This window comes from Oncorhynchus tshawytscha, linkage group LG03 (genome assembly GCF_018296145.1).
Source record: "Oncorhynchus tshawytscha isolate Ot180627B linkage group LG03, Otsh_v2.0, whole genome shotgun sequence".
In the NCBI taxonomy this organism is placed as follows: Eukaryota; Metazoa; Chordata; class Actinopteri; order Salmoniformes; family Salmonidae; genus Oncorhynchus; species Oncorhynchus tshawytscha.
The window spans coordinates 39,457,898-39,579,793 of NC_056431.1; the positions used below are offsets into that span (position 1 = coordinate 39,457,898).

The 121,896-nt window shown below is 42.3% G+C and overlaps 3 protein-coding genes, 1 long non-coding RNA gene and 1 pseudogene across 8 annotated transcripts; 2 read left to right on the top strand and 3 right to left on the bottom strand.

Moving 5' to 3' along the window:
- Positions 1-5,091: 5,091 nt before the first annotated feature.
- LOC112235218 lies at positions 5,092-48,820 on the bottom strand. Its single transcript, XR_002951016.2, has 3 exons — positions 48,129-48,820; positions 6,630-6,754; positions 5,092-6,404 (listed from the first exon to the last, which is right to left on the bottom strand). It is a non-coding gene; the product is annotated as an uncharacterized LOC112235218 (long non-coding RNA).
- LOC112235210 (integrin beta-2-like) lies at positions 46,389-69,776 on the top strand. The gene is made up of 16 exons (XM_042315510.1): positions 46,389-46,522; positions 51,803-51,851; positions 51,947-52,044; positions 53,096-53,300; positions 53,845-54,015; positions 54,259-54,500; positions 56,500-56,658; positions 56,882-56,977; positions 57,219-57,308; positions 57,563-57,697; positions 64,589-64,782; positions 65,119-65,351; positions 65,571-65,790; positions 66,109-66,320; positions 66,593-66,759; positions 68,636-69,776. The coding sequence occupies exons 2-16, from the start codon at positions 51,806-51,808 to the stop codon at positions 68,699-68,701; spliced, it is 2,334 nt and encodes a 777-aa protein (XP_042171444.1). The 5' UTR covers positions 46,389-46,522; positions 51,803-51,805; the 3' UTR covers positions 68,702-69,776.
- A 336-nt stretch (positions 69,777-70,112) lies between these two features.
- LOC112235225 (villin-1) lies at positions 70,113-97,865 on the top strand. Of its 5 annotated transcripts, none has more exons than XM_024403641.2 (20): positions 70,113-70,532; positions 79,775-79,883; positions 80,308-80,382; positions 80,500-80,696; positions 84,149-84,257; positions 86,320-86,430; positions 86,795-87,003; positions 87,308-87,386; positions 92,164-92,262; positions 92,623-92,776; positions 92,851-92,951; positions 93,061-93,198; positions 93,407-93,565; positions 93,778-93,957; positions 94,097-94,242; positions 94,436-94,580; positions 95,521-95,709; positions 95,917-95,985; positions 96,308-96,460; positions 96,599-97,865. In XM_024403641.2, exons 2-20 carry the CDS (start codon positions 79,803-79,805, stop codon positions 96,710-96,712), a joined length of 2,508 nt encoding a protein of 835 aa, XP_024259409.1. In that variant the 5' UTR covers positions 70,113-70,532; positions 79,775-79,802; the 3' UTR covers positions 96,713-97,865. The 5 variants fall into 5 exon arrangements, with proteins under 5 accessions (XP_024259409.1, XP_024259416.1, XP_024259425.1 ...); XM_024403648.2 differs by lacking the exon at positions 70,113-70,532 and adding an exon at positions 70,573-70,760; XM_024403657.2 differs by lacking the exon at positions 70,113-70,532 and adding an exon at positions 70,573-70,688.
- A 6,418-nt stretch (positions 97,866-104,283) lies between these two features.
- Positions 104,284-121,639, bottom strand: LOC112235263 (sterol 26-hydroxylase, mitochondrial-like). The gene is made up of 9 exons (XM_042315524.1): positions 121,317-121,639; positions 117,965-118,155; positions 117,008-117,207; positions 107,366-107,563; positions 106,544-106,707; positions 106,284-106,450; positions 105,921-106,002; positions 105,563-105,763; positions 104,284-104,811 (listed from the first exon to the last, which is right to left on the bottom strand). The coding sequence occupies exons 1-9, from the start codon at positions 121,557-121,559 to the stop codon at positions 104,680-104,682; spliced, it is 1,578 nt and encodes a 525-aa protein (XP_042171458.1). The 5' UTR covers positions 121,560-121,639; the 3' UTR covers positions 104,284-104,679.
- On the bottom strand, positions 107,571-109,596 carry LOC112235252 (annotated as a pseudogene).
- Positions 121,640-121,896: the final 257 nt, after the last annotated feature.

The following is a 121,896-nucleotide window of genomic DNA, read 5'->3' on the forward strand; positions in this document are numbered from 1 at the left end:
GCGAAGAAGTCGGTGGGGCGAGAGCCCGCCTCTACCCCCTCTGCCAGACCAACAACGCGAAGGTTATTACGTCTGGATCGGCCCTCCAGGTCCACCACTTTCACAGAAAGCCTCTGCACAGTATCCTGCAATGACGTGCATAGCTTCTCTAACTCGTCGATCCTACCAGCGTTGAATTCAGAAGCTTTCTCAAGGTCCACAATACTCTGGCCATGCGAAGCGACCGTTCGAATGATGCTCTCGATTTTGGTGTCCAGTTCAGCAATAGTGGCCTTAAGATCCTCAGCTATAGCAACACGTAGCTCCCCCAAATCCCGGGTAAGTTCTGTAAGTGTCACGTTGTTGCATGTGCTTCCCGCCATGTCTGTCTCGTTGTTTAGTGGGGAGTAGGCCTCCGCTGTGGATTTATTGTCCTTTGGTCGGCATTTTCATATAAAAAGTTACAATCTTGTATTAGAAAGAAAAAAAGTTACAATCTTGTATTGTTGTAAAAAGTGCCATAAAGTAGGTTAAATTAGATTATTTCACAAAAAAGTTGCAGGAGCCTCTCTCGCACAGCCGTTCACTCCAACATGCTAGCTCCGCCCCTCTCTCATCTTTTTAAGTGGGAGAACTTGCACAATTGGTGGCTGACTAAATACTTTTTTGCCCCACTGTATATTTGGCATTGAAGCTTGTCTGGAGGGTTGTTAACACAGTGTCCAAAGAAGGGCCAGAAGTATACAGCATCTTTTATATATTTTATTTTCCAACAACTCAACTTCAAAACACTCTCCTGCAACCCGTCTCACCAATTTAAAAATAAATATTATTTACCTCAAATCTGAAATCCGCTAGCCAGAAGCTAACCAGAAGCTAGCCAGAAGCTAACCAGAAGCTAGCCAGAAGCTAACCAGAAACGTTAGTATTCAGGTAACCACGGTTGATGGTCATCAGCTATCCTTTAGCTCGAAAAGCTATTGCCAGTTTTGTACAACGTGACTCAGACCAGAACATATCGGACCTATTTTTCTCTCCATATCATATATTTCAAGCGAAAGCTCTGGACATTTACACCTGGATCTCACAGCTAGCTAGCTGCTATCCATGTTACTATTGGCTTATGTCGATCCCGGAGCAAACATCAATTATTCCGGAGCTAGCCAGCTAAAGAGTTCCATCAGCCACTCCTGGGCTACAATAACCTATCCGGACCCATTTTACTGCCGATGCGGAGCCCCACCAGGCCTTCATGACTGGACTACCGACGTTATCTGCCCGAGGGAGTTATCCAACTGGCCCCTCCGTTGCGACGTTACCTGAACGCCCATCTGCAGCCCGCTAATCGTTAGCTGTCTTATCAGCTGCTATCTGAATAGGTCTATCGGACAATTTTTCTTGGGTCACTATATCTATATCTATTTTGCCAATTGGATCCCCTCTACCACACGGAACCCCACTAATCTACCAATGGAAACGCACGAGGTGGCTAATAACAGACATCCATCCTATGCTAGTTTGCTACTGATGGCCCGGCTAGCTGTCTGATTCGCCGTTATCCCAACCAATCTCACTACTAACTGGACCCTTATGATCACTCGACTAAGCATGCCTCTCCTTAATGTAAATATGCCTTGTCCATTGCTGTTCTGGTTAGTGTTTATTGGTTTATTTCAGTGTAGAGCCACTAGCGCTGCTCATTATACCTTATCCAAACTTTCAGTTCCATCACCCACACATGCGATGACATCACCTGGTTTCAATTATGTTTCTAGAGACAATATCTCTCTCATCATCACTCAATACCTAGGTTTACCTCCACTGTATTCACATCCTACCATAACTTTGTCTGTACATTATACCTTGAAGCTATTTTATCGCCCCCAGAAACCTCATTTTACTCTGTTCCGGACATTCTAGACGACCAATTCTCATAGCTTTTAGCCGTACCCTTATCCTACTCCTCCTCTGTTCCTCTGGTGATGTAGAGGTAAATCCAGGCCCTGCAGTGCCTAGCTCCACTCCTATTCCCCAGGCGCTCTCTTTTGATGACTTCTGTAATCGTAATAGCCTTGGTTTCATGCATGTTAACATTAGAAGCCTCCTCCCTAAGTTTGTTTTATTCACTGCTTTAGCCCTCTCTGCCAACCCGGATGTTCTAGCCGTGTCTGAATCCTGGCTTAAGAAGACCACCAAAAATTCTGAAGTCTTCATCCCTAACGACAACATTTTAAGACAAGATAGAACGGCCAAAGGGGGTGGTGTTGCAATCTACTGCAGAGATAGCCTGCAGAGTTCTGTCCCAGAGTTTTGTCTATACCCAAACAATTTGAACTTCTACTTTTAAAAATCCACCTCTCTAAAAACAAGTCTCTCACTGTTGGCGCCTGCTATAGACCACCCTCTGCCCCCAGCTGTGCTCTGGACACATATGTGAACTGATTGCCCCCCATCTATCTTCAGAGCTCATGCTGCTAGGCGACCTAAACTGGAACATGCTTATTAACACCCAAGCCATCCTACAATCTAAGCTTGATGCCCTCAATCTCACACAAAAAGCCGTAAACACGGGCACCCTCATAGATATCATCTTAACCAACTTGCCCTCTAAATACACCTCTGCTGTTTTCAAACAAGATCTCAGCGATCACTGCCTCATTGCCTGCATCCGTAATGGGTCAGCGGTCAAACGACCTCCACTCATCACTGTCAAACGCTCCCTGAAACACTTCAGCGAGCAGGCCTTTCTAATCGACCTGGCCGGGGTATCCTGGAAGGATATCGACCTCATCCCGTCGGTAGAGGATGCCTGTTTTTTTAAATGCCTTCCTCACCATCTTAAATAAGCATGCCCCATTCAATACATTTAGAACCAGGAACAGATATAGCCCTTGGTCCTCTCCAGACCTGACTGCCCTTAACCAACACAAAAGCATCCTATGGCGTTCTGCATTAGCATCGAACAGCCCCGTGAAATGCAACTTTTCAGGGAAGCTAGAAACCAATATACACAGGCAGTTAGAAAAGCCAAGGAGAAATTTGCTTCCTGCAACACTAACTCAAAAAGGTTCTGGGACATTTTAAAGTCCATGGAGAATAAGAACATCTTCTCCCAGCTGCCCACTGCACTGAGGATAGGAAACACTGTCACCACCAATAAATCCACTATAATTGAGAATTTCAATAAGCATTTTTCTTCATGCTTTCCACCTGGCTACCCCTACCCCGGTCAACAGCACGGCATCCCCCACAGCAACTCACCCAAGCCTTCCCATTTCTCCTTCTCCCAAATTCAGTCAGCTGATGTTCTGAAAGAGCTGCATAATCTGAACCCCTACAAATCAGCCGGGCTAGACAATCTGGACCCTTTCTTTCTAAAATTATCTGCCGAAATTCTTGCAACCCCTATTACTAGCCTGTTCAACCTCTCTTTTGTGTCGTCTGGGATTCCCAAAGATTAGAAACCAGCTGCGGTCATCCCCTTCTTCAAAGGGGGGGACACTCTTGACCCAAACTGCTACAGACATATATCTATCCTACCCTGCCTTTCTAAGGTCTTCGAAGGCCAAGTCAACAAACAGATTACCGACCATTTCGAATCGCACCATGCCTTCTCCGCTACGCAATCTGGTTTCAGAGCTGGTCATAGGTGCACCTCAGCCACACTCAAGGTCCTAAACGATATCTTAACCGCCATTGATAAGAAACAATACTGTGTAGCTGAATTCATTGATCTGGCCAAAGCTTTAGACTCTGTCAATCACCACATCCTCATCAGCAGCCTTGGTTTCTCAAATGATTGCCTCGCCTGGTTCACCAACTACTTCTCTGATAGAGTTCAGTGTGTCAAATCGGAGGGCCTGTTGTCTGGGCCGCTGGCAGTCTCTATGGGGGTGCCACAGGATTCAATTCTTGGTCCGACTCGCTTCTCTGTATACATCAATGATATCGCTCTTGCTGCTGGTGAATCTCTCATCCACCTCTACGCAGATGACACCATTCTGAATACTTCTGGCCCTTCTTTAGACACTGTGTTAACAACCCTCCAGACAAGCTTCAATGCCATACAACTCTCCTTCCGTGGCCTCCAAAGTAAAACTAAATGTATGCTCTTCAACCGATCGCTGCCTGCACCTAATCATTTCTTGTAAGGATTCTGCTGAACCGTGAAGACGGCGCTGCTTTGCCCCCCAAGTGCTCCTAGCAAGGTGATTGGAGACCTTTCATTTCCAAGTTTTGCTATTTAGCAAGTTAGCTGACTAGCTAACAATAGCCAGCTAGCTAGCTAGTGTTATGAGATGAGTGTGAATTTGTAATTCGTGTTGTTTAATGTTTCAGAGGCTCCTGAGAAAACCAGCAAACCAGGTTGGTGTCTTGTGATACAGTGTATGCAAAGAATCTAGCTAGCTAAAGCATTTAGTGCAAATTGAATGTACTATTGTGTTAGCTTGCCTTTCTTATATTTTCCATGCAATACAGATGAAGTAACATAGCTAGCTAACTATTTGTTTGCTTATTGTGTAGTGCAGGATAAAAATAACTGTATGCCTATGGATGTGTAGCTAGCTACAGTATGTAGCTGATCTGTGTATGGACTCTAAAACGTTTGGTATGAATATTAGTTCAGAACCTATCTATGAACCTCAGCTATCATAGTTGTTGTAATGACTTCAACTCTGAATGGCATTAATGAAGCATATGGATTGTGGATTGTGCCAAGAATGCAAGTCCTATATACTGTACATGTACTGTAGTTATTACCATGCATGAGATGCCCACATTGTAGCCTGTACATTGAATATTTTCACTGATCATGTACTCTTCCTTGGCAAATAAAGGTGTGGTTCAGGTATGAATCTCTGAGACATTCTTTGTCAGTCATATCCAATACCAGGTGTATCATACTCTATTCTTTGAATGATGCTGTCTCTGCATGTATGTATTACAATTATACACTTCAACAGTGTTTTTCCACTCCTGCTCCTGGGACATCAATGATTACACATTGTAACTATGCAATAGACTAGAAACAGGATTTATGTAAAGTCTGATTTGTAATTCATATATATAGAAATACACCTATGCATATCAAACTCCTTTCATCTCCATTAATCTGAGGACACAGGATAGGTGTAGTATTTTAATGACATACTTAATTTCAACCAGTGGAGAATGTGAAACACTTTATTGAAAGTTCATTGTCCAGGTGTTATAAAATCATTATACATGCATTATAAATATTATAATTGTAATGTCATATTACAAATACAAGTTCAATCTGTACTTCAATGCACATATGGCGTGCATTATAAAAAAAGAGGAAGAAAGAGGAGGTGGGGAGAGAGGTAAAACAGAGGAGCAGGAAAGAGCATATGATTAATGAATTACAGTGCTACCCTAATATTCTCTCAGTTCATCACAATTACACAGTGTCTCTTGCAGTAACTCCTAACCAGCCTTGGGCTCCCAGTCGGCCCGAAGGTTATCATAAGAGCGGGTGAGGTGGCGATGACGGGACTGGCTTCCTCTCTCACATCAAAACATACCTGCAGACGAGAGACAGATTGATAGAATTTTAAAAAAACAAAGCTTAAATCATGCTAACACGGTCAGTCATCATAATCATCAGGAGGTGAAATGCAAAACTGACCTTGGATCTTTAACTCTGGGACGACTACATCTCTATCTGTATTTCAATGTAAAGCAATGTAAAGCATCTCTGTAATAATACTTCCTGTATAAGTATAATATCCCTGATAACAAATCATGATAACATCGGATGGATAGATACATGTGCAGCATGTGACAATAGCAGGATCGTATCAAGGATAGTGTCACAAATGAATACATAAATACCACTTGAAGCTTGATGATGACTTGATCATTTGAATCAGCTGTGTAGTGCTAAGGCAAAAACAAAAATGTGCACCCCTTTGAGTCCCCAGGACCAGAACTGAGAACCGCTGCTCTTCATTGGGACCTCTTAATCTGCAGACAGGCTTTCACAGCTCTCCGTATCTGAGGACAGACAACCTCACAAGAAATAGACTACACAAAAGTACCTGTTCTGTCCATAATAGCCTACTCTCTCACTTTGACAGCTGGGCCTACTATCCTTTCACCCTCCTCCAAAAAATACAAATGTTTGCCATTATCATGAGTGGCACTGATGCGAAAACAACATCCTACATAGTGTGGGAGAACTGCACCTAAAAAGGCTGGAGACTCATAACTAATCGAAGAGCATGCATGTATATGTCCTGACCAAAAGATGAGGAGTCAGTGGTAGGGTTCACTTGACGTTGCAGCACAGCAAGAGTCTCAGTAGACAGGAGGCATGGGATGTCAGGAACAATGACCCCATTGTCAGTGTTTCCAGATTCCAGATTATCCTCCTGATAAAGCAGGTCCTCCACCTGCTGAATCTGGAATGCTCAAAAGAAACAAATCTGTATTGGTGACGATAAATGTGGAAGCAACAGGGGCTTGATAGTTCAGTGAAAATAGCTGAGTGTTTATGTGGTGTAAATCTGAAAATGAGCAGCGGACATCTTAAGGTTTTTTTAAATTAATGCATGTGAGACAGGTTCCATGTACAACAAGGCAGGCAGAGAGGAAAAGAGAAAAAGAACACAGAGCAGTAGAATTACCTCTGGTTATGGACACCATTGCCAGCAAGAAAGCTTCTATGGCCTGTTCCTCGGACAGTGAACATACATCTACATTTTTGACCCCCTTGATCAGCTCGCATCGACCCCCTTGATCAGCTCGCATTCTGAAAGTATAGGAAATAGCTTATTTTTTGTAGATATGAAAACAATAACTGAGATATGAACCTTCAATCTAAACCAGCAGATGCCATTTTCAGGATATGTCAGTACAGCACAGAAAGCTTAACACCAGACTGGTATTGTGGTTGTTCATTAGGTGATGGGAAATATGCAAAGATACCTGTACCATCTACACACTGCAGAGACTCCCTAACTCTTCGCCATTATACACGATTGCCCAATTGCTTGGAGCCTTCCTTTGATCATTCTAAAGCCCGGATGGGGCATCCTTGCCTTAATGGCCCTGACTTTCTGGTCTAACTCTTCATCTGACATAACAGAATATCATTCCCTGACAGACATATTGTGTTCTTTCATCCCTCTGAAAAAAAACTGACCGTTACAGTGTCATGAAATATGATTATATATCGACTATGAAACAAATAGGACATGGCCTGTTTATGAGTTGTCATGAAAGAAAGTTAGATGAATTCAACTGAAAATGGTGAGAACAGGCATTCGTAGCTAAATATAAAAGTTTTGCTCTCGACAAAAATACATCCATTTGTTGCAAGTTGGGGAGGGGGGCTAATAGCTGAACAATAGACAATTCAACCTCCAGTAAAGAATAGTCTAACGACCAAGGGGGAGTTAGAGCACTGACTATGCTTTTAGGTCCCAGTGCACTACTGTGTCTCTAACTGAAAATGAAAGGGCAATATAAACCAAATAATAAACTGATAATTGTGCACAATTTTAAATTAAACAAGCAGGGAGCAGGTTTCGAACCCTCAAACTTCTTGCCCAAAGTCCAGCATCGACTGTACATGTTATGGTGGCTGACAATTTATTAGCTACGCTGTCCTTACGAACCACATAGAATATCATTACAGCAGTATGTACCTGTATTTTAGCTATCTACGAAACGTTAGTAGTTATACATCAAACTTGACAGTATATTAACAAACTACCCAACGTTTATGGACTTGATTATTCCCATCATTCTTAGCTTAGCTAAATGGCATAGTCGTTGTGCGTTCTCAATGGACATTTGGGTGCTTTTGTAAATTAGCTCTGGCTATCTACTCCGATTTCAGAGCACTCTCATCTGACTGTACCAGAGTGCAGAAAAATGAATTGATGAGAGCTCAACACCCATTGAATATGGCCAGTGTCAGTAAACATCGGCAAAAAAGGGTAATGAAATTGTTTCCAGGAGCACAGTTAGTCACCAACGCTCTGGTTAACACAAACGGTTTAACTAGCTCTGCTAGGGCGAGTAAAATGGTCAGTGGTCTCATTTGTGTCTGGAAGTAGCTAGCAGGCTAGCCAATGTTAGCTTGGGTGCTTGACTGCCGTTGTAAGGCTAGAACGTTCAAATCAACCCTACTCCTTGGCCCGAACGTCCACTGTGAGCACCGAGGGCGTTTTTACCAAGAGGGTTTTTGTTTTTTTCATGGAATAGAAACATAATATTAAACAAATTAATTAAGCAAGTACCAGTCAAAAGTTTGGGCACATCGACTCATTACAGGATTTTTCTTAATTTGTACTATTTTCTACATTGTAGAATAATAGTGAAGACATCACAACTATGAAATAACACATATGGAATCAGTTAAGAACAAATTCTTATTTACAAGGACAGCGTACTCCTTCCTCTCCATTGGGGAATTGAACCCTGGTCTCCCATCCCCACGACACAGGGATTCTTTAGCTACATAGCACAGTACTGTACTGCTGACCGTCACGTTGTACAGTGCCATATTTTCCGTTCCGTCCTAACAGACTCCCAGAGGGTTTTTCATTTTTCATGGAATAGAAACACCATAATATTAATCTAATTAATTAAGCAAGTACAGTGCCTTGCAAAAGTATTCATCCCCCTTGGCGTTTTTCCTATTTTGTTGCATTACAACCTGTAATTTAAATCGATTTTTATTTGGATTTCATGCAATGCACATACTCAAAATAGTTCAAATTGGTGAAGCGAAAAAAATGACTTGTTTCAAAAATGCTATAAATTAAACACTGAAAAGTGGTGTGTGCATATGTATTCACCCCTTTGCTTTGAAGCCCCTAAATAAGATATGGTGCAACCAATTACCTACAGACGTCACATAATTAGTTAGAATGCACACAGATGGACTTTATTTAAGTGTCACCTAATCTCAGTATATATACACACCTGTTCTGAAAGGCCCCAGAGTCTGCAACACCACTAAGCAAGGGGTACCACCAAGCAAGCGGCACTATGAAGACCAAGGAGCTCTCCAAACAGGTCAGGGACAAAGTTGTGGAGAAGTACAGATCAGGGTTGGGTTATAAAAAAATATCAGAAAAATTGAACATCCCACTGAGCACCATTAAATCCATTATTAAAAAATGGAAAGAATATGGCACAACAAACCTGCCAAGAGAGGGCCGTCCACCAAAACTCACAGACCAGGCAAGGAGAGCATTAATCAGGGAGGCAACAAAGAGACCAAAAATAACCCTGAAGGAGCTGCAAGCTCCACAGCGGAGATTGGTGTATCTGTCTATAGGACCACTTCAAGCCGTACACTCCACAGAGCTGGGCTTTACGGAAGAGTGTCCAGAAAAAAATGCCATTGCTTAAAGAAGAAACAGATAAGCAAACCCATTTGGTGTTCGCCAAAAGGCATATGGGAGACTCCCCAAACATATGGAAGAAGATACACTGGTCAGATGAGACTAAAATGTAGTTTTTTGGCCATCAAAGAAAACGCTATGTCTGGCACAAACCCAACACCTCTCATCACCCCGAGAACCCTATCCCACCATCCCCCAGTGAAGCATGGTGGTGGCAGCATCATGCTGTGGGGATGTTTTTCATTGGCAGGGACTGGGAAACTGTTCAGAATTGAAGGAATGATGGGTGGTGCTAAATATAGGGAAATTCTTGAGGGAAACCTGTTTGTCTTTCAGAGATTTGAGACTGGGATGGATGTTTACCTTCCAGCAGGACAACGACCCTAAGCATACTGCTAAGGCAACACTTGAGTGGTTTAAGGGGAAACATTTAAATGTCTTGGAATGGCCTAGTCAAAGCCCAGACCTCAATCCAACTGAGAATCTGTGGTATGACTTAAAGATTGCTGTACACTAGCAGAACCCATCCAACTTGAAGGAGCTGGAGCAGTTGTGCCTTGAAGAATGGGCAAAAATCCCATTGGCTAGATGTGCCAAGATTATAGAGACATACCCCAAGAGACTTGCAGCTGTAATTGCTGCAAAACGTGGGGCGGTGAATAGTTATGCACGCTCAAGTTTTCTGTTCTTTTGTCTTATTTCTTGTTAGTTTCATTTAACTTGAACTGACTTTGTTTTTACATCGCGCTGGTCCCAAAAAAAACATAATACTTCCAGATCAACTGTAATATCAATACCATTGTAAAGCAAAATGTCTCCCCTTTCCAACAAAATCAATGATGAGACCTTCATGATGCCCATCTCTCCATGATTCAAGAGGGCAATGAGCTCTGTCGGGTCTTTTTAAAAATGGCTGGTGGGAAAGCGAAATCTATTGCGTGATAGTGAGAAGGAGAGATGTCGTGTGGGGAAACTGCCTTTTTCACTTGATCTGTCCGACTTGTCACCTTATCTCCTCTAAAATGTCAATAAAACACTATAAAGAGTTTATATAATGTGTCATTGCATTCCTATATGAAGGTTTGTGTCGAATTTGAAATGGGTTTTTAGGGCGGTGCTAAAGTGATCTTCAGAATTAAACAGAGGCTTTTGAGAGTCATGATAGCTTGCAGTGATGATGCAAAAAAATGACTAGGTATCCCCCCTTTACCCTGTCCCTGGCCCTTTCTTGTTTTGAGAGAAGAGCTACACCTGGTGGAGAGAAGCTGTAAGACAGAATTAGTTGCTTTATGGGTGCTGTACATTACACCATGACACGTCACGTCAGTTTTTTCAACTTTTCTCCAATACTAGAGAGCTATTATCATGTCAATCAACGCTTGAATAGAAACGTAGTTCACACCCCAGAATTTGATGTCAACACAGTCGCTGGAGTCCCATTCGTTTTCTTTGCAGCCTTGTTTGAATGTCACGGTTGCGCACATTTACACGAAATTGGGTTAGCGTACGTTATTGACATGCTGAATGCACCAGCTGTCTGTTTAAACTACAAGCACACAGCTCGGATACCCATGCATACCCCCATGCCACCAGAGGTGTCTTCACAATCCCCAAGTCCAGAACAGACTATGGGTAGCGTACAGTGCTACATAGAGCCACGGCTACATGGAATTCTATTCCACATCAGGTAACTGATGCAAGCAGTAGAATCAGATTTAAGAAACATATATTTTTTTTTAAATACACCTTATGGAACAGCAGGGACTGTGAAGAGACACACACAGGCACATACAAACGTGGATTTTGTATTGTAGATATGTGGTAGTAGAGTAGTCAGCAAAGATGATTGGAGATATGGACTATCCTACAAATATACAGACAATGTTCTGCCTGTCTAGTTCTTTCCAACCGCCTCGCTCTGATTGCTACACCCGCCCGCTTCTGTTGGGTTTTTAGCTTTAGTCTGACTTTAATTCGAGTTTGTCTACAAATGTGTATTTGATATGTTTGATTGACATCTCCAACACAACCTAAAATCTCAATTAAAGAACAGGACTCAATCAAATCAAACTTTATTTAAAGAGCATTTGATGTTAGATTTAGACCTATTCTTTAACTTGGATTTTTGGTTGAGATTGAGACGTGAATCCAACATATCAATTATTAATTTGAAATGAGTAACGCATCCATGGCCACACTGAAGTTAATGTAAGTATGCATTTCTTCATATGTAATCATATAAAGTGTGCATGTTCAAGATAGAATGCATAGATGGGTTGGCTGACAACTTCACGAAAATGATGTGTGCCCTTCCATGGAGCAGAAGTCAGATTGTTGTTGTGATTCTGGATGGGCAGATTGATAGCAAGAATGACAAGAAACTGCCATGTGTGGAATCGTAAGTGGCTTGTTTCAGCTTGTTTAATCTTGCTATTAATACCATGTCTTGTTTTGAGGTGTTGACTGATTTCATGTTAATGTTAATATTGCAAAATTCACTAGCTAGCTAACCAACAACTATAACGATTTATTTGAGACAACAAGTGGTCATTGTTCAAATGTATTTATGTTTTTAATAAATATTGGAGGCGAAATATAGCATACATGTCAACAATCTTAGCCAACCTCACCTGTTTTGCCCCACGGTTGCGCGTGCATAGTTTTTGTTGCTAAACAACCAACCCGTCTATAGGTCATCGCAAGTCTGTGGAGCTCTTCACAATTGCTGTAATAATCTGTGTAAAATCTCAAACAGCATTGATGTACATTTAATGTAATCTCAACTGCTATCCAGGTAATATGGTTCTTCTATTAGTTTAAGCACAGTGATTAACGCATTGCACAGTGATAAACGCAACATTAGAATGTTGTTGTGCTTTTAAATGGTTGAAAGCAAAATTAGTTGTCACCCAAATGCCTAAACCAAAAACATTGATTTTCCATTGCAATTTGGTTGTGCTTTTAGTGCCTTCAGAAAGTATTGACACCCCTTAACGTTTTCCACATTTTGTTGTGTTACAGCCTATATTAAATTGATTAAATGTAGATGTGTCACTGGCCTACACACACACACCACACACACACACACACACAATGTCAAAGTGAAATTATGTTTTTACAAATGTTTACAAATGAATTATAAATGAAAAGCTGACATCTCTTGAGTCAATATGTAATCAACCGCTTTGTTATGGCAAGCCTAAATAAGTTCAGGAGTAAAAATGTGCTTATCAAGTCTAGTTACAGTTTGGACTTGAATTGGCTTGAAAATCTATAGCAAGACTTGAAAATGTCTGTCTAGCAATGATCAAAAGCCAACTTGACAGAGCTAGAATAATTTTTTAAATAATTATAATAATGTGTAAATATTGTACAATCCAGGTATGCAAAGCTCTTCCCCAGTCCTCTTCTGGCTTTGCCGGGTGGAGATTATAAATGTACGAGGCCATTAAGGCCAGATTGTTCTTCAAGATGTTCAAATGTTTATAGATGACCAGCAGGATGTAACGGAGGACCAAAATGCAGCGTGGTTGGTGTTCAACATCGACGATAAACGAGAACACTACAAAATACAAAACAACAAAAGTGAAAACCGAAACAGTCCTATCTGGTGCAATGACACAAAGACAGAAGACAATCACCCACAAAATACCCAAAGAACATGGCTGCCTAAATGTGGTTCCCAATCAGAGACAACGACAGACAGCTGCCTCTAATTGAGAACCAATCTAGGCAACTGTAGACATACAAAACTACCTAGAAAGGACACAGCCCCATAAACATACAAAACCCCTAGACCAGACAAAACACATAAATCCCCCATGTCACACCCTGACCTAACCAAAATAATAAAGAAAACAAAGATAACTAAGGCCAGGGCGTGACACAGGGTCAAATAATAATCATTTATGTAAATTAGATATTTCAGTATTACATTTGTAATAAATGTGTAAACATTTCTAAAAACATGTGTTCACTGTGCGCATACAAGCCACTGATGCTCGACTTTGGAACATATACTTTTAAGTCGAATAAATAAATTTAATATATACCATCACAATAAATCCATTAAATAATTTTAGGCAGGTTTAAAGAAACGTTATGATATGAAGAAAATGTTTTTCAGAGTTGAGTTGGCCTAATGCATGCTGTCTAGCTATGCTCCATGCCATAGGCTGTAGGCTTGTTACTTTAGCAGACAAATCAAATGTTATTGGTCACATACACCTGTTTGGCAGATCATATTGCGGGTGTAGTGAAATGCTTGTGCTTCTAGTTCCGACAGGGCAGCAATATCTAACAAGTAATATCTAACAATTTCACAACATATATCCAATACACACAAATCTAAGTAAGGAATGGAATTAATATATAAATATGTGGACGGGCAATCTCAGAGCGGCATAGACTGATACAGTAGAATAGTATAGAACGAAGTATATACATATGAGGTGAGTAATGCAAGATATATAAACATTATTAGTGATAATATTAAACTGATTAGTGTTCCATTTAGTAAAGTGGCCAATGATTTCAAGTCTGTGTATATAGGCAGCAGCCTCTCTGTGCTAGTGATGGCTATAAGGTAGAAGCTGTTTTTCAGTCTCTCAGTCCCCGCTTTGATGCACCTGTACTGGCCTCGCCTTCTGGATGATAGTGGAGTGAACAGGCAGTGGCTCGGGTGGTTGTTATCCTTGATGATCTTTTTGGCCTTCCTGTGACATTGGGTGCTGTGGGTGTCCTGGAGGGCAGGTAGTTTGCCCACAGTGATGCATTGTGAAGACCGCACCATCCTCTGGAGAGCCCTGCAGTTGTGGTTGGTGCAGTTGCCATACCAGGCATTGACACAGCCCGACAGGATGCTCTCAATTGGGCATTTGAAAAAGTTTGTGAGGATTTTAGATGACAAGCCAAATTTCTTCAGCCTCCTGAGGTTGAAGAGGCGCTGTTGCGCGTTCTTCACCATACAGTCTGTGTGGGTGGACCATTTCAGTTTTTCAGTGATGTGTACGCCGAGGAACTTGAAGCTTTCCAGGCGTGCTTGTCCACGCAGTCATGGGTGAACAGGGAGTACTGGAGGGGGCTGAGAACGCACCCTTGTGGGGCCTCAGTTTTAAGGATCACCAAAGCGGAGGTGCTGTTTCATACCTTCACTGCCATGGGGCAGCCCGTCAGGAAGTCCATGACCCAATTGCACAGGGCAGTGTTCAGACCCAGGGCCTCGAGCTTAATTATAAGCTTGGAGGGTACTAGGGTGTTGAATGCTGAGCTATAGTCAATGAACAGCATTCTTACATAGGTATTCCTCTTGTCCAGATGGGATAGGGCAGTGTGCAGTGTCATGGCGATTGCATCGTCTGTGGACCTATTGGGGCGATAAGCAAATTGAAGTGGGTCTAGGGTGAGAGGTAAGGTGGCAGTGATATGATCCTTGACTAGTCTCTCAAGGCACTTCATGACAACAGAAGTGAGTGCTATGGGGCAATAGTCATTTAGTTCAGTTACCTTTGCATTCTTAGGTATTCCATGCGAGAAATTGACAAGAAACGTAAGATCTCCTACATGTTGTGTACTACTCCCTACTCCCACAGGAGTGACGGTTTCTGATAATGGGCCTCTATACAACTATGTAGATATTCCATTTAAAAAATCTGCCGTTTTCAGCTACAATAACAATTTACAATATTAACAATGTCTACACTGTATTTCTGAACAATTTGATGTTATTTAAATGGACAAAAAATATGATTTTCTTTAAGAAAATAAAAGGAAATTTTGAAGTGACCCCAAACTTCTGAACGGTAGTGTATGTAATAACGCATAACATTTTCTGGGCTAACGATATAAGAAATAATATATTAAAAAAACGAAATAATGCAATGTTTCCTAAGAACTAGAAGCGAGAAGGCCCTCTCAGTCGGTGTCATCTTGTTTATGCTTATCAGTCCCGTGACATTAAATTGATATTATTTTATAGTAAGAAGAATATAATTGGACTTAGCTGAATAAAATAGAAAGGATATTTTTCCCATTCCGGAGTGAGTGCGCATGTTAAGCGTAAAAGTTATCATTTTTTAACAGGTCCTATATTTTAGATTTAGAGTTATTTGGCAGGGTTAGTTGTGAATGATCCAAACCTTAGAGTGTTTTAGAAATCAAAACATATGGGCTGCGTGATGCAACTATAAGCTATTGATGATTTGAGAAGGTCACAAAAAAAGCTTGTGCTCTGTTCCTTGCCTCAGGCTGCGCTCATTGTTCTCTCATGAAGTGATCATATTTTCACTATTATCAATTTAATCTGGTCTTTACACTTTAAAAAATATAAATGCAACCATTACAGTTGCAGTTCATATCAGGAAATCAGTCAATTTAATTAAATTGGCCCTATTCTATGGATTTCACATAACTGGGAATACAGAAATGAATCTGTTGGTCACAGATACATGGGCGTGGGCAGAAAACCAGTCAAAAAAAACACTGTACGTTCCCTAGCAAGAAACCAAAAATTGTTGCTCAAACCGAAGGGGGAACTAACGATCACTAACAACCAAAACAAAACAGAAAGTTGACTAACAATAACAACTGGAACCTAAAAGACACCCACCATGAGCGGCCATTAAATTTGCCATAAAAGAGGCAAACAAAATGAAAACCCACACCAAACTTTAGACAGAAAGTAAACCAAAAGTTGGTGCAAAACAGGGGAAATCTGATTGAAGATTGTTTTGTATAGGGAGAGTCAACTAAAAGGTGTTAACCCTCCACATCTCTCAAGACAACTGAAGCACTGTGCCAGACACTTAAATATCACCTGGGCCAGTACAGGTGAAACACCTTCGACTAACGAGATAGACAAGCCAGCACAGGTGTAACCTTAATGTGGTGACACCAATCAGTGCGCCCCATTTGTTAACGTCCAACCTCAAAATATAAATCGGAAAAACCAAAGCCTGTAGCACAACCATTTGCCTGATGCAGTGCGACATCTCCTTTGCATAGAGTTGATCAGGCTGTTGATTGTGGCCTGTGGAATGTTGTCCCACTCCTCTTCAATGGCTGTGCGAAGTTGCTGGATATTGACGGGAACTGGAACACGCTTTCGTACACGTCGATCCATGCAGGCCATGGAAGAACTAGGACATTTTCAGCTTCCAGGAACTGTGTACAGATCCTTGCTACATGGGGCTGTGCATTATCTTGCTGAAACATGAGGTGATGGCGGCGGATGAATGGCACAACAATGGGCTTCACGAACTTGTCACGGTATCGCTATTCATTCAAATTTGCCATCAATGGGCCTCCAGAGTGGCGCAGTGGGCTAAGGCACTGCATCCCAGTGCTAGCTGTGCCACTAGAGATTCTGGGTCGAGTCCAGCTGCTGTCGCAGCCAGCCACGACCGGGAGACCCATGGGGCAGTGCACAATTGGCCCAGCGTCGTCCCGGTTAGTATAGGGTTTGGCTGGCAGGGATGTCCTTGTCCCATCTCGCACTAGCGACTCCTGTGGTGGGCCGGGCACATTGCACACGGTCGCTATGGGCACAGTGTTTCCTCCGACGCATTGGTGTGGCTGGCTTCCGGGTTAAGTGGGCATTGTGTCAAGAAGCAGTGTGGCTTGGTTGGGTTGTGTTTCGGAGGACACACAGCTCTCGAACCTTCGCCTCTCCTGAGTCCGTACAGGAGTTGCAGCAATGAGATAAGAATGTAACTACCAATTGAATACCATGAAATTTGGGAGAAAATGGGGTATACATTTTTTTTTAAATAATGGCCATCGATAAAATATTATTGTTTTTGTTGTCCATAGCTTATGCCTGCCCATACCATAACCCCACTGGGGCACTCTGTTCACAACATTGACATCAGCAAACCGCTTGCCCATATGACTGCATACACGCTGCCATCTGCCCGGTACAGTTGAAACTGGGATTCATCCGTGAAGAGCATTCTTCTCCAGCATGCCAGTGGTCATCAAAGGAGCATTTGCTCACTGAAGTCGGTTACCATGCCAAATTGCAGTCAGGTCAAGACCCTGGTGAGGATGAGGAGCACACCGATGAGCTTCCCTTAGAAGGTTTCTGACAGTTTGTGCAGAAAATCTTTGGTTGCGCAAACCAACAGTTTCATCAGCTGTCCGGGTGGCTGGTCTCAGACGATCCTGCAGGTGAAGAAGCTGAATGTGGAGTTGCTGTGCTGGCGTGGTTACACGTGGTCTGCAGTTTTGAGCCAAGTTGGACATACTGCCAAATTCTATAAAATGATGTTCGAGAGGGCTTATGGTAGAGAAATGAACATTCAATTCTCTGGCAACAGCTCTGGTGGACATTCCTGCAGTCAGCGTGCCAATTGCACGTTCCCTCAAAACCTGAGACATCTGTGGCATTGTGCTGCGTAACAAAACTGCTAATTTTAGAGTGGCCTTTTATTGTCCCCAGCACAAAGGTGTACCCGTGTAATGGTCATGCTGCTTAATCAGCTTCTTGATATACCACACCAGGTGGATGTCTTATTTTGGCAAAGGATAAATACCTACTAACAGGAATCTAAATCAAATGTGCACAAGATTTGAGAGAAAATATTTTTGTGCATATGGAACATTTCTTGGATAATTTACTTCAGTTCATGAAACATGAGACCAACACTTTACATGTTGCGTTTATATTTTTGTTCAGTATAATATTTAAAACTTGTTTCAATTTAGAATGGCCTATTATCAAATGGGCAGGAACAGGAGGAAAAAATATATCATTTGAATAGCAAATGGTTGCTGCCTTCCAGCTGGTTCATTTTTCCATAATGCAGGTTAAGCTACTCCGGTTATTTCACTCCATCCATAAATCACTATTTGAACATACCTGCATGACAGGTGATATTCCGCACAAACTCTGTATGCCATGGGCTCTCCAAACCTGCTCCTGCAGCTACCCAGCTTAATTTGGTTAACCAAGTGAAATCTGTTCCAGAACATCGATAGTAACAGGTTTTCACAACAAACATTTTATTAAACGGTTGACATGCTCGAGAAAGGAATAGAGAGAGGAGATGGAAACACACGGTGGTGAGATATTCTGTAGCTAAAAAGGTTCACGTGTCAGCCTATTAATTATGAGGATAAAAAGCTCTATTACTCGTCTATTCAAAATCAAATTCACTATAATTGTAGGTTTAACCACCCTGCACAATCAGCCAACAGCTTCTCCTTGGCCCATACATTCTCTCCCAGACTCATGGATAATTTGGAGCGTAGCATAAGGTAACCAGTCCATCCAGTATGCATAATATAGTCCACACTCAAAAGCGATTACTAGAATTTGTTTCATTATGGAGTATAGGCTAGACCAGAATGCCATGGGATGTTCACAGGAACAAGCACACCCAACTTCCCACCAGGAAGCCATGTTCACCCGTCTCCTCAGTGGTGTATCCTCCATTTGTCAGTGACCAGTATCGTCATCACTACCAATGTACAGCTTATTGTTTGATTATTTTCGATCCGTTGATTGGAACTTGGAGACGGGGTAAAACTGGATGCAGCAGAAATAATGTAATTAAAAGTTATGAAGACACCCTAAATCCCTGCTCTGTGACTACTGCAATAAGTGGTTTAAAAAGAGAGAAACACCCTTCTCTTTGAAGTGGAAAGTGAAAACTCACTTTGGCACCCGTCATGCCAAACAACCAGGTGGGCACTGCGCGGAGTGTGACTTGGTTCTGTAATTAAATTGATCTAATTAAAATCTCTGATAGGAGTTTCTCCTCAGCTGTAACAAGCACTCTGGGGACCTCCAACCAGAGACAAGGGGGTGAAAGTGAATGAAGCTGGGCACTGTTACGTCTTGTTTAGTCTCTCCCCATGCCAATTGGGCACCTGATGTTTATGATGCACGACAATGAGCGCCACACTCCATGGACTTCCAAAGCAAAGTGTTGTAGGTTCACGTCCCGAGCAGGCGTCAGCTGCCAGGCGCTCTCTTCATATCAAATGCAATTGCTAAAATAGGCTGAAGTCTCAAAAGCATAAATCATTTCAAATTCCATATATTAAGCAAAGCAGACGTCACCATTTTCCAGCTACCCCCCAGCTACCCCCTACTTTTTTCACCATTTTTACAGAGAGCCAAGAGCACACTCCAACATCCACACATTATTTACAAAATATGCATTTGTGTGTTGTGAGTCCTCCAGACCATAGGCAGTAGGGATAACCACATGTTATCTTGATAAATGCGTGAATTTCACAATTGTCTTGTCCTGCTAAGCATTCAAAATGTTACGAGTACATTGGGTTGTCAGGGAAAATGTATGGAGTAGAGGGAAGTAGAATTGAGTATGCCCTTTTACTGGCCATTGGAAGAGCATGGTCTCTCATTTTATGATGAGAGCCTTGTGGAGCGCCCTGACCTTAAAGATCTCATCCAGGCCTGTATGTTTGACTCCAAGTACATTGCTTGCTGTGGTGATAATCCTTCTCAATATATTTATTTGGCTGACAGTGGCATTGCCAAACAAACAAACATAAAAAAGTTTAAATACTCTCAATGAAAGATTTGTAAAACAAAGTCAGTAGTACAGTCAAAAAGTCCCCGCTTTTTGAGAAAGTACAGTCTCTGTTGACTCTTTGTAGATTTGGTCTGTACATTTACTCCACTGAAGCTTATTGTCCAAGAGGAAACACAGATATGTGTATTCCTCTACAATCTCTATGTTCTGACCTCTGATAGATGTTGCAGAGGTAGGTGTTGTACGCTTCCTGAAGTCTATGTACATCTCTTTGGTCTTGTTGGTATTGAGGACCAAGTGTGATTGGTCACACCACTCTGCAAAGTCATTTAGGACCGGGCCATGGAGTTCCTCATCATCATGCAACAGGCTGATCAAGGTGGTGTCATCAGCAAACTTAATGACACAGTAAGCAGTTACACAATGGTGCTACCCTACAGAGAGCTGTTGAGGCTACTGCAGACCTTCATTGCAAAATAGTGTGTTTTAATCAATTACTTGATGATATGTGATTATATTTAGTATAGTTCTATCTAAAAAGGATACATTTTTAAATGCTTCAAAATATATTTTTATGAAATTCACTGAGGATGGTCCTCCCCTTCCTCCTCTGAGGAGCCTCCACTATGTGAAACCACCCATAAGCTGTAACGTCCAGTGTGCAAAGCACAATATTTGGCTTCCCAACACAGCGTAAACTCTCCAAAGTAACGTTTGGCAAACATTAGCTAAACACGGAAAAACAAATCAGACGAGGTTGCGCTTATGGGGTGTTGGGACTAGAGACAAGTATAAATCTGAAGAAAGTGACACTAAAGAACGCCTTGTACCACGTCATGGATGGCTTTTCCAGACTGGGGATCTTTGAACATCCCAAGCAGGCAGTTAAACCCCTAGGGACCTTGTGAACATCTCCTACAAATAGAAAATCTTGGAGGATAGTGGAGGTTAATGGATTTGCAAGCAAGGTTCTCCCTAGATGTTCTCTATGCCACATTCCAAAATTGAGTAACCTAATTCCACATTGACCCCTAACCGTTATAACCCATAGGCAATTCAGGTAGATTTGGAATGATTGGATATGATAGCATTGGTAGTACAGTAGTTGGGGGGGGTAGATAACAGACATCAACACCTATCTGAGGGTCTGGCGCTTGTTGGCAAAGTGTTTTATGGCTTTCCCCAGGAGCACACTGCAAATGCAGGTTTGAACGTTCATCACTCATCAACAAGTTCTTGGCAAAGTCCTCACAGTTAATAAAAGGAGTGATTTAAGGAGTCAGGCAAACATGCTAGCCTGCCTTAACCTGAAGGGACATTTCCCCCAATACCACCAAGGGGACAATTTCTGCAAATGTGACCTGATTCAGGAAACTAGGCATATGTCACAAGACACGACTTTAACAGAAGAAGCATTTTGAACTTTTTTTTTCTTCAAAATGCATTTTTGGGCAGAAATGCATTTTTGGGCAGAAATGCCTTCTCGAATATGTGAACTTTCATGTGCCTTAATATTTTTTATTTTATATATATTTTTTATTTCACCTTCATTTACCTCTTCCAGCTACCCCCCTACTTTTTTCAATTTCCGCCTGAAGACATACCCAAATCTAACTGCCTGTAGCTCAGGCTCAGAACCAAGGATATGCATATTCTTGATTTCATTTGAAAGAAAACACTCTGAAGTTTGTGTAAATGTGAATTGAATGTAGGAGAATATAACACAATAGATCTGGTTTAGATAATACAATGACATTTTTTTTCATTTTTGTTGTTGTATCATCATCTTTAAAATGAACAAGACAAAACAAACATTCAGATAGGATGATGGGGACAATTTCAATGACAAACAGAAGAGGGCACCAGTACTTGTGCAAAGTTTCAGAATGATAACTTCCAAAATGAGTGTGCTACATGACATTTATCATGAAGTCACCCAGGTGTCCCACACAAGTAGCCCAAATGTACCCAAGTGGCCAAATTGGTGAAGTTATACATTTTGTATGGAATAACTAAATACAAAGTACCAAAATGGTATTCTAACACACCCCCACCCAAAAATAAAACATGGAGAAAAAACATGAAAACAAATAACACTTTCAGTATTTGGAGGACCCTCAGTCCTCTACACAATATTGTGCTGCTGATGCCAGGTGCCATAGCAGTCTCTTTCTGCTGTAAAGCAGAGGGTCACCAAGCATGTGGTGCAGGTGATGGGGGACTTCATTTTGCAAAGAACACAGCAACGCCTCCATGCTGTGCCCTTTTGGCTCTGAGGCACATCCATGCCTGCAGAAATACATTTGAGCAGATGAACACGACTTGTGGCAGGAGCTGGATGAACCAGCTTCAGTGAGGGATCGACACCTTGGCACTGGGGGCTCCCATTCGGAGTCAGTGTCACTGTGAAAGAAAATGTTCAGTTAGAATAGTTTCACATATGAGCCCTGTATCAACAGGTATAATAAACAGACATATATAGAGTACAGGGAACATAAGGTTGAATATATTATTATAGACCTGCTAGATCTACTGTCTCATTTATATTATGACAGACCAGCTAGATCTACTGTCTTTATTATATTACAACAGACCAGCTGTATCTACTGTCTCCATTTCCCTTTGGCCATTGTTGTGGGCCTGCCCTCCCCTCAACAGCCTCAAATAGGCTATTTCATTTCACAAATAATATTTTATATTATTAATTTCAATCAACGGCATTGGCATGAGAAAAACTTACCAGTCCAAAATGATGTCCTCTCCGTTCAAAAAAATATTCCTCCATTTGGGAATCGCTAAATGAATCGTCCTCCAACAATCTCTGTCTCATTTTCCAAATCAATTTCTTCTCAAATTGTGTGTACATCTGTATATCTAGACTTAGATTTAGCTTTCCCTGACTTAGTAGCCATAATGATCGATATATAAACAGCTGAAGATGCGCTTTACCAAAACAACGCTGTGCGTGACATGCGTTGCTCCTTCCGGTATGAAACTTCAATGGCGAATGACCCTCTTTACGCCGGAGTTGACTACATGGGTTGGTCTTCCAACACATAAACAATACATATTGCTGTTTACCTCAGCTCATTGGCTATCTACCCAGCTAGATTTCAAGACGATCAGTGGTCATTGGGTTAAAATACAGTCAATCAACGAAACAGCGGTCATATCATTGGTGCACAATGATGTCATTACTTGTTACTTGTGAACTTTCAGTCAATACGTCCCACGAAATGACCCATCAGGTTTGAGCTCTTGCTTCTGGACGGTGTCGAGGTCCTCATTGCTCGGGACCACCACTGGTACCATTGGCGTCCTGGGTCCCGACCACAACAAGGCCAAGGCTGTCCCCTCATGCCACTTCTTCAACAGGTTCACGTGGTAAATCTGTTGGGGTTTCCGTCTCCCCGGTTGCCGTACGCGGTAATTGCCAGGTCCCAACTTCTCGATCACCTCCTATGGCACATGCCATGTTGCCAGGAACTTACTTTCGGCCATGGGGATTAAGACCAACACCCTGTCTCCCACCTGGAATTCTCAGGGCTGGGCTCCCCGATTGTAGACCTGGGCTTGGGCACGTTGGGCCTTCTCCATATATTCCCTCACGACTGGCCATATAGCTGCCAACCGCTCCCTCATCGTCTCCACGTGCTCTACCACGCTGCGTAATGGGGTCGTTTGGGCTTCCCCCACCTCCTTGGCTAGGTCCAGTAGGGCGCATGGCCTCCTCCCATAGAGGAGTTCGAAAGGGGAAAACCCAGTAGAGGACTTCTCAGATTGAGAACATGGTGGGGTAGTAGCTGGTCCCAGTTCTTCACATCCTGCTTGATGACCTTCCGCAGCATTTGTTTGAGCATTTTAGATTCCCTTGGATACCGCCGCCCATGGGGGAATGGCCTCGGGATATCTGGTGGCATAATCTACTATCACCAGGATGTACCGGTGTCCTCATGCTATTTTTACCAGGGGTCCCACTATGTCCATGGCGATGCGTTCAAAGGGCACCCCGATGATTGGTAGGGGGACCAGTGGGTTTCGGAAGTGTGCTCGGGAAGTGAGTTGACACTCCGGGCAGCTGCGACAGTAGTCTTCCGGGTCTTCTCTATTCCCAGGTGCGCCCCCAACACGTGAATGTACCGTCAGGGAAGCAACAATACCTCTCGAAGTTCCCCTTTTTGGTGCGACACCTGATACAAGGGGGTATCGCCAGTCACTCACCCCTGGAAATAGCTGTCCATCCTCCACTTTCACTTGGGCTGCGGCGGATTTCAAGTTCGGATCCTCCCACTGGGCCGTCCCAAATTGTCCCCTCAGTTGGTTCCCAGCGAGTGTCCCAACTGGCCCCTCGAAATCGAGGAGGGGGAGGCTGGGCTCCTCCCCCAGTGGTTCCCTAGGGGGGGTCGGGTTCTGGCGCCACCTCCGACTCCGGACCCATAGATACAGGTTGGTTGGCCGGTTGCTTCCGGGCCACACAGGCGATGGGTCGTCCCCGCTCTCTTCTTCGGCTGGCATCTTTTTCTTCATCTCGTGCCCTCATAGGGCCGCGAACAGCAGACAATCCCATCCCACTAGGAAAGGAACATGAAACTCCGGTACTGCACCCACCATCATCTGGCAGCTCCCTTGTGGCGCCACGATGTTGGTCCATACGGTTGGATACCGCTTTGTGTCACCGTGAACACAGGAAATGGCCATCTCCCTACCCCGTTCGGTCTCCTGGTTCAGCAGGCTCGTGGTGACGAGCGTAACCATACATCCAGAGTCTAATAGTGCTTCCGTGTCGTGTCCGTCAACTTTCACCGGTACCATAGGTGCAGTTGATTCGGGGTGCGCCCAACAGGAGGTGACATAGTTCACGGCGTGATCCACCTCGCCTCCGGGGCTAGCTGATGGCATAGACTCCTCTCGAGCCTTGCTAATCCAGGCAATGTGCCCCCGGGCACCACACTCAAAACACCTCCTTTGGTTTCCATCTACCTGGGGTCGTCGGTAGCGGGTCGGCCCTACCCCAGCCGTCTCTCCATGGGTTTGCGGTCCTTTGGCCCTGTCGACTGTCGGTTCGGGGTACACAGTGGTGGGGCTGTCCTTCCGTCCCCTCGAACGGGTCGCAGACTCATCCCGACTCCCACTCAGCAGGGCCTGAGTGTTCTGATGTGTCTCCACTGCTTCCAGGAGGCCCTCCAAGGTCTGGGGCGCACATAGCCTCACATCCCTCTACATGTCGTTGGGTAGCACCCGTAAGAAGCGATCCAGGACCACTTTGTAGAGGATGGAGAGGGTGGATACATCGGTTAGGAGCCATATCCTGGTGACGAATCCTCGCTCATCTGGGCTCGGGGGATGCGTTGGGTACGAACCTCCAGTCGTGGAACAGTTGAGCCAGATGGGCCAGGCTGTACCCATAGCGGTTGAGTATCTCCCGTTTGAGTCCGTTGTAGTTAGCCGCCTGTTCATCGTTCAGGTCCCAATATGCCTTTTGGGCATTCCCAGAGAAGAACAGGGCCAGCAAACTTGCCCACTTCTGTCTTGTCTGTGCTGTGTAAACGTCAACCCTGATCTGACCACGTTATCAGATGTGCCCGTGTTCTCCACCACTTGGGGCAGACCAGGGGGTTTGGTCAAGACGTTTACACAGATCAGACAAAGACAGAGTAGGAATAGCTCGGTTTCAAGGGTGTTTATTTAAATAATAAATCAAAATGAAAATGATACGTCTCCCCCATGAGACCCTCTCCGGGATACTGTCTTCTGGGCTCCGGGTCTTGCTGTAACCTGTCGGACACAAAAACTGAACTCCCTCCTGTTACTGCAACCATCCCCAACTATACGGGAGTTCTTTCTTCCCCCACTCTTTCTGTGTGCTGCCCTTCTGGCAGCTTTATGGGACTTGCACAGCTGGTGAGCAATCAGCCCTTGATTACTCACCAACTCCCAATCAGCCCCAATTGGTCCTGGCCAGAGAGCCCGTCGAGACCTGGCACATCCAGCAGATGGAGCCATCGCCTCTTGATGTATACTCCGTCTGTCACCAGGCCTCGACGAGTCTCCCCCTGGTGTCTGACCTGCTGTACGCTACAATATATATGCACATATACAGTACCAGTCAAAAGTTGGGGCACACCAACTCATTCCAGGGTTTTTCTTTATTTGTATTATTTTCTACATTGCAGAATAATAGTGAAGACATCAAAAACAATTAAAAAACACATATGGAATCATGTAGTAACCAAAAAAAGTATTAAAGAAATAAAAATATATTTGAGATTTGTGATTCTTCAAAGTAGCCACCCTTTGCCTTGATGACAGCTTTGCACACTATTGGCATTCTCTCAATCAGCTTCATGAGTTAGTCACCTGGTATGCATTTCAATTAACAGGTGGCCTTGTTAAAAGTTCATTTGTGGATTTTCTTTCTTAATGCATTTCAGCCAATCAGTTGTGTTGTGACAAGATACAGCGCCTTGCAAAAGAATTCACCCCCTTGGCGTTTTTCCTATTTTGTTGCATTACAACCTGTAATTTAAATGGATTTTTATTTGGATTTCATGTAATGGACATACACAAAATAGTCCAAAGTAAAATGAAAAAAATTACTTGTTTCAAAAAATTCTAAAAAAAAAAAAATGGATGGTGGATGCATATGTATTCACCCCCTTTGCTATGAAGCCCCTATATAAGATCTGGTGCAACCAATTACCTTCAGACGTCACATAATTAGTTAGATTGCACACAGATGGACTTTATTTAGGTGTCACATGATCTGTCACATGATCTCAATATATATACACCTGTTCTGAAAGGCCCCAGAGTCTGAAACACCACTAAGCAAGGCACACCACCAAGCAAGCGGCATTATGATGACCAAGGAGCTCTCCAAACAGGTCAGAGACAAAGTTGTGGAGAAGTACAGATCAGGGTTGGGTTATAAAAACATATTTGAAACTTTGAACATCCCACGGAGCACCATTAAATCCATTATTAAAAAATTGAAAGAATATGGCACCGAAACAAACCTGCCAAGAGAGGGCCGCCCACCAAAACTCACGGAGAAGGCAAGGAGGGCAATAAATCAGAGCGGCAACAGAGACCAAATATAACTCTGAATGTGCTGCAAAACTCCACAGTTGAGATTGGAGTATCTGTCCATAGGACCACTTTAAGCCGAACACTCCACAGAGCTAGGATTTACGGAAGAGTATCCAGAAAAAAAATAAGCAAACACATTTGGTGTTAGCCAAAAGGCATGTGGGAGACTCCCCAAACATATGGAAGAAGGTACTCTGGTCAGATGAGACTAAAATGGAGCTATTTGGCCATCAAGGAAAACACTACGTCTGGCACAAACCCAACACCTCTCATCACCCCAAGAACACCATCCCCATAGTGAAGCATGGTGGGGGCAGCATCATGCAGTGGGGATGTTTGTCATTTACAGGGACTGAGAAACTGGTCAGAATTGAAGGAATTATGGATGGGGCTAAATACTGGGAAATCCTTGAGGGAAACCTGTTTCAGTCTTCCAGAGATTTGAGACTGGGACGGAGGTTCACCTTCCAGCAGGACAATGATCCTAAGCATACTGCTAAGGCAACACTTGAGTGGTTTAAGGGGAAACATTTAATATCTTGAAATGGCCTAGTCAAAGTCCAGACCTCAATTGAGAATCTGTGGTATGACTTAAAGATTGCTTTACAACAGCGGAACACATCCAACTTGAAAGAGCTGGAGCAGTTGTGCCATGAGGAATGGGCAAAAATACTGGTGGCTAGATGTGCCAATCTTATAGAAACATACCCAAAGAGACTTGCAAGCAGCAGTAATTTCTGCATAAGAAGACTCTACAAAGTATTGACATTGGGGGGTTGTACGCTCAAGTGTTCAATATTTTGCATCTTCAAAGTGATAGGCATGTTGTGTAAATCAAATGATACAAACCCCCCAAAAATCCAATTTAATTCCAGGTTTTAAGGCAACAAAATAGGGAAAATGCCAATTTTTGCAAGACACTATAGCGGTGGTATACAGAAGATAGCCCTATTTGGTAAAAGACAAAGTCCATATTATGACAAGAACAGCTCATATATGCAAAGAGAAATGACAGTCCATCATTACTTTAAGACATGAAGGTCAGTCAATAAGGAACATTTAGAAAACTTTGAAAGTTTCTTCAAGTGCAGTTGCAAAAACCATCAAGGGTTATGATGAAACTGGCTTTCATGAGGACAGCCACAGGAAAGGAAGACCTAGAGTTAACTCTGCTGCAGGGGATAAGTTCATTAGAGTTGCCAGATATTCTAGCACAAATAAATGCTTCACCGAGTTCAAGTAACAGACACATCTCAACATCAACTGTTCAGAGGAGACTGCGTGAATCAAGCCTTCATGGTCGAATTGCTGCAAAGAAACCACTACTAAGGACACCAATAACACGAAGAGAATTGCTTGGGCCAAGAAACACGAGAAATGGACATTAGGCTGGTGGAAATCTGTCCTTTGGTCTGATGAGTCCAAAATTGAGATTTTTGGTTCCAACCGCCGTGTCTGTGAGACGCAGAGTAAACGAAGGGATAATCTCTGCATGTGTGGTTCCCACCATGAAGCATGGAGGAGGAGGTGTGATAGGGTGGGGTTTCTTTGCTGGTAACACTGTCTGTGATTTATTTAGAATTCAAGGCACACTTAACCAGCATGGCTACCACAGTATTCTGCAGCGATACGCCATCCCATCTGGTTTGTGCTTAGTGGGACTATCATTTGTTTTTCAACAGGACAATGAACCAACACACCTCCAAGCTGTGTAAGGGCTATTTGACCAAGAGGAGAGTGATGGAGTGCTGCATCAGTTGACCTGGCCTCCATAATCACCCGACCTCAACAAAATTGAGATGGTTTGAGATAAGTTGGACCGAAGAGTGTGGGAACTCCTTCAAGACTATTGGAAAAGCATTCCTCATGAAGCTGGTTGAGAGAATGCCAAGAACGTGCAAAGCTGTCATCAAGGAAAAGAGTGGCTTCTTTGAAGAATCTAAAATATATTTAGATTTTTTTTATTTTTAAATGGGTCACTACATGATTCCATAGGTGTTATTTCATAGTTTTGATGTCTTAACTATTATTATACACTATAGAAAATAGTAAAAATAAATAATAACCCTTGAATGAGCGGGTTTGTCCAAACTTTTAACTGGTATTGTAGGTAGAGAACATTGAACAGAACAAGGCTATGTCAATAACTACATTTTAACAGAAATGCAAATACAACCGTATATAGCGCATTCGGAAAGTATTCAGACCCCTTGACTTTTTCCACATTTTGTTATGTTACAGCCTTATTCTAATATAGATTCAATTGTTTTTTTCCCCTCATCAATCATTCTACACACAATACCCCATGATCACAAATTTAAAACAGGTTTTTAGAAATTTTAGCTAATTTATTACATATGTTCAACTGAAATATTAAATTTACATAAGTATTCAGACTCTTTACTCAGTACTTTGTTGACGCATCTTTGGCAGCTATCACAGCCTCGATTCTTCTTCGGTATGATGCTACGAGATTGTTGCAACTGTATTTTTTGGAGTTTCATCCATTCTTCTCTGCAGATCCTCTCAAGCTCTGTCCGGTTGGATGGGAAGTGTCGCTTGCACAGCTATTTTCAGGTCTCTCGAGTGATGTTCGATCGGTTTCAGGTCTGGGCTCTGGCTGGGCCACTCGAGGACATTCAGAAACTTGTCCCAAAGCCACTCCTGCTCTGTCTTGGCTGTGTGCTTAGGGTCGTTGTACTGTTGGTATGTGAACCTTCGCCCATAAAGGATCTCTCTATACTTTGCTCTGTTCATCTTTCCCTTAATCCTGAATAGTCTCCCAGTCCCTGCCATTGAAAAACATCCATACAGCATGATGCTGCCACCACAATGCTTCACCGTAGGGATGGTGCCAGGTTTCCTCCAGACGTGACTCTTGGCATTCAGGCCAAAGAGTTCAATCTTGGTTTCATCAGACCAGAGCAGTCTCCAAGCAGGCTGTCATGTGCCTTTTACTGAAGAGTGGCTTCCACCTGGCTACTCTACCATAAAGGCCTGATTGGTAGAGTGCTACAGAGATGGTTGTCCATCTGAAAGGTTCTCCCATCTTCACAGAGGAACTCTGGAGCTCTGTCAGAGTGACCATCGGGTTCTTGGTCACCTCCCTGGCCAAGGCCGTTCTCCCCGGATTGTTCAGTTTGGCTGGGAAGCCAGCTCTGGTTCCAAACTTCTTCCGTTTAAGAGTGATGGAGGCCACTGTGTTCTACAGGACCTTGCAATGCGCAGAAATGTTTTGGTACCCTTCCCCAGATCTGTGCCTCGACAAAATCCTGTCTCAGAGGTCTACGGGCTATTCCTTGGACCTCATGGCTCGGTTTTTGCTCTGACATGCACTGCCAACTATGGGACCATTTATAAACAGGCATGTGCCTTTCCAAATCATGTCCAATCAATTGAATTTACCACAGGTGGACTCCAATCAAGTTGTAGAAACATCTGAAGGATGATCAATGGAAACAGGATGCACCTGAGCTCAATTTCGAGTTGTACAGCAAAGGGTCTGAATTCATATGTAAATAAGATATTTCCGTTCTGTTTTTTTTTCTTCTAAATTGGCAAAACAATTGGAAAAACCTGTTTTCGCTTTGTCATTATGGGGTAGTGTGTGTATTTTTTTGTATATACATTTTTGAATAGGGCTGTAAACCTTAAAGGCTGCTCAACAAGGAAGAAGCCACTGCTCCAAAACTGCCATAAAAAAGCCAGACTACGATTTGCAACTGCACGTGGGGACAAAGATCAAACTTTTTGGAGAAATGTCCTCTGATCTGATGAAACAAAAATAGAACTGTTTAGCCATAATGACCATTGTTATGTTTGGAGGAAAACGGGGGAGGCTTGCAAGCCAAAGAACACCATCCCAACCGTGAAGCACGGGGGAGGAAGCATCATGTTGTGGGGTGCTTTGCTGCAGGAGGGACTGGTGCACTTCACAAAATAGATGGCATCATGAGGAAAGAAAATTATGTGAATATATTGAAGCAACATCTCAAGACATAGGTCAGGAAGTTAAAGCTTGGTCGCAAATGGGTCTTCCAAATGGACAATGACCCCAAGCATACTTACAAAGTTGTGGCAAAATTGCTTAAGGACAACAAAGTCAAGGTATTGAAGTGGCCATCACAAAGCCCTGACCTCAATCGTATCGAAAATGTGTGGGCAGAACTGAAAAAGTGTGTGCAAGCAAGGAGGCCTACAAACCTGACTCAGTTACACCAGCTTTGTCAGGAAGAATTGGTCAAAATTCACCCAACTTATTGTGGGAAGCTTGTGAAAGGCTACCTGAAACGTTTGACCAAAGTTAAACAATTTAAAGGCAATGCTACCAAATACTAATTGAGTGTATGTAAACTTCTGACCCACTGGGAATGTGATGAAAGAAATAAAAGCTGAAATGAATCATTCTCTCCACTATTATTCTGACATTTCACATTCTTAAAATAAAGTGGTGATCCTAACTGACCTAAAGACAGGGAATTTTTACTGGGATTAAATGTCAGGAATTGTGAAAAACTGAGTTTAAATGTATTTGGCTAAGGTGTATGTAAACTTCCGACTTCAACTGGATGTAAGAATGCTGTTTATTGACTATAGCCCAGAATAAAACACCATAGTACCTTCCAAGCTCATCATTAATGTGTATGTAAACTTCCAACTTCAACTGTACGTCTAGGATACTTTTCTGTGAAAATGAAGTTATTGAAACTCCCTACCATATTTCTTTCCACTTCAGACATTGTTTCTTCAATGAAGTACAATATACCACAGTAGGCCTACTGGCCTTGTAGTCCGGAAAGAAAATTCTCTCAACTGTTTTCTCATTCATCTGGTGTGGACATTGCGCACGGGCTGTTTATTTTAATTTGTAAATATTGGCTTAACAAGAGATCAGCTGGCGATAAACTAGTGGCAAACCTTTGTTGCAATAGGCCCCTATGTTTATCTAGAAAGCTAGTATCCATGTGCTCTTTCAAAAATGTCACCTTGAATAATCAAAACTATTTGTACTGTTTGTCCATTTTAGAGCAGTTTCATAAACCAAAAACAACCTTGATTCTCTCCTTAACTTTTCTCTCAATCAGGTGTGGACGGTGCGTTCGCTGAAGTGAACAGCAATATTTACAGATTAAAAATAAACAGCTCGTGCGGAAAAGCATTCACACAATAGCGCCAGCAATATGCCGAAACCTTGGAGCACAAAGCCAATTTTCACCATGGCAACAGAATACTTTGTTGAAAAAAATGGTGGCAAAGTATGAGAATTATTGGCATGGTCTCTAAGTGAAATAAACTGCAGATCAAAGCGCTCTGTGCAGCACAGTCCATAATGGGATTATTGAGTTCAGTGTTTCAGTGTTATTGATTGGTTTGAAATGTAATAGAATTAAATCAATTGCACATCTGAAACAATAAAATGAGGAAGAGATACCTTTTTGCTCAGTAGCATTCTATATGATCTTTGGCAGGATTCTGATCTCAGATGTGAGGAGAGAGAGGTGAGCTGAGAGAGGAGGAGGAAAACACCCACGAGTACAAGAGCTCCAGGGCTACCTAAAACCCTGAGTTATTGAAATCAGCTGCAGTGGGGAGGAACTTGTGTGTGTGTGTGTGAGGTGGGGGAGGGGTGTGGCAAGTAGATAGGAAAGAGGGGGGCTTGTATATAGAATATCTGCCAGTGTGTGTGTGTGTGTGTGTTTACAAACCACCATGTGTGAGATAAGTGTGCTGCCGATGTACAGAGAGACCGTGGCTGTTGCTGCTATTTTTATCTGTCCTCATCACCACGGGGAACAGCCACGATCTGCAGCAGAGTGGGCCATGGAGTTGAGTGAAAGGGGGATAGGAGTCAGCCAGGACACACACACACTCAGAGGTCTATTATTCAAGTTTAAAGCTTTAGCTTTTCTCTGACCCAGTGCTGTAGTTGTGTTAGTTGCAGCAATGAAGGTCTTGCTGGTATACAATCTGTGCAAGTGCAAGTGAAAAGGGACTGAGATTTAGGTCCAATGCACTCACAGATACGCAAGCACACACACATAAATACATACACACACATGCCCAACAGTTTTGTAGTCCGCCGAACCATTGAGCCTGAACGAAATACAGCCAACAAACTCTCCCTCGTCTTCATTCTCCATCACTACCCCATTAAATAAATACCGTACCCTCTGCCTATTCTGAACCGTCCTTACTCCCATCCAGTCGTCCTCATCCCATCCTCATTCACTGACTTTGGGACCCTATACCTTTACGCATTGGCGATTTATATCATTCTGCTACTATAAATATCTCCATCATACGGTGCATGGCTGGCACCCCACATCTCCTCTACAGCATATGTCGTGGAGAATCGTTTCAGAATATAACACTTACAAGAACTTGTGAATTCAATATAGGCTTTTAATACAAACACATCAGAAGCCTAGATGGTCTGCGGAACACACACTTTTCCAGAGCACTGGCTCTGTATTTATACACACACAGCATATGAGTCCTTTCCTATATTTATGAAGTTACTCCCCTCAGGTCATCTGCCACCATTATCTTTCAGTTCAGGGTTCCTATTTGTTCATTGCCAATAACGCCTGTATCCGCTCTTGATTAGATTACAATGGTGGCAGGTCCCTTTCTTGTCCTAAGAATAATACACTGCTCAAAAAAATAAAGGGAACACTTAAACAACACAATGTAACTCCAAGTCAATCCCACTTCTGTGAAATCAAACTGTCCACTTAGGAAGCAACACTGATTGACAATACATTTCACATGTTGTTGTGCAAATGGAATAGACAACAGGTGGAAATTATAGGCAATTAGCAAGACACCCCCAATAAAGGAGTGGTTCTGCAGGTGGGGACCACAGACCACTTCTCAGTTCCTATGCTTCCTGGCTGATGTTTTGGTCACTTTTGAATGCTGGCGGTGCTTTCACTCTAGTGGTAGCATGAGACGGAGTCTACAACCCACACAAGTGGCTCAGGTAGTGCAGCTCATCCAGGATGGCACATCAATGCGAGCTGTGGCAAGAAGGTTTGCTGTGTCTGTCAGCGTAGTGTCCCGAGCATGGAGGCGCTACCAGGAGGCAGGCCAGTACATCAGGAGACGTGGAGGAGGCCGTAGGAGGGCAACAACCCAGCAGCAGGACCGCTACCTCCGCCTTTGTGCAAGGAGGAGCAGGAGGAGCACTGCCAGAGCCCTGCAAAATGACCTCCAGCAGGCCTCCAGCAGACTCCATGAGGGTCGTATGAGGGCCCGACGTCCACAGGTGGGGGTTGTGCTTACAGCCCAACACCGTGCAGGACGTTTGGCATTTGCCAGAGAACACCAAGATTGGCAAATTCGCCACTCGCTCCCCTGTGCTCTTCACAGATGAAAGCAGGTTCACACTGAGCACATGTGACAGACGTGACAGTCTGGAGACACCGTGGAGAACGTTCTACTGCCTGCAACATCCTCCAACATGACCGGTCAGTCATGGTGTGGGGTGGCATTTCTTTGGGGGGCCGCACAGCCCTGCATGTACTCGCCAGATGTAGCCTGACTGCCATTAGGTACCGAGATGAGATCCTCGGACCCCTTGTGAGACCATATGCTGGTGCGGTTGGCCCTGGGTTCCTCCTAATGCAAGACAATGCTAGACCTCATGTGGCAGGAGTGTGTCAGCAGTTCCTGCAAGAGGAAGGCATTGATGCTATGGACTGGCCCGCCCGTTCCCCAGACCTGAACCCAATTGAGCACATCTGGGACATCATGTCTCGCTCCATCCACCAACGCCACGTTGCACCACAGACTGTCCAGGAGTTGGCGGATGCTTTAGTCCAGGTCTGGGAGGAGATCCCTCAGGAGACCATCCGCCACCTCATCAGGAGCGTGCCCAGGCGTTGTAGGGAGGTCATACAGGCACATGGAGGCCACACACACTACTGCACACACACTACTGAGCCTCATTTTGACTTGTTTTAAGGACATTACATCAAAGTTGGATCAGCCTGTAGTGTGGTTTTCCACTTTAATTTTGAGTGTGACTGCAAATCCAGACCTCCATGGGTTGATCAATTTAATTTCCATTGATAATTTTTGTGTGATTTTGTTGTCAGCACATTCAACTAGGTAAAGAAAAAAGTATTTAATAAAAATATTTAATTCATTCAGATCTAGGATGTTATTTTAGTGTTCCCTTTATTTTTTGAGCAGTGTATATGTACTATGTCTATATTCCATCAGTTGGCTGACACCCTCCTTTATGTGTTCCTCTGACCTCGGTATGTACAGCTGTCCTATGCACTCATGGCCTTGCTTTGGTTTTCTGTCCTATACAATAAACAACGCATTTTACCCTAAACATTTATGCATTTTATGGCTTTGGCCATTACCAGGATGGCAAATGTACTCTAAGTGTGTCCCCTTCCTCTTGTGGTCTAATGTACACCTTTATTTGCTCAATAGTATTATGTTTGTCCCCATATGCTCCCACAAATAGAGCTGCAGTACATCGGGCTGGCAGTGCTGCACTGGTACACCATGGCAGAAACAGGACGAATTGCAAGCCAGTGTGTGTGCTCAATGCAGGGGGTTTCAGTGCCTCTAGAGCAGAGAGATGGAGTGAGAGTGAGAGAGAGAGAGAGAGAGCGAGAGAGGGGCAGCTATATTACTCCAAACAGCAGGAGAGTATGGAAAGGGAGAGCAGGGATTTTGAAAACAGAAATCTCTTTGTGATAGTATTTGTAGACACTTGGTTATCACTGTAATTCCCTTCAAAGTGAGTGAGTATTACCATTCAACCATCCTATCTAAACATGAAGTTAATCAAAAGCACACAGTGCAGCCACTCCATCTCTACCCCGAGACTCACAGCCAGAAGGGAAGACCCTGGGTGTGTGTGTGTCCCTCTCTTTGAGCCAGCGATATGTTTTCTTACCTGAGACATTTCACTCTCTAAGGTGTGCTCTGGATTGTTCCTTCATAACTTACACCCAAAGTAAACATAGTATCAGTAAACACAGTATCAGTATAAGTGACCAGACACATTGGTCCTTAACTCAGTCTGGTCCTTACCAAAGCCTGGTTCCTCTCTAGGTTTCTTCCTCGGTTTTGGCCTTTCTAGGGAGGTTTTCCTAGCCACCGTGCTTCTACACCTGCATTGCTTGCTGTTTGGGGTTTTAGGCTGGGTTTCTGTACAGCACTTTGAGATATCAGCTGATGTACGAAGGGCTATATTAATACATTTGATTTGATTTGATTTGATTTTGAGTCAACAGATGAACTCAGTCCACAAATGTCACCTCGTGGCAATTTTATGACTACAAAAGACATATTTTGACAAATGGAATGAAGAGCAGAGAACACATCAGTATTTGGATATATTTTACTATTTGCTGTGTTTTTGTAGCTGTGATGACCACCTTATTTTTTTGCTAGTTCTGCAACCTATTGGTGCTAGGACACGTCCGTACCACACAGAAAAACAATGCTCCCAATAGATGGGTTAGCAGAGATCACGAAAACAACGTGCATGCTTCAATGGAGCAGAAGTCAGCGTGTTGTTGTGATTCTGGATGGCCAGACTACTAGCAAGAATGACAAGAAACTGCCATGTGGGGATTTGTCAGTAGATAATTTCAGCTCATTTCATCTTGTTATTGATACCATTTCTTGTTTCGGGGTGTTTTGACTGATTTCATATCAATGCTTATATGACAACAATGTGCTAGCTAGCTAACCGACAACTGTAACATTGTATTTGAGAGACAAGTGCTCATTGTGCAAATGTATTTATGTTTTCAATAAACATTGTTAATGAAATATAGCTTACATTTTGTGAACAATCTAAACCAACCCCACTGTTTTGCCCCATAGTTGCACATGCCTCGGTTTAGTTGCTAAACTCTTAGAATTAGAGAGGTCATTCTACTCTGGTAGAAGATCTGTTATCACTTTTATACAATGGGTTACCAACATATTCAAATCATTATTGACATATTTTCATAAAAAAAGTAATTTTGATGAATTAATTCATACTATTTCAACCTTCCAAGAGATATAGTCCCGACACAACTCTAAGGCTGGATGTTCGTCTCGATTGCCAGAGACGCGACCCAGTCGTTAAGTCTTTTTGTTCTGTATCTATGGATGTGACCCAGTCGTTCGTTCTAAATGTTCCATTGCCATACTGGCTGGCAATGTTCTTACCCCTTGCTTGCTAGCTAGCCAACTCTGGCTAATTTACAGTCAAGTCAAACAGTGCAGCCAGAATAACAGCAAATTAGCTGCATTTGTGTTTGTTTAACCTGTTTTCTAGTTGCATTTATTTGGATACATCCATTTTGGGCTCCTGAGTGGCGCAGCGGTCAGTGCAAGAGGCGCCACTAGTGATGCACCGATATGACATTTTTGGCTGATACCGATATCCAATATTTTCCTTGCCAAAACAAACGATACCGATATTAAACATTTCTAGAATTATATTAAACATTTCTAACACAATAGATTTGAAGCGTGTTGCTCCAAGCCGCGCTCTGCGGTAATAACTATAAACAATAACTGATGGCCCACTATTGTGCCTAATCCTTATTGTGGCTAGCTTCACAACACATAACCGGGCCCGTTCGAGCCTCACTAGTAGATAAAGCAAGCTGGCTGCTTATAACCTTAGCTTTGGGCAACATGGTTAAGTAGCTGGCTAGCTATTTATTTTCATGAATTGAAGTTAAATTTCAATAAGCGAACAACAAGTGGCTACCTACCTAATACTTACTCACAAGGATTCCTTAATCATTGCTAAGAATAATGAGAATGACTACAGTTTCTACTGGTTATTGTTTTCAGGCTGGTTGTATTGGTGCTAGCTAGGTACCAAGCTAAAGCTAGCTACCCCAGAAGTTGTGGTCAAACAAATAATGCTTTATTACTTTATTAATAACTTTAAGGTGGAAAGACTGAAAACTAGTTGCATTTCATTTCATTTGACCTGTTTAAGTTTTGACATTTATTTGTATATATCCATAAAAATTATGCCAGTTGATTCATAATTTCAACTGGCTAAGAAAAGCTGTCTGCCTGTCTGCCTGTCTACAATATATTGCAGTTTTGAAACTGCAGTAAAAGTGCACTAACTGCAGTCGACTCGGGTATTTTGGACACTGCGCTCTAACACTAATCTGTTTTTACACTGCAAAAATACTGCGGTAAAAACAACTGTGTTATTTTGGATGCAGTATTTGCAGCATACTGCAGTTATACTGCAGTCTGACTGCAATATTTTGATGACTCATGATGACGACTGCTAGCTTGCTAGCTAAGATTTTGAAAGTATGTCAGTCCAATCAAAACTACTGTAGATATAACATGATTTGAGGTCATTTTATCTGCGACCAATGACAATGAGCCTTCTTGGATAGGCACTTCGAAAGTAACTCTATTTTTGAGCTCTACCCTTATATTTGGAGGTGACGTAGTGTCCCCATGAGTGACAGAACACTGAGCCAATCACAGCATAACTAACCCCTACGCTCTGTATTTTCCGCTGGCTGCCCCACCACCACAGAAAGCACTGAGCTTGGCTGAAATACCTGCATTATGGAACTGCTTAAATCAAGAAAGCAGACCATGTTTGTATGCAACTTTACTAACTTAATGACATATGTTTTTTAACATTGTTTTCAAACTGATATGTGACCCGTATTATTGCCAAAATAACAAGCAGAACAGGCATTTATTTATTTATTTTTAGCTAAAAATGTGAGGCTCAAAATAGGTGGGTCTTGAGTCAGTTCAGCTATCCTAAAACACAATATTCTATAACTGGCTAGTTTTGTCTCGTCTCCTCTCTTCTTATGTCCGCTTCTGGATCTTTCCAGGGGGGCAAGTCCTGGAACAACTAATTTCCCTATACTGTGGCGACCTGTCATTCAGGGCAGGTGGGGCAGAGCCCTTCCTGTTTTGAGCCCCACATTTTTAGCAATGTTTACTTGGCATTAATACATGTCACATATCAGTTTGCAAACAATGTAAAAAAAATATATTATATATCATTGAGTTAATAAAGCCACATACAAACATGGTCTCTTTTTTGTTTTCTTGAGTAAGGCAGCTCCAAAATGTAGGTGTTTCAGCCTTACTCAGTGCTTTCTGTAGTGGTGGGGCTAGCCAGCAGAAAATACGGAGCGTTGCGCCGTGATTGGCTCAGTGTTGTGGTTTGGAAGGAATCAGTGGCTAACTGCAAGCATTGCCAAGCAATCATTATCCTTCTATTCAGTGGAGTGGCTGTGTGGTCTTAAGTCTAAGATTAAGGTCTCTTTTCCTAGTTTAAAATTATAAGCATTCAACATTGGCCATGCCGTCAATTAAGCAGGATTTGAACCGCGCTCAGAACAACTGTTGACTCCAAACTGCAAAATCTGACTTTAGTGAGTTCAAGACAACTGGGAACTCGGGAAAAACTAGCTACTTACAGTGGGGCAAAAAAGTATTTAGTCAGCCACCAATTGTGCAAGTTCTCCCACTTAAAAATATGAGAGAGGCCTGTAATTGTCATCATAGGTACACATCAACTATGACAGACAAAATGAGAAAAAAGATCCAGAAAGTCACATTGTAGGATTTTTAATGAATTTATTTGAAAATTATGGTGGAAAATAAGTATTTGGTCACCTACAAACAAGCAAGCTTTCTGGCTCTCACAGACCTGTAACTTCCTCTTTAAGAGGCTCCTCTGTCCTCCACTCGTTACCTGTATTAATGGCACCTGTTTGAACTTGTTATCAGTATAAAAGACACCTGTCCACAACCTCAAACAGTATATGCCCCTTTATTTATCTTACGGTCCTGACTTGGTGTACAGGGAGAACACTGTAAGAACCGCACATGTTCTGAATTCTGTCGCTGTACATTTCAAAAGTGCTGAACAAATAGTTATATTGACTACGTCCATCTTAGCTCGCTCATTAATGTCTTAATCAAAATTACGAATTGCCTCTTATCTGTTTGTCGTCCCCTTATGCCATAGTTTGTACATCTCAATTGACAGTAGAAACCACATTTGTTTAAGCAAGTCAGCCATATCAGCTATATTTTTGTAAAAGGCAGTAAATGAGGCTGAATTAACTGTTTCACTGCCAGACAAGGCTCCGCTGATTGCCAGGTGTGGCAGTGGTAAGGTGTTTGGACTGCTGTCGGGACTCTGCTGTTGGGACAGTTTCTGTTCACCGTTTGTCACCTTTATTGTGCAATTAATGTATTGTTTAGTGTTGTGTTGTGTAGTGGCTTTGCTGTTATGCATCCCATATTATTTGTTTTTGCCCCACCAAGATGTACATGCTAAAATCGCCACTGCCCCTAAAGGTGTAGGCTACATGTGGACATTGTTCAAACATCCCCCATCTTGAGTAGGAATACATTATCAACAAACAATTTATGGGTGTGTTCGTGTTGCAAAGACAAAACATTTTCTGCTGAAAATATCATAGTGATGTGCTTATAAAGACAGTATTTCTACACTTAAACCTAGAAAATAAAAACAAGTTGTGTGTAGAGCACAACTTCGGCTGTCTTACTAAAACTCTGTGTGCAATGGACTCTGCAATAATACTGTTTAACATGCTTTTTGAATGACTACCTCATCTCTGTACACCACATATACAATTATATTTATACTTTATATTCTCAAGCCTGGTGGTGGCTGCATCATGTTATGGATGTGCTTGTCATCGGCAAGGGTTAGGGAGCAAAATCCTACAGGATAACCTGGTTCAGTCTCCCAACAGATATTGGGAGACCCTTCAGCAGGGCAATAACCTAATACACAAGCCCAAATGTACACTGGAGTTGCTTACCAAGACCACATTGAATGTTCCTGAGTGGCCTAGTTAAAGTTTTACTTAAATCGGCATGAAAATCTATGGCAAGACTTGAAAATGGCTGTCTAGCAATGATGAACAACCAGTGGTGTAAAGTACTTAATAAAACATACTTGAAAGTACTACTTAAGTCGTTTTTGGGGGGTATTTATACTTTATTATTTTTATTTTTGCCAACTTTCACTTTTAATTCACTACATTCCTAAAGAAAATAATGTACTTTTTACTCCATACATTTTCCCTGACACCCAAAAGTACTCGTTACATATGACAGGAAAATGGTCCAATTCACACTCTTATCTAGAGAACATCCCTGGTCATCCCTACTGCCTCTGATCTGGCAAACTCACTAAACACAAATGCTTAGTTTGTCATTTATGTTTGAGTGTTTGAGTGTGCCCCTGGCTATCCGTCAGAAAATTGTGCCGTCTGGTTTGCTTAATATAAGGAATTTGTTAAGGTTTATACTTTTACTTTTGATACTTTTACACTTTTACTCAAGTAGTATTTTACTGGGTGACTTTCACTTTTACTTGAGTCATTTTCTGTTAAGGTATCTTTACTTTTACTCAAGTATGACAGTTGAGTACTTTTTCCACCATTTGAACTGTCACGACTTCCGCCGAGGTCGGTCCCTCTCCTTGTTCGGGCGGCGTTCGGCTTTCGAAGTCTCCGGTCTTCTAGCCATTGCCGATCCACCTTTCATTTTCCATTTGTTTTGTCTTGTTTTCCCGCACACCTGGATTGTATATTCCCTCATTATTCGTCTTGCATATAACCCTCGGTTTCCGCCCCATGTCTGTGTGTGGGATTGTTATGTGTAAATGTATGTGTACTCCAGGATGGTTTGCAAAGGGTTATTGTAACCCGTGTGTGGTTAGTTTTCTGAGTGCCGTGTTTTGTTCGCCTCAATAAAGGGCTCCGTTTGCTATGCATTTCTGCTCTCCTGCACCTGACTTCCCTGCAGCCAGGAACGCACTCCTTTACAGAATTGCACACCCGAATTATGGAGTCAGCAGGAGCAGGTACCCCTGGTAGCGGAGTCGAGGAGCGCGTCCAGGAGCACGTGGCGATGCTTCACCATCTCGGCGCTGCAATGGAGCGAGCCGTCCAGATGATGGACCGCTGGGAGAGACAGGGAGTCCCTCCAGCGCCCCCACCAGCACAACAGGGGTCTCCACTACTCACCCCCTCCGCACCCGGTTCCAGTGGGATTCGTCTCGCACTTCCCAGGGAGTACGATGGGACGGCCGCACGCTGCCAGGGTTTCCTGCTGCAGCTGGATTTATACCTGGCGACCGTTCACCCGGCTCCCTCGGGCCGTGAGAGGGTGTCTGCCCTCGTCTCGTGCCTCTCGGGGAAATCTCTGGAGTGGGACAACTTCCGGGCCGTCTTCGACCACCCGCCCGAGGGTAAAGCGGCGGCTGAACGTCTCTTCTACCTGTGGCAGGGGACAAGGAGCGCCCAGGGGCTCGCGATGGACTTTCGGACCCTGGCTGCCGGCACAGGATGGAACAACAGGGCCCTGATCAACCACTATCGCTGCAGTTTGCGCAAGGACGTCCGTCGGGAGTTGGCCTGCAGGGACACCACCCTCACCCTTGACCAGTTGGTGGACCTGTCCATTTGGCTGGATAACCAGCTGGCTACCCGCGGACATGCAGATTGGGATCTGTCGGTTCCATCCCCCAGCACCACCGCTCCGATACCCATAGAGCTGGGACGTGCTGCGCTCAGGGAGACCAGAGTAGGTTCCTTCACGTGCTCTATCTGTGGCCGCAGAGGTCACACTGCCGGTCGGTGTCGGGTTGGTTCCTCTGGGGGTCGAGGCAGCAGGCAGGGCACTCTGGCGTCACCCCAGGTGAGCCGGCACCATTCTCACCCAGAGCTATCTGGGTGAGAATGGCAGACGCACTGTCCCGGATGTATGACACAGCGGAGCGGACCCCCACAGTGGATCACACCCCCATGTTCCCGGCCTCTTGCCTGACGGCATCGGTAGTGTGGGAGCTGGACGCGGACATCGAGTGGGCGTTACTTACAGAGCCCACTCCCCTCCAATGTCCAGCTGGCTGTCTGTACATTCCGTCTGCTGTCCGCGACCGTTTGATCTATTGGGCCCACACGTTTCCCTCCTCTGGTCATCCGGGCATCGGTCGAGAGTGCGCTGTTTTAATGGGAAGTACTGGTGGTCCACTTTGGCTAAGGACGTGAGGGTTTATGTTTCCTCCTTCTCGGCTCCTGCAAGGCCTCTAGGCACTTGCCCAGAGGGAACCCTTACCCGTTCCACAACGGCCGTGGTCGCACCTGTCAGTGGATTTCCTAACGGTTTTCCAAGTCCTGCCGTCTCCTCCTCCTGAGAGATGCTGGGTGCCGGTGGAGAACGTGTTAGACCCGTCGATGCTGCGGGAGTTCCACTATCTCCATCCGGATCGCCCTCCGGGTCTTCCCCGAGGCTGGTGTCGGCGCGCTGCTGGAGCTGCGCGTCAAGGGGGGGTACTGTCACGACTTCCGCTGAAGTCGGTCCCTCACCTTGTTTGGGCGGCATTCGGAGGTTGACGTCACCGGTCTTCTTGCCATCGTCGATCCACCTTTCATTTTCCATTTGTTTTGTATTTGTTTTCCACACACCTGGTTTCAATCCCCAATTACATGTTCATGTATTTAACCCTGTGTTTCCCTCATGTTTTTGTGCATGATTGTTTCTAAGTTCATTCGGTACGTTATGGCTGGTTGTTTTCACCCGAGCGTAATTGATTACCGTTTATTGTTGGTAAATTGTATGTTTGCCTTGTGCCTTTATTTTGAGTAAAGTATGTTGCTCACTCATTCTGCTCTCTTTCGCCTCACTTCATGCACCAGCTACACCCACCTTCTGACAAATATAGACATTTAAACAGTGACTCACAGCAACAGAGAGCCAGGGAGGCATCCCACTGGGGAAAAAATGGTTGAATCAACGTTGTTTCCACTTAATTTCAACCTAAAAATGTAATGTGATGACAATGAATCAATGTAGAATTGTCAAAAAGTCAACATGGGAATGTCTTGTTTTTATCACCTAACCTTTAACCTAAATCCAATGAGAGGGTTACATTTTTGTTTTATTTCACATTCAATTCACGTTAGTTGACAACTCAACCAAATGTCAATCAAAACTAGATGTTGAACTGATGTCTGTCCTCAGTTGGATGCAATTAAAGCAAGTCCCCTACAATTTTGAATTTGTTCTTTGTTGAGTTTATTCTCAAAGTTTAATTCCGACTTTATTCCCCAAATAGTAATAGAAATTGAGATTTTGAAGTACTATCCATGCAGAAGAAAAACAATACATCACATTTAAAAAAATATGTATATGCTTGTCCCTAAATACTCTTTCAGTAGAAATGTGTAGCCTACAGAAATATTGCACTTGATAAGAAATGACCATGTTTATTAGGACGAGTAAAATATTAATGGTTGCATCAATTGGAAACAAAAAATGGATCCTACACCATGATTTCTTCCACTCATAAAATGTGTATGGTATGGCTAATTGCCATGTTGATTTGCGTAGGAAATTAGGAAATTAAATACTTTATTTTAGTTGTACGGAATGATTGTCAAATATATAAATCACCCTTAGTCTGCTCAAGATGCAAGAATAAAATATAAAATGTTCCGACGATAATACCCACCAGAGGGTGAAATTGTCTTGAAAAATGTTGCAATCAAGTACTAAAAGATAACCCCTTAATCTGAGTTATGAGCAGTAAATCTGTGGTGAACAACAATTGCAATTAAGATCAGCTGTGCTGGTGATTTTAGAACATGGTTGAATGAGAAATCAGCTAGCAAAAGTCTAGTGGCCATTAGTGGTTGCAGTTGGCCCCTTGGAATTGCAACTGTCAAAATTGAAAATTATATATGAATTAGAATTGTGAATAGTCATCCTGAGGGATTGAATGTTTAGGTTTTAAAACGTTTGCCATACCGACTTTTCTGACACTCAAAATAGGTATTATATGTGTATTGTCTCTAAACTGTTTCATGGTCAACTTTTCCAAAAGATGGCGATATAGTATACTATCACCAGTGACATCTTGTTTTGTGACGTCTACATTTTTTACATCTACTCTCATGTGCAGGATACCGAACGGTATAAAATTGTGTATCAATAGCACTTTTTACTCAATATTTTTTCAGAGCCACAGTTCATTTTAAAGGGGCAATCTGGGACTGATACATTCATTTTGGACTTTTAATTAATGATATATAGCCATTGATTGTTTAAGAATGTAATTTACAAATGCATCATGAGCATAGTTCAACTGTCTTACTTCATCACAACCACAAAGATAGGCTTGTTTTTACTCCACTGTTTGTAAACCATCCAATTGTAAACAAAGACTGTATAACTTCAAAACATGGTTAAACTGTCATGTTGATCTCTTGGATGGTCAGTCCTTGCATCCATAGCTCTGTCTATGAATTTGAGAGTGGTTACGTTTATTGAGCCCCACCCCTCAGCTGTTCACCAAAATGTTGCCGGGTGTCTGCTTTGTTGTTGTTTGAATCCCAGAATGCCCCCTTTGAACTTACTTCTCATAATACTCTGGCGTATTGCAGTTTGAGAATATGTCTTTTCTAGGCCTCAACCTCCAGGTTATCTTATGATAATGGTAAATTAATCAATGAACTAAAACGAATGTATTTACAAACTAATGTCACAATAGTCAGTTCTACCCACAGCCTGACACGATAACATCCAAATAGCCTTGTTGCCACACTTTAACTTCTTCTTTCAGAATCATGTACTGTAGCATTTCAGTTTACATCCACTATGACTGTAATTTGTGGTTGTCTTACCTAGCTACCTTAAAATGAATACACTAACTGGACTTTGGATAAGAGAATCTGCTAAATGACAAAATGTGACAGAAGTTGTGTCATGTTCAGCTTCTCTTGTTTTGATGGAAAGTATCAGGAAATTTCACATATACAAAATTATGCTGAGACTCACTTAAAAATTTAAGCCAAACAAACCATTGATCGCAAAGTTAAACAAACCATACAACTCTATGCACAAGGACTACTAAACAAACATACCTTCCAGTTGTTCTATAGCTCACTCAAAGAGGAAGGTCATAAGGTCATAATTCTACATCCCTATTACACACATGCCTGAGATGGTTTATACCAAATATGATCTATTATTATGAATATTAGAAAATGGGTGGTTCGGGCCCTGAATGCTGATTGGCTGAAAGCCGTGGTATATCAGACCATACACCATGGGTATGGCAAAACATTTATTTTTACTGCACGGCTAAGGACTGTGTCATAGAACAGGCCATAGCAGTAGTATATTGGCCATATACCACACCCCCTCGGGCCTTTTTGCTTAATTATATTATACACTGTGTGTACAAAATATTTAGAACACCTTCCTAATTTTGAGTTGCAGTGGATTTAACAAGTGGCATCAGTAAGGGATTGTAGCTTTCACCTGGATTCACCTCGTCAGTCTATGGAAAGAGCAGGGGTTCTTTAATAGTGTTTTGTACATTTCCTCTTTGTTCATACTATTTCCCTCTGTAGCCTTCCTGTCATGTGGGTGGTTGTGTTTCACAAGCTAACTGACATTCACCTCAAGCAGTCAGTCAGCTGCATAGAGAACACACCCATGACAGTGAGTTGAGGATTACGTAGGAGCTGCAGCACCTTGACCTTTGTGAGTAGCATCCTTACTGCTGTATTTGAGATGTATGTTTGTTGATTCATGTAAGGTTACTGGACACAAGAACCTTTTTATTAAGCCTAATTAATAACTGATTACAAAATGTAACTAATGGGACATTCTACCTTTAGGAAAAGCATACAGATAATAGTTTTTAATGTGTTGATGTAGATTTGATCAAAGTAAAAAAGAACGTAATTTTGTGGCATATCAGATCAAAGATTTAGGTTCAGGATTTACGATTACCTGACTATAAGGATTTATATAAAATATATCAATCAAATGTATTTTTAAAGTCCTTTTGACCTCAGCAGATGTTACAAAGTGCTTTACAGAAACCCAGCCTAAAACCCCAAACAGCAAACAATGCAGATGTAGACACACGGTGGCTAGAAAAAAAACTCCCTAGAAAGACAGGAACCTACTATAGGAAGACATCTGGAGAGGAAGCAAGCTCTGTGGGGTGTAAAAGAGATAACCATCACACTTGAGCCATATGATTATTCTATATACTACAGCACACATTTGGTTCTTTCTATAAAATCTGCCAATTTTTTAAAATGTCATTACATTGAGATATAAGGGGGAATCATAGCTATATTCAATCAACTTCACGAGTTGATTATCATGGTTGGTGACGTGATGGATTTGTCCAAAATCGTGTGACATAAACATTACTTTTATGTCATCAAAAAGAGAGGAGGACCAAGGCACTCTTCATATAATTAATTAAAATGGCTTTATTTGTATGGCATGTTCAATGGAAACAAAATGTTAAAAGTCTGACGTGTTTCAGCGGCATGGCCTTTGTCAAAGAGCACCTTCTGTCTACCAAAGTCTACTATTGTGTACCTTAGCAGGGCTTCCTTTCCTTCCCTTTGTATTCCTTTTCTGTCCTTGCATTGTAAGTTGTCCTTATATCATATATTAACCATTAATCAGTTAAATTAGACATTGAACTTGAACCATGTAATAATCCTGGATCTAAGTGTTTTTGGTATAGCGATCTCAGAAATGCAGTGTAACTATGTAACATTTGGTGTCTTCTTATATTACAGGGTGAAACCCAGTTTTCAAAGTCACACTAATTCAAAATAATAAATGCAATTGCAAAATCAAATGCCTCTAAATGAAAGATACTTCAAACGTACATCCATACTGTCATTAACGTGGTTCTTCAATAATGATGCGTAACACGTATTGAATGCGCATTTGGTGTCTAGCTGATTTGTTACGCCTGGATATTTTCACATATCATCATCTAATATGAAGGAATTTCCCAAATGACAGTCAAGTGACAAACAGCTGTTGTTTTCATGTGTTTTTTATGCCTCTGATTGGACACTGAGTCAACTGTACGCAATTGTGTAGGATAAACTATTGTGCAACACCCAACGCGATTCCTATTAATTATTCTGGATATAATGACAACAAAATACATAGCCTAGAGGGCTAATTCACAATATGATCTGGTAATGAAATAACCATGAAATTATTTTTCCATGTTACACCTGCAATTTTTAACAATACAAGGGGCTTGAAGAAGCCTACTTTAACTTGAATTTGGAGCTCAGAAATGTAAGTACTGGAATAGGCCTACCTTGTAAACCAGACATTTCCTCAATTTGGTGCTTGAAAAGTTGTAGCCAATTTATTAGCTCCCGCTCCCTCATAATTAGCCAAGATTTCCTTTTTGATCCGTTTTTTGTGAGAGATGTGTCCACTTTCATTTGTTTCCCGTCACTTCAATTGAAGGGTGTCGTGCGGTTATTATGAGGACGACAACAGGTAATGCTGACTTCAACTTGGCTTTCCATACAAATCCTTCTATTAAGATGGGAACCTGGTTTATGGTCACTTTATCATTATAAAAACAGGTAATGATTTGAATTTTTTTTTTCGTTTCAAACCATTTTGAAATGTTTATGCCAATGTCACACTTTGGCCCATTATTTTTTTAGAAAGACCTATTTACAGCCAATGTTTAACTGTCATATGAGATCATTTCGTTGATTTATCAACACGTATACAAATAAAGATTTGCAAGAGGAACTAACGTTGTAACTCTAATGCCATGTTTGGAGGACAGAAAAAACTCCTAAGCAATGATAAAAAGACTCGATGAACTAGAAATAATGTAAAATATCATAAAATGACAGTAGCTATCCAATATTATCACAAACGAAAGCTCACAGCCTGTTTTATCCGGCTATTATTCGTTTCTCTATAGCCTAAAGTGGAGAATTTAATGTTTCTAATATTAATCCATTTAGTTGACACATATTTGTGGCGGATTGCTCACCACTTACTAGTGAGGCAAGAAAAGATCATGATTGCTCATGCCTTATAAGGAGATGAGTGAATTGCTTACGTACTGCTAGTTAACCATTTGAGAAGTGAGATATTTCACAAGAGTATGGGTCGTTCCAACTTAAAAAGCACCATCTCAGATTGTTCTAAAATCATGTCTGTAGTTAGTATATGATTAGCATTCCTGAAACATTATTTTGTTGAAATATAATTTGATCTCTGAGAAATTAAGCTAATTTAATAAGCAAATATAACCCAGAAGCCAAATGAGAAAATAAGCCAAATTAGCCATTTTCATTTATAGGATTCAGATAACATTCAATACATGTAGTACCCAACATCCAATTTGGATCTTCTTACATTTAAGTATAAGTAAAACAAAGCACCATTAAATACATTATTAAAAAGAGGGCCGCCGACCAAAACTCACAGACCAGGCAAGAAGGTCATTAATCAGAGAGGCAACAAAGAGAGCAAAGATAACCCTGAAGGAGCTGCAAAGCTTCACAGCGGAGATTGGAGTATCTGTCCACATGACCGCTTTAAGCCGTACACTCCACAGAGCTGGGCTTTACGAAAGAGTGGGCAGAAAAAAGCAGCCTGTTACAGCCTGAATTCAAAATGGATTAAATATATTTTTTCCCACCTAATAATACACAATACCTTATAATGACAAAGTGAAAACATGTTTCTAGAATTGTTTGCAAATGTATTGAAAATTGAATACAAAAATGCTAATTTACTTAAGTATTCACACCCCTGAGTCAATACTTTGTAGAAGCACCTTTGACAGTGAATACAGCTGGGAGTCTTTCTTGGTAAGTCTCTAAGAGCCTCCCATACCTGGATTTGTGCAACATTTGCTCATTATTCTTTTAAAAATTATTCAAGCTCTGTCAAATTGGTTGTTGACCATTGCTAGACAACCATTTCCAGGTCTTACTATAGATTTTCAAGTACATTTAAGCCAAAACTGTAACTCGGCTTTCAGGAAGATTCACTGCCTTCTTGGTAAACAACTCCAGTGTAGATGTGGCCTTGTACTTTAGGTTATTGTCCTTCTGAAATATGAATTCATCTCCCAGCATCTAGTGGAAAGCAGACTGAACCAGGTTTTCTCTAGGATTTTGCATGTGCTTAGCTCCATTCCATAATTTATTTTCCCTGAAATATTCCCCAGTCCTTAATGATTACACACATACCCATAACATGATGCAGCCACCACTATGCTTGAAAATATGGAGCGTGGTACTCAGTAATGTGTTTTTTTGGATTTGCCTCAAGCAACTTTTTGTTCCTGAATACAAAGTGTTAATTGCTCTGCCACATTTTTGGAAGTATTACTTTAGTGTCTTGTTGCATGTTTTTGAATATTTGTATTCTGTGCAGGCTTCCTTCTTTTCACTCTGTCAATTAGGTTAGTATTTTGGAGTAACTTCAATGTTGTTGAGCCATCCTCAGTTTTCTCCTATCACAGCCATTTAACTCTGTAACTGTTTTAATGTCGCCAATGGCCTCATGTTGAAATCCCTATGTGGTTTGCTTCCTCTCTGGCCACTGAGTTACGAAGGACACCTGCATATTTGTAGTGGCTAAGGGTGTTGATACACAATCCAAAGTGTAATTAATAACTTTACCATACTCAAACGGATATTCAATGTCTCTTTTTTTTTTACCCATTTACCAATAGTTGCCTTTCTTTGTGAGGCATTGGAAAACCTCCCTGGTCGTCGTGGTTGAATTTGTTTTTGAAATTCACTGTTCAACTGAGAGACCTTACATGTAATTGAATGTGTGGGTTACAGAGATGAGGTAGTTATTCTAAAATCACGTTAAACATTATTATTGCACACAGAGTGAGTCCAGAGTTGAATCCATTGTACATTCAGGCTGTAACAGCAGCTATGCTTTGGAACGATCATTTTATCTCCTTTAGCCTCTCCATTCATATTAGTGGATTTGTCTTCAGTATGTGTGGTTTTAGTTCATGGAGGTCCGTATGCAAACCCCTCTTTGTCTGTGTTGCCCACTCATTTCCATTATAGCAGCGCAATGTCCGAAAATGGAACTATAGATTCCTCTATGAGAAAAGATTAAGTGTCATGTAAGAAAAATTGATATTTAAAGTAATGAATTCAGAAAACACAGTGTAAAACCATGTATGGCCTGTTTACTTCAACGCTGTAATGGTGTGAAGCCGTGAGTCCACAAAAACAAGTAACTACGGCGATAGTAGCCTCCATTTCCACAAACAGAACGAGCACATAATCATTATGACCAGTGCTAATAAATACCAGAGCCATACATTTAGAGTTACTTAAGTCCAACTTTTAGAGTTTGAAGTATTATTTTAATTCTAGACACCCGTTTTTGTGCTAGCTCTAAAGAAATGAAAATATTAAGCATATTAACTTTGATATCCTGCGTGTGCTTTTCCCTGTGGATGTATTTTACATTTCCTCTTTTTGAAGTTTGCACAGCAAACATTTACTTGGAACAATTTATTATGATCTTGGCTGCAAGGAGTTTTGTTCTGAAGATACTGTATATTAACAACAAGCACTGTGGGTGTGAATGTTTGGGAAAGTTTCCAGGCCTGGCGATACTGTGGTAGCCATTGTTGACGTTCTCTTTTTTTTCTCAATTTCTTTAACTCTGAACTTCTAATGTATCCATCTCAGTTTTTATTTTGTTCAACTGCCCTTAAAAGTGAGAGGGTTGAACACATCCACCCAGATAGTTTTTGCTCAGACAGAGCGTTGTACAGTGGCCATATAATGTGCATCAAATTGTAGTGGTGTAAGAGCTCTTAAAGTGTATGTTCATCTGCAGCGCATGCATCTTTTACTGGTACTTGAATGGTAAAAGATATATATCGCTGGATATCTAAAAGGTGTGCCTGTAATAGTCTTCGACGTGGTCAAGGTCGATGGACTGACGGCTGTTCCCTCTTTCTGTCACCAGGGAATGTATAAGTGTGTGTCTCTCCTACTCCTGCTGATGGGCAGAGGAGGTAAGTTTTTACAGTCATCAAATCCCCTCTTGATATTGAAAAGTCTCACAATTACATAAAGAGAGTCATCCTGTGTTTGTGTGTGTTTACCCTAGTTCTCTCCCAGGAAGTTGAAGTATGTTCCAAAACGGTGATCAACTCCTGCAGCGACTGCATCAGATCAGGAGCGTACTGCACGTGGTGTAAACAACTGGTGAGGAGCACAAATATGTGTGATACTAGTGCTAAAACTAGAGAAGTAAATTAACGAGAGTCAGGTGTGGGCCCAAATGCTAACACCTTTGTGAGTTCACATGTATGTATAAAAGCTGTGTGGGTACACTAGGTGTCAGTGGTGGAGAAAGTACCCAATTGTCATACTTGAGTAAAAATAAAGATACATTACCTTAATAGAAAATGACTAAAGTAAAAGTCACCCAGTAAAATATTACTTGAGTAAAAGTCTTTTGGTATTTTGTTTAAAATATACTTAAGTATAAAAAGTGCATGTATTTGGTAAAATATACTTAAGTATCAAAAGTAAAAGTATAAATTATTTCAAATTCCTTATGTTAAGTATACCGGCACTCAGACATCATTTACAAATTTGTTTTTAGTGAGTCCGCCAGATAGGAGGCAGTAAGGGTGACTCGAGATGTTCTCTTGATAAGTGTGTGAATTGGACCATTTTCTTATCCTTCTAAGCATTTAAAATGGTATGAGTACTTTTGGGTGTCAGGGAAAATGTATGGAGTAAAAAGTTCAATATTTTCTTTAGGAATGTAGTGAATAAAAGCAAACGTTGTCAAAAATATGAATAGTAAAGTACAGAAGCCACCAAATAATGATACTTTAAAGTATTTTTACTTAATTACCTTACACCGCTGCTAGGTGCTAGCACTATGCATTTGGCTGTCTATGTAAAGCAGTGTATGCAAACAGAGCTGAGAATATGCATGAAGGTGTTAAGCCACAGTATGTGGGTTGATGTGCTAGCATACGCTTGTGAAGACCCCGTTTTATTTCCATAATTTGAATAATAGTCATTTTACATCTAAATGTGTAACTGTGCACAAGGGCAGTCAACTGTAACAACGTTTACAGAGAATGGGCAACTGAAGAAAAAGTATCATTTTGAGTTACAGGATAGTTTGTTGATAGCCTGATAGAGCGTCTACAGACGTGGTTGACATACCTAAGGGCCCTAACCATTCAAAATGAATCCAAACACACTTATTTTGAATCCATGTTTGTCCCATTCCCAGAACTTCACCAAGCCAGGTGAGCAAGAAGCAGCTCGCTGTGACACCCGGGCTCAGCTAGAAGAGAGGGGCTGCATGGGAAACGACATCATATCCCCCATGAATACCCTTACTGTGACTAAGAACACCGCCCTGTCCACCAATGCATTTGTCAAGGACGAACCCACCCAGCTGCGTCCTCAGGAGGTCAATCTGAAGCTCAGACCAGGTGGGTGTTCTCAAAATGGCCAAATTGGGTTTTTCTTCTTCTTCGTTTTTTTCTTCTTCTTCGGCCACTAACATTGCATTACCGCCCAAACTGGGTTCTAAGATGACTGCCATGTTTTGAAAATGGATAAAATCATGTAGTTGGATGAAGGACTAAAAGCCTGTTTTAGCATGGGCAGCGCCATTATAGACTTTCAGCATTTTGAAGGTGTCAACTGTGTGGGACTTCCTATGGGTTAAGGAAGGATCACAGAATTACATTCAGGTCACCACCAGGGATCTGCCAATTAATTAAATTCCTCAGCAATCATCCCATAACTGCATGTGGCAGTAAACAACCAACCTTGGCTTTATGCCCTCTGTCCAACTCTATGGTTGGAACATATTAAAAGTAGCCCTAAGTAATCAAACAGAATGAAATTATCTTAAAATAGCAAATAAATACCCTAAATTTCATCATATCACATTATCGTCATGTGCTTTTGACTTGATATATTTTTATGTGCTTGAGATTTCAGTTTTCACCTCGATTTTGCTTTGTTCAGGGCTGCCTCGGACGTTCAAGCTGGATTTTCGGAGAGTGGAGGGCTATCCTGTTGATCTCTACTACCTGATGGATCTCTCCTACTCCATGGAGGACGATCTGAGGAGCATCAAGACTCTGGGAAACGAGCTCTTTAAAGCTCTGCAAGGAATCACAAAACAAGGGCGAATAGGTGATATCATCAAATATCATTTGACTCTTCTATTTGCATTTGGTTTAGCATACCTTGGGGTGCCAGGTTGGTGGGATTTACCCTTTTGGGACGTGTCTATTAATTCCATTCCAACAGCCGAGCTAAAGTATTTCAAATGATTTCAAATAGTATTTAAACCAAGGTCTGTCTCAGCCTCAATTCCTCGTCTATCTATGAGTGTCCATGAATCGTATTTTTTATCACATTTATCTTTTGCTGCAGGCTTCGGCTCTTTCGTAGACAAGACTGTCCTGCCTTTCACTAACACCAACCCAGAGAAGCTGAAGAAGCCATGCGAAGAAAAGGAGCTGTTCTGTCAACCTGCCTTTGGCTACAGGCATGTTCTTAGCATGACAGAGAACAAAGCTGACTTTAATAGGGAGGTAGACAAGCAGCGCATCTCTGGGAACTTGGACTCCCCTGAAGGGACGCTGGACGCCATCATGCAGGCTGCAGTATGTGGGGTAAGAGTAGTCTAATCCCACAGGGCAAAATTGATTGAACCAACGTTCTATCAACATACTGATAGTGAACATCAATATAATGTTTGGTTAACCTATTGTCAAAGCAGCATTGTGTATCATAGATAAGTACAGTGGGGCAAAAAAGTATTTAGTCAGCCACCAATTGTGCAAGTTCTCCCACTTAAAAAGATGAGAGAGGCCTGTAATTTTCATCATATGTACACTTCAACTATGACAGACAAAATGAGAAAAAAATCCAGAAAATCACATTGTAGGATTTTTAATGAATTTATTTGCAAATTATGGTGGAAAATAAGTATTTGGTCAATAACAAAAGTTTATCTCAATACTCTGTTATATACCCTTTTTATACCCGTTGGCAATGACAGAGGTCAAACATTTTCTGTAAGTCTTCACAAGGTTTTCACACACTGTTGCTGGTATTTTGGCCCATTCCTCCATGCAGATCTCCTCTAGAGCAGTGATGTTTTGGGGCTGTTGCTGGGCAACACAGACTTTCAACTCCCTCCATAGATGTTCTATGGGGTTGAGATCTGGAGACTGGCTAGGCCACTCCAGGACCTTGAAATGCTTCTTACAAGGCCACTCCTTCGTTGCCCGGGCGGTGTGTTTGGGATCATTGTCATGCTGAAAAACCCAGCCACGTTTTATCTTCAATGCCCTTGCTGATGGAAGGAGGTTTTCACTCAAAATCTCACGATACATGGCCCCATTCATTCTTTCCTTTACACGGATCAGTCGTCCTGGTCCCTTTGCAGAAAAACAGCCCCAATGCATGATGTTTGCACCCACATGCTTCACAGTAGGTATGGTGTTCTTTGGATGTAACTCAGCATTCTTTGTCCTCCAAACACGACGAGTTGAGTTTTTACCAAAAAGTTATGTTTTGGTTTCATCTGACCATATGATATTCTCCCAATCTTCTTCTGGATCATCCAAATGCTCTCTAGCAAACTTCAGATGGGCCTGGACATGTACTGGCTTAAGCAAGGGGACACGTCTGGCACTGTAGGATTTGAGTCCCTGGCGGCGTAGTGTGTTACTGATGGTAGGCTTTGTTACTTTGGTCCCAGCTCTCTGCAGGTCATCCACTAGGTCCCCCCGTGTGGTTCTGTGATTTTTGCTCACCGTTCTTGTGATCATTTTGACCCCACGGGGTGAGATCTTGCGTGGAGCCCCAGATCGAGGGAGATTATCAGTGGTCTTGTGTGTCTTCCATTTCCTAATAATTGCTCCCACAGTTGATTTCTTCAAACCAAGCTGCTTACCTATTGCAGATTCAGTCTTCCCAGCCTGGTGCAAGTCTACCATTTTGTTCCTGGTGTCCTTTGACAGCTCTTTGTTCTTGGCCATAGTGGAGTTTGGAGTGTGACTGTTTGAGGTTGTGGACAGGTGTATTTTATACTGATAACAACTTCAAACAGGTGCTATTAATACAGGTAACGAGTGGAGGACAGAGGAGCCTCTCAAAGAAGAAGTTACAGGTCTGTGAGAGCCAGAAATCTTGCTTGTTTGTAGGTGACCAAATACTTATTTTCCACCATAATTTGCAAATAAATTCATTAAAAATCCTACAATGTGATTTTCTGGATTTCTTTTCTCATTTTGTCTGTCATAGTTGAAGTGTACCTATTATGAAAATTACAGGCCTCTCTCATATTTTTAAGTGGGAGAACTTGCACAATTGGTGGCTGACTAAATACTTTTTTGCCCCACTGTACATACTGTAGATAGATAGGTAGATGGGGAAGTAGTTCACTTCTGAAACACCCATCTCTTTTTTTGTCTTCAGACACAACACTCCCTCACATATGATAGGCTGAGTATAGCACTGCATGAGGCTTGCATGCGGGAACAGTAGATAAAGTGACTCACACTTCCTCTGTGAGTGTGACTCAAACAAACTCCAATGTGGGATGTAGACTTTTTCGCATCTTTTCCATCCATTTTACATGAAGCCTCCAATTGTTTTCCACAGGACAGGATTGGCTGGAGGAATAGCAGCACTCGGCTAATCGTCCTGACCACCGACGATGGCTTCCACATGGCAGGGGATGGCAAGCTGGCTGGCATACTGGAGCCCAACGACGAGAGATGTTACATGGACAAGCAGCTGTACACTAAGAGCAATGACATGGTATGTGATGGTGACATGGGACACATTCAGATCAATATGATTGGTCCTCACCAAGACTTTGATATACTGTACTGGATATGAAAAATACCATAAGAGAATATGAAAAATATGTAATGAATGCAACAGCATGACTGGACTGAACTAAAGCCTGTATATTTCAACCCTTTTGACCCTAAACAATTACATTCTTGAGGTTGTACAAGTTAAGTGTCTCTGTATGTAGGACTACCCATCTGTTGGTCAAGTGGCTTCACAGTTAGAGAAGAACAACATTCAGCCAATCTTTGCTGTGACAAAGAACATGGAGAATGTATACAGGGTAAGTGGACTCTCTTTATTTTCGATCATTCTTTCTTTTTTCTTCCTCAGTTTTTCTACTGTTATAAACGCCAACATATGTAATGCAGTAACTTATTAATACTGCCACATAATAATGAAGAGTATCCTAAATAACTCTCACAGTACACCTGACCCCCCTCCCCAACAAAAAATACTCTGTTGAGGGGAAATGTACTTGATTCGATTGTGATGTGTTGTTGTCTCACCTAACTATCTTCCAGGAACTCAGTAGAATGATCCCCAAGTCTGAGGTGGGAGTACTGTCAGAGGACTCCAAAAATGTTGTTGAATTGATCCAAGCTGCCTACAATGTAAGACATTTACAATATTTGTTTCATTCTTATTCAGATATTTACAATCTTTTCTTATTAATTTAACGAATCTCTTTTAAAAAAAGATGGTACTCCAATAATGATGTGTTTAATGTGTAGAACCTTGCTTGATTTTGATCATAAACCTCTAGTATCTCTAGGAATTATGTGTCAGTTTGGATTTGCTTGGGATGTTTTATTTCTGGTGATTTAGCATTGGTGTCAACTCTGAGACTGTTTTGTGTCTGACACAGAGGCTCTCCTCCAAAGTGACAGTGACTCATGATGCTCTCCCTGACAATGTGAGAGTCACTTACACTCCACTCTGTCCTGGAGGGGGACCCGCAGGGGACAAGGGGGTCTGTGATAACGTCATAGTAGGAGAATTGGTAAGAGCTCAGAAGTAAAAGACTATCACATACCAAATAATTATATGGTAACACTTGATAATAACTGAAGTATTAATCAACTATTGATAAAACAGTAATATGTATTTCATTTTTTTCTAAACACTTGTACATTTATAGTAATTATAAGCAATATAATTAATATGATGGCTAATTAGTGACATTTATTATAAAGTGTTATACTTTGGTATTTGGAATTTTATTAGGATCCCCATTAGCTGTTGCAAAAGCATCAGCTACTCTTCCTGGGGTCCACACAAACCATGAAACATGACATAATACAGAACATTAATAGACAAGAACAACTCAAGGACAGAACTACATTAAAACATTTTTTAAAGCATACGTAGCCTACATATCAATACACACACACAAACTATCTAGGTCAAATAGGGGAGAGGCGTTGTGCCGTGAGGTGTTGCATTATCTGTTTTTTGAAACCAGGTTTGCTGTTCATTTGAGCAATCTGAGGTGGACCGGAGTTCCATGCAATAATGGCTCTATATAACACTGTACGCTTTCTTGAATTTGTTCTGGATTTGGGGACTGTGAAAAGACCCTTGGTGGCATGTCTTGTGGAGTAAGTGTTTTTGTCAGAGCTGTGTGTAAGTTGACTATGCAACAAAAGATAGATTTTCAACATACTAATGTTTCTTATAAAAAGGAAGTGATGCAATCAGTCTCTCCTCAACTCATAGGGAAGAGAGACTGGTACAGTATGCATAGTAATTATATCAGCCCTATGATTACAATGAAAAGCAAGACGTGCCGCTCTGTTCTGGGCCAGCTGCAGCTTAACTACGTCTTTCCTTGCCGCACTCGACCACGCGACTGGATAATAATCAAGATAAGACAAAACTAGAGACTGCAGGACTTGCTTTTTGGAGTGTAGTGTAAAAAAAAGCAGAGCCTCTCTTAATTACTGACAGACCTCTCCAGATCTTTACAACCACTGAATCTTTATGTTTTGACCATGACAGATTACAATCTAAGGTAACACTAAGTAATTTAGTCTCCTCAACTTGTTCAACAGCCACCCCATTCATTACCAGTTTCAGGTGAGGTGTAGAACTTAGAGAATGATTTGTACTAAAAACAATGCTCTTCGTTTAAGAGATGTTCAGGACCAGTTTATTACTGGTGACTTCATTATCTGTGGTTGCTGATGCGTTTATGGTTGAATCCTCAGCATACATGGACACACATGCTTTGTTTAATGCACGTGGCAGTTCATTGGTAAACACATAAAAGAGTAGAGGGCTTAGAAAGCTGCCCTGTGGTACACCACACTTTACATGTTTGACATTAGAGAAGATTCCATTAAAGAAAACCCGTTGAGTTCTATTAGATACTGTAGATAGCTTTGAATCCACAATATGGCAGAGGTTAAAAAGCCATAACACATGAAGTACCAGTCAAAAGTTTAGACACAGCCACTCATTGAATGATTTGTCTTTATTTCTACTATTTTATACATTGTAGAATAATAATGAAGATATCACAACTATGAAATAACACATATGGAATCATGTAGTGACCAGAAAAGTGTTAAACAAACCAAATATATTTTAGATTTTCGATTCTTCAAAGTAGCTAACCTTTGTCTTGATTCAGCTTTACACACTCTTGGCATTCTCTTAACCAGCTTCACCTGGAATGCTTTTCCAACATTCTTGAAGGAGTTCCCACATATGCTGAGCATTTGTTGGCTGCTTTTCCTTCACTCTGCGGTGCGGTCCAACTCATCCCAAACCATCGCAATTGGGTTGACGTCGGATGATTGTGGAGGCCAGGTCATCTGATGCAGCACTCCATCACTCTCCTTCTTGGTCAAATAGCCCTTAAACAGCCTGGAAGTGTGTTGGATCCTTGTCGTGTTGAAAAACAAATTATATAGTAGTCCCACTCAGCGCAAACCAGATGGGATGGCGTATCGCTGCAGAATGCTGTGGTAGCCATGCTGGTTAAGTTTGTCTTGAATACTAAATAAATCACAGACAGTGTCACCCGTATAGCACCCCTACACCATCACACCTCCTCCTCAAATCAAATCAAATCAAATTTTATTTGTCACATACACATGGTTAGCAGATGTTAATGCGAGTGTAGCGAAATGCTTGTGCTTCTAGTTCCGACAATGCAGTAATAACGAACAAGTGATCTAACTAACAATTCCAAAAAAACTACTGTCTTATACACAGTGTAAGGGGATAAAGAATATGTACATAAGGATATATGAATGAGTGATGGTACAGAGCAGCATAGGCAAGATACAGTAGATGATATCGAGTACAGTATATACATATGAGATAAGTATGTAAACCAAGTGGCATAGTTAAAGTGGCTAGTGATACATGTATTACATAAGGATGCAGTCGATGATATAGAGTACAGTATCAACGTATGCATATGAGATGAACAATGTAGGGTAAGTAACATTATATAAGGTAGCATTGTTTAAAGTGGCTAGTGATATATTTACATCATTTCCCATCAATTCCCATGATTAAAGTGGCTGGAGTAGAGTCAGTGTCATTGACAGTGTGTTGGCAGTAGCCACTCAATGTTAGTGGTGGCTGTTTAACAGTCTGATGGCCTTGAGATAGAAGCTGTTTTTCAGTCTCTCGGTCCCAGCTTTGATGCACCTGTACTGACCTCGCCTTCCGGATGACAGCGGGGTGAACAGGCAGTGGCTCGGGTGGTTGATGTCCTTGATGATCTTTATGGCCTTCCTGTAGCATCGGGTGGTGTAGGTGTCCTGGAGGGCAGGTAGTTTGCCCCCGGTGATGCGTTGTGCAGACCTCACTACCCTCTGGAGAGCCTTACGGTTGAGGGCGGTGCAGTTGCCATACCAGGCGGTGATACAGCCCGCCAGGATGCTCTCGATTGTGCATCTGTAGAAGTTTGTGAGTGCTTTTGGTGACAAGCCGAATTTCTTCAGCCTCCTGAGGTTGAAGAGGCGCTGCTGCGCCTTCCTCACGATGCTGTCTGTGTGAGTGGACCAATTCAGTTTGTCTGTGATGTGTATGCCGAGGAACTTAACTTGCTACCCTCTCCACTACTGTTCCATCGATGTGGATGGGGGTGTTCCCTCTGCTGTTTCCTGAAGTCCACAATCATCTCCTTAGTTTTGTTGACGTTGAGTGTGAGGTTATTTTCCTGACACCACACTCCGAGGGCCCTCACCTCCTCCCTGTAGGCCGTCTCGTCGTTGTTGGTAATCAAGCCTACCACTGTTGTGTCGTCCGCAAACTTGATGATTGAGTTGGAGGCGTGCATGGCCACGCAGTCGTGGGTGAACAGGGAGTACAGGAGAGGGCTCAGAACGCACCCTTGTGGGGCCCCAGTGTTGAGGATCAGCGGGGAGGAGATGTTGTTGCCTACCCTCACCACCTGGGGGCGGCCCGTCAGGAAGTCCAGTACCCAGTTGCACAGGGCGGGGTCGAGACCCAGGGTCTCGAGCTTGATGACGAGCTTGGAGGGTACTATGGTGTTGAATGCCGAGCTGTAGTCGATGAACAGCATTCTCACATAGGTATTCCTCTTGTCCAGATGGGTTAGGGCAGTGTGCAGTGTGGTTGAGATTGCATCGTCTGTGGACCTATTTGGGCGGTAAGCAAATTGGAGTGGGTCAAGGGTGTCAGGTAGGGTGGAGGTGATATGGTCCTTGACTAGTCTCTCAAAGCACTTCATGATGACGGATGTGAGTGCTACGGGCGGTAGTCGTTTAGCTCAGTTACCTTAGCTTTCTTGGGAACAGGAACAATGGTGGCCCTCTTGAAGCATGTGGGAACAGCAGACTGGTATAGGGATTGATTGAATATGTCCGTAAACACACCGGCCAGCTGGTCTGCGCATGCTCTGAGGGCGCGGCTGGGGATGCCGTCTGGGCCTGCAGCCTTGCGAGGGTTAACACGTTTAAATGTCTTACTCACTTCGGCTGCAGTGAAGGAGAGACCGCATGTTTCTGTTGCAGGCCGTGTCAGTGGCACTGTATTGTCCTCAAAGCGGGCAAAAAGTTATTTAGTCTGCCTGGGAGCAAGACATCCTGGTCCGTGACTGGGCTGGGTTTCTTCCTGTAGTCCGTGATTGACTGTAGACCCTGCCACATGCCTCTTGTGTCTGAGCCGTTGAATTGAGATTCTACTTTGTCTCTGTACTGGCGCTTAGCTTGTTTGATAGCCTTGCGGAGGGAATAGCTGCACTGTTTGTATTCAGTCATGTTACCAGACACCTTGCCCTGATTAAAAGCAGTGGTTCGTGCCTTCAGTTTCACACGAATGCTGCCATCAATCCACGGTTTCTGGTTAGGGAATGTTTTAATCGTTGCTATGGGAACGACATCTTCAACGCACGTTCTAATGAACTCGCACACCGTATCAGCGTATTCCTCCATGCTTCATAGTGGGAACCACACATGCGGAGATCATGCGTTCACCTACGCTGTGTCTCAACAAGGAGGGCAGTTGGACCCACAAATCTCACATTTGGACTCATCAGAACAAAGGACAGATTTCCACGGGTCTAATGTCCACTGCTCGTTTTTCTTGGCCCAAGCAAGTCTCTTCTTATTATTGGTGTCAAATAGGGTGATATTCTGTATACCACAACTACCTTGTCACAACACAATTGTTTGGCTCAAAGGCATTAAGAAGGAAAGAAATTAACATTTAACAAGGCACACCTGTTATTTGAAATTCATTCCAGGTGAGTACCTCATGAAGCTGGTTGAGAGAATGCGAAGAGTGTGCAAAGCTGTCATCAAGGCCAAGGTTGGCTACTTTGAAGAATCTCATATATAAAATATATTTTGATTTATTTAACATTTTTGGTTACTACATGATTCGGTGTGTGTTATTTCATAGTTTTGATGCCTTCAATATTATTCTACAATGTAAAAAAAAAAGTCAAAATAAAGAAAAACCCTTGAATGAGTAGGTGTGTCCAAACTTTTGACTGGTACTGTATGTTTTTTCAACAACAATATTATCAAAGGCTGCACTGAAATCTAACAGTACAGCTCCCACAATCAAATCAAAATCAAATCAAATGTATTTATATAGCCCTTCGTACATCAGCTGATATCTCAAAGTGCTGTACAGAAACCCAGCCTAAAACCCCAAACAGCAAGCAATGCAGGTGTAGAAGCACGGTGGCTAGGAAAAACTCCCTAGAAAGGCCAAAACCTAGGAAGAAACCTAGAGGAACCAGGCTATGTGGGGTGGCCAGTCCTCTTCTGGCTGTGCCGGGTGGAGAATATAACAGAACATGGCCAAGATGTTCAAATGTTCATAAATGACCAGCATGGTCCAATAATAATAAGGCAGAACAGTTGAAACTGGAGCAGCAGCACGGCCAGGTGGACTGGGGACAGCAAGGAGTCATCATGTCAGGTAGTCCTGAGGCATGGTCCTAGGGCTCAGGTCCTCCGAGAGAGATAAAGAAAGAGAGAAAGAGAGAATTAGAGAGAGCACACTTAAATTCACACAGGACACCGAATAAGACAGGAGAAGTACTCCAGATATAACAAACTGACCCTAGCCCCCCAACACATAAACTACTGCAGCATAAATACTGGAGGCTGAGACAGGAGGGGTCAGAAGACACTGTGGCCCCATCTGAGGACACCCCTGGACAGGGCCAAACAGGAAGGATATAACCCCACCCACTTTGCCAAAGCACAGCCCCCACACCACTAGAGGGATATCTAATCTATCTTATTGTCAATTTCTTTCAACCAATCATCAGTCATTTGTGTCAGTGCAGTACATGTTGAATGCCCTTCACTATAAGCATGCTGAAAGTCTGTTGTTAATTTGTTTACAGAGAAATAGCATTGTATTTGGTCAAACACAATTCTTTCCAACAGTTTGCTCAGAGCTGGCGGCAAACTGATAGGTCTGCTGTTTCAACCAGTAAAGGCCGCTTTACGACTCTTGGGTAGCGAAATTACTTTGGCTTCCCTCCAGGCCTGAGGACAAAGACTTTCCTGTAGGCTCAGATGAATGATATGACAGATATGAGTGTCTATAGAGTCAGCTACCATCCTCCGTAGCTTTCCATCTAAGTTATCAATGCCAGGAGGTTTGTCATTGTTGATCGATAACAATCATTTTTCACCTCTCCCACACTAACTTTACAAAATTGAAACTTGCAATACTTTTGTTTCATAGTTGCGATTCTTTTCTTTCTTTTTATGCATGAATACAATGGCTCACTGTTCGTTGTTGGCATTTCCTGCCTAAGTTTGCAGAATTTGCTACATGTAATGAAGTAATCGTTAAAATAATTGGTGAGTAAGCCATCTGATTCGATGAAAGAATTTTTATTTGTTTTTCTGACCATAATTTAATTTAAAGTATTTCAAAGTTTTTTTCCATCATTCTTCATATCATTGATCTTGGCTTTATAATACAGTTTCTTCTTATTTTTGTTGAGTTTATTCACATATTCCTCAATTTGCAGTAAGTCAGCCAGTCAGATGTGCAGCCAGACTTATTAGCCACTCCTTTTGCCCCCATCTCTTTCAACCACACAGTTTTTCAATTCCTCATCAATCCATTGAGCCTTAACAGTTCCAACAGTCAGTTTCTTAACAGGTGCATGTTTATGAATAATTGGAAGAAGCAATTTCATAAATTCATCAATTGCAGTATCTGGATGCTACTTATTAATCACATCAGACCAACAAATATTTTTAACATCATCCACATAAGAGTCACAGCAAAGTCTTTTGTATGATCTTACACAATATTTATTTACACTCTTATACACTATTTTGGATCCATTTATTTAAATTATAATAAATAGCAAAAAACATTAGCCAAACACATACCACAAATGTACTAATTGCGTCTCCTGATTTCCTCTCAGGTGTCTTTCAACGTAACAGTGACGGCAGATGAATGTATAGACAGGGAGAGGTCTTTTCTGATTGGCCCATTGGGCATAAAAGACAAGCTGAAGGTGAGCTTGTCGACTCGCTGCGAGTGTGAATGTGATGACCCCAAGGAGGAGAATCACAAGGACTGCGACAGGAAGGGCAAAGTCAACTGTGGCATGTGCAGGTAAGGCGGGCATTGGCTGGGATATACAACAAATAGCATGTGCTTTTGTTTCCCCAATATATTCCAACTTATGTCGATATAGTCAATATTGAATCCAATATATGATGCATGATTTCCCCTTCATCCCCCTAGAAGTGCATTGAGTCACCTGAAAAACAAAGAAACTGAGAAACATGGATTGTTATGAACCATCTATTTCATTCTATTTTCTATACTGTATTTCTATTCTCTGTACTCAGGGGGAACAAAAAGACGCCACAATTTTGGGGGGTGGTAAAATGTAAAGTCTTCACAAGCAATCAGTACAGTAGGCTTTTTCCTCCCAACTCTGTGCAGTTGCAATGCCGGCTTCGTGGGTCAGAAGTGCGAGTGCGCCATCGGGGAGAAGGACGAGAGCTCTCTGAGGGCGGCATGCCGGAAGGACAACGGCACGGAGTGCGAAGGACGAGGGGACTGTGTGTGTGGGATTTGCCAGTGCTATGCCCAACAAGGCGGCAGCACCTACTACGGCACGCACTGCGAGTGTGAAAACGAGAGCTGCGAGAAGTTTCAGAACAAACTGTGTGGAGGTGCAGTCTGATAGAATATATGAAAATATCAATAAATTAAAAAAAATAGATTTTTACAGAAACATTGGAAATATAGATGGAAATATATATACAGTACATGTACTGTATAACAATAGAAAGAACACCTGCCATCTGTTAATGACAGTCTCATTATGACTGAGGGTACACACGTGAAGTATTAAAACAATTCTGACGTAAAATCACGTCTCTGTGTTGAAGGGAACGGGAAATGCCGTTGTAAAATTTGCGAATGCAACCCCGAGTACGAAGGCACCGCCTGCCAATGCAAGAAGTCGGATGAGCAGTGTCGCACACCAAGCGGGAGCGTGTGCAGCGGCAGGGGCACATGCCAGTGTAACCAGTGCAAGTGTATCGAGGGCTACCAGCGGCCCTACTGTCTGACCTGTCCCGCCTGCCAGACTCCCTGTATAACCAAGGGGTAAGACGGCCTGGGCCCACCTTTTTCACTCACTCAACCACTGTATTCACTGGCCCCTTTAGGTAATGTTGTTGGATCCATCGTGTACTTGTTAAATTGCATCCACAACCATAGGACCAACAAAGACGGTTACCATTGACCGTAAAGGATGACTGGTAGAATAGAATGTAGCACTTAAAAATATCATTTCTGCGTGTTGCCATCTTACTTAACGCGAGGGGTTTTGGAACCAAAGCATGTGTTGAAGTCCTTAAAGGGAGAAGACAAAATGTTGAGCAAGGAAGTTTTCCACTCTCTACCTCGTTCTTCTATTTTCAGGAAGTGCATCGAGTGTCTGGGTTTTCAGACAGGCCCGTTCAGCAAGAACTGCTCCCAGACCTGTAAGAGTATTAATGAATTTGAGATGGTGGAGACATTGCCACCTGGTAAGCCTTGTGACGTGAGGGATGTGGAGAACTGCCGGGTGTTCTTTATCATTAAACAGTTGGATGGAGAGGACAACTACTTCGCCCAGATACTAAAGACCCGAGGTAAGAGACGTATGTCTTGTGCAACTAAAAAGTATGCCCATGTTACCTTCATAGCCCACAGAAAACAGATAATGTTTGCTCGGGTTTTAATTGACTGACCACGTTGTTTGATGGGCATCAAGATAAAGCCTCCAAGTCACATTGAAAGCATCTGAATCACAGTGTCCGAGAGATGTTTGCTACCAAATGTTTTCACAGTAAACGTAACATGCTATAGCCTCCAGGACTGCCTAAAAATGTATGGTTGTTAATGTCTGTCATAATTGTTTTAGAATGTCCGGAGTTGCCAAACATCTACGCCATCATTGGAGGCTCCATTGCGGGCGTGGCCCTGATCGGCTTACTGATCCTGCTCATCATCAAAGCCATCCTCTACATGAGAGACGTGAAGGAGTTCCGCAGGTTTGAGAATGAGCAGAAGAAAGGAAAGTGGATGCCGGTGAGTGACATTTGCTACTTCATAGAAAATCATCACTTTGGCCCAGATTCATTACTCCCTTTTTATGTGCTTTTCTCTCTATGCGTATTCTGACAAAGAACTTAAGCATGAGAATAACATACTACTCACCCACTATTAGTTTGAAGTGGAGCTTGAATAAATGAATATGTGACCTTGAATTAGTTCCCTAATAATTCTACCACCTTTACGCGCGAGGAAACCATGAATACGATCTAGCGAACCTACCAGTTCCAAATGGAAAAAGCATTTACTTATTTTTTTTCTGATAGAAATAGCACCATTCTCCATGCACTGTAATCTACAACTTGGTAAGGTCTATTGATAAGAGCTATGTCAATTAGTAATCCATTTGGAGAAGGGGATTGTAAATACATAGCAATTTTTTTTAGATGATTTTTCCTTATGATCCCTGGACACTAATGGGAAACCAGCCATATGGAAGCAAACTGAAAATCATATGAACATGACATGTACTGCACAGTGAAATGGGATATACATAGCAGTGCCGATCAGAATTCTGATTGTGTACCCTTATAATATGTGTGCATGAAATTTGGAGACCTAAGCTAAGCTAAGCTTATGTCTCCAAAGCTAAGCTTATGTAGGGTCGAACCTGACGAATTGATGTATGCCAGTGTTTCCAAACTCGGTAGTGGGGACCCCAAAATGTGCAATGCCTGGTGATTACTTGATTATTTGAATCAGCTGTGTAGTGCTATGACAAAAAAACGAAATGTGCACCCTTATATGCCCAGGCCTTTCTCCATTTTATTTTACAATTTGTACCATGTTAAATATTAGCCACTATCGGTAGCCACTGTCAGTAATACCCACATACATTTAATTTTGCATCATTCCATTCCATTCCCTCTACCTTCCTTTCCCCTCTCATGTCCTTGTAAATTGTTCTTGAGGGTCGCTAGCATTAGTGGATCATTTTAGGCTAACGTTGTGTAATAATTTAGGACACGTAACCTATTTGAATTATTATGAAACTCAGTGAGAATTAGGGTAGATTTATAGGATTATTGTTCAACCCCTATTGTACTTTTTTCCCACATTCCAATATTTAATGGATTGAACTCGAATATGGTAACTTTCAGAAGAAATCAAACCACTGTATTTTCTGTACAGTATTTTGTGCATAAATGCTCCAAGTTTTTTTTAAGGATTCATACATACTTTTCTAACCCAAAAATATGCCTAAATAATCTACAATCAGTATTTTTTTAATCCACCAGTTGGTGCTGAAACGGAGACGAATATGCATAGATGGCTTTCTTTCATTGACCCTTATATTCTGAACCCGTTCTCGCAATATATTCTATTGAGCCTGTCGACAAAATTCTAATTAAAGGTGCATCATATTTAAAGGGATGGCTTAAGACAAAAGTACTGAAAACCCCATTGAATGAAAACTCCACGAGGAAATATGTTGGCCGCAAGCGGGATGGTTTCAGTGGTTGAATTAAATGTATTCAGAGTGCGCAAAGTAGCCACACCTGCTGAGCGCGTTACTCGACTAAATACGGTAAGTCTTAATACCAAATACTGAGAAGTGCTAGGAGGAAAGGCATACATTCTTAATTGGGATCGGGCCCTTTGAGAATAGATAGAGCTGCACAGCAGTGGTCTCCAGAACCCGAGGAGACTTGTTTATAAAGCGCTTTTGCAAGATTTGATCAGTAACTGTGCGTAAGTCGAAATCCATGCCAATGTTGTGATTTGCTATAAATGTATAGCTGACAAAGACAGCAGCTATTTAAAACAAGACACCGCATTTATCACTCCAGATATCTGAGTTCCATACATTACTGATTTTTCATCATACGTAATTTACTATCTTTCTCAATAGGGAGACAATCCACTATTCATGAACGCGACCACCACCGTGGCTAACCCTACCTTCACTGGAGAATAAGATCAACATCAGTCAGCCCAGACAATCAAGTTGGATTCAAATGCATGTACATTTATTGTTTCTGTTTTAATGTGCTTTTTTTCCCTCCACCATTTATAAGTTGGTTTACAAATAGTATTTTTTTAATGTGTTCCAAGACTGAATTCAAGAATGATCATGCACTGATTGGAAAAAAAAACTGCTGCAATGTTGCTACAGGGTCCTTCCACCTAAAAAAAGACCAAGTAAGAGGTTTTTGACACCCACGTCTCAGATTTTTCTGAAATGGTTTCTGTTAACGTTTGCATTCCTGCAAAATTATTTTGTTGGAACAATATTTGATCTCTGAGAAATTAAGCTAATTTATTGCACGAAAATTGGCCATTTTAATTTATAGGATTCATATAATATTCAACAAACATAGTACCTAACATCCGATTTGGACCAAACTTTTGATAACAATGGGTAAGACATGAGGAATCAAAAGATTCCCCCCGCCCCACACACACACACACACGCCAATCCCACCCCAACAAGGAGTATATAGTGTCAGTTCTCTATGTTCGACAAGTAGTATGGACATGTGGCTATTAATTTTGTTCCTTCATCCAATGTAATGTATTCTCAGTGAATTGAGTGATGTTTTTTCCCCCTGTTCAGAGGAATTAGTCATTGAAGTTGTTGGGTCCTACATCCTGACCACTAAATGGTGCTGTTCCTGCTATTTGGGGATCAATTATTAAAGATTTTCTTACCCTGTAAGCAGTTTACGGACCAGGTATGACAGCAACCCATTATTTGGTTTTGTTTACCTTGCCACTGTTTCAAATGCTAACTTTTTAGCATTTGTGTCACAAATCCAATGCAAGTTAATGGTACCTATATTAGGATAATTCACGCTTTATATCCAAATCATCCTAAAGTTTCAAATAATGTATTGTGTAACTCAATGATATTACTTACAGCAATTATTTTTGTAGCTTTTATTTACTTATCTACAATGTACCATGACTCTACATATCCTATGAGGAAATATTGTGTAAAGCAGCAAATGATCACTGATATTTTTCATTACAAATAAAACTCTCTCTCTTGATTTGATGGACTCCAGCTCATGATTCAGAGAAAGAGAATGTGATGCACTCTGCAGTCATCACAACGACAGAGCATCTACAAAGATCTACTATTGTGTACACTAGCAGCGCTTCCCTTCCTTTTCCCCCCTATATTTTAATAATATTCAAATTCATATTATCAACAAATCTACTATCTCATCTTCCTATTATGCAAAGCTTGATGTCAGGAAAATACCTGACTTTCAAATCTACACAAGACAGAAAGTTCTGCAACCTGCAGCTTCCCAAGCGCTCAAAATCCTGTGCAACCTTGCCTTACCAGCTGATCGGCCCATTGTGTTAGAGACGGGGAGGGGGGCTGGGTCTCCTATGCGTGATTGTTGAGGTTGGGTCTTATCCCCTCCTCTGAGGGCCTTCGACACTCCGTAGCACTTTCACAAAGGGAGAGCCATGGAGCTGAACTAACCATTCACCCAGAGCCACGGAAGGAGGGTGAGAGTCCGCCAGCCCAGCCCCAGGAGAGGAGCACCCAGTGGCAACCACTCAACAGGGGATACAGGCAGCTCCGAGGTGCTGGCTCTCTTTATCTCCTTCCAGGCACCACCACCACAGCACCAAGGGGTTGGTTAATGAGTTGGAGGAGGCAGAGGGAGTGGCTGTACACAAGGGGCTGAAGTTCACCGAGACACAAGCAGCAGGTGGAGGGAGAGATTGTGAGAGAGAGCCTGACGCACTGACGCTGTCAAGGAGACACACACACCCTCCACCTGACTGAGGTAGGTGAAGCAGTGTTTGACGGGTGAATGCTCCTTGTTTGTTTCCTTGTGTTTCCAGGGGGTTGTGGTGCACGGCGCTTGTGATGCACGACACTGGGAACAGGCTTTGATTTAGTGTGGATTGGACACCAATTCCGAAAGGGAGAAGGTTGTTTCGTGAGTAAACGAGACCTGGAGTCAAACCCTTAGGGCTGACTTTCCACCTAAGGGCTTCAGAGCTGTCAGCAGGTGTGAGCACGTGTTTGTGTGTAATGTGTTAGTGTGTCCGTTTGTATGGATGTTTAAGGTCATCTGTTTCTTTGAGCCTGCTTACATGTGTGCACTGTTCGTGTGCCCCTACTGGCATTGTTTGTATGTTGTGTCTCTGTACGCACCTACTGCGTGTGTGTGTGTCTGTCTATCTGATGTGTGTATGCATTCACAGGTCATTGCAAAGCTGAGGGGAAGTGCACCGTACGTATGGCGCTGCCTGCAATGTTTCTGTGTCTCTGTACGAAGCCTACTGTTTGTCGGTGTATGCATGTGTACGTGCATGTCTGTACATCACGTGTAGCCTGTGCCTCTGAGTGTTGGCAAGTCCGTAGATACCTTTTGGTAACCTGTCTTGCTCTGAATTTTCCCATGCCCGCCCCTCTTCTCTAATCAGCAGCGTTTCTGAGGGGCTCCTGTGTTGAGTTGTTGCATGACTTCAGGGGAACAAAAGTCCGGCCCATTAGTGGACCAAACAGCTCCCCACTGTAGCAGTGCACCTCCCACTTAGCGTTTGCCAAATTTTAATGGTCCATTTAACTTTGTGAAGTTCTTTGAAGATCCATTTGGCCCGGGGAAACGAAGGCAACCCGGTCCAAATGACAGAGTCAGACCATAGTGGTCTGATCTTTTGGACAGTGGTCAGACAGAGGCCAACGAAGGACAAGGAGGGAGAGAAGAGAGTGGTTGGCTGAGGGAAGGGGCCTCCATGATAACAAGAAGGCTTGAATAACAGCCTTCATTCAATATTTGGTTCAGCTGTAGTTCATACTGTACATCATGCTTAGCCTGTAAGTGGTTAGGGTTTGTAAATTGTTGTGGTGAGTGCATGTGTGTGTGCGTGTGTGTGTGAACATTTGCAGGTCATCATAAAGCTGAGGGGAACTACAAGGGTTAATCATTTGTGCATTTCAGACCAGATTTTGGATTGTGGTCAGGAAACCTGGAGGGTTGAGAAGAACTGCACATTTTAGAGCAGCCTTTTTATTGCCCCCAGCACAAGGTGCACCTGTGCACTGATCAAATCAAATGTATTTATAAAGCCCTTCTTACATCAGCTGATATCTCAAAGTGCTGTACAGAAACCCAGCCTAAAACCCCAAACAGCAAGCAATGCAGGTGTAGAAGCACGGAGAGAGAGAGAGAGAGAGAGAGAGAGAGAGAGAGAGAGAGAGAGAGAGAGAGAGAGAGAGAGAGAGAGAGAGAGAGAGAGAGAGAGAGAGAGAGAGAGAGAGAGAGAGAGAGAGAGAGAGAGAGAGAGAGAGAGAGAGAGAGAGAGAGAGAGAGAGAGCTAACAGGAATGTAAACACATTTGAGAAAAATAAGCTTTTTGTGCATGTGGAGCATTTCTGGGATATTATATTTCGGCTCATGAAACATGGGACCAACACTTTACATGTTGCATTTATATTTTTTGCTCAGTGTACATGCAGTTGTTGTCAGCAGCAGCCAACAGAGAGATCTTCGGGTAGTTCTGGGCTAATGCAAGACAGCAAAATCGTGTGTGTTAAAAGTCATGTCATGATTAACTAGGCTATTGAATCACTGATACTTATTTTACATAATGTATTAGAAATAATTTATACATACATCCTCTGAGTCAGCAACAGTCCTCTAATGGCTTCATTAAGTGTAGTCCCCTCAACTGTCTCCACACTGAAATAAATTAGCAATTAGCTAATTGCCAATGTCAGGCTGGGTCTGTAGTTCTATTTGGCATATCCCATTTTAAATAATTATGTTTATTTGAAAGAGTAGCGAATTAAAGTAGCCTAGATGTTTGGTTTATATAGCTAAATTAGCTAGCTAGCTTACAAATAGGCTCAAATTGTAATAACGTTTAACTTCGTCTAGCTAATAGTTTATTAGTTTGGCTTCATATATTTGAATTAAATAATCAACTTTGCTTACCTTAATACATTGAAAAATAATGTGTTTATTGGTGGACTACTTGGTTCAGCTGTAGTTCATACTGTACATCATGCTTAGCCTGTAAGTGGTTAGGGTTTGTAAATTGTTGTGGTGTGTGCGTGTGTGTGTGACGCACGCCACTGTCCTCTTGCATGTTCATGTTGGAATGGCAGTGGCTGGGGGGGGGTATTTCTGTCTTTAATAAAGCCCTTTTGTTGGGAAAAACTCATTCTGATTGGCTGGGCCTGGCTCCCAAGTGGGTGGCCCTATGCCCTCCCAGGCCCACACATGGCTGTGCCTATGATGTATGACAATACATTTATTTTTACTGTTCTAATAACATTAGTAACCCGTTTATAATAGCAATAAGGCACCTTGGGGGTTTGTGGTATATGGCCAATATACCATGGCTAAGGGCTGTATCCAGGCACTCTGCGTTGCGTTGTACGTAAGAACAGCCCTTAGCCATGGTATATTGACCATATACCACACCCCCCTGGGCCGTATTGATTAATTGTGCTTCCCTTTACTGACCAAACCCACAGACAGACCAATAATACACAGAAACAACCCATACTTATAACAAACTCAAAATCACCATGCTACTCCATTATTATTGAATGGGAATTTCACTGATACAACACGTTCAGTTTGAAACTAATTGATGACCAAAGCCAACTCAAACACAATACGGCTAGCTTTCATGGTATTCACGGGGAAATTGTGTTGTGTACATTCTAGGACTTTCTTCAAAAGAATTTAACACCATTGTTTGGGGAAAAAACAAACATGGAACACACAAGTCATTACTGTGCAATTAAGAATAATTTCCATAGAAATACCTGGTAATTTTCTATAGCCTAAAATAAAGTGTTCCTCTAAATGTATATTCAACAGCAAACAAACAAGAAGGGCAGGGAGGGGAGGGATGACCACAAGTAAATATGAGTCACTACTGATGAGGAGGACAAACACAATGAGACAGCTATGGACTAAACACTTGTTTCTAGGAACAAGGTCGCTCGGCACTAGATGAGAGAAGGCACACACACCTGTATGCATATCACATCTGCTTGCCATATATGGTCACTGAGGTAATGGACAATCAAGTGTGTGTGTGTGTGTGTGTGTGTGTGTGTGTGTGTGTGTGTGTGTGTGTGTGTGTGTGTGTGTGTGTGTGTGTGTGTGTGTGTGTGTGTGTGTGTGTGTGTGTGTGTCAGAGAGAGAGAGGGCAAAATGCAGGTGCTGTAAATGGGGTGGTAAGATCCTGCTAGATCCTGACATATCTCACCCTTTCCTCTCCACTCCTGGTTCCACCACATTAGGTGAGTCCTTTGTACAACGTACCAAGCTATTGGTCGGTTCCTGTTTGTTTCCGCGAAGATAAAAGAGGGTTTATGTTGAACAGGCTCTGTCTTGATGTAGACAATTAAGGTGAAATGTTGACTTGGTTACTGTGGAGCCTTGGAGAGGTAGGCTAAGGAAAGCTGACCTGCGTTAGATGCCGGTATCGGCTACAGTAGTGAAAGTGTCAACCTGCAAATGTTATATTGGTATTAGGATACACAGACATTTAAATGACCTAACACACTTCAGCTTGACGCATTGAAAAAGGATGGATCACTGTAGATTTTGGGCACCGATGGTGAAAGTCTTCATGCCGTGACATGGTTGCTGCTGTATTAGATACACATAGGCTACTTTTTTTAGCTTTTGTGATCCATTTCACAGCTAGCATTTGTGTGCAAATTTTCCTATGTATTTTTTACATGTTAGTAGATGGCATGAGAAGGGTGGAGAAAGCAACCTAATGAACCAAAACCAAGGACAACTAGGGCATGACCACAGGCACAGTCCCTTAGATATTAGGCAATGCTTGGGCTAAAAAAATAGGACGTATCGTGTCTACACACACAAACAATTTCCAGACCATTAAACTTGGAATTAGACTTGTGCAGCTTTCTAAAATGGGGACTTGACTGATCAACCAGGTGAAACAGTGTCTTAATGTTGTATGAGTTATTGTAGTTCACTGTAGTCCACATGTTGAGGGGATGTACACTACCGTTCAAAAGTTTGGGGTCATTTAGAAATGTCCTTGTTTTTGAAAGAAAAGCTTTTTTTTTGTCCATTAAAATAACATAAAATTGATCAGGAATACAGTGTAGACATTGTTAATGTTGTTGATCTTCAGTTTCTTGGCAATTTCTCGCATGGAAAGTCTTCATTTCTCAGAACAAGAATAGACTGACGAGTTTCAGAAGAAAGTTATTTGTTTCTGGCTATTTTGAGCCTGTAATCGAACCCATAAATGCTGATGCTCCAGATACTGAACTAGTCTAAAGAAGGCCAGTTTTATTGCTTCTTTAATCAGAACAACAGTTTTCAGCTGTGCTAACATAATTGCAAAAGGGTTTTCTAATGATCAATTAGCCTTTTAAAACTATAAACTTGGATTAGCTAACACAACGTGCCATTGGAACACAGGAGTGATGGTTGCTTATAATGGTCCTCTGTACGCCTATGTAGATATTCCATTAAAAATCACCTACAATAGACATTTACAACATTTGCAAGGTCTACACTATATTTCTGATGAATTTGATATTATTTTAATGGACAAAAAATGTACTTTTCTTTCAAAAACAAGGACATTTCTAAGTGACCCCAAGTATTTGAAAGGTAGTTATAGTTATAGTATGGGGAGGGATCTACAACACTACTACCCTACATCACCTTAGTATGAGGAAAGATGTCATTTGGCACTATGCCAGGCACTCACCCGATGGGGCCATATCAGTCAATATTATACCACAGGGTGCTGCCCTGCTTGGTCGACGTCAGGGGTTGGTAGTAACTGTAAAGCTATGGGACCTTGAGGTCACAGGCAGGATGATTATCACAGTGCAATAAAAGTTCACCGATCATGAACCATCTCCACCTTTGAACTGGGTTGAGGAAATCAGTGGGATTCATTTCATGGTTGGTTGGCCTGGGAACGGATGTGGGAGGAGGAGTGTCCTCTGTCAACCTGTCACTAAACCAACGTTAGTCCCCTCCTTCATCATACAGTATTATCCAATCAGGACACAGCGAATATAGGTGTGGTTGCAATGAGTCATTATTGTATTACTCTATCAACAGACCTCTGAATAGCAGTTAGAGGATAATTATTTTCCTCATAAAGTTATTGTTTTATGATAAGCATACACGCATCTATACTGTGGTTAGTTCATAAGTAGAAAGACAAATTATGAGTGCATTAGTCTCACTTATCCTCAATTGGAAATGCTAATAGACTAAATATAATAGTAATAATGTTTTTGAGGACGTAGATTAAGCAGTGGTATAAATGTAAACAGTAAACACATACATTACACACACTAGCATGGACCAACCATACACAAATGAGTTGCTGGAGGAGTAAATCATCAAGCTCTCAGAGTCTCACTGTAGAATCAGATGTCCAAACCCTTGTCTACAAGCTTCACATTTCGAAGGTTAGGTTTAGGCATTCATTCCGAAAGTTAAGGGTTAAGCTTTGGGATAGGGTTCAAACAAACCAAAAAAACGAGTGCCTAGCACTGGGATTGAACGAGTAACCCTCAGAGCTGGAGCTCGCAGTTTACGCCCACCTGCTATCCCGATCACAATGCCCTAGCAAAACCCAAGCCTACTTTATTGTAATGGCACTCACCGTTTCCCCCTAGTGGCGGATTTTAAAGTCATCTCCTGACGTTCCTGCTTACCCAACCGGAGGTCTAGTTTCGCAGTGGATGTGTGAATAGCCTATCATGGGTCTTTGTAATTATGAGCGTTATACCCATCAGTAAATGTACCAATGATGTAGGGTGGGGCATATGATTGATTGATTTACAAACACTCGGGCTACAAAGGACACAGTGTGATAGACATTTTAGGGCTCTATTCAATTTGCATCGGAGAAATGTGGCTTTCCTGCTTTAGTGGAGACTGCGTTCAAGGTAAACGCTGCTTATGTCGGCTCAATCGGAAATTACCTTTGGATTTCCAGTCGCAGAATCTGATTGAATAGAGCCCTCAGTCTGTTTCAGCAATGGCTGCTGTTTGGTTTAGCAGCCATATGGAGACAGCTGGGAAGTCTGCGGTTACAAGAAATGGGCAGAGAGCAAACACAGCACAATAACACGTCATGGTCCACTTCTCATAAACTGAACTATGCATCCTCTATGGTCTATCAGCAGCCAGCCTGCCTGCCAGCCACACATAGCATACTGTTCCAGCTGGCCCTCATACTCTTAATAGGAAGATGCTTTCAATGGGGACAATTTCTTGTTTTATTTGTAAAAAATGTAAAAATCACCTTTATTTAACCAGGTAGGCCAGTTGAGAACAAGTTCTCATTTACAACTGCGACCTGGCCAAGATAAAGCAAAGCAGTGCAACACAAACAACACAGAGTTACACATGGAATAAACAAAAGCACAGTTAATAACATAATAGAAAAGTCTGTATACAGTGTGTGTGAATGAAGAAAGATTAGGGAGGTAAGGCAATAAATAGGCCATTGTGGCAAAATAATTACAATTTAGCAATTAAACACTGGAGTGATAGATGTGCAGAAGATGAATGTGCAAGTAGAGATACTGGGGTGCAAGGGAGAAAGAAAAAAAACATTTGGGGATGAGGTAGTTGGGTGGCTATTTACAGATGGGCAGATGTACAGGTGCAATGATCTCTATGCTGCTCTGACAGCTGATGCTTAAAGTTAGTGAGGGAGATATGAGTCTCCAGCTTCAGTGATTTTTGAAATTCGTTCCAGTCATTGGCAGCAGAGAACTGGAAGGAAAGGCGGCCAAAATAAGTGTTGGCTTTGTGGGTGACTAGTGAACTATACCTGCTGGAGCGCGTGCTATGGGTGGGTGCTGCTATGGTGACCAGTGAGCTGAGATAAGGTGGGGCTTTACCTAGTAAAGACTTATAGATGACCTGGAGCCAGTGGGTTTGGCGATGAATATGACGCGAAGGCCAGCCAACGAAAGCATACAGGTCGCAGTGGTGGGTAGTATATGGGGCTTTGGTGACAAAACGGATGGCACTGTGATAGACTACCTCCAATTTGCTGAGTAGAGTGTTGGAGGCTATTTTGTAAATGACATTGCCGAAGTCAAGGATCGGTAGGATAATCAGTTTTACGAGGGTGTGTTTGGCAGCATGAGTGAAAGATGCTTGGTTGCGAAATAGGAAGCTGATTCTGGATTTTATTTTGGATTGGAGATGCTTAATGGGAGTCTGGAAGGAGAGTTTACAGTCTACCCAGACACCTAGGTATTTGTAGTTGTCCACATATTCTAAGTCAGAACCGGGCGGGCAGGTGCAGGCAGCAATCGGTTGAATAGCATGCATTTAGTTTTACTTGCATTTAAGAGCAGTTGGAGGCCACGGAAGGAGAGATGTATGGCATTGAAGCTCGTCTGGAGGTTTGTTAACACAGTGTCCAAAGAAGGGTGGGATAGTAGTCCTCTTATGTGGACGTTTTGTTCCTATATGTTGTTGGGGATTATATCTATCTGATATTCAACTCAAGGCTTTTCGCAGTGGACATTTAAATACAGATTAAACATAGGCTAGTCCGGGACAAAAATACATGCTCTGTGCCGAATTTCTATTGAAATATTTTATTTGTTCAGGACTAGGCTTAGCCTAATGTCTCGTGATCAGATTGTGTGCAGATGACAAAATTAGGCAAGAGTTTACTTCATGGTTAACAGAGATTCGGGTTTAGCCTAATCTGTGTCTGAGATACCGGTCCTAAAGGTTTAAAGCCTTCATAAGGTCATTGTTCTCCATCTCTCTCTTAGATTCATAGAGAAGAACTTGGCTATCATAAGAACTTGGCTTCGGCTCGCAGCAAAATGTACCAACTAAATGACAAAACATAATGTGTCAATCCCTTAATTTATGCTGTGCAATGGAATAGACTATTACATGAAATACACTTTAGATGCATTTTCAGTTTTGAGATTATAATGAGTCCAATAAGCCATGAGACCATAGCAGTATAAACATTATAGACACCGTTGTAAGGCGGCACCATGTGTTTTGGCACTCAGGAAATTGAAGACTGCTGTATGTGTTCAAGGATGTGGTAACATTTGGGTGGTACTGAGGCTTTCACTTCCTTCAATGTGGCCAACTGTTAACAATTCTCCTGCAATGGTTTCTTCAAAATAAGTGGTTCATTCGAGTAGGGTCCCACCCTGCTTTTGACAGTACAATGACCACATAGTGAGATACTCTTGAGCAGTATACTCCCATTACCATTCTGTGACCTGAGACAGAAAATGAAATAATCTACTGAGGTGACATCATTGACTCAGCAAATGAACAACTCAAAGATATGCGGGTCAACACCAGCACCAGCTGTCAGAGCAGCTCACAGATTACGGCACCTGTACATAGCCCATCTATAATTTAGCCCAAACAACTACCCCTTCCCCTACTGTAGTTATTTATTTATTTTTGCTCCTTTGCACCCCATTATTTCTATCTCTACTTTGCACATTCTTCCACTGCAAATCAACCATTCCAGTGTTTTACTTGCTATATTGTATTTACTTTGCCACCATGGCCTTTTTTTGCCTTTACCTCCCTTATCTCACCTCATTTGCTCACATTGTACATAGATTTATTTTTCTACTGTATTATTGACTGTATGTTTGTTTTATTCCATGTGTAACTCTGTGTTGTTGTATGTGTCGAACTGCCTTGCTTTATCTTGGCCAGGTCGCAATTGTAAATGATAACTTGTTCTCAACTTGCCTACCTGGTTAAATAAAGGTGAAATAAAAAATAAAAAAATTAAAACTCCTCCCCTTAGTAAGTCATACAAGGTAGCGGAGCCAGGTAACACTAAGAAACAGTAGAGTTGATAGAGTTTGTGTCTGTTTTGATGAGGTTTTCAGTATTCTAAGTTATCTGTGTCATGGTATGGAATAGTACTGAATGTGTATACAAAATAATTAATTCAGGTTAGCTAGTTCCATTAAGACATAGTGAACCCCGCAATGACTCACATACACCCCCCCACCCTTTCCTTCTAGGTATCTTTTCTAAGCTGAATCTGGCACCATGCCACAGATGCAGGTCAAAACCCAAGTTGCAAAAGTCCTCAATAAAGCCACACCAGGGCTGCAGATATGGAGGATAGAGGTGAGACACCAGAACATATATATTTTGTCATCACTACACACTTAGAAAAAAAAGGTGCTACTTAGAACCTAAAATAAATATTTGGCTGTCCCCATAAGAGAACCCTTTGAAGAACCCTTTTTTGGTTCAAGTATAACCCTTTTGGTTCCAGGAAGAACCCTTATGGGGTCCATGTGGAACCCTTTCCACAGAGGATTCTACATGGAACCCAAAAGGGTTATACCTGGAACCCAAAAGGGTTCTCCTATGGGGAGGGCCGAAGAACCATTTTGGAACCCTTTTTTTCTAAGAGTGTGTAAAGAACATGATAGCAGAACAAACGTCTAACATGTCAATGCCATTCCAAGTTAGGCTCTTAATCTAAACTTTTTCACACAAGGACATTAAATGCTATTGAACTTGTTCATATTTGCCTATTGGTCAGGACATGGAGATGGTGCCCTTCTCTTCTAAAGCATATGGACAATTCTATGAAGGTGACAGCTATGTCGTTCTATACGTAAGTAATCAATGTAACATTATGTTGGCGTATTCAAAACTACTCCTAAAAAGTGGCCTATACGGACAAAATACACAAAGTGACATCCCAGTAACATATTTCTGTCTGATCCCGTAGACCAATAAGATGCGTAGCTCGTTCACCTACGACCTCCACTATTGGCTGGGAAAGGCCACCTCCCATGACGAGCAGGGGGCGGCGGCCATCTACACCACTATGATGGACGAGCACCTGGGAGGCATGGCTGTGCAGCACCGTGAGGCACAGGGCTATGAGAGCGACACCTTTCGTGGATACTTCAAAAATGGCATCATGTGAGTGATGTACAACAAACTACACCTGTCTACTGTATGAATAATATGTCATGTCAAACTATTTATAGACAAACAACTTCAGTTCCTTCAACTCATTATTCACACATCATCAGAGTGCGACATATATTGAACACTGAACGAGAGACCTCGGTTTAATGTTTGTGTAAATTTGTGACAGTATTTCCTTGCAAAGTTTAATTTATATACTTTTTGATTTTGTGACCACTACCATCTGCCCTGGGATTGCCGAAGCTAGCTACGAGCCTAGCTGGGAGCCATCATTGTCAAACTAGCAGGGTTTTCCACAAACAGCTTGAACACAGTACACAACACAGTTAGCCCTTGTCCCACGGTTATTGTTGCTGTATTCTCTGCTGCTTTTCCCCTGCAACCTGACTTGGCTGGAACTACAATGTATTGCTACCAACATCAGCGATGCTGCAACCAACAGTATGTGCAAAGATACTGCTTTTGTCCTCACTGCTTTGAGCAAATCTTTAGGAGGACACATTTCAGATTTTTGGATTTATAACATAATCCAGTTAGAATCAGGAATTCCCCAGGGCAACTATCTAGGTCCCTTGCCTTTTTCAATCTTTACTTACGACATACGGCTTTGAGTAAAGCCAGTGTGGTTATGTAGGCAGATGACTCAACACTATACACGTCAGTTACTACAGCGACTGAAATGACTGCAACATTTAACAAAAGAGCTGCCGTTAGTTTTAGAATTGGTGGCAAGGAATAAGTTAGTCCTAAATATTTCAAAAACTAAAAGCATTGTATTTGGGACAAATCAGTCATTAAACCCTAAACCTCAACTAAATCTTGTAATGACTAATGTGGAAATTGAGCAAGTTGAGGTAACTAAACTGCTTGGAGTAACCCTGGATTGTAAAATGTCATGGTCAAACATGTTCATACAACAGTAGCTAAGATGGGTAGAAGTCTGTCCATAATAAAGCGCTACTCCCCATTCTAAACAACACTATCAACAGGGCAGGTCCTACAGGCCCTAGTTTGTTGCATCTGGACTACTGTTCAGTCGTGTAATCAGGGGCCACAAAGAGGGACTTAGGAACATTACAATTGGATCAGAACAGGGCAGCATGTCTGGCCCTGAAATGTACACGAAGAGCTAACATTAATAATATGCATGTCAATCTCTCATGGCTCAAAGTGGAGGAGAGATTGACTTCATCACTAGTGCGTAAGGAATGGTGCCGGAGGAGATGGCTGACGTTTTACGGGCTCCTAACCAATTGTGCTATTTTGTGTGGTTTTTTGTGTTGTTTGTAACTTATTTTGTACATAATGTTTCTGCCACCGTCTCTTATGACAAAAAATAACTTCTGGGTATCAGAACAGCGATTAAAAAATGATTTAACGAGTCGGACGCAAAGGATTTACTCCAGACCGGACCAGGCCCAAATCCCCTTCATTCTCATTAATATAAGATACCGATACGGGGGACCATCCGTCCTATTGGCCAACGTGCAATCATTGGAGAATAAACTGGATTAGCTCCGGTCAAGTCTATCCTACCAACAGGACATTAAAAACTGCAATATCTTACATAGATAATATACAATTGGCTGGTTTTTCTGTGCATCAGCAAGACAGAACAGCTGCCTCCGGTAATACAAGGGGTGGCAGTCTGTGTCTATTTGTCAATAACAGCTGGTGCGCGAAGGTTTTAAGGTTTTGCTTACCTGAGGTGGAGTATCTCATGATAAGCTGTAGACCACATTATTTACAAAGAGTGTTTTCATCTATATTTTTCGTAGCTGTCTATTTACCACCACAAACCGATGCTGGCACTAAGACCGCACTCATCAAGCTATATAAAGTCATGAGCAAACAAGAAAATGCTCCTCTAGAAGCAGTGCTCCTAGTTGTCGTGGACTTTAATGCAGGAAAACTATTTTCTACCAGCATGTTACATGTGCAACCAGGTGGGAAAAAACCTCTAGACCACCTTTACTCCACACACAGAGACGCTTACAAAGCTTTCTCTCGCCCTCCATTTGACAAATCTGACCATAATTCTATCCTCCTGATTCCTGCTTACAAGCAAAAACTAAAGCAGGAAGCACCAGTGACTCGCTCAATACGGAAGTGGTCAGCTGATGCAGATGCTAAGTTACAGGACTGTTTTTTGTTCTGGGATGGCATTGAGGAGTATACCACAGCAGTCACCAGCTTCATCATGAATTGCATTAATGACATTGTCCCCACAGTGACCGTACGTACACACCCCAACCAGAAGCCATAGATTACAGGTAACATCCACACTAACCTAAAGGGTAGAGCTGCCACTTTCAAGGAGCAGGACTCTAACCCGAACGCTTATAAGAAATCCCGCTATTCCCTCAGACGAATCATCAAAGAGGCAAATCATCAAGACTAACATTGAATCCCTACTACACCAGCTCCCACGCTCGCCGGGTATGTCAGTGCTTGCAAATGATTACAGACTACAAAAGGATGCCCAGCCGCAAGCTGCCTAATTGCACCTTCCTACCAGGCAAGCTAATGTAGGTATTACAGTCATAGACTGTTCTCTGTGCTGCCGCACGGAAAGAAGTGCTGGAGCGCCTTTGAAAGAGGGGTCTCAAATGAGCATAGGGGGTTTACAGGGTGTGTGTGTCTCAGTCACCAGATTGCAACCCAAGTGAACACTTATGGGAGATTTTGGAGCAGCACCTGAGACAACGTTTCTCGTGGCAGAATGGTGTCGCATCCCTCCAATAGACTTCCAGACACTTGTAGAATCTATGCCAAGGCGCATTGAAGCTGTTCTGGCCAAACACCCTATTAAGAAACTTCATGTTGGCATTCTTGGCAGTTCCTGTAGATTGTAGTGATATTATATAGCCACCTCCCTCTACAGTAAAGGCTGTTTCCTCTTGTAGTGTTTCTTTATCTAATCTTAAATTGCATCGCAACTGATGGTCAGAGGGGATGTTACTACAGCAGGCAGGATAAAAAAAGAAACACTGTGAGGATGTTAACACAACCATCACTTCTGCATTCAGGCTTCTGAAAAAAAGCATAATGGTCAGGCAGAAGAGTATGTAGGGTGGAGTGGAGTCAGAGTGGTACAGCGCAACATAAATAACTTCAGAACTAGAATGCAAGCTGACGTACCTAATATGTAATGGTATTCAGCAGGGTTCAATTTAAATTGAAGCCAGTCAATTCAGGAACTGAGTTGAATTTTAAATTTAAAAATAAATGTAATAAATAGTTTATCCATTCTATTGAGAAGTCATTGAAAATATATGCCTATTTTTCAATTATTTATTTCGAATTTCAGTTTACTTCCAGAATTTACTGACATCAATACAAATTGACCCCTATCCTGGTATTAATTCCACATAACGACAGCTTTCAAAACCATCATTGATGGCTGTCATCTGACAGCACTCCTTGTGCGTGTTTTTCCACAGCTACAAGAGTGGCGGCGTGGCGTCTGGGATGAAGCAGGTGGAGACCAACACCTACAACATCTGCCGCCTGCTCCATGTCAAGGGAAGGAAGCATGTGGTGGCTGGAGAGGTGAGAAAGCTCACAGATGTAGCCCCAACTCAAGCCAATATATCCCTAGTGGAATATATTACCTTCACACAGCCTCAACTCTGCCCTTGACTAATGTCTTCTTCATTTACTATATTGCCTTCTTCAATTCTACTGGACTAGAAACAGCTCTCCACACCTCACCTCAGAAGAGATGCAGAAACTCTTGGGTTCAAGTACATAAATGATTAGTCACATTTGCTGTGCCACTGACTGGCTCTGTGTAGCTCCTCTACAACTGGCATAATCACACTTAAAGACTGTCAAGAATTCACACTGATGTGTCTTTATGATCATCCCAAGGTAAATGTACTACTAATTGTGAAAGCTGAGTACAATGTCTTATAAGGAAAAATTGTTAACCCTTAGAGATCTCTAACCCTTAAAGAGAATGTTGGTCGACACATCAGTGCAATTTACCGTTAAAAACCTACCGTATCAATCGGGTGTGTCATACACCCATTATTTGAGAAGGGACACAAAGGACGGAGGGGGGGTAATTAATTTAGCATTTTTCAAACACATGAACACAGCCTTATTCTAAAATTGACCAAATATTTTTTTCTCTTCATCAATCTACACACAATACCCCATGGTGACAAAGCAAAAACTGAAATATAACATTTACACTCTGTACTTTGTTGAAGCACCTTTGGCAGCGATTACAGCCTCGGGTCTTCTTGGGTATGACGCTCCAAGCTTGGCACACCTGTATTCGGGGAGTTTCTCCCATTCTTCTCTGCAGATCCTCTCAAGCTCTGTCAGGTTGGATGGGGTGTGTCGATAGCACAGCTATTTTCAGGTCCCTTCAGAGATGTTCGATGGGGTTCAAGTCCAGGTTCTGGCTGGGCCACTCAAGAATATTCAGAGACTTGTCACGAAGCCACTCCTGCGTTATCCTGGTTGTGTGCTTAGGGTCGTTGTCCTGTTTGAAGAAGAATCTTCACCCCAGTCTGAGGTCCTGAGCTCTCTGGAGCAGGTTTTCATCAAGGATCTCTCTATACTTTGCTCCGTTCATCTTTCCCTCGATCCTGACTAGTCTCCCAGTCCCTGCCGCTAAAAACATCCCCACAGCATGATACTGCCACCACCATGCTTTACCGTTGGGATGGTGTTTTTCAGATTTGTATTTTCAATTTTGAAAAGAAAACTGTTTTTGCTTTGCCATTATGGGGTATTGTGTAGGGGGTCTGAATACTTTCTGAATGCACTGTATATATTTCCTTTCTTGATAACTTATCTTAGCTTACCTCTTTAACTGTTCTATTGTCATTCAATTGTCATGCACATTGATTGATTAAGAAGTGTTATGAGTTTACATTGGTATCATAATTGATAGTTATGAGGTTGGGAGATTGGGAACCTATTTAGCTGATTAGCTGAAACCAACTTCATAAAATTGCTAGGTGGCTAGTATTAATGAGAAACAACATTTAAATTTTACCTATTCATCAAGAAGGAATCAATAGGCTACATAAATTGAGAAAATTCATTTACAAGCATACCTCTTGTCAGCTAAAATCAAGTAAAACGCTATGTGTATGTCACCCTCTCTCTCCTCCTCCACTGACGATAAGGGCACTCACTAGTGACTAAAGTATCTAGTGACCTGACTAAGCATCTCTTTGCTCCGTGCACCTTGGAAGGAACCACTTACTAGGGAGAATAGGTGGGATACTCTTTGCCTGATCCAGTTACTGTGCCCCCTCTGCCAAATACCTCTGACCAATCATTTAGTAAATAATAATGATAAAGCATGGGCTTAGAAATTACGTTTAGTCATGAATTTAACATCTGAAAATGTAAAAACAGGACAAATATGAGTAGGCATGTGCCTCTGTACCCCCTACGTTACTTGATATAACCACGTCAGCATCGAGTAAAAGCCTCAATCTCCCTAGTAAGTGGTTCCTTCCTGTTGCTGTTTGTAATCATATTGTTAATAAAATTCAGGGAATGTTATAATGAAATTAATCTGTGAGTCCTTTCCATCCCCATCCATCACCTTTTCCATCACCATCCATCCATCCATCCTTGAGCACAGGTGGAGATGAGCTGGAGCAGCTTTAACAAGGGGGATGTGTTCCTGCTTGACCTGGGCAACCTCATCATCCAGTGGAACGGACCCAAGAGCAACCGTATGGAAAGACTCAAGGTAAGGAGACATTCTATACCAGTGAAAAAGTGGAGGGGTGGCACTTTTTGTTTAAAAAAAAACGTTGGTGCATAATGAATGTGTGATAGGTGAAATCATGGGTCAAACTACATTGCCTTCACACCTCCAGGCATATCAGATCAGTGATAACCACGAGGAAGAGAAGTGAGGAAGGGTGCATTTTTTAAGGATTCAAACAAGGCCCCTAAGCAGGAAGACCTCTGCCTATAAACCTAGCCCTTACAGCATGGAAAAGCATGAAATGAAGACTGGATTGTGGTTCCAATGGCTCAGTGGGGTAGAAAAATTGTGAATGTCGACCGTTCTGTAAGGTTGATGTTGTCGCGGATGTTGTTCTTTGCAGGGAATGACTCTAGCCAAGGACATCCGTGACAGGGAAAGAGGGGGACGGGCGCAGGTTAGCGTGGTGGAAGGTGATGACGAGAAGTCTTCCGAGGAGGCCATGAAGCTGATGAAGCAGCACCTGGGAGAGACGAGACGAGACATCAGGGACAGCATCGCGTCTGATGACGTGGTCGACCAGAAGCTGAGGTCCAGCGTCAAGCTCTTCCAGTGAGTGCTGACCACCTCAGGGATGTTTATAACCTCCTTAGGACCTGTCATAGACATTATAGCCCCTTTGTGACCGGTCATAGACATTATAAACTCTTATGACTGACATTTCATAGACATTATAACCTTGTATGACCTGTCATAGACATTATAACCTCGTATGACCTGTCATAGACATATACTGTAGCAGATGTGAACTAGCTAGTGAGAGTTAGCCATCATGCAGTATGTTACCCGGTTGGCATGCTTCTCATTATTATAGAATTATTGTGAAAAATAACAGAATTATGTTTGTTCTGTGCAGCATCTCAGATGCCCAGGGGAACCTTGTGGTGCAGGAGGTAGCAGTGAAGCCTCTGTCTCAGGACCTGTTGAATCACGAGGTCAGACTCCTTGTCAATCATGGAAAGGGGAGGGAGCATGTTAAAGGGGAAGGGTTTTGGTGGCACTTTAGTTTTCAGTGCTGAAATAACAGGGTAATGTCCGGAAAGTAATAGGAAACAACAGGGAAATAAGGCAGCAACGACCAGATACGAACTAATAACCCATTAATAGTTTGCTTGTAGCTGCTAAATACTTACAGTACCAGTCAAAAGTTTGGACACACCCACTCATTGAAGGGTTTTCTAATACTTTTACTATTTTCTACATTGTAGAATAATAGTGAAGACATCAAAACTATAAAATAACACATAATGAATCATGTGGTCACAAATCTTAAATATATTTTAGATTTTTCAAAGTACACACCCTTTGCCTTGATGTCAACTTTGCACACTCTTGGCATTCTTTCAACCAGCTTCATGAGGATTGCTTTTCCAACTCTCTTGAAGGAGTTCCTACATATGATGAGCACTTGTTGGCTGCTTTTCCTTCACTCTGCAGTCCAACTCATCCCAAATCATTTCAATTGGGTTGAGGTTGGGTGGTTGTGGAGGCCAGGTCATCTGATGCAGCGCTCCATCACTCTCCTTCTTGGGCAAATAGCCCTTACACAGCTTGGAGGTGTGTTGAATCATTGTCCTGTTGAAAAACAAATGATAGTGGGACTAAGCGCAAACCAGATGGGATTGCGTATCACTGCAGAATGCTGTGGTAGCCATGCTGGTTAACTGGGCCTTGAATTTTAGATAAATCATTGACAGCGTCACCAGTAAAACACCCCCACACCGCCTCCTCCATGCTTCATGGTGGGAACTACACATGCAGAGATCATCTGTTCACCTACTCTGCGTCTCACGGCAGCTCCTGTTTTCTTTGCGACCATTTAAAATTTTTTTTTTTTTTTAACCTTTAACTGGGCAAGTCAGTTAAGGACAGATTCTTGTGATTCAACATGGCGGTTGGAACCAAAAATCTCAAACTTGGACTCATCAGACCAAAGGACAGATTTCCACCGGTCTAACGTCCATTGCTCGTTTTTCTTGGTCCAAGCAAGTCTCTTCTTATTATTGGTGTCCTTGAGCAGTGGTTTCTTTGCAGCAATTCGACCATGAAGGCCTCATTCACGTCTCCTCTGAACAGTTGATGTTGAGAGGTGTGTGTTACTTGAACTCGGTGAAGCATTTATTTGGGCTGCAATCTTAGGTGCAGTTAACTCTAATGAACTTATCCTCTGGAGCAGAGGTAACTCTGGGTCTTCCTTTCCTGTGGCTGTCCTCATGAGAGCCAGTTTCATCATAGCGCTTGATGGTTTTTGCGGCTGCACTTGAAGAAACTTTCAAAGTTTTTGAAATGTTCCGAATTCACTGACTTCATGTCTTAAAGTAATGATGGACTGTTGTTTCTTGTGGCTTATTTGAGCTGTTCTTGCCATAATATGGACTTGGTATTTTACCAAATAGGGCTATCTTCTGTATACCACGTTCGTATCTGGTTGTTGCCGTCTTATTTCCCTGTTGTTTCCTGTTAAATTCCGGTCGTTACCCTGTTGTTTCCACAGCTACATACTAACTATTAACAGGTTATTACCACTTTCTTACCTGGTCATTGCCGGATTATTTCCCTATTGTTTCCTATTACTTTCCGGATATTACCCTGTTATTTCAGCACTTTTATCCACATTTTAAAGTATGTGGGCGTGTGCCATGAAATCATATTGACTGAGCTTAAGCATAATAAAATGATCAGGCTCATAAAATAATGAGAAAATGATAAGGATATCCTCTTAGCCGTGGTGTATTGGCCATATCACAAACCCCCGAGGTGCCTTATTGCTATTATAAACTTGTTATCAACGTAATTAGAGCAGTAAAAATACGTGTTTACCTATGGCACCTGTGTCAAACCTGTGGTCTGCGGTCTGATTTACAACGGCTGTCAGCCAATCAGCATTCAGGGCTTGAACCACCGAGTTTATAACAAACATTAGGAACACCTTCCTAATATTGAGTTGCACCCCCCGGGTTCCCCTGGTCAGTCTATGTAATGGAAAGAGAAGGTGTCCCTAATGTTTTTTTCACTCAGTGTACATCTCCTTCAATATTACTTTTGCAATACAGTAAATAGCCTATTAACTTGCCGACAGATGAACAAATTATATGTTGGAATCACGTCTCCAATTAAATAAAACATGTAAGTGAAAAAATAGTAGCTCAGATGAAACCATCAAAGCATTAGATACAGCTCCTTTAAATGTTGATATTTGGTTGTGTTGTCAACCAAACATAATTCATTATTACTTTTGTACATAATAAAGGAAATAGCTTAAAGTAACGCGGCAATCAGCGGTTGCTACATACATTTTTGGACTTATAAATTCATGATAAAGTTGAAGTCAGAAGTTTACATACACCTTAGCCATATACATTTAAACTCAGTTTTTCCTGACATTTAATCCTCGTAAAAATCCCCTGTCTTAGGTCAGTTAGGATCACCACTTTATTTTAAGACTGTGAAATGTCAGAATTATAGTAGAGAGAATGATTTACTTCAGCGTTTATTTCTTTCATCACATTCCCAGTGGGTCAGAATTTTACAAACACTCAATTAGTATTTGGTAGCATTGCCTTTAAATTGTTTCATTTGGGTCAAACGTTTTGGGTAGCCTTCGACAAGCTTCCCACAATAAGTTGGGTGAATTTTGGCCCATTCCTCCTGACAGAGCTGGTGTAACTGGGTCAGGTTTGTCGGCCTCCTTGCTCGCACACACTTTTTCAATTCTGCCCACCCGTTTTCTATAGGATTGAGGTCATGGCTTTGGGATGGCCACTCCAATACCTTGACTTTGTTGTCCTTCAGCCATTTTGCCACAACTTTGTAAGTATGGTTGGAGTATTGTCCATTTGGAAGACCCATTTGCGATTAAGCTTTAACTTCCTGATTGATGTCTGATGTCTTGAGATGTTGCTTCAATGTATCCACATAATTTTCTTTCCTCATTTCCTGCCTCACGATGCCATCTATTTTGTGAAGTGCAACAGTCCCTCCTGCAGCAAAGCACCCCCACAACATGATGCTGCCACCCCCGCGCTTCACAGTTGGGATGGTGTTCTTCTTGCAAGCCTCCCCCTTTTTCCTCCAAACATAACGATGGTCATTTTCCTCCAAACATAACGATGGCCAAACAGTTCTATTTTTGTTTCATCAGACCAGAGACCAAAAAGTACGATCTTTGTCCCCATGTGCAAACCGTAGTCTGGCTTTTTTATGGCAGTTTTGGAGCAGTGGCTCCTTTCTTGTTGTATGTCAATATAGGACTTGTTTCACGGTGGATATAGATACTTTTCCACCTGTTTCCTCCAGCATCTTCACAGGGTCCTTTGCTGTTGTTCTGGGATTGATGTGCACTTTTCGCACCAAAGTACGTTCATCTCCAGGAGACAGAACGCATCTCCTTCCTGAGCGGTATGACGGCTGCGTGGTCCCATGGTGTTTAAACTTGCGTACTATTGTTGAACGTGGTACCTTCAGGCGTTTGGAAATTGCTCCCAAGGATGAACCAGACTTGTGGAGGTCTACACTTTATTTCTGAGGTCTTGGCTGATTTCTTTAGATTTTCTCATGATGTCATGCAAAGAGGCACTGAGTTTGAAGGTAGGCCTTGAAATACATCCACAGGTACACCTCCAATTGACTCAAATTATGTCAATTAGCCTATCAGAAGCTTCGAAAGCCATGATGTCATTTTCTGGAATTTTCCAAGCTGTTTAAAGGCACAGTCAACTTAGTGTATGTAAACTTCTGACCCACTGGAATTGTGATACAGTTAATTATAAGTGAAATAATCTGTCTGTAAACAATTGTTTGAAAAATTACTTGTCATGCACAAAGTAGATGTCCTAACCGACTTGCCAGAACTATAGTTTGTTAACAAGACGTTTGTGGAGTTTTAATGACTCCAACCTAAGTGTATGTGAACTTCCACTTCAACTGTATTTACCCATTGATTCTTGAAGAATACAACTTTTAGCTTCAACTTTCAACTGTCGTACCCAATCAGAAACTCAAATATATATTTTGTTTTACTCCAATGTTTGTAAACAAAGTAAATGTAAACAAACACTGTACTGTATAGCCACAAAACATACGTAAAACTATCATTTTAGTATCCATAGCTCTGTCTATGAATTTGAGACTGGTTACATTTCTCCAGCCCCATCCCTCAGCTTTTTACCGAAACAGTGGCAAGGGCATGCAGTGAATGGAATGGTATCAAACAAGTGGAAACTAGGTGTTTGATGTGTTTGAGACCATTCCATTGATTCCGTTCCAGCCATTATTATGAGCCCCTCCTACCCATTTAAAATGCCACCAGCTACCACTGCTTTTAGTGTAATATTAAAATGCAATCCAGGTGGTTAGGTTGTGTTATTATATGAAGCACAGTGATAACACATTAAGTTGTTGTATAAATACAAATGATCTGACATTGTTTTCCAATTGGAATTTGGTTGTGCTTTTCGATGGTTGTCTTTTTGAGTGGGTGAATTTGACCAAAATGGCCACCTTGAAGTGTCGTAGTGTGCCCAGTGGGCTGAATCTGTTAGAATGGTTAGAGATATTCTGACAATGCCACACAAGAGTTGTGCAGCAATGAATAATGCAGTGCTGACACTCATTTAGACAAACAGTAAACCTCTTTAGTTGGCGGTAGAGGTATCAATAAATTCAATTCTATTAAGTGAAACATTATCTAATCTAAATGAACTAATTTCACAGGATTGCTATCTGTTGGATCAAGGTGGTATAAGGATCTTTATCTGGAAAGGAAAGAAGGCTTCCAAGACAGAACGGTCCAAGTCTTTGGATAAAGCAGAAGTGAGCTGCACCTCTTGACACATTTTAGTTTCACAATGCTTTTGATATCCCTTTGCTGTCCCCTGGATGCTTTTTAGTTGAATACAAGGGGGGGGGGTCCTAAAATATCACCTCCTCCCCCCCCTTTTTGTACAACCCAGATACCAGTTACTTCAACAAGTTAACCCTAAAAATCACCTGGATACCTGAAACACGTCTTCCAGTCCTGGATCACAGATACACACAATCACTTACCAATTCAACTCTCACTGACACCCATAACTCTTTACCAACATAATTTATGAATACTTTTAAAAAACGGAGGGGAGTGATATTTTAGGACCCCTCTGTATTCAACTAAAAAGCATCTTGTAATTCTAGGCATACAAGAAGGCGAAGGGCTACCCTATCTCCACCTACGTCGAGACGGTGAATGATGGTGCCGAGTCTGCCGTGTTCAAGCAGCTGTTCCAGAGGTGGAGCGTGAAGGGTCAGACTGTGGGGATGGGGACCACAAACAGTCCAGGCAAAATTGGTGAGCAAGTCACACAAAAAAACACTGATTGAGCCAAAATTGGTATCTCTAAATGTTTTTTCTTGACAATGCAGCCAAGGTTGAGCAGATCAAGTTTGATGCTACTTCCATGCATGCAAGGCCTGACGTGGCTGCCCAGCAGAAAATGGTTGATGACGGAACAGGTGAAGCAGAGGTTGGTAACAACCTGTAATAACTAGCTTTGACAAAATAATTATTCATAATCCTCCCCTTTAATCTGTATATCCAATGGAAATCAACACTTCCCATTTTCCTCCAATCAGGTGTGGAGGTTAGAGGACAGTGAACTGGTGCCTGTGGACAGGAAGTGGTTGGGCCACTTCTATGGAGGCGACTGCTATCTCATCCTCTACAAATATGAAGTCAGCAACAGGAGTCACTACATACTATACATATGGCAGGTCAGAACACCCTACTATCCAACATTCCCTCTTTGGCATTATAGGCATAGCTCTCTGTGATGCCTGGCAATCAAGCTTTGATAATACCAGAATTTTTTTATATGAGCAGAGCTTAATTCCATGACTTAGTCTCTGGCTTGCTTGCTTTCCATGCAACCTTATGCAGAAATGTACAGTAACTATGGTGTGTTTGATGTGTACAATGTAGGGTCGCCATGCAAGCACCGGTGAGCTGGCTGCCTCTGCTTTCCAAGCCGTGAACATCGACCAGCAGTACAACGGTGAGCCAGTTCAGGTCCGAGTGCCCATGGGGAAAGAACCACTCCACCTCATGGCCATATTCAAGGGCAAGATGGTGGTCTATGAGGTAGGCGCTTCATGGTATTCATGGTAAGGGATTTCAAATGTCATCTTACAAGAGGTGACTGAAATATGAGACCACATAGATCTTATTCAATTACGAGACAAATTCAAAAAGTCCAAATTATGTTCGACATCATCTGGTTCCATCTTGGTGATTGGAATCTCACCATGAATGTTATCCTAGCTCATCATCAAGATTGTAATCATGGTTTGCAGGAGGGGAGCTCCAGGGCCAAGTCTGCACATGTCCAGCCGGCGGTTCGTCTCTTCCACATCCACGGCACCAACGAGTTCAACACCCGCGCCATCGAAGTGCCAGCACGCTCCTCGTCCCTCAACTCCAACGACGTCTTTGTGCTCAGCACTGACACTTGCTGCTATCTGTGGTACGGAAAGGTAAGCACCATTTCAGAGAAATGCCATAAACGTATAATCCAGGTTTGACAGTGTAACAGTTCTCCAGTTAAGCACTGATGAGGAGAGTAACAAGGGCTGTACCTAGTTATGTGACAGGTATGACTCTTATCCCTTGCAGGGCTGTTGTGGTGATGAGCGAGAGATGGGCAAATCCCTGGCAGACATCATCTCCAGGAGGGAAAAACATGTAATCGCAGAGGGTCAGGAGACGGCTAACTTCTGGCTAAATCTGGGGGGCAAGACCCAGTATGCCAACAGCAAGAGGTACCACACTTCATCCCTTGGTTTTATAGTTCCCTAAGGGTCCTATTCGACTGAACTCAGTTAGTGGGTTGAAATGAAATGTATTCATAAACTCATTGTACTAGACAGCAAAACACTGTCTAGTACAATGTAACTGAAAAATGACATCCACGTCTGATGCCTTCTGCCTGGGTCATCTGTGGTCTCTACCAAGGCTTCAGGAAGAGCACAACAACATCACCCCACGTCTCTTCGAGTGCTCCAATCAGACAGGCCGCTTCCTGGCCATGGAGGTCACCAACTTTAACCAGGACGACCTGGACGAAGATGACATCATGCTCCTGGACATCTGGGATATGGTGAATACCTGTATTTTTAACCCTGGAATCCAAACGGATGTGCTGTGTTTCCCCGTTGTTTCAGTTTGGTCTTCAGGCAGGATACTACTGTACTGTCCTTTGGTCGTCTCTATCAATTAGTGCTGAGCGATTAGTGCTTTTTGGGGTTGGTTTGGTTTCAGTTAGATTATTAAGAAATAATCACAGTTTTCCATTTCGGTTTTCGATTATTTGAATGCTGTAACAAAGAACAGAACAATTAATAAAAGTTCAGTGATGCTAGTGACTGCTCATTACTGCTTATTCCCTTATTAACCATCATTTATTCACATTACTTCATAAAATATTTCAGTTGAAGTGTATATTACATATGTTTTATTTGAGGACTTTATTATTTCATTCCAAGTCATCATCTCGTCTCTATAGCACTGCTGCCTATGCTGTCTGACAAAATCACAATTTTGTACATCTTCAAAGAAAATAAGGCATACTTTTATGACTGCTGAATGCCAACTATAAATCACTTTGATAATGTATTTTCAGGTAGATGCCTCGCGAAGCAACAGCTGCTCTCTATATGCCCTCACGATTGCGCATTGTCCCTTCCGTATCAGGCTAAAAGAAACACAGACCAGAAAAGATTATGGTCATTGTAGTTAGTTATCACACTTTGTGTACTATACTAGGTAGATTATTGGACTGTCGGAAACTTCAACTCCCTACTACATCGTAGAGTTGAGGCTAGATCTGATTTATCTCTAGAAAAACTGTGCAATGTGCGCATTGAGCTCACAGAAAAAAAAAACGAACAAAATGGAATTCAAATAATTGAACCGCTGTCAGTCATTTAATTGTTTAAAAAATAAAAAAAGACATTTCAGTTAATCGCTCAGCACTACCATCAATCTACGATCTGGAAGTTTGGTTCTTTTAAAACACAGGAGGTCCTCTTCCTCCTCAGGTGTTCCTGTGGTTGGGCAAGGGAGCTAATCAAATAGAGAAGGAGAATGTGGTCCCCACGGCACATGAGTACCTGAGGACCCACCCAGGTGGTCGAAATGTGGACACCCCCATCGTGCTGGTCAAACAGGGATTTGAGCCTCCCACCTTCACAGGCTGGTTCCACGCCTGGGACCCACACATGTGGAGTGTATGTAGCATGCTTTGTAGTCAGGATAATTATGACATGATAATACATATTGTAAGAGGGTCAAATACGTATAACAAGCCTAACAATGCATTCTAACTGCATAATGATGCATTTCACAGCTTGGCTTCAGGTAGTGTCACCAAAATCTCTTCACTCAGGGCACGAAAGATTGAATTAAACAAGCTGCTTTGCTTTGTATATCTACAGGGAGGGAAATCCTACCAGGAGTTGAAGGCTGAGCTTGGGGACGCCAGCGACATCATCCAGATCACCGTGGTGAGTCTCTAATCTCTCTCAAGCCCAGTCACGTCACCTAATTTACGAAACAGTTCTCATGTAAACATTCTTTACGAATGCACAGTGCAACGTACAGTATGCAATCCAAAGGAAATGTACAGTATTTCCGTGTTCATGTTAATATGCATTAGAAAGAAATGTCCACCGATGAAGTTCCCAAAGGTCTAGCCACCATTTGACCAGGTGTTCTAACCTAGGCAAGTCAAATCCAAATAATGATTATATCGTCATAGAAACCACAGTCAGATATGATTTTCTGCTCTGGTTAAATAAATGGTCTGTTGTCTGTTTATGGCTACAGGACAGAAGCACATCCAACTCTACTCAAAATAACTCCAAGAGCATTGGAGAACCACTGCTGTCCCCCACCGTTGGGGCCACCTTCCCTGCAGACAAGCTGTTGAACCGCAAGACAGAGGACCTGCCCGATGGGGTTGACCCCACCAAGAAGGAGGTAAAATAACAATGGATCTCCATGATTGGTCTCTCGCCAGTCTGTACATCAGTGTAGCTGTCAGCTAAATTCCTGATTAATGTAGTCAGTCACTCATCTATTTTAACATGTACTATACCATACCTCGATCTTTTCCAGGAGTATCTGTCCAATGCTGACTTTGCTCTGATCCTGGGTGTGTCCCGGGTAGAGTTCTACTCCATGCCCACCTGGAAGCAGCAGAATCTGAAGAAAGAGAAGGGTCTGTTCTAGGAGAAGAATATCTGCACCTCAGGTCTCATTTTGACAGCGTAAAATTGCAGCGTGCTGTCATCAAATCACACGTATCTCCTCAAATACTCTCTTGGGAATCTATTTCATAGGGAGGTTGGAATGCAAGAACTATACATCTTAATTCTGTATCTTGAATTTGCACCGTTATTCGTGCATCCTTAAACTCCAAACATATTGCCCCTGCTTGGACTTTGCATCATTCCAAATTAGATCCACTAAAACAAAAGTATAGGGAGAATATCAGACATGGCGAACACTAGCACTGCTTTTTTGTGGTGTCAAAATTAGGCCCCTCGTGTTTTGTCATCTAGCCTTGCAAACCTACTGTTGGTTATCAAATGACTGTGCCTTAGGCTTTTTTTTGTTTGTTTCTGAAATGTTGCTGTTGTAATTTAAACAATCAAGTTATGGAGAGGAAAAGTGTAGGGGATAGGAATAATTATATACATTTTGTTATCTGAGATTTATCATAGGCACAATAAGCAGCACTTTTCCCCTGAATTGCCACTTGTGTCACCGAATTCTACCTGGATATATAATGTAGATGTCAAGCATTTAAGACTAAGCAGGAGATGATATTGGTTCTATACTTTATTTTCACAATGAGCCTTATTAACATTGAAAATGTGTCTAAAATGTTTCTTTGTAATGCCAATATTCAGAGGACCGCAAGGGCTTAGTTATATGTTGTAGTGCAGAAATATAAAGATGAGTTACTTCATATGCTTTATAATATAAATGTTTAGATCTAATGTATCAATGAAATTCAAGATTGTCAAATGGGGATAACTACTGCGGTATTTAGTTTTTGTCTTTATATGAAGACCCTTCAAATGCCATGCTGAATGGCAGTCAATAAAGATAATATTCCCCACTTTGTGTAAGTTCAATACCTTCAGCAAATCATAATAACTCAAACTGGATGTGAAATGAAATAGCAAAGTGTGGTAAAATACAGTTACTAACCGGGTTCCCATGCTTTTCAAAAACAGTTCTGTACCATAACAGTATAAATCACTTTCGTTTCCAGTTCAGATTCTGTTCCTCTAATCATTTCTCTGTTCTGTTCCCTGAACCGATTCCAATATAAGAAATGTGTTATAAATAAATTGTATGATATTTCATTTTCAACTAAAAATGGATGTTTAATGACGTGATGGAAATTACATTTGTCTATGGCTATCTGCGGAAAATGACAGAATATATGTATATGAATATATGTAATATATGTATATAATATATATATATGAATTCCTGAATAGTACAATCGCAGCCATTATTGAAAAGATGATGATTATGAGAAAGCAAATTACGGACTCCTCTTTAAATCTGCGTATTCCTTCAAAGCTCAGTTGTCCTGAGTCTGCACAACTCTGCCAGGACCTAGGATCAAGAGAGACGCTCAAGTGTTTTAGTACTATATCTCTTGACACAATGATGAAAATAATCATGGCCTCTAAACCTTCAAGCTGCATACTGGACCCTATTCCAACTAAACTACTGAAAGAGCTGCTTCCTGTGCTTGGCCCTCCTATGTTGAACATAATAAACGGCTCTCTATCCACCGGATGTGTACCAAACTCACTAAAAGTGGCAGTAATAAAGCCTCTCTTGAAAAAGCCAAACCTTGACCCAGAAAATATAAAAAACTATCGGCCTATATCGAATCTTCCATTCCTCTCAAAAATTTTAGAAAAGGCTGTTGCGCAGCAACTCACTGCCTTCCTGAAGACAAACAATGTACATGAAATGCTTCAGTCTGGTTTTAGACCCCATCATAGCACTGAGACTGCACTTGTGAAGGTGGTAAATGACCTTTTAATGGCATCAGACCGAGGCTCTGCATCTGTCCTCATGCTTCTAGACCTTAGTGCTGCTTTTGATACCATCGATCACCACATTCTTTTGGAGAGATTGGAAACCCAAATTGGTCTACACGAACAAGTTCTGGCCTGGTTTAGATCTTATCTGTCTGTTCCTCAAGGTTCCGTTTTAGGACCACTATTGTTTTCGCTATATATTTGACCTCTTGGGGATGTCATTCGAAAACATAATGTTAACTTTCACTGCTATGCGGATGACACACAGCTGTACATTTCAATGAAACATGGTGAAGCCCCAAAATTGCCCTCGCTAGAAGCATGTGTTTCAGACATAAGGAAGTGGATGGCTGCAAACTTTCTACTTTTAAACTCGGACAAAACAGAGATGCTTGTTCTAGGTCCCAAGAAACAAAGAGATCTTCTGTTGAATCTGACAATTAATCTTAATGGTTGTACAGTCGTCTCAAATAAAACTGTGAAGGGCCTCGGCGTTACTCTGGACCCTGATCTCTCTTTTGAAGAACATATCAAGACCATTTCAAGGACAGCTTTTTTTCCATCTACGTAACATTGCAAAAATCCGAAACTTTCTGTCCAAAAATGATGCAGAAAAATTCATCCATACTTTTGTCACTTCTAGGTTAGACTACTACAATGCTCTACTTTTTTTAAGCACTAAATAAATTTCAGTTAGTGCTAAATACGGCTGCTAGAATCCTGACTAGAACCAAAAAATTTGATCATATTACTCCAGTGCTAGCCTCTCTACACTGGCTTCCTGTCAAGACAAGGGCTGATTTCAAGGTTTTACTGCTAACCTACAAAGCATTACATGGGCTTGCTCCTACCTATGTCTCTGATTTGGTCCTGCCGTACATACCTACACGTACACTACGGTCACAAGACGCAGGCCTCTTAATTGTCCCTAGAATTTATAAGCAAACAGCTGGAGGCAGGGCTTTCTCCTATAGAGCTCCATTTTAATGGAATGGTCTGCCTACCCATGTAAGAGACGCAAACTCGGTCTCAACCTTTAAGTCTTTACTGAAGACTCATCTCTTCAGTGGGTCATATGATTGAATGTAGTCTGGCCCAGGAGTGGGAAGGTGAACGGAAAGGCTCTGGAGCAACGAACCGCCCTTGCTGTCTCTTCCTGGCCGGTTCCCCTCTTTCCACTGGAATTCTCTGCCTCTAACCCTATTACAGGGGCTGAGTCACTGGCTTACTCTTTCATACCGTCCTTGGGAGGGGTGCATCACTTGAGTGGGTTGAGTGATCTTCCTGTCTGGGTTGGCGCCCCCCTTGGGTTGTGCCGTGGCGGAGATCTTTGTGGGCTATACTCGGCCTTGTCTCAGGATGGTAAGTTGGTGGTTGAAGATATCCCTCTAGTGGTGTGGGGGCTGTGCTTTGGCAAAGTGGGTGGGGTTATATCCTTCCTGTTTGGCCCTGTCCGGGGGTGTCCTCAGATGGGGCCACAGTGTCTCCTGACCCCTCCTGTCTCAGCCTCCAGTATTTATGCTGCAGTAGTTTGTGTCGGGGGGCTAGGGTCAGTTTGTTATATCTGGAGTACTTCTCCTGTCCTATTCGGTGTCCTGTGTGAATTTAAGTGTGCTCTCTCTAATTCTCTCTTTCTCTCTTTCTTTCTCTCTCTTGCAGGACCTGAGCCCTAGGACCATGCCTCAGGACTACCTGACATGATGACTCCTTGCTGTCCCCAGTCCACCTGGCCGTGCTGCTGCTCCAGTTTCAACTGTTCTGCCTTATTATTATTGGACCATGCTGGTCATTTATGAACATTTGAACATCTTGGCCATGTTCTGTTATAATCTCCACCCAGCACAGCCAGAAGAGGACTGGCCACCCCACATAGCCTGGTTCCTCTCTAGGTTTCTTCCTAGGTTTTGGCCTTCATAGGGACTTTTTCCTAGCCACCGTGCTTCTACACCTGCATTGCTTGCTGTTTGGGGTTTTAGGCTGGGTTTCTGTACAGCACTTTGAGATATCAGCTGATGTACGAAGGGCTATATAAATATATTTGATTTGATTTGATTAGCAGATATTGTTTCTAGGCAAATCAAAGACAAATATAATACTGGAAAAGGGGTTTTTCTATTACTTTTCATTTCTGAAAGCTTGCAAGGCCAAAGTGCCCGAAGTTGCATAATCACCCATTTACTGTACATATGAAATGTCTTCTCGCATCCTTTGAATTAGTGCTGGCTGCATTCATATGCCGCGCATTGTTGACAAGTTGACTGTTTTAATGTGGGCATCTTGTTTTTCCCTTAATCACTTCCATTTAATCAAAGCCCTGAAAGGGAGGAGTATGACAATAACGGCCTGCTTCAGAGGCCCTTATTGGCCAAGACATAGCGTCAGCTATCCAGGGTTTATATACATCATTGGGAGACAAATTGTCAAATATGACATCCATCTCGCCTGGAGGATGTGTCATAATACCAATAAAACCGAGCAGTCAAACACGGAAATTGTCTCAATGGTGAATTTTACAAACACTTTAAATTAAGTATATGTTTGGTGTTGGCTTACCTTGGGGTGGGGTTTTGATAACCGTGTAATTCCCTCTCGGACAAGGTGAGTTTTATCAATACATTTGCATCAATTTACTAAACAAAAAATTAACGCTAATTAGCAACAGAGAAGACCTCAGCAAGACGACAAACTACTACGAGAAGCTACTGCACGTCATCTCTAGTTGACGCCGTCAGCTACCGTTCACCAGCAGGATCAAAGACCTTGTGTCCAATCCATGATGAATCCATGTGCTGTATTGAAATGAATTGAATAAAGTGTTGAACTTCTTCCGTACATTTTCTCTGTTTTAGCTAGCCACTGACTGCACTTCAGCAGGCTAGTTAGAGCAGTAGTTAGCAGAGCTAGTTAGACCACTACAACTTACTGCTTTGGTCAGGGCCAGTATGAGGGATACAGTTTATCCTGTGTCGGTGAGTGTAGCTATTATGGTAAGTTTGAGCATCTTAGCAATACAATGTGTTGTATACAGCTGTCAACATTCTACAAGGAAAAATCCTGATATAATCATTAACCAGATTACCCTGGATACCAGACTTAGATGAGTGATATCTCAGTTGCAGAATGTTGTGATTGATGAGAATTCATTTTAAAAAATCTATTAACATTCAGGATGGATTGAACTGAACAGCCTGTACTATAGTATTATGACCAGAGAAAAATCTTTGAAGGCACAGTATTCATTTATACAGATGGTACATAAATTCACAGACTTTATTTATAGGATCCTTCCCACTATATGATTGATATGTCAAGTGATAAAATCCCAAGTGATCAATTAGAAGTTTATGGAAAAATTGTACTTGTCCTCTTGTGATAAATACAGTTTATTAAATATTGTACAGCTGCAGTGTCATCAATCAAATCAAACTTTATTTATATAGCACATTTCTTACAACTAATGGATTTCAAGGTGTTCACAGTCATGCATTGAAAGGCATGTGGCACTTAACATCCTTCCTCTTGGCAGGTCTCTATAGTTGACAAGGGGATTCTCTCTACCACATGCGAATGCCTCCATGGAGCTTATCAGTGTAGCCATGCAGCCTATTTTGGAGGTTCACAATATCGGTCGTATGGGTGTGGAATGTAAGAGAAGGAAGCCAGCCATGCCCAAACAGGTGCAGCAAGTGGAGGACCCCACAGAGGAGGATCTTCAGTATGGTTCTCTCTCTCTCTCTCTCTCTCTCTCTCTCTCTCTCTCTCTCTCTGAACCGTCTCCGAAGCAGATTCTGTGGAATGGCATGTCATGTCATTGGGTGGGGTGTTGTCTGTAAAGTGGGGCACAGATAACAAAGAAGTGGACATCAAGGCATTCAAAATGTCTACAGAGATGGATGTGCATGAGTCATGGCTTTGGTTCATGGGGTCTGGGATCCTGGGTGCCTCACCAGATGGTCTAGTGGCCACCACAGCGGTGGAGGTCAAGTGTCCCTATGGTGCAAGGGGCCTTACCATTGAAGAGGCAGTGAAGTCAAAGGATTTTTATATCAAGAGGGAGGGTCTTACCGCCTCAGTGAAGACCATCCTCACTGGCACTAGGTCCAAGGTCAGCTCCAATTCACTGGAAGCGGCACCTGCTTCTTTGTTGGACATAAAGACATATTGTTGTATCACATTTGATGAGTTACTGATCTGTCCATCCACAGGCTCGATCTCCACAACTGGATGCTTGCGCTCAAAAATCACACTGGCACAGCACGTCCACGCACGGGATGTCCTGAGGGATGGACTGGAAAACAAAGAGACATTTGGTCAGTGGTCAGCCTTTTTCAATGCTGCATCAACATCTTTATCTGGACAGAAAATGTATTGTTTATCATAATACAAACCCACCTTGGACAATGTGGTCCCGTCCCTCAACACCCAATCCTCATGCCTCTTTGTTATTGTTTCCCAACCAACAGTCTGGAACTTCCTCTTCTGCCATGGTGGATGAGTTACCTTTTCTGGTAAAAAAAACAAAAACAGGGCCATTTCTCTCAATAGAGATTGCATCATCTGTGGATCTGTTGGGGCGGTATGCAAATTGGAGTGGGTCTAGGGCTTCTGGGATAATGGTTTGCCATAACCAGCCTTTCAAAGCACTTCATGACTACAGACGTGAGTGCTACGGGTCAGTAGTAATTTAGGCAGGTTACCTTAGTGTTCTTGGGCACAGGGATTATGATGGTCGGCTTGAAACATGTTGGTATTACAGACTCAGTCAGGTTTAAAATTCCAGAAAGTTCCAGTGAAGGGAAATCTTAATGCTACAGTATGCAATGACATTCTAGACAATTCTGTGCTTCCAACTTTGTGGCAACAGTTTGGGGAATGCCCTTTCCTGTTTCAGCATGACAATGCCCCCGTGCACAAAGCGAGGTCCATGCAGAAATGATTTGTTGAGATCGGTGTGGAAGAACTTGACTGGCTTGCACAGAGCCCTGACCTCAACGCCATTGAACACCTTTGGGATGAATTGGAACTCCAACTACGAGCCAGGCCTAATTGCCCTACATCAGTGCCCAACCTCACTGATGCTCTTGTGGCATCAGTCAGTCCCCGCAGCAATGTTCCAACTTCTACTGGAAATCCTTCCCAGAAGAGTGGAGGCTGTTATAGCAGCAAATGGGGGACCAACTCCATATTGATTTCCATGATTTTGGAATGAGATGTTCGACGAGCAGGTGTCCACATACTTTTGGACATGTGGTGTATGAAGTAGTTCCAAAATCCCCAACGTAGAAATGAATGGTGAAAAAACAACGATTGGAACCATTTCCAGGTTTTACCGCTAGGTTTTATGGGTTATATGACTCATACTGTGGTACTCAATTTGTGCACTGCAGTCATGCATCGTGAATATCAGGCCTCATTAGGACTAGTCCTACATGTGTAGCTACTGCAGTTGTTTGACACCGTCAATAACTGTACTTCCTGGTGACTGGTATGCTACTGCCATCTGCTGGACATTATTGCAGCATCCCGGACAGGTACCAATGACTGATTTTGTGACTGATCAACCACAATGTGCCATTTTGGTGCAACTGTATGAAGTTAAACATCCACATAAGAAATGGAACAACTTCACAGATGGAGGGAATGAAGTATACATAGTACGTTTTTATTTTACTTTTAAGGCAGGCCTACTCACACACACAGAGGGGGACGCAGATATCAAGAACTACAACATCACTGAAGTGAATTTATTGACAGAAATAGAAAATACTTTCCATAGTAAGAAAATACATTTTCATCAACAAAATAGAGAATAGTTTGGTCTCGATATAGTTTGGTCTAGATACAGAAATTCATATTGTACATAATAATAAGCCATTGTAAAGCCTTTCCAGAATGACCAACATAAGTAGTGAAGTAAAGCTGAACCCCAGAAACTACAAAAACAAACCTTCAATACAACAGTATTAGGTTGGAGTGTAACAAGTTGCCGTTTCAGTCCAGCTTCCCCCTGCTTCCAATACAATGTCAACCTATTTATGTATGTTTATTTAAATTCAACGATAGATATATTGAAGGCCTTTATAGCATTGCTACTTGGGTACATGGCTATCACCCAGCTTTAACAAATCAAAGCGCAGCTCTGTTTGTCCTCTCCACGAAGTGCAGATTGACTTGTCTGTCTGCTACTAAGACGGTGCGATTGAGGGCTTTCACCTCTCCTATGCTGGGGTCCGGTCTGATTTCAAACAGCTTGATTATCTGGGGGAGAGAAAAATATATATTTTTGTCATTGTCTGGGTCTCTTCAGGGGTAGCCATGTTCACTTTAACATCCATGTCCGATAGGCTCATTGGCCACACACAAGTTCATGCCTCCACCACCTACCACAAATTCATGAAGCCATGCACCCTGAGGTATACACACTATTGGAATTGGCTGCAGTAGCTTACACATGTAGAGTATGTTCTGGTTTTGTATTTTAAGGTAATTCACAGCAAAGTGTGATTAAAATGTCCACTTAGGCCTTCATTGTATTTGTAACTGAAAAGCAATGGAAGCCAAGGTAAACTTTTCATTGTGGGACTACCCAATGGGCAATACACGTTTCTTCAATACTTTTAATAAGTAGCCTGATGATGGTGAGTTAAAAGTTGCCAACTTGCCGCGCAAGACAAGTAGCCTGTTACTGCGCAGCTTGGTCAAGCATCTACAGCAGTGTATATAAAAGCATTCGGTTCACCTGTCGGGATCACATTCAGGCTGCAGTTGATTGAAAATATGACAGCTCCTCTGTGAACATTGGCTACGGAGGATAATAAGGTAGGCTATGAGTTGTTCCAATAGTTTGTTAACAGTAGAATAGGTCTAATAGGCTACAATCGCATGTAGCATAGTGATTGAAGTAGCCTAGCCTGCTAGAACTGTTGATCAACTCTGCTATCTGCTGTGCTGCTATCCACATTCTATACTTTTCCCTATGACACTCAGGTATACAATCTCTGGCTCTTACCCGTGACATAGCCAAGTACATCTCCAGTTCAGCTATACGACGACCTACACAGCCCCGAACCCCAAACCCAAATGGTATAGAGCCAAATGGGTTTGGTCGAACTCGGCCATCCCTCAACCATCGTTCAGGCTTGAACTTTGATGGTTCTGGGAATGTCTTTTCATCCTGGCTGGTGGCATAGTGACACATTGTAAACGAAGTCTACAGACAAGACATCAGGGAGGGAATTATTTGCTACAGCACTACTTCGACAAAGACATAATTGACATGAATTCAAATGGTGTTTTGTTTCAATGGTTGGGCCATTTGTAGGCCATTAAAGTGAATATGTTGATTGTGCCCCTAAAGCTAGACTAACCTTCTTGGGAAAGAAATGTCCTCCAATTATGATATCATTCTCTACCATGATGCGTGCATTCATCGGGACCACAGGGTACATTCTGGTAAACAGGACATACATCAAAAAATTGTGTTAGAGAAAGGTAATGGAACTTTCAAGAACTCAACCCTTTCCAAAGAAAATATCAATGCTGCCATACAAGAGCTAAATTAGGCAATCATGCTCATGATGTATACCCCCCCACCCCCCACCCCACCAACCCCCGTGAACATTTAGTTTTTTGCCCTATGACTACACAGCAGTAGTGTTAAGTTAAAAAACAAAATGCTTGGTCCCGGGGGGACCAGGACTAACGTACCCGACCACTTCCACAGTTCTTACCTCAGTGCTTCCTTGATGACGGCCTTGAGGTACGGCATACGGTTAACGTCTTGGGCAGATGGGATCTTGTCTCCTGGTACGCAGTGGGACACCTCCTGATAAAGGATGTCCTGCTCATTGGGGTACCTGGACAGCAGGTGCATGGCCCACATCATGGTATTGGATGTCTTCAAGTATGACAACAACAACAGTGTTAGTGAATACAAGCCCTTACGGTACAACACATCGAGATTGTAGTGAAGCTCCATGGATTTGCTAACCGTGTCCACTCCAGCCAATAACAGCTCAGTGACGCTGCCGTACACCTCTTTGTTGGTCATCTTGGTGTTGGAGAGGAGGTACGTTAAATATTCTCCCTCGACTTCCTGGTCTGTATCCACTCGCTTCTGAATTGCCTCCATCTTCATGTCAATCAACTTCCCAGCTGAAAAAGTCCAGCATTATCTACCTCAGGGGTTCCCAAACTTTTTCACGTCCAGCATTCGGGAACATCCCGCGCCAACCCCTGCGGGTCTATTTCTATGGGCACAGGCACTGTTCATGACACGAACTGTTCACACCCCTCTTGTTGGTGGAGATAATTTAGCAGTTTTAAAGCAAATTTTCTTGCATTTCTATACATTTTGCCATGTCTAATGTGTATTCCTGTGATATTTCAGCGAATAAAAAATGACAACAAAATCTAAGTGCTAAAAAAACAAATAAAAAACGGGCTAGTTGATCAGGACACTTCTGACAAGTTATAAATATCTCTAGGGTATGCAATGACTGACATGACAAGAGGAACTGATGATGCACTACCCAATTTCGAAATTGCACCTTATGCATTCTGCAAGAGGAAGTTTAAAGTTGGACTAAGTTGCTTATAATGTTGTTTTTTATATAAATATCTATTTTTTTTTTTAGAATGTACTTTTTGGGGGCGGGGGGGGGCGCCCCCCATGCCGACCCCTTAGTTTGGGAACCACTGAGCTAGGTGACCCAATAGGTCCAATATCACAATGCACTCTCCAATCCAATGCTTTTTACATTCTTGAGAAGGTATGACCAAGTGACGGGATGTCTTGTCCTAAATAACTCACAGAATTTGAAGATGCCCTCCCAGCCAGCGATGTAGTGCCTGTAGATTGGCAGGATGTTGCGGCTCCACTTAGGCAGCATGGCCACCGGCATGCTGTAGGAGAACATCTGAGCGATGGAGTCGATGAAGTCCTGCGTCTCTACCGGGATCTCTTCCTCCAGACAGCCGATCCGTGTCTCAAACAGGATGGAAGAGATTCCTGAAGAACAGAGATTAGATATTTATCACTGAAACCGATGCAGGCAATTCTCACTTGCTGTATGTAGTAACCTACATTTACTAAAACCAACCCCCACAAAAGTATTTTGCTTTAAATGCTGTAAAGACCCACATATTCTGAAAGACATCAGGCTTTCCTCTTATAGGGAGGCAAATCAAAAAGCACAAAATATCAAACAAGATAACAAAAAGTGAAGTAAAAGTATTTTGCAAAAACAGGTAGCACATGTTCAAATGTAAAAAGGCAGGTCTGTAAATGTTGAATACCCCTGTTGTGACAAGTAGGTAGGGAGGAGGAAGGAAAAGAACTGAAAATGTCAAAACAAACATCTTCACATTTTCACATTTTTTTGTAAATATTAAATAACCATTAAGATAACCGTATAGCAGTAAGTAGCAGTAGAAATATTGTTGTCCGTTAGTTTACTCCAGCTAGGGTAGGGATGGTAGGGTAAAGGGGAAAAAGTATAGAGAAGAAAAAAAAACTAAATAAAGGGATTACAAATTATACCAATACTTACATTGATAGAACCTACGATCTATCTGCAATATTAAAGCTGGTCTTAAAATTAGAAATATAAACTGTATCTGTGTACGCTATTGCTGTCCATTGGCTGGTTCAGGAGCCAGTTTCGTCCAGAGCCAGTCCCAGTAGGCAGGCTGCAGGGCCGGGTCCTGGGGCTAGTCCAGGTAGGTCCTGGTCTTGACCAGCCTGGCCAGCCTGTGATGGGTAGAGAGCTGACGAGGAGGGATGTCCTCCAAGAAGGCCAGGATGAGGATGTCCCTGTGCCCCACCAGCAGATCGAGGGTGGCCAGTCACAGCTCCAAGGAGCACCAGTTACTGCGCCGGTAGTGATGACTCACCAGACGCCACTGCCATAGAGGCCGTCAGTGATGTTTTCCACAATGACCTTCACAACAAGTCCCTGTTGTGCAGGCGGAGACGCAGGAACGGAGAACTTCTCTGTTGAGGCCTGGCAGCAGTTGCTACACCATCACATGTTCGTCTCTGCCGCTATATGACACAAAGGCATTGTAGCGGTATCGCTCCCTGGGGTTGGGCCTCCGCACGGCCTCCTCCATCCAACTGCAAACGATGTGGCAGAGGGTCAGCAGGTAGTCTCCAGCCAGCTGATTGAGCAGGACCACAAGTATGAAGAGGAGCAGGCTCATGGAAGTGCATATGAAGAGGATAAAGCCCATGTCCAGGGAAGAGTTGGCCTCTTGTTGAAACTCTGGATGACATCTTAATTTTTGCACGTATTGCCAGCTCCACCGCATGCCATATGATGACCTGGATTTGTCTCTGTCCCCTGGCCCCAGTTCTCCAGCCAGCCGTTCTCACAGCTGCAGTACAGGCGAGGATAGTAGAACTTCACATACCTAAGGCTGGTCAGGTTCTGGGAAGTTCTCCATCACACTAAACTCCTCTGTCACATCCACATATAGGAAGTGCAGGTCTCTGCTCAACTCCTCCCCCAGAGGAAGGATTCTACAGTAGATGAGACTCAAGCTCTCCAGCATGGTCAGGTCATCGTAACATGACGCCCAGTGCTGGCTGAGCGATGAGGTCCACGTTCATTAGCTTCAGATCACTCAGCTGCACTAGTCTGTTTAGGTCAGTCATGTCCAAACTCTGTCGAGGAAACCAACTGAAATTCAAACTCCTGTAGGGAGGTGAAGTACAGGTCAAAGAAGTCAGACCCACACAGGAGTTGTCCTGTCTTGACATTGAGGTAGACAACTGACCGAAAGCATGACCACCAGCAGTCCTGGAAGATCACAGTCGACGGAGAGCTGAGTTTTAAGGCGAAGCCTGGTTTTGGGGATCTGTTGCTGATAATGATGATGGTAAGAGGACACCAGGAGCTAATGTTCGTGTGAGTCAGACCTTGAGGGAAGACAAGGTTCACTGGTCCACTGAAGAACATTCAGAGATTTGTTCCGAAGGTCAACCTTCGCCCCTAGTCTGAGGTCCTATGTGCTCTGGAGCAGGTTTTCATCAAGGATCTCTCGGTACTTTGCTCCTTTAATCTTTCCCTCAATCCTGACAAGTCTCCCAGTCCCTGCCTCTGAAAAACGTTCCCACAGCATGATGCTGCCACCACCATGCTTCACCATAGGGATTGTGCCAGGTTTCCTCCTGACGTGACGCTTGGATTTCATGCCAAAGAGTTCAATCTTTGTTCCTTCAGACCAGAGAATTATTCTCACAGTCTGAGTGTCCTTTAGGTGCCTTTTGGCAAACTCCAACGGGCTGTTACCTGCCTTTTTACTGAGGAGTGGCTTACGTCTGGCCACTCTATCATAAACGCTTGTTTGGTGGAGTGCTGCAGAGATGGTTGTACTTCTGGAAGGTTCTCCCATCTCCACAGAGGAACTCTGGAGCTCTGTCAGAGTGACTATTGGGTTCTTGGTCACCTCCCTGACCAAGGCCCTTCTCCCCCGATTGCTCAATTTGGCCAGGTGGCCAGCTCTGGTAAGAGTCTTGGTGGTTCTAAACTTTTTCCATTTAAGAATGATGGAGCCCACTATGTTCTTGGAGACTTTCAATGCTGCAAAAGAGTGTTGGTACCCTTCCCCAGATCTGTGCCTTGACACAATCTGTCTCGGAGCTCTACAGGCAATTCCTTCGAGGCTCATAGCAAAGGGTCTGAATACTTATGTAAATAATAATACTGTTTTTTATTTGGAATAAATTCGCAAACATTTCTATAAACCTGTTTTTGCTTTGTCATTATGGGGTGTTGTGTGTACATTGATGAAGAAAATGTGTATTTAATCCATTTAAGAATAAGGCTGTAACGTGACAAAATGTGGAAAAAGGGAAGGGGTCTGAATACTTTCCAAATGCACTGTATGCACATGTAGGTAGGGTTAATGTGATTATGCATACTGTAGATAATACCTAGACTTGGTGCTCCAGTACCGCTTGAAGTGCAGTAGCAGAGAGAACAGTCTATGACTTGGGTGGCTGGAGTCTTTGACATTTTTAGAGGTTCTGGATGGCGGGAAGCTTGATGTACTGGGACGCACGCACTACCCACTGTAGTGCCTTGCAGTCGGATGCCGAGCAGTTGTCATACCAAGCGGTGATGCAACTAGTCAGGATGCTCACGATTGTGCAGCTGCAGGGCCCATGTGGGCCCATGTCAAATATTTTCAGTCTCCTGAGGGGGAATAGGCATTGTCGTACCCTCTTCGTGACTGTCTTGGTGTGTTTGAACCATGATAGTTTGTTAGTGATGTGGACACCAAGGAAATTGAAGTCCTCGACCCGCTCCACTACAGGTTCATGTGAATGGGGGCATGCTCGGCCATTCTTTTCCTGTTGTCCACGATCGGCTCCTTTGTCTTGCTCACCTTGAGGAAGAGGTTGTTGTCCTGGCACCACACTGCCAGATCTCTGACCTACTCCCTATAGGTCTCTCATCGTTGTTGGTGATCAGGCCTACCACTGTTGTGTAGTCAGCAAACTTAATGATGGTGTTGTAGTTGTGCGTGGCCACTCAGTCGTGGGTGAACAGGGAGTGCAGGAGGGGACTAAGCACACACCCTTGAGGGGCCCCCGTGTGACGATCAGTGAGAAAGATGTGTTGTTGCCTACCCTTACCACCTGGGGCAGCCCGTCAGAAAGTCTATGATCCAGTTGCAGAGGGAGGTGTTTTGTCCCAGGGTCCTTTGCTTTGTGATGAGCTTTGAGGGCACTATGGTGTTGAATGCTGAGATGTAGTCAACGAACAGCATTCTCACATACATAGGTGTTCCTTTAGTCCAGGTGGGAAAGGGCAGGGTTGAGTGCAAGAGAGATTGCATCATCTTTTGATCTGTTGGGGCGGTATGCGAATTGTAGTAGGTCTAGGGTTCCTGGGATGATGGTGTTGACGTGAGCCATGACTAGCCTTTCAAAACACTTCATGGCTGCAGATTTGAGTGCTACGGGCGGTAGTCATTTAGGCAGATTACCTTGGAATTCTTTGGCATAGGGACTATGGTGGTCTGCTTGAAACATGTAGGTATTACAAACACGGGCTGGGACAGGTTGAAAATGCCAGTTGGTCAGCGCATGCTCTGAGTATGCATCCTGGTAATCCATCTGGCCCTGCAGCCTTGTGAATGTTGACCTGTTTATAGGTTTTACTCATATCGGCTACAGAGTGCGTGATCACACAATTGTCACTGGACAGTCACTGGGCAGCTCAGGGTTGTGTTTCCCTTTGTAATCCATCAAAGTTTGCAAACCCTGCCACATCCGACGATGTGACGAGCGTCATAGCCGGTGTATTAGGCTTCAGTCTTAGTCCTGCTTTCCCTGTTTGATGGTTCATCGGAGGGCATAGCGGGATTTCTTATAAGCGTCCGGATTAGTGTCCCACTTCTTGAAAGCGGCAACTCTAGCCTTTAGCTCAGTGCGGATGTTGGCTGTAATCCATGACTTCTGGTTGGGATATGTACGAAAGGTCACTGTGGGGACAACGTCATCGATGTAGTTATTCACAAAGCCAGTTACTGATGTGGTATTCTCCTCAATGCCATTGGATGAATCCCGTAACATATTCCAGTCTGTGCTAGCAAAACAGTCCTGTAGCTTATCATCCGTGTCATCTGACCACATCCGTATTGAGAGAGTCACTGGTACTTTAAAAAACAAAATGCTTTTATTGAATATCCGAAACATACAATATACTTGCAGTGAAGCCGCTCAACAAGTACACCATACCAGTCATCCAACAGATTCCCATTCAGAGTGACACACAGAAGCATCCAGTGTCAATGCCCTGCTCAGCGGCACATTGACAGATCTCCCGCCAGGCCAGAAAGCGTGAACCCGAACCCTCCAAGATCCCCCCCACAGTTCCCCAATAGCTGTCCCGCAACCATTCGAGACCTCTCCCACAGTCCCCCCCCCCAATAATAAAAAATAAAGAAAATACTATTAATTCCATTCCCCAAGAACGCCCCAATGCACCAACAACCAAGAGAATGAACTGAAGAGAAACAAGAAAAAGACAGAATAAAACAGCAAACAACAATGCAAAAAAAAAAAAACAACAACAACAAAAATGTAAAACAAAGGACATCAAGGACAACTAAAATCATAACAGCAATGCCAACTGTATATGTTTGTGTGCATGTCTGGCACTATTACATCTATGTCTGTGTTCTTGTATGCGTTTATTTGAATGAGAGTGTGTGTGTATATGCATGTGTACAAACACCTGCATGGCATCAGCCTCAGGCAAACCGGTATTAACTGTAAAAACACTTCCCCTCAGTGTCATTCAAACATACTTTTAAATTATGTTTTATTTTGACTTTATTTTTGACTTTTATCTTTGACCATCATTCTATCTCCCATACAGCAACTCCACTCCCACTTGTCTCTATTCCACATCCCAATCCTCAGCTTCCCTCAGCCCATCCCACCTATATCTGCTGGCCACCCTCTTCGGATTTCTACGCAACATATATCTTTCAACTGTGCTGTGATGTTTAACGTACAATTTCAATCTATCTAATCAAATAGAATCCACAGATTGCGAGTTGAAGATAAATACTTTTACTATGAGTATTAGAATATTAGTAATCGACTGACCCGGTCTCTTCAGATCTCCTAACAGCGTTTTCAGCCATTCCTGAGCCTCAGACCAGAAACAGGCTACCAGAGGGCAATACCAAAATAAATGGTCTATTGATTCTGTATCCTCACAACAAAATCAACATTTTGTTGGTGGCAAGAATTCTCTATAATAATTTTAGCTAAATAGCACGAAGTCTTGAATCTTGTGTTGTTTTATATATCAACTCATACACCCTGTACCACTGAAATCGGTACATCAAAAATCTCTTCCCAACTATTTTGCAATCTGTATGGCACAGTTGTCAACATCCTGGTCCTCAAATAAATCTGGTATACTTGCTATTTTTATTCCTCTGCCAGTTTTGATCCTTTATATTGGGCAGACAGACCAGTTCCCTACCTCCTCCCGCTGCCACCTGCCTCCTCCATGTTTGGGTTAATGGTGTAATCATTTGGTTGTACTCTTGGACTAAGTAGACCTTCCCGTACAATTCTGATAATTCTGTTCTATCTTTTCAGGGGGATGAAGCTCTGCAAGCTCTGCAATGCTTGTTTGAAAATGAGAGATACTTTGAAAAAAGTATCATTTTCAACTTATCAAAAATGAGACATGGCAATCTGCACAATGGCAAAAAGGCCATTTTTAAACAATGAATGAGCTTTTCTTAGTAATCTACTCGAGAACCATTTAGGCTTCAAGTAAAACTTTTGAATAAGTGAAGCTTTTAGAGAGAGGTTTAGTGCTTTTATATTTAATAATCTCTACCCACCCAATTCATTTTCATTATATAGATAAGCACGCTTTATTTTGTCTGGTTTAGCGTCCCAGAAAAAGCCAAATATTTTTTGCTCATATGATTTGAAATACGAATCATCAGGAGTAGGCAGCACCATAAGTAAGTGAGTAAACTGAGATATGACTAAGGAGTTAATCAGATACATTTTTCCATAAATAGACAGGTATTTACCTCTCCATGGTTGCAGGATCATGTCTATTTTTACAAGTTTTCTATTGAAATTCATTGTGGAGAGCTTATTTATATATTTTGTGATATGAATATCAAGTATGTCTACTTCACCATAAGCCCATTTATAGGTAAACTGCAGGGTAATGTAAAAGTTTTATTTTTTAAAGATCCAATACATAATATTGTACACTTATCATAATTAGGTTTTAGTCCAGAGTACAGAAAAATTATCTAGATCTTCAATGAGACATTGCAGGGATGTAGCTTGCGGACTTAATTTAAAACCTGAGTCATCGGCATACACGGACACCTTTATTTTTAAGCCTTGGATTTCTAATCCTCTAATGTTGTTATTAGATCTGAATTTAATAGCTAGCATTTCGATGGCCATAACGAATAGATATGGTGACAGCGGACACTCTTGTGTAAATCCTCTTGACAATTCAAAACTCTCTGAGAAGTAGTCGTTATTTACTATTTTACACCTGGGGTTGCTTTCCATTATTCTTACCCATTTTATAAGAGAATCACCGAAATTGAAAAAATCCAGTCTTACTTTATGAAATGCCTTTTCAAAATCCCCTATAAATGCCAGTCCTGACTTCTTAGATGTTTCATGATGTTCTATTATTCCTAGTCGTTGTCGTATATTGTCTCCAATGTATCGTCCATGTAAAAAAAAAACTGTCTGATCAGGATGAACAATACCTGGTAAAACCCTTTTAATTCTGAGTGCTATGTATTTCACTAGTGTTTTTGCATCATAACATTGAAATGTAAGGGGCCTCCAGTTTATTAGATAGGCTGGGTCTTTATATTTGCCATCTGGGTCTTGTTTTCATAATAGAGAAATCAGACATTCCTGCTGAATACCTGACATTTTTATAGGAGTAGTTAAAACAATCTAACAATGAAGTTTTTAATATATCAAAAAGGCTTGATATACTTCTACCGGTATGCCATCAGGCCCTGGGGGTTTTCCAGACTGAAAGGATTTAATAGTTTCAAAAAGTTCTTCCTCTGTAATTTGGACTTCGCACTGATCTTTCTTTACATTTGTTCATTTTTGACAAGACAATGTTAATAATTGTCAAGACAATGGTGAACAAAGGGCAGACTTATACAATTACTAAATCAGGGGAGAATATGTGGACCAGGTGTGCGTAATGACACAGTTCAGTTCCTAGAGGCCGGTGACGTAGACCCCTGAAACTGGTGCACGGAATGAGCAATGAGGGATCCGTGACACAAGGTGTAGATGAGACCCTATGGTTGCATCAAACACGATTACAACTTTCCTCTCCGACACATCATTACTTTAGCTTTTCACTACCTTCACACTCTTCACGCTCGCAACACTAGAAGTGCCACTGCTGTCAGCAGCGCTTATAGCAGGGCTATTATTTTTACTTTTACTCTTCACCACAGACCATCCACGTCCTTGACTTTCCTCATCCACACCCATACCATCAGAACTATCATCCATTTCGACCACAGTCCAGCAAAGCTAGAGACCACAAACACGTTTTCCCTTTCCGAAGCTTCCGACAATGTCTGTAGCTCCGGATTCAACATTGTCTAACGCTCAAGATCGAGTGGATGTTCGTTCTGTAGTTTGTCCAAGGGAATCAATTTCAATCGCAATTTTCTTTTCTCCAGTTGAATGCTGTTTGATCCAGTCAATTTATCCAATGAGATGATCAGAATGCTCCTCTATCCAATGGAATACCACATTGGTGGGATTGCTTGTCTGATGGAATGAAGACCTTCAGTTCTTCCACTGCTTTGTCTGCTAGCTGTGTTGTATTTGTGTGCATCTTCTCTTTGTCTTGTTATATATCGTTTACTCGAACACTTTCCACAATTAGACACTTTGAGAGAGGCTGTAGGTTACAGATTAGATCATTTTTTTACCAAATGTTTTCTCACTTCCTCTTAGCCTCTACCTACAGTATGCCAGAGGTAGTGATTAGCATTATCTGTACATCTGATATACTAAGACACAACGTAAAGCATCACTTTCCGTATTATTATAAAACAACACTTTAGTTCTAGCATCCAAGTGTAATGCATTATCATGCAGTTGTAATGCATTGTAAGATGGTCATGCAGCCTGGTCTCATAGACAGACGTAAAATAGTACATGTAAATCTGGTACACTCAAATTAATATGATATGTTACTTTAAGCATGGTTACATAAGATAGAAGGTTACTTAAGACAAAAAAAATGAAAGGATGTCAACTTTAGCATTTTAGATAATTACCAACTACTTATTATGTTTTAGCAACTTTGCAACTACTTACCATGTTAGCTAACCCTTCCCCTAAAATTAACACTAACCTTAACCCATTAGCCACCTAGCTGACATTAGCAACAACAAATTCGAATTTGTAACATATCATACGTTTCACAAATTCGTAACATTTTGTTTCGAATTGCAATTCGTGACATATTGTACAAATTGCAATTCGTAACATATCATATTAATTGTAACTCATAACTATCATATGCAATGGATGATGGACATTCACAAATTAATACATACCATACGAAACATAACATATTATACTAAATGTAGTGTCTCGGATTTTCGTACAGAATAATACGAAGTGCTCTGAGAAGTGCTCTGATTTGTCATGAACATGCTTGGCCCTGTTATAATGTCTTATTATCATCTCAATGAGCTGGACGAAATAACAGCCAGTTTGAGACAGTTGAAAATGTAATGCATGGCGACAGCCTACATGAGCCTCACACATGCTTATAATTAGTTATATAGCATAATACCTGATTCTTTATAATTTAACTTAAAATGAACTAGAAATAAGGGTGAAAGAATCATCCCCTCACACACAGGCAGGATTTCCACCTACCCTCCAGAGAGAATCGGTAGAGCTCATTGGACAGGTTGGTCACAAGGTCTCCCGATGGACTTATCCGGCGCAGGTGGTAGATCCTCTTGATCAGGTCACTGACCACCTCGTTGACAACGTCTCCGTACTGCACCGAGTCTTTGGGGTGCATCATGCGCTTGTTCAGCACAGTCCGCAGCTTGTACCACTTTTCCCCTTCCCTGTCAGAAAACATAATATATCAGGCACTGCATGACACACTCACAGCACATTTACAGCAAAGCAATGATATGGCAGGATAATACATTTTGATTAGTTGGCACATATTGGAATATAGCTCATTACTACTCATTTATATGGCTTTACTCTTCTTGAGCATCCGTTTGATTCACATGCCTGGACTTTGACCTACAAAAGGGCCTAACAGGTCTTGCAGCATTTGGAGAACACAACTGGGGAAATGTAGTCAGAATGTCTGCCGTGCTTATCTATTTGAAACATCTATGTTGGTGTGCATATCAAATCTCACTAAGATAGATGGCTGCTTAGGCCAAGTAAGATGGCTGTAGGCTTATACAGTTTGATGGTTCCAAAAGGAAGCTCCCAGTGCAAACTATGCTGTGTAAGTCTTAGGTCATGTTTCCTGCCTTGCACACTTGCATGGCCTATGGAAATGGTTAATGACACAGCCTTTCTGGATCACTATTGATCACTATCTGTGGCAAATCTCTTTCATGACAGAGCACTAGTGTATCAATTATGTCCCTGGGTGTGATTATAAGACATGTACTGTGTATGTACAACACTCTCATGTAACTGTTTTCCATTTCCCATTGCTATGTCCCTCTCTTATGTGATCTCATCACTGCCTGCCATCAGATGGCGAAGCTTTCAATTGGTTGAGGCAAAAGACCAGCAATGTACAGGGATGTCATTGTCACCACCTGTCAGGAGACAGTGGCCATCCCTGAGCCTTACTCAGTAAAGGGGCCATAGCCGATGCCTCTCAGGTCCCGGTACTCTGTCCAGAGGGACATATCTCCTCGGCTGGGGAACTTCTCACCCTTCCTAAGTAGCTCCTCCAGGAGCTCCACACTGTTGAGGGCGATGGAGTGAAACGTGCCCATGCCCATTTTGTACATGGGGCCGTACAGCTGTTTCTCATACACCTAGAACACAGAGAGAGAGAGAGAGACTAGCATTTGCGGAGGGAAAAAAACTCAGGGTGTTACATACAGTATACTTTATAGTACACACATTTCTAAACATCTCTACCATTCAGGATGTTCCACATTGTTGTGTAACTGAAAATATCCCTTTTTGAAAATATCACTTTTATGGATTAAGATGGCGCCGAGGAACATGGCTGATGATTTACATTCTCCCAACCAATTGTGCTATTTTGATGTTTTTTTTGCATTTTGTGTAACTTCTTTTTTTACTTATTGTGTAAATAATGTTGTAGCTGCCGTCACTTATGACCGAAAATAACTTCTGGACATCAGAAAAGCGATTACTCACAGGCGGACTGGAAGAAACTATTTCCTTTGATGAGTCCGACGAGAAGGATATCCTGCTTTCACTGGAACAGACCCAGATCCATACATTTTTGCATGAAGAAAAGACGGCGGAAAAGGGACCGCAGATCGGGCAGCCTTCTGAGAATCCAGAGGCGAGTGAGTAAATTCCCACTGCCATCCGTTCTTCTTGCTAACGTGCAATCATTGAAAAATAAAATTGATGACCTACGATTAAGATTATCCCCCCAAAGGGACATTAAAAACTGTAACATCTTATGTTTCACCGAGACGTGGTTGAACGAAGATACGGACAATATAGAGCTAGCGGGATTACCCTTGGTAAGACGAGGGGTGTTATTAAAGTAGTCTCAAGGTATTGCTCTCCTGAAGTACCTTATGATAAGCTGTAGACCACAGTATCTACCAAGAGAGTTCTCATCTGTATTATTTGTAGCCGTCTATTTACCACCATAGAACGAAGCTGGCACTAAGACCTCTCTCGACCAACTCTATAAGGCCATAAGTAAAGAAGAAAATGCTCACCCAGAAGCGGCGCTCCTAGTGGCCGGGGACTTTAATGCAGAAAAACTTAAATCAGTTTTACGTTAGCAAGAAGAACCAGCATGTCACATGTGCAACCAGGGGGGGGGGAAATCCTAGACCACCTTTACTCCACACACAGAAATGCATACAAAGCTCTCCCCCAATCTCCATTTGGCAAATCTGACCATAATTCTATCTTCCTGATTCCTGCTTATAAGCAAAAACTAAAGCAGGAAGTAGCAGTGACTCGCTCAATACAGAAGTGGTCAGATGACGCAGATGCTACACTACAGGGCTGTTTTGCTAGCACAGACTGGAATATGTTCCGGGATTCATCCAATGGCATTGAGGAGTACAGCACCTCAGTCATCGGCTTCATCAATAAGTGCCCCGATGACGTTGTCCCCACAGTGACTGTACGTACATATCCCAACCACAAGCAATGGATACACACAACATCCACATCGAGCTAAAGACTAGAGCTGCCACTTTCAAGGAGCGGGACACTAATCCGGACTATAAGAAATCCTGCTATGCTCTCAGACGACCCATCAAACAAGCAAAGCGTTAATACAAGATTAAGATTGAATCCTACTACACCGGCTCTGACGCTTGTCAGATGTGGCAGGGCTTGTAAACCATTACAGACTACAAAAGGAAACCCAGACGCGAGCTGCCCAGTGACCCGAGCCTACCAGATGAGCTAAATGCCATTTTATGCTCACTTCGAGGCAAGCAAAACTGAAGCATGCAAGAGAGCAACTGGATCCTGGACTTCCTGACGACTCCAACACCATCATTAAGTTTGCTGACAACACAACAGCCTGATCACAAACAACGATGAGATGGTCTATAGGGAGGAGGTCAGAGAACTGGCAGTGTGGTGCCAGGACAACAATTGATTGTGGACTACAGGAAAAGGCGGGCCGAACAGCCCCTCATTAACATCAATGGGGGCTGGAGTGGAGCGGGTCGAAAGTTTCAAGTTCCTTGGTGTCCACATCACCAACGAATTATCATGGTCCAAACATTCCAAGACAGTTGCGAAGGGGGCACGACAAAAACTTTTCCCCCTCAGGAGACTGAAAAGATTTGGCATGGGTCCTCAGATCCTCAATAGGTTCTACAGCTGCACCATCGAGAGCATCCTGACCGGTTGCATCACCTCCTGGTATGGCAACTGCTAGGCATCTGACCGTAAGGTGCTACAGAGGGTAGTGTGAACGGCCCAGTACATCACTGGGGCCAAGCTTCCTGCCATCCAGGATCTATACAATAGGCAGTGTCAGAGGAAAGCCCATAAAATTGTCAGAGACTCCAGTCACCCAAGTTATAGACTGTTTTCTCTGCTACCGCACGGCAAGTGGTTCCGGAGCGTCAAGTCCATGACCCAAAGGCTCCTCAACAGCTTCTACCCCAAAGCCATAAGACTGCTGAACAATTCAGAAAATCGCCACCGGACAATTTACATTGACCCTTCCCCCTTTTGTAGTATGCTGCTACTCGCTGTTTGTTTGTTATCTATGCATAGTCACTTCACCCCCACCTACATGTACAGATTACCTCAAATAGCCTGTACCCCCGCACACTAACTCAGTACCGGTGCCCCCTGTATATAGCCTTGTTATTGTTATTCTTATTGTGTTACTTTTTATTATTACTTTATATTTTAGTCTTCTTTGTAGATATTTTCTTAACTCTCCTTGAACTGCTCTGTTGGTTAAGGGCTTGTAAGTTAGCATTTCACGGTAAAGTCTAGACTTGTTGTATTCGGAGAGTGTGACAAATAAAGTTTGATTTGATTTGATTTTGATCTGATATTTGGAAAAGCGGTCAACAAACCCCTCAACATGCATTCTGGCAGAATAAATCTAAACCTCTGCCCTTTTGTAATCCTAGCTTTGTCAATGGAGATGGCCCTTGGGATAGTATTTCCAAAGCGAAGGCAGCTCTTGGAGAAGGTAAACACTGCATGTCAGAGAATACCTGTTGTTAGCCCACTAGGTTAAATCCATTATACTCTCCTCTATGCACTCTCCTCTATAACAGTCTCTGTGGGTCAGCTTTGACTAAACACAAACACCTGACACAGATCTCATGTTTCAACTCTAGTTAGTGAGCAGTAACAGAGAAACACTCAGTAAGGTATCGGAAACTTACTGTACCCAAAACATAGAGAGGGGTAAATATCAGCAGCCACCATTCAAAAAACAGAGCACACTTAAAAAACACACATTTCCATAGAGGGCATAGCCTTTTTACTGTACCTGTAGCTCATGTAGGCGGTTGTAGTAGCCTTTGACAAACATTCTGTAAAACATATCCCGGGTTTTGATCCTGGGGAGGTCATCTGCAGTCCGAATCTTACCCTGGGAGGTGGATGGTAGGGTGTTGGAGGGAGAACGGGTGCCTCCTACCCACCTGGTGGAGACCAGAGCTGGGGCTGTGGAGCACAGCAGGAGCCAGCGGCCGCTCCTCTGCATCGCACTCTGGGCCAGATGCACGGCCATGATGGAAGCAGTAAGAGGAATTGTCTAAAAACACAGGGCTCCTCTTTCACCAGTGAGACTGGGGAGTGGCCATGTCTTTGGGAGCCTGGGGAGGTTAACCCTTCAGCTTCAACACGAAAGAACAGGAAATAAGGAAATAAGGCTGAAGGCTGAAGAGCAGCCCTACTGGAAGACTGGAACACATAGAAATAACTAGTCTCTCTGGTCAGATGTACTGTACCAATGTGTTATGGGATTTTTATGAATAATGACTAAATTATGTACAGTATATCACAAAAGTGAGTACACCCCTCACATTTTTGTAAATATTTGAGTTTATCTTTTCATGTGACAACAC

Coding starts and splice junctions, on each gene's coding strand:
- LOC112235210 (XM_042315510.1), top strand. CDS start 51,806: ATGTATAAGTGTGTGTCTCTCCTACTCCTGCTGATGGGCAGAGGAG. Junction 65,352..65,570: donor TCAGAACAAACTGTGTGGAG/GTGCAGTCTGAT, acceptor TCTGTGTTGAAG/GGAACGGGAAATGCCGTTGT. Junction 65,791..66,108: donor ACTCCCTGTATAACCAAGGG/GTAAGACGGCCT, acceptor TTCTATTTTCAG/GAAGTGCATCGAGTGTCTGG.
- LOC112235225 (XM_024403641.2), top strand. CDS start 79,803: ATGCCACAGATGCAGGTCAAAACCCAAGTTGCAAAAGTCCTCAATAAA. Junction 80,383..80,499: donor ACAGCTATGTCGTTCTATAC/GTAAGTAATCAA, acceptor CTGATCCCGTAG/ACCAATAAGATGCGTAGCTC. Junction 95,710..95,916: donor GGGACCCACACATGTGGAGT/GTATGTAGCATG, acceptor GTATATCTACAG/GGAGGGAAATCCTACCAGGA.
- LOC112235263 (XM_042315524.1), bottom strand. CDS start 121,559: ATGGCCGTGCATCTGGCCCAGAGTGCGATGCAGAGGAGCGGCCGCTGG. Junction 107,564..117,007: donor CTACCGATTCTCTCTGGAGG/GTAGGTGGAAAT, acceptor TCTGTTCTTCAG/GAATCTCTTCCATCCTGTTT. Junction 104,812..105,562: donor TGTACTTGGCTATGTCACGG/GTAAGAGCCAGA, acceptor TCTCTCCCCCAG/ATAATCAAGCTGTTTGAAAT.